The 133,759-nt window shown below is 37.1% G+C and overlaps 13 protein-coding genes, 2 long non-coding RNA genes, 1 other non-coding gene and 1 pseudogene across 23 annotated transcripts; 8 read left to right on the plus strand and 9 right to left on the minus strand.

Moving 5' to 3' along the window:
- Nucleotides 1–384: 384 nt before the first annotated feature.
- LOC139194415 (uncharacterized) lies at nt 385–1,415 on the plus strand. Its single transcript, XR_011579215.1, has 2 exons — nt 385–687; nt 1,003–1,415. It is a non-coding gene; the product is annotated as an uncharacterized lncRNA (long non-coding RNA).
- Nucleotides 1,416–2,489: 1,074 nt separating this feature from the next.
- On the minus strand, nt 2,490–5,388 carry LOC103420775 (scarecrow-like protein 14). The gene has a single exon (XM_008358819.4). The coding sequence runs from the start codon at nt 5,016–5,018 to the stop codon at nt 2,808–2,810; it is 2,211 nt and encodes a 736-aa protein (XP_008357041.1). The 5' UTR covers nt 5,019–5,388; the 3' UTR covers nt 2,490–2,807.
- Nucleotides 5,389–14,836: 9,448 nt separating this feature from the next.
- LOC103407732 (telomere repeat-binding protein 5-like) lies at nt 14,837–20,313 on the minus strand. 2 transcript variants are annotated; one of them, XM_008346615.4, is made up of 10 exons: nt 19,974–20,313; nt 18,643–18,845; nt 17,670–18,534; nt 17,372–17,572; nt 17,206–17,268; nt 17,028–17,107; nt 16,651–16,892; nt 16,069–16,368; nt 15,815–15,878; nt 14,837–15,275 (listed from the first exon to the last, which is right to left on the minus strand). In XM_008346615.4, the coding sequence occupies exons 2-10, from the start codon at nt 18,721–18,723 to the stop codon at nt 15,108–15,110; spliced, it is 2,064 nt and encodes a 687-aa protein (XP_008344837.1). In that variant the 5' UTR covers nt 18,724–18,845; nt 19,974–20,313; the 3' UTR covers nt 14,837–15,107. The 2 variants fall into 2 exon arrangements, with proteins under 2 accessions (XP_008344837.1, XP_008344838.1); XM_008346616.4 differs by having other exon boundaries at nt 17,700–18,534; nt 19,974–20,249.
- Nucleotides 20,314–30,822: 10,509 nt separating this feature from the next.
- LOC139194627 (uncharacterized) lies at nt 30,823–31,719 on the plus strand. Its single transcript, XM_070819515.1, has one exon. It carries the CDS (start codon nt 30,823–30,825, stop codon nt 31,717–31,719), a length of 897 nt encoding a protein of 298 aa, XP_070675616.1.
- Nucleotides 31,720–41,403: 9,684 nt separating this feature from the next.
- Nucleotides 41,404–47,364, minus strand: LOC103420886 (oxysterol-binding protein-related protein 3C). Of its 2 annotated transcripts, none has more exons than XM_008358929.4 (10): nt 47,007–47,364; nt 45,741–45,834; nt 45,208–45,324; nt 45,034–45,106; nt 44,832–44,950; nt 44,371–44,492; nt 43,727–43,903; nt 43,169–43,313; nt 42,455–42,633; nt 41,404–42,232 (listed from the first exon to the last, which is right to left on the minus strand). In XM_008358929.4, exons 1-10 carry the CDS (start codon nt 47,102–47,104, stop codon nt 41,986–41,988), a joined length of 1,371 nt encoding a protein of 456 aa, XP_008357151.1. In that variant the 5' UTR covers nt 47,105–47,364; the 3' UTR covers nt 41,404–41,985. The 2 variants fall into 2 exon arrangements, with proteins under 2 accessions (XP_008357151.1, XP_008357157.1); XM_008358935.4 differs by having other exon boundaries at nt 45,067–45,106; nt 47,007–47,309.
- A 1,058-nt stretch (nt 47,365–48,422) lies between these two features.
- Nucleotides 48,423–51,064, plus strand: LOC103420877 (uncharacterized). Its single transcript, XM_008358921.4, has 4 exons — nt 48,423–48,929; nt 49,241–49,344; nt 50,321–50,450; nt 50,575–51,064. The coding sequence occupies exons 1-4, from the start codon at nt 48,807–48,809 to the stop codon at nt 50,611–50,613; spliced, it is 396 nt and encodes a 131-aa protein (XP_008357143.1). The 5' UTR covers nt 48,423–48,806; the 3' UTR covers nt 50,614–51,064.
- Nucleotides 51,065–51,449: 385 nt separating this feature from the next.
- Nucleotides 51,450–54,232, minus strand: LOC103420859 (PGR5-like protein 1B, chloroplastic). 2 transcript variants are annotated; one of them, XM_008358906.4, is made up of 7 exons: nt 53,874–54,232; nt 53,709–53,771; nt 53,509–53,595; nt 52,846–53,074; nt 52,531–52,604; nt 52,335–52,433; nt 51,450–51,711 (listed from the first exon to the last, which is right to left on the minus strand). In XM_008358906.4, the coding sequence occupies exons 1-7, from the start codon at nt 54,078–54,080 to the stop codon at nt 51,619–51,621; spliced, it is 852 nt and encodes a 283-aa protein (XP_008357128.1). In that variant the 5' UTR covers nt 54,081–54,232; the 3' UTR covers nt 51,450–51,618. The 2 variants fall into 2 exon arrangements, with proteins under 2 accessions (XP_008357128.1, XP_008357135.1); XM_008358913.4 differs by having other exon boundaries at nt 52,341–52,433; nt 53,874–54,220.
- Nucleotides 54,233–54,317: 85 nt separating this feature from the next.
- Nucleotides 54,318–54,389, minus strand: TRNAG-UCC (transfer RNA glycine (anticodon UCC)). The gene has a single exon. It is a non-coding gene; the product is annotated as a tRNA-Gly (tRNA).
- A 711-nt stretch (nt 54,390–55,100) lies between these two features.
- On the minus strand, nt 55,101–57,426 carry LOC103422276 (probable xyloglucan galactosyltransferase GT11). Its single transcript, XM_008360319.4, has one exon. The coding sequence runs from the start codon at nt 57,058–57,060 to the stop codon at nt 55,240–55,242; it is 1,821 nt and encodes a 606-aa protein (XP_008358541.1). The 5' UTR covers nt 57,061–57,426; the 3' UTR covers nt 55,101–55,239.
- A 4,249-nt stretch (nt 57,427–61,675) lies between these two features.
- Nucleotides 61,676–65,711, plus strand: LOC103420838 (RHOMBOID-like protein 1). The gene is made up of 6 exons (XM_008358883.4): nt 61,676–62,240; nt 63,296–63,459; nt 64,103–64,266; nt 64,356–64,615; nt 65,037–65,163; nt 65,434–65,711. The coding sequence occupies exons 1-6, from the start codon at nt 61,864–61,866 to the stop codon at nt 65,554–65,556; spliced, it is 1,215 nt and encodes a 404-aa protein (XP_008357105.1). The 5' UTR covers nt 61,676–61,863; the 3' UTR covers nt 65,557–65,711.
- Nucleotides 65,712–69,002: 3,291 nt separating this feature from the next.
- Nucleotides 69,003–72,669, plus strand: LOC103420829 (probable LRR receptor-like serine/threonine-protein kinase At3g47570). Its single transcript, XM_008358875.4, has 2 exons — nt 69,003–71,979; nt 72,084–72,669. Exons 1-2 carry the CDS (start codon nt 69,276–69,278, stop codon nt 72,449–72,451), a joined length of 3,072 nt encoding a protein of 1,023 aa, XP_008357097.1. The 5' UTR covers nt 69,003–69,275; the 3' UTR covers nt 72,452–72,669.
- A 16,884-nt stretch (nt 72,670–89,553) lies between these two features.
- LOC103420819 (expansin-A6) lies at nt 89,554–93,110 on the plus strand. Its single transcript, XM_008358867.4, has 3 exons — nt 89,554–89,819; nt 90,129–90,447; nt 92,436–93,110. Exons 1-3 carry the CDS (start codon nt 89,666–89,668, stop codon nt 92,743–92,745), a joined length of 783 nt encoding a protein of 260 aa, XP_008357089.2. The 5' UTR covers nt 89,554–89,665; the 3' UTR covers nt 92,746–93,110.
- A 1,092-nt stretch (nt 93,111–94,202) lies between these two features.
- LOC103420812 (uncharacterized) lies at nt 94,203–98,252 on the minus strand. 2 transcript variants are annotated; one of them, XM_029099712.2, is made up of 4 exons: nt 98,010–98,252; nt 97,788–97,909; nt 97,480–97,614; nt 94,203–94,854 (listed from the first exon to the last, which is right to left on the minus strand). In XM_029099712.2, the coding sequence occupies exons 2-4, from the start codon at nt 97,794–97,796 to the stop codon at nt 94,336–94,338; spliced, it is 663 nt and encodes a 220-aa protein (XP_028955545.1). In that variant the 5' UTR covers nt 97,797–97,909; nt 98,010–98,252; the 3' UTR covers nt 94,203–94,335. The 2 variants fall into 2 exon arrangements, with proteins under 2 accessions (XP_028955545.1, XP_028955543.1); XM_029099710.2 differs by having other exon boundaries at nt 97,480–97,637; nt 98,010–98,219.
- A 2,576-nt stretch (nt 98,253–100,828) lies between these two features.
- Nucleotides 100,829–101,488, plus strand: LOC139194628 (uncharacterized). Its single transcript, XM_070819516.1, has one exon. It carries the CDS (start codon nt 100,829–100,831, stop codon nt 101,486–101,488), a length of 660 nt encoding a protein of 219 aa, XP_070675617.1.
- A 1,601-nt stretch (nt 101,489–103,089) lies between these two features.
- On the plus strand, nt 103,090–106,091 carry LOC103420796 ((R)-mandelonitrile lyase 1-like). Of its 3 annotated transcripts, none has more exons than XM_070818888.1 (5): nt 103,090–103,280; nt 103,529–103,664; nt 103,787–104,446; nt 104,752–105,586; nt 105,754–106,091. In XM_070818888.1, the coding sequence occupies exons 2-5, from the start codon at nt 103,562–103,564 to the stop codon at nt 105,791–105,793; spliced, it is 1,638 nt and encodes a 545-aa protein (XP_070674989.1). In that variant the 5' UTR covers nt 103,090–103,280; nt 103,529–103,561; the 3' UTR covers nt 105,794–106,091. The 3 variants fall into 3 exon arrangements, with proteins under 3 accessions (XP_070674989.1, XP_008357060.2, XP_008357068.2); XM_008358838.4 differs by having other exon boundaries at nt 103,094–103,280; nt 104,743–105,586; XM_008358846.4 differs by having other exon boundaries at nt 103,094–103,280; nt 103,533–103,664; nt 104,743–105,586.
- A 15,053-nt stretch (nt 106,092–121,144) lies between these two features.
- On the minus strand, nt 121,145–124,239 carry LOC103420904 (uncharacterized). Of its 2 annotated transcripts, XR_011579217.1 has the most exons (7): nt 123,926–124,239; nt 123,478–123,836; nt 122,331–122,450; nt 122,103–122,230; nt 121,852–121,929; nt 121,608–121,733; nt 121,145–121,419 (listed from the first exon to the last, which is right to left on the minus strand). It is a non-coding gene; the product is annotated as an uncharacterized lncRNA (long non-coding RNA). The 2 variants fall into 2 exon arrangements; XR_003771984.2 differs by lacking the exons at nt 123,478–123,836; nt 123,926–124,239 and adding an exon at nt 122,681–122,838.
- A 3,291-nt stretch (nt 124,240–127,530) lies between these two features.
- LOC139194629 (factor of DNA methylation 4-like) lies at nt 127,531–129,111 on the minus strand (annotated as a pseudogene).
- Between the last annotated feature and the right edge of the window lie 4,648 nt (nt 129,112–133,759).

Genomic DNA, 133,759 nt, shown 5'->3' on the forward strand with positions numbered 1-133,759 from the left:
TTTTTTAAACGGTTATGGATTAATGGAGGCAATGGTCAACCACTTAGATCGATTTTAGAACACTGAATGTTGTATAGGGAGTCATTAAAGTTACTCATCAATCTATTGGTTAAAATATATATTAATATCGAGATTATTTAAATTCATATTCCAAATGCACGAAGAAAAATGATATCACATCAAGTGCTCATGAGATTCAACGAAATATAACCATTAATGTGTGAGTTCCACAACCATCGTGAGTAGAGATATAATGGAAAATTTGGAAAACTAACCAAAATTTGGAACACATGTAGAATTATAATCACTGTTTTAAATTTATTATAATTATAATCAAATATTAACATAAAAGTACTAATACACCCTTAATGACTAAAGTCCTTCACATGCCCTCCGCCTCCTCCTCCTCTTCCTCTCCTCGTCATCCTGCTCCACAGCTGTCACAAACTTACTCCCACCACCTAGCGTCGCCGCGGTGCTTCAAGTGGCTCTTCAAATCTACCACCACTGAGAAGCTCCTTTTGTTGTCCCGGCTGCACGAGTACATTTTTGGGCAGTGGCTCTTCTTGAAATGATTCTTCACGCAAATCACCAATTTCAACGACCGGAACTTCTTATGTGCCTTGTTCCGGTTTCACCGACATGCTGATGAGAAAGTTATTTCTTCACCCGGCGTAGTCAGGAGAGGTTTTCTTCTTCCTCAGAATTTTCTGTTCTGCTAACACTTCACTTGCGGTCTGATTTGATAATTTAGTAAATATAAAAATCAAACTGCTAGTGATAAACCCATGTTTGTTTCACTGAGAATTTGAGTTCTACACTTTTGGATTTCAAATGAGTTGCTAGTGATCTGATTTCGATATCGAAACGGCCCCCAGATGGGTAATCTGTTGTAATATTCAATACCCACAACTTATTTTTCTTTGAAAGTTTGATAATTGTGCTTAATTTTGTATAAGTAATGTATTGAGTTTCTTGTTTACTTGCTTTGTTTTCTTATAGGTTTGGATTGTGCGTATTGACGTGCTGGGTTGGTTAGTTTCAAGTAAATTTCTAGTCTCTAACCTTGCAAAGTCAGGCTCTTTTGACTGATATTTGCAACTATTTCGACCTAGTACCATTACCATGTCCATCTGGTCCTTGCTAATTAGAGCGTTGAGTGGATTGATTCGGTGAGAAAACACTGCAGCGCATCCATTAGTCGGACCATCAAGAGATTCCAGAGTGGGACTACCAGGTCCGAGTCCTCATTCAGAGACTCGAGGAAGCTGTCCGGCGGCGTAGGAAAAGGCAACTGAATCGGAGAAGACAAATGCCAAAACCTATTTGTAAAAGATTTATGAATGCAAGGGTATTTTAGAACTTTCACATGGATTTTGGGTTAAATTTATAAGAATTGCAATGGGCAGGCTAAATTCCATTTCGTGGTACAAATTATGGCTAGTTTACCAAATTTTCCAGATATAATTCACGTGCTGGTATGCAACTGACGGTAACACACAACTTATGCATGAAATGTTCTGACATATTAAACAAATTAAATGACCCATATTTGGTGAGTTCCATGAATATAGAAACAAAAATAAAAAAGTTTGCAGGGTACTAATTGTTGGCATGTTGCAAATTTTGCTTACGTATGGCGCATCGTTTTTGTGTTGCATTGCTCAGTTCAGCTGTTCTGTTGTATTCATCATTCAGTGTGTCATCTGCTGCGTTGTTGTGTTGTATCTATTTTATTTAATTACGTGCCCCTTTGATAGCGGCACAAGTTTTTAGTTTGCAGTTTTTAAAAGTTAAAGAAAAAAATCGAAGATAAAAAACGAAATGGTCATCAAACAAACCTATACATCTGAATTTTGTAGTGCATAAACAGCCACAGTCACGCATGCAAGCGACTCATGCTAGCTAGTATAACTCAGACCTAGTGAGATTGATCTCATCATTTTAGCTTTACTCTCATGCACGTTGCAATCCAAAACAAGCATATTTTCTGCTCTATTGTTCATGTATCAGTCAGCTACCTTGGAAACTACGAAGGGTTGTGTTCCTCATAAATTATGTATGCGTCTGAAACACGGCCACTTTTACATCCCTCATCTTTTCAGTTCGAAAATTTTGAAGTACATCAATGAGTAGTATAAATTACTGAATTTAACAGCTAAATATGCGCTTAAGAATTCAAGAAAAGCTTAACAGAGCCAATTTTAACAAATGCATGGCACTGTTGTATAGCAGGACTCCTTTTTGTCTTTCCATCGCTCCTTTTTCCTTCTCTCTCTACGTGTTACTTTTCAAGTTGATGAAGCTGAAATGGTACCTACTACTCTTACCTTTTCCACTTCGCATACGGGCTTCACTCTCTCTACGGTGTCAGCCATAAGTCTGATTACATCGCGCTCGGTTTGAGCTCGGCGATCAAAAGTTTGGATGAATGTGAAAGCGGTAACCAATCCTTCACCGGCATTCCAGAAAAGTAAAAGGTGCGTTCATTTGGCGATTAGATTCAACTTAGACATACAAAAAGAAAACTACAATGTTCAACATTACAATAGTTCATCGTAAATTAACTTTCTAATACAAACTGAAGCAGTGCTAGAATGATCTATATACAAGGGAAGGATTCAGAGTCCGGGCAAGTTCGAACAAAGCAGACTAGAATACCGATAAGCAACCAGTACAAAGTCACCAAGACAGCTTGGTGATTGCAAAATACAGCGCTATCTATATATGTTTAGAACTACAGAAGTTACTTTCAATGGTTACCTGCCTATTTGTGCAAGTCAATTCAGTTCTAACAAGCATGCATTTCAGGACCTAGACGGAACCCAACAGGAGGAACTATAGATAATCCTGCCCTTCCATCCTTGCAGCATCCAGTTTCCATCTTCATCAACCACGAAATCACGGTGGTACCCCAGTTTCACCTTGGACCTTATTTTGTTCATGAGTTCACGGTCCAATGGCAGCTGTTTGAACCCAGCCCTCGTGTTCTGAATCTGCCACTGCTTATATGTCTCAGGCCTCACAACTCTCTCAGAGCCCTCACAAGCTACTGTGTTCACAATCTCTCGCCCAAGGAACTCTTCCTCAAACATCAATCTCGTCGGATCCTCACGAGGTAAATTGGTATCACACATATCAAAAAATGCAGAGAAGTGGAATAGAGCCTCCCTGAAGCGAGTGACGAAGAAGGGGGCATTGTAAGATCCATTACCAACACTGAGGATAAAAATATCAGGATTCAAGCCCCTAATTAAATTTAGAACAGCATCCCTCGGGCTGTTTACCGCAACTGTCTCGTCAAGTAGGTTACTAAACCGGAACAGACTATTCACTGCAAGCACTTCATCTCTCTTGACTTTGAGTTCCTCGTATTGGATAGTTTCCCATTTCTTTGCTATGCCATTGTACTCGAAAGGAACATTATACCGCTCACAATACTTTGCCAAACGATGACCCGTCTCTTGGACTCTTTCTTCAGGTCGAAAACCACTTTGGGGAAGCTCTATTCCCGTAATGCGTAGTTTTGGAGGCCCGCCAGCTCTTCTTGAGAGGCAATGGATGAGAGCAGGCCATTGAAAACCATAAAGGATTCCAAAATCTATAATATGCAGTGTTTCTGCTTTCTCAGCTAATTTTGAAATTGTGTGGTTTGCAAAGACTATCACGGCCTTCATGAATGGGCAGGCTTTAATATAAGTCTGATAAGCCTTCAGCATATCAGCAGCTGACGTTCTTTTAGAAGATAGAGCAGTATATAACTGAGTTCCAGTGCCAGCTAACCGTGCTTCAAGGCCATTTGCAAAGCAATGAGCCAACCTCTGAGAACCATCGCCAAATGGGGAAGAGTGCTGCCGAATCTGCTTTAGTAGCTCATTAGCAGTCCTACGATCATCAGCAGAAACAGCTTGTGCACATAAAATTAAGAGAGCTCTCAAATCAACCACTTCTTTCTTATCGCCATTTTTCTTGGCACGAGTCTTTCCGTTACTAGTTCCAACAGATTGCTCATTCTGCTGCAGAGCCTTGTTTGCTTCATCCTGACAGACTTCTTCCCCTTCACACACAATAGGCTCGGGTTTTCCCTCACTACAGATTAGCACCTTATCAAAAATCTCCGACAGATCAGCCATATCCTCATAAACCGCTGATTGCTTGGTACTCCTCCCATCCTCCAAATCTGTATCCTCCCTCTCATGACTCTTCTTTCCTCTCAAACTAGAAGGAAGATACTCGCTTTCATCCTTCTCCATCTTAACCACCACATTTTCAGCCTTTCTATCAGCCATTGTGTAAGGCTTGTTATTCTCCAAATCAACAATTAATTGGCCTTTGGGGAGAAACTTACTAGCCTCCTCTACCCCTCTGTTAAACTGCAACACCATTTCACTCTCACTAAACAAATTAGAAAGCATACGCTCACTCACATAAGAACCCACCAAGGCGTCCCCTTTCGACGAAAACTGAGACTTGGGCTTTGAATTGGACTGGAAAACAAAGTTTTCAGGAATTGGGTTTTGCAAAATAGAGGGCTTATGTTCAAAAACATCAACACTATTGCTCCATGAATCGACCGAATGGCTAGTAGTAGAGTTGGAACTAGAACTAGAACTAGTCTTGCCACTATAATCACTGAAAGTTGCAGAAGAACAACCATCCGGGCTCTCTACATTAAGCGGGTGTTGATCCGGAGAAGCCGGAAACTTCCCACCAAGAACCTCATAGAGAGACTTCTCAGCGGCTTGGACAGCCAAAGGGTCATGAAACATACAGGGCTTTGTCTCCATATCCTCCTCCAGTAACACCTGGTTTATGTACTTGAGCACACTGTCAGAGTAGTCACTGTCATCTCCCTCGGGGCTCAGGCTCGGCGACAGAGCCGAGTTGCTAGGGTTTTGGTCCACAAAGCTAAGATCTACAAAGGGGTCGCTACTTGGGTACTCATTGAAATTGGGGGAAAGTGTCTGGTCGCTGAAATTGGAATTGGAATTGGGCAATTGATACGAACTTGGATCCATGTCAATCAAAATTTTGAGAAAATTGATGAAAATCCAGTTCGAATTTGGTGAAAATTGAGGAAATTAAGACTGAAAGATTGAAACTTTGGGATTTGAGGTGAAGAATCTGCTTACCTGGGAGAGAATAGAGAAACCCTAAGCCATTACTGGGTTGAGGTCTGGCCGGATAAACGGGTAGCGTAGGAAAGACGAAGAAGAAAGTGGGGAGAGTAGGCGAGCGAAGGATGTGGAAGTCAAGAAGCAAGAGACGCCACACAGCGTGGTTTCATGGCATTTCTTGCAGAGAGATTACGCAGCTCATCCAATTGGTAAAGCTGTGGAAGTCTTCTGTTGACCAATGGATATTAACCTACTGTACCTTTTCTTTTGTTGTTTTATTTAGGGGCGAATTGTTTTTGGGATGTGATATCTACACATTCCATTTTACTTCTCACATACTTTTTTAATTTTCGATCTTCAGATCGGATGAATTGAAGAAGATCAACGGACATAAATTATCAAGGGGTGTGTGAGAAGTAAAATGGGGTGTGTGGATAGCACACCCCTTGTTTTTAATTAGTGTCATTTAGTACAATGGTTAGTAATATTTTACTGGTATTTCTGAAGTCTTAAGTTCGATTTTTACCAAAGACAAATCTAAAACATATTGTTCCAGCTGATTGTGAGGCTTGGTTAACTCCCTCACCCCTTTAGTGTGATGATATCGTTTGCTAAATATAAAAAGGGAGAGGTTTTAGGTTCGAATCTCGTGGATTGCGAATTCGATACTAAATTAGGTTGCTCATTGTGTAGCTTAACCGAACTTCCCCTCCTCTTAGTATAAAATATATCGTTGTACCAAATATATATATATATAAAGTGTCCTTAATCATTGGCAACTGTTTTGAAAAGAAAAAAAAACGAAGAGTAACGTGTCACTAATAATAAATAAGTACGTTAATTAACATTTAACTAATAATTCATCAGTAACAGCCATGTCAGATGATTTACACAATATAATTTAAAATTTAGTCTCTCTAGTATTACTTAAAGAATGAAGCTTCAAAAGGTTAGTCTAGTTTCAAATCCTAACTTGAATTTGAAATCTCATGGATGCATTTTTTCTAAACTCACCAACTTTGCTTTCACGTACGTTTTACATGAGAGCCAAAACTATACTGGCAGCAAATGAGAGTTGTTGTAGCCTACGATGCCCTTATCACTCTATTATCAATTGTAAACCTCTGATTGAATGTTTTAAGAAGTTAAACTTTGATGGCCAGCATTGGATTGGAGGTTTCCAATTGAATATTAATTTTTTAATTTTGCTTTATAAAACCTAATTAAAATTAAGTAAAATAACACGTTACAGATAATTAAATATATGATAAATACACACTAATTTTATGATGGTGAGAAAAATGCTCCCAAATATATTTGTAGATCCAAAATTTAGTCGGTGCCAAAGGTTTCTCCAAAGTTGTATATTGAAGGTGATTGTAAATGTCTGATTTGACTTCCTTTGCGTAGAAATCACATGCATCCTCCAGAAAATTGAAAATGTTGATTTGGAAGTTTCCAATCTTATCCATTTTGAAAATATGCACCGTGAAGCCAGCAGATATCATCATATGTGGCTGAGTAGTAACACCACATCATCAGTCACGTAATGGTGTGCATGCACAATAGTTTTATAATATCCAAGGAAACCTCACTTGTCATAAACCTTATATGATTTATAAATTTCATTTAAATAATTAAGCTATCCAGTATTATTCGTTTTTGTAAATCTCCTAGATTTTGCTTGGCATATGCTTAATATATGTCGAACGTTGAGCCAATCTTATTGGTATTCTCAATCAAAAAGAAACAATGTGATGTATGTAATGTATGTATTCTTTGGAGAGATTTTTTAGTATAACCGGTATACGAGGTGGTACATCACGTGTCACTATACAAATGGTGGGATATGTGTGCTAAAAAGTTAATAACTTAAAAAATAAAATTTCTCACCACTTCTATTGAAACACTTGGTGTACCACTTGTGTTCTCGTCACAATTAAAAATTTCTCGTATTCTTTGTCTGAGGTTTAGAAAACCTTGAAAATAGAGGCAAATAATAGACATTTTGTCTTGAAGACAAGTTTATGTTCTATAACAATGATCATAGGTGATCGACACTTGATTCTCAAAATACAATGGACGTCCTTGTAATATGATACTCTAAATCATAAGGCTTCAGTGAACCACAATTATGTTAAGACTCTCACATATAGACTCAATAACACTCTCTAATATCTATGATTAAAAGTGATTCCTAACTACAATGGGACTTGCCTATTTATAATAGAGATGTCTCCTTTTAAAAGCATTTGACTCTTTTAAAATATGATTATATGTCACCTTAAAGTTTAGCATTAATTTTCATATCAACATTGCAACATATTATGCCGAAAACAAGAGCTGGCAAAGAGCCCCAGAAAGTTCCATTTTTGGGAGAGTCTTCTTAACATTTTTCTTTATGAAGAGTTAAAAATTACAACTCTTTATTAAATTTCATATTTAGAGAGAACTAATAATTTTCATTCAACCAATAATTTTAATATCATAATTATAAAATTAAATTTCCATCATCATCTGTCAAAACAAACAAACAATATACATTAAATATGAACTGTGACTTTTTCCAAAGTAGTAAACTACCAGGAAATAACCCTATATATATATGTGGGCATCTGTATTCCACTACCTGGTGATCAAGAATTAGTTTAGCTTATCTTAATGGATCGAGTTTTGTCTTCAGACCCATAATTTTCTGTCTAATATTTGACTTGGGATTGAATAATATAACTCGTACAATATTTTTATTTTTTTAATGAGAAAATATGAAATAATTATCTAAAGTGACTCTCTTGAAAATAAAACTCTTAATAGATTCTCTGACACTTCATGTTTGATGTTTTTAATGTTAGCATGAGAATTGACATTAAATCATGAGGTGTCAGAGAATTCATAAATGATCTCACTTTGAGAGTCTCCATAACATTTCTCAATATAAAAAATGTTCTTTTGGTTACCTAATAATTAGTAATGCATGTTCACTATTGAATTGAGTTACAAGCGAACGAGATGGACGTCTAATGTTAACCACTATTAATAATATAATCTTTAGTCACCTGACGACCAAGAAAAGAAAACAAGAGTCGAATAAATAAATAAATATTACTTTACTTACCAGTTAAGCGTTCTTCGTTAGTCTTTTTGTTTAATTGATAGATTTGTATAAGGTTCAAACTTCAAAGCCAGCTAAAGATGGACACAAACTTAGAACGTTGAAAATTATAATTATATTGGTTGAGATGGAGATGGTCAACCAGTTAGGAATCTTGAAGATAATTTCGTCCCATGCGTAGTTAGTATGCACCGAAACAGAAGATATGGCAAATCAATAAGCAAACAAATTAACGATCTCAGAAGCTGTTGTATGCTTTTGCTAGCTAGGCTTGGTCGATAAGTCATATCAAAAACCAGTACTTTAGCACTGTTATATAAGATCAACGTGCATACATCAGCAATATCATCTCATGGTGGGTTAGGTCTGCATGGTTTGAAAATGGATCTCAATATCTAAGCTCGTAGTTTTTTTTTTTTTATAACGATATTGAAAATGAAATATAGACAACAGAATCGCCAACGAAAAAGATCAAATTCGTGCTCTCTTTGATAAACCTTATTAATGCATGCAGGTTCCTTATTAATATTATTAATATCATTTCAGTTTAACCATCGAGATTTTTTATGATAAAACTAACATCAAGTAATAGGTGTTGAGAGAATATGATAAAATTTATCACGCTTCTCTCCCGCCATTAGTTCTAGATCTCTTTAGAATTATCGCCATACCTCTACGGTTTTCATGTTCAAATTGAAATGACAAACTCGACTCAATTACCACCCTCGTATTTGAAGCTCGATAGAGACAAAAATGAATTGAATTGCATGGTCCCTGGTTCAACTCCCCACCCACTTCTAACTTCATGCTGCAGTTTCTTGACTTGACTGCCGATGATGGCAACTTACATAAAACAAGTTCATTATTACATAATATCTTGATCCAATAATATATATTCTTGGCAAAGATGATTTTTAGATTAAAATTATGAGTAAGATCAAAATCTAATTTTAGTCCCTTGATACATTAATAACCTCATTTATTAATTATATTTTGATTTATTAATTATTTCTCTTTTTCTTCCTAATTTTTAATGTATTAATTTTATTTCATTTTCATTTTCATTTATCATAATATATTTTGTTGTAAACATTTAGATAAACTAATTTTTGTTATACAATATATTTCGATGAACTTTGTCTTCTTCATTTAGGTACATTGAATTCATTATAATACATTTCGGTACATACATTTAAGTACACATATTTCTGTACATACATTTCGATACAAACATTTAGGTACATTAATTCAAAATAATACATTTCGGTGCACACATTTAGGTACATTAATTTAATACAATACATTTCGGTACATATATTTTAGTACATACATTTCGGTACTAACGTTTAAATACATTAGTTCAACATAATACATTTCGGTACATTAATTGAGTCTTTCAAGTTTGAAGAATGTTAAATAAAATTAATAAATTAAAAAACTCTTTTTTGTCAAAAAATAAATTAACATTTGTATATGAATAAATTTAAATATTTATTGGGGAGACATTAAATAAAATGCACATTAATTATTTTGAATTAAGGACACATCAAGGGATTATAATCAATATATAATCTAACACCAGGTTTATTTTAAATTTCAATTTTCTTGAAGGATTAAAGTTAAAAAACCCCTAATATATAATATGTGTTCAAACATTACATATGTCAGTTTATTAAAACAAGATACCGCCATAATGATGAACCAGTTCCATATAAGTCATTATATAAAAATTCAATTAGAAATTGAAAGTTACATAGACCCAACCCAATCCAATAATCCTCACAATTCCTCTTTTGTCATCTTTATTTTTCAAAGGCAGGGTACCCTATACCCCACTTGTAGTAACATCCATTGAATATTATCAAAATTGAGCCGTTGGTGTCACTATTAGCATCATTGTCTTTGTTCAGTGACATTCTGGGACCTCATTATTTCGAGTCACATTTTTTTCTTCATTCCTAAGTTTGATTTTTATAACTTAATCCTTTTCCTTCTTTTGGAGGTTTCTCTCTGCGTTCATACTACCAAATAGTCAAAAAGACTAGTAATCATGCGTGCTCCTTAAGAAATGAAAACATAATGCAACCGTGAATATCGGAATCTCTGTAGCATGTATATTGTCGCTTTCACTTCAAATTAAGCATGAGGCGGCTTACAAGAAAAGTAATCTCAGTTATATGTAATTAGGTCGAACAACTAATGCTTTTTCTTATCCACTTTTTGTGCCTAAACAATTAACAAAGTGTTTGTTTTGACTAATTCTTTTAAGATATTCGAAAAAACCAATGTCTTTTCTACGAAAACAAGAAGATGAATGTGTATTAATGGAATGACTTTTGCTTGATACTATTTTCTACATGGTCAAACAAACCTTAGCCCTTGAATTAAAGTACAGGAGCATTTTCGCTCATTACCATAAACTATGGTGTATGCTCACCATATACCTCATCACTTGCCACATGTCCTTTTTAACCAACTATGGTTTTCATATTCAATGTTTATTTCCCAATATGAAAAAAAATTAACTAGAGTTAAGTGTAAGTACACGTTGGCAGATGATGAGATATATGATAAGTATAGACCATAATTATGGTGGTGAGCAAATGCTCCCTCAAAGTACTTGCTAGATTGGGCTATAGGCCTTGAGACTTTGGGTGATGCTTGTATTGACCCGGCTTTACTGAGCATAAAAGTTGAAGTTAAATTGGGCTCGAACTGATGCCAATGCACCCTGTATTCACAAAGGAAGGCCCAGGTTATTTGGGTTTCCTGAGGCCCATATGTATAAGCCCTTTAGGCAAATGTGCACAAATTGGGAACTCAAGTCACGGTTTGGTTTTGCAAATGCGAGTTATGGCAGTTGGCCAAGCAGTGTGAGGATGGCTTTTTCAAACCATTGCGAACCTAGTAAGACCCATCATCTCGTCCATTGGCTCCATGTACCTTGCATGACCTACTTCACTCCACAATGGACCTTTGCAACTCAATTCGACCCTACACTCAACTTTTGTAAGCAACTAATCTCTTTGTCCACGTTGTGGTGATGACGGCCTAACCCATAAGGACCGGAGTGCTCATGTCCCGGCCCCTATCAGATAGGCAATCATGTCTACCCACATGTTAAGTTTTAATAATACGAAAAATCTAAAATTATTATTCACCTTTTATAGCAAGGATAGCCTTATACCCCTTTTAATAGTAAATGAGAATATTTGGTAAAATACTACGAACTCGTAATCACTTGAAATTTCATCTCATGCCGTCAAATTCACTAAAATACTAAAGCAAAATTTTCTGATATTTTTGTATGATATACGTTAAATAATAAACCTAATTAAAATAATAAACTCAAAATTTCAATACAAGTATAGTTTTTTAAGTGTAAATATGCACTTCTTTGTATGATATAAAATAAACTTACTTAAATATGCCTAGGCCCTGTTTAGGCGCAAAGGCAGAAAACCCCAGCCCGCCGCCCAACTAGCGCCTAACGTACCTTGATTAGGACCACCTGATGTTAGAATCATGGATCCACTACTGGTCTTATTTACATACATGTTCTATGGTCCTTGTAAATGAGAATTGTGGCAGAAAAAGACACCCCAATTATTAGTAACCACAAATCCACTCCTATCTAGACTATCCACATAGAATTAATAGACATTACACGAAAGAGATAGATATATAGATATAGAGATATATAGGCATGGACGTATTAGTGACAATTTGACAAAATTGTGGGTGGGGTGGGGTGGAGGGACCATTCCAATTTGCCCAACATTTTTGGTTTTTAATGACAAATGATGTGAAGTAACATGAGGTTTCTCCAAACAACTTGAAGGAGGATCAAGTTCAAGTATATATCTACTCAATTATTCACATGCCATTCGCATATTCTCCTATTCTTCTTCCCTACCTTGCCCCCATATCTCTTCACTTGTTATTCTATCTTTAGGTTTATACACAAAATTTGCATATAATCAGTTGGTTTAGTGGCATTCAATCTTTATTTCGTTCGAAATTTTATGTCCTACTTATATCGATGCAATGATGATTCATATGTAGTGCCTTTGATCTAATACTGTCTCATTGGAATCCGTTAAAAGCAACAAACTCAATTTTTCAAAAATTGGATCGAGCCTTCAAACTGCCAAAAGATATGATGGTCTAATAGTATTTTTGTTTATTTGTAAGTAAGATATCTCAAATTCAACTAAAATAAATGACTAGGACATATAAAATTTATGTTGAGATCACTTGGCTATGACTAACTCTAAGCCAATTTTTCATTTTTAAATAAAGTATCGTTGTATAAAAAAAATTAAAAAAAAAATTAAAAATTAAAAAAAAAACTTTCAAAAAAATTATGAAATAATATTGATGGAAGGGTGTGGGATTCTGATTTTATTTTTGTATCCTAAAGGCTAAAGGGGTCCATATACTCGTCACAATTCACTTGCACAACCCACCACCTCCACTGCCCCAAAGAAACAAAAAATTAAATAAATCAGTTCCACCTTAAAATACAGGGGAAAAAAGAATATTATTTAAATAAAATGTGATGAACCTGATCGGTACAAAGTGGACTGAGAGAAACCTCAAGTCACAAAAAGTTCGATTCAAATTAAAAATTCAGGACTGTTAATCATTGTCCTACATTAGGCCAAATTAGAATCCAATTTCATTTTTTAAGAGACTCATAACTACATTTTAGCTTCCTTTTTATCAATATCGTGTGATATTTTAGCATCAGAAACTAAACACAGAACAAACTGTATAAAATACATATTTAGAATAGTTCCAACCACTGGACCACCATGTGGTGGTTTCAAATTAGACTCCAATCTCAAACCTATTATTTTAAGGGAATTTTAACGAAAAGCTCCCGGTATTGTTCACTTTAACGAAAAACCACATTTTTATACTAAAAAGTCAATCCTGGTACTATTCACTTTACCCTTTATTTTGTCCTTATCGTTAAAACTCAAAGTTTTCAAACCCTTTGCATTAGTTTTCCTTTATTTTAATTCAAACCACACCATTTATGCATCATCACCCCCAGTTTGATTCCAATCTGACTACCACCGTAAAGTCCCTCAATGACAAAAGTATTGCTCAAGTCATTACCCTCTTTATATCATTATTTTACAAGTAAATCGTTAAAATGATCCATGAGATTTGCATAACTCATCACTTTGGTCTCTGAGATTCCAAATCGATAAAAGCGGTCCCTGAGATTGTCCACCATCCATTATTTTGGTCCTTCCGTTACAAACTTCGTTAAGTGTCCCGGAGCTCTTGGCCAGAAGTTTGGGTAATTTTCAAAGTTTCGTAACTCAATCGTTTCTTAACCAAATTCGATCCATAATATATCAAAATAAAGATAGGAACGTGTAAAATAAGATTATACCTATTTCGAAGCCTAATGTTTGCCGGAGATTGCCGGAAAATAGCCTCAAAGTTGACTGGTCCGAGTGAAAACTTGAAAACTCGCCGGAAACTTGGTAAACTTTAAACGTTCATAACTTCTTCAATACTCAACGAAATCAAGTGATTCAAAAATAAAAATCATACTTCTCGATGAGACAAAGAGAATGGTATCTTTTTTTACTAACTCGCCGTGGTTTGGCCGGAAAACGGCTCGAAAATGGTTGTCTTGGTCTCGAGTTAGCCACTTTTGAGCCGTTTTCCGGCCAAACCACAACGAGTTAGCTGTCGAAAAAGGTACCATTATCTTTGTCTCGTCGAGAAGTATGATTTTAGTTTTGAATCACTTGATTTCGTTGAGTATTGAAGAAGTTATGAACGTTTAAAGTTTACCCAATTTCCGGCGAGTTTTCAAGTTTTCACTCGGACCAGTCAACTTTGAGGCTATTTTCCGGCCATCTCCGGCAACCATTGGGCTTTGAAATAGATATAATCTTATTCTACACTTTCCTATCTTCATTTTGATATATTACGGTTCGAATTTGGTTAAGAAATGATTGAGTTACGAAGCTTTGAAAATTGCCCAAACTTCCAGCCAAGAGCTCTGGGACACTTAACGGAATTTTTAACGGAATGACCAAAATGATGGATGGTGGACAATCTCAGGGATTACTTTTATCAATTTGGAATCTCAAGGGCCAAAGTGATGAGTTATGCAAATCTCAAGGACCATATTGGTGATTTACCCTTATTTTACATGTGGATCTCTTCCTATGATACTTTCTGGCATTTCGAGCGTAACACATACAATTTCGATGCAACGAGAATGTCATTGTAACAGTAAGTATTGTGCCAGGATACATATGAGAAAATTGAAACTCATATCAGTACGTGATTGGCTTAAAATACAACCAATGAAATATCTATTACAATATAGAGATATCTCAAACCAATCGTGCCGAGACATGAGAAAGTTAAAACTCATAGTAATGATGTAAGTTGGCCTTGAGATTTTGTTATCTATTTGCAACTGAAAAGCAAAAGAATGGAAGATTACAAGAACTGCATTAGCATCAATGCTAAATTAAACTAACAGTACATTAACTAATACCTTCACAATCACCCAAACCACATACATGTACCCAAAAAATAATCAGGAAACACCAACCAACAACTTGGGTTTCAAAAGAATTCAGTTAGCCATCTCTCTTCTTATTTTGTCATCCATTTACAAGGGCCGGCGGCCTCTCCGGTCGGGGAAAGGGAGCCACGGCAAGAGCGACGACGGACCCGACTGATATTACATAAACATTCTTCAACTTGTACTTTGTCATACTTTTTTTACATCATTAACAAAAATACAATAAAAAAAAAATTTATCAAGACATCTAGACATACCCTTCTAAAACCAACCATTCAATTTTTGTTCAACATGTGCTTCCGCTTTTCGTTCAGACGAGAATGCAAGTCTCGGGCTGTTTGAGCTGTTGTTTGGCTTGCTGCTGGGACCAGTACGCATGAGCTGTTAGGACCCTGTCCAAGAGCTCTTGGGGGACAGGCTCTCCCCGCCTCTGTTGAGGAGATATTTTCGCCGTGTGCACTAAGGTTTTCCACTTATCCTACACAACCCGTAAAAACGACACAATCACAACCAAACCCACATCAAATGCCTCAACTTTTAAGCAGTTTTCAAACAGAAAACCAAAAAGCATAGCAAACAACAGTATTTAACAGACAAAGTCAGATGTAGGCGTGTAAGATAAGAACATAAGAGATTCCTTGAGACAGTTGTATTTAACAAGATAAAAGTTATGCAGATTAACTAAGCCATATAAAGACTGCCTAATCATTTGCCCCTAATTCAAGCAAGCTGTTTGACAGACTGACCAGATCAAACTAAGTACCTCGAGTGGGCCCAAGCCGCGAAAGAGGATTCATAAATAGTAAAAACTATAATGGTGAGGAAGCAATAAAAAACCATGTGAAAGTAACATATGATATGAAATTTAAATTTGAAATTTTTTACCGGGGCTCGATTAGGTAACCAGAAAACCAAGAAGGCCAATGCAATGATGAGCAAACTTCTCGTAAAGTTAGGAAAATTTGAAAGAAACAATGCTTGTATTCAAATTTCATCATTGGCAAATAGACTCCTTACCTTTAAATCCACATATGTTCGATGCTTAGCGTTGTCGAAAGCTCGTAGTTTAACATCACGCCACCTGTAAATAAGCAAAATCATTAAAAACTCCACACTACAGCAGGAAGTGCCATTTTTTTTTTATCGAAAGCTCGCAGTTTACTCTTTTAAGGCCATGGGCCTGAAAAATTATGAGTAAAATTTGAGAGTGTCATGTGAACAAAATCAATTTTCTCGAATGTTGAGAATTTTTGCTCGTATATCATTTATACCTTCCAGTACCAAGTTTCTCAACCGCTTGGACAAGCGCTTCCACCTCCGTAACAGAGAAAGGTCGACGAATTCGGCGCTGTCCAATATCAAACCGCCTTGATTTCCTGTTCCCAGGGACCACAGCTAGTGCATCTACACCCATATCTGGAACAGCAACCAATGCTTTAGAATCTGTTGTGCTTTTTTCAGCTGACATCTCTGTTGGAGAGGGTGCTGAATCATGATCGCTTTCTATGAAGCCCCCAAAACTGGCCATATGAGGTTCAGGTATGGGTTTGCTAGTAGGACCCGGTTGGTACCTGGTGCAAAATCATTATTAGCTAAATAGCAACCATCTAGTCTTCGTCTGAAAGCAATCCTAGGAGACTGAGCTTGCATAGCAACTAGACAAGACTATTATGTACAACCTAACGGTTACCATTGTAAAAAAGTTTCGAAATCACCCTAGCATTCAATTGGAAAAAGAGAAAAATGAACACAGAAAAGAAGCCCCACCATCTGTAATCAATTAGCACGCAGGGAGATAAACAAAAAACTGAACCAGGTGCAAAACTGACGAGGCCAGAGCATATTTGCATTACCTTATTAAAGGCTTTAATTCATCACAGGGAAGCATACAGGGAGAATCATCAGAACATAAAGGAGGTGGGTTTCGGGAAGGGTTGGCTTCCAAGGAAAATCCCACAGAATCTAGATGGTCATCTTGAGAAATTCCTGTTTGCAGTAAAGTTTTATTGTCATCTCTCACTTTCTTTCCTCGAAGAAGTACACCAACACATAATCCACCTCCAAGTACAGCTGTCACTGCTTCCATAACTGTTTTCTGCAGAATAATCGCACATCATCAGGAGCTGAACTAAGACTGGGAAAGAACTGTATGTATAGACATTCACACAAATCCACTATACTTCAAAGCTAAATGAGGAGGATATAGACAATCAAAATAGTCCCAAAATACCTTTAATGAACCAACAGTTGCCGTCTCCGGGATCTCAATAAATAGTTCTGGAATCCTGAACGACTTGATCCTGAGCTTCACTGTATAAGAAAAACACCTTGTAAGAAGCTCTTGCAATGTTAAGACACCAATCAAATTAAAAGCATACATATCAAGCGCACATGAAAGCTTCTCGTACCATGAGAATTTCTTGATTGGAAAGATGAGTGCTGTCCTGCTACCGAAGAAGACGTCCCAGTGGCTGCATAAATTTTTCAAACTACTTGGTAAAAAGACTCATACATCTCAAAACACTTTAAAATAATCACACTTCAGATTGAATAGAATCTGGTTTTAAAAATGACCTTGCATCTTTGAACACGAAGCAGAAGCATTGATTCCCTTCTCACGTAAGTCAAAGAATCCCTCTCTACTAATACCTTCATCAGGATTTGGAACCGTGCTATGGTCAAAAAGCCTCCTTTTCTTGAAAGGCATATTCATTTGAGATCTTTGACGTTTGTAGCAATTCTTCCTATTGTGGTAATTTGGTTTCATATCCCGATCTAAAGATTCAGAAAAAGATAATAGTTATTAGAAAACAGATCAGCAAAACCACACAGCAATCCTACTAAACTTTAGAAGGAAGCTCGAGAAACTCACAAATTTTTTTAGTACGAGGCGGCCACTTACAGGAATTAGAATGTGTCTCATCCTTCATCTTTGGAGCTACTTTCCAATATTTGGAAGCCAATATTTTTCGTATTCTTCGGTCTCCAATCCGCAACGGAGCTGGCCTTGAATACTTCATTGCGGTACTAGGGTGTGTACACCCAGAGGAATTTTCGTCATCATCTCTACTAACTACATTTACATCATCCCGGCTAGCGGGGAAAGATCGCTGAGGAATACGGTCTACATACATAGGCACCTTTGTGCTACTATCTGAACTAGCTAGTGGAGGAGGCTCCCCTTCCCAGACAACCGGATCCTCTAAACTGCACATACCATCCCCGGTACCAGTTAGCACTTCCCCACTCTTAGTCTCATCATTTACTAATATTTTAACTGCACCATCTAATTTACAATCACCAGGCTCCCTGTTTCCAGAATAGCCAGCTTCTAATTTGCCAGTAAAACTTACCACCTCATTCTTGCATTTTCCACTCACCAACATATCAGAAACAAACCTCTCCGAACAATTAGAAGTTGTCATAACAGAATGACATTCATTCTGATGAACTGGAGAAGCCTTGGAGCGCGAACTTAGATTCTGACCTTGCGAGATATGATCAGATACCAAAGGTATCCTGTCGGAGCTGCCTTGATCACAAGGTTCCACTTTCAATGGTTTATCTCCGTCCAGGCAATGTTCCTTACTACCTGCACATTGATCTTTTCCAATTGATGTATGATTAGAAGCGGGAGAACTCTCTCCCTCGAGCAATAACTTGCCAGCTACAGTGGCCAACAAGTCAAATGCACCCAATGCATTGTCTTCAACTACCTTACGAACCACACGTCGCTTCTGAAAATCGTTATGAAACTTAAGCATATGGTTTCTTTTGATAAAACATAAAGCATATAAATTGTAAACGAAAAATGTAAATCATAAAGAGTCGTTGGATATGCATACCCTTGCTGATCTAGAAGCTTTAGGAGTGGGAGGCACCTGATAGCCATTGAATCCGTAATCCAACCTCTTCTGCAACACCATCTCTCAAAAATCATAACACGAAAATTTACATCCAACTACGATGCATCAGAACCCAGAATAATCCTTTCAACTAATATACACGTCGCGAGCTACCACTAATCAAAATCCAAAAGCTAGAGTTCCTGAAAACAGATGAATGCAAGGAGTTTCGCAGAAACAAATTAATTGTTAGGATCACAGAAAATAATCTCGGATAATTCACTCTATCATGCAACATATAATCGAGGAGCATATCAATAGAATCCCCGGATATATCCGGAACATTATTACCCAAAATCGATTGCATTTGGGTTCAAAGAAACCAAAATTAGCATACAAAAACTCCAAAAACGTACAAGTATATATCAAATTACAAACAAGCAGCATAATTTCATGTCCGAAACTCCGATCAGATCCACATGATCTGACTACAAAAACAAATACATAGAAACCCAGAAGAACAAGAAACATAAGAAAAGGGGGAAACTAAGAATTAACAGAAAAATAATGACTTAGTAACAGATAAATCAACCTTAACATGTACCAGGAAACAACAAATGACAATCGAACCCATCATACAAAATCCTTAACAGTTTCTGTCAGGATAACAAAAATTCGCCACTTTTGACGGAGTATTTGAGAAGCGGGAAAAAAAAAAAAAAAAAAAAAAAACTTAAACCACAGCAAAACCCAAAAGGCAGATCTAAATACAAAATCCAGCAATGGAAAAACCAAAATTCTGAAGAAAAAAATCCCTTAATTCTCAGGGAGTTGTCCGAAAATCTGGAAAAATAAAGAAGTCTAAAACGCTCGGCCGGGATCGAGCTTGAAGAACACATAATTCAGATTGAGTTTCCACTACAGACAAAAACAAACAGAGAATCTTCATTTCTCGAGTTTCTGAGTGAAATTTTTTTATTTCGGATAAAAATTGCGATGGAAATTATGACTTCCACCGGGAAACCCAGATCGAATCCATCAAACCCTTGGAACAAATCAGATCGTCCATAAAATCAACGGAAAAAAAATAACATCATTTTTTAAGACCCGTTTGTTTGCTCAGAATTTCCGAGCGGAAAATCGCATAATTCCGAGCCAAAAAAGCTTTCCCGGTCGAATTCCGCGTCAAATACCAAACAACTTTCTCCCCTTTCCCGCACTTTCTCGGCAACCAAACACACTGTTCGGGAAAGGCTCATCGAAACCGTAAAAAACCCACATCAAAAAACGCAAGCTTTAACAATTTTCGCCAAAAATCACAACATGCTCACCTCTGGCCAACGGATTTTCGCTCAAACCTCAAACCTTTGCGCCGAGAAATCCAAAATCTCGAAAACTTTCCGGCGATGTAAGATCGGAGAATTCAAATAAACAAACACAGAAATTTACACCTTTTTCTCACCCATTTTCTCTCTATCTCATATTTTCCAGGATTATACAGATCTTTTTCTTCCCATTCAAACAGCACCCATTTTTCTCTCTCTCTAATACCAAAAACCTCGTCTCTCTCCCTCCGATCGCCAAAACCCTCTGAAAACCACGAACCATTGCTTAAACCCCCGCATCTTATACCATTGACGCCTCTCACCGGGCCTATCGGTAATTCCCTCTTGGCTTACCGGCTATACCAGGTGTGTGGAAACCACGTAAAGGACCGGTTCTTCGCTATTGGGTGAACCCCACTTTCCAAGCGTCGTGCGATCGTGACACGTGGAGTGCTAATGCCATCATGTGGCTGCTTGTGGTCCGCCGGATCGAGAAAAACGTTGAGTCACGAAGAAAATGATTTTTTAATGTATTTTTTATCGGTTATCATTTCTGTGGGACATGGAGTTATTTCTTATTTGTGGTTAATCTCACATGAAAAATGAACGGATGGCGTTTGGTTGCCAAGAAAAAGATGGAAAAATGGTGTTCAAATTTTGCTATTGTAATTTTTGTTATCATAAAAAATAAAATTTGCTATTGTAATTTTTTTTCCAAATGGGTTAACTACTTGCAAATTTGGCAATGTTGTGAAAAACAAATTATTTTAATTTCTCAAAGTATCGAAAAGGTTTTCGCAAGTAACGAAATAGCTTCACGTTTCTAGTAAATGTTAGGTTTCATTGCAGGGTTTTGAGAAGAAATTCAATAGGAATAAGATCAGGGGCGGAGCCACCAAGGGACTAGGGTAGTCCCCAGCCCATCCTAATTTCATCTGAGGTGTGAACCTCATGGAAGAAGATGAAGCAAACAATGTTGTTAAGCTGTTTTGATTTTAAATCTTTTCGGCTGTCTAATGAAACGGTAAGTTTGGCAGGAGAGTTTTAAAAGAGATGTGCAATTTTAAATAGATAAAGCAACCCCACTTCTAGTTCGATTCTCTCACTTAACAATAATATACACTCTATAATTTTCTAAAGCAACCCACCTTCTTTATTTGTAGACCTCTCCTCCTTCTCCTTCTTTTTCTACTTCTTTGTATTTTCTTTAGCCTTCCACAACCTACCTCTTACTTGGTTGTCTGGGTTTTTACATTTTTTTCTTCTTAGTATTGAATTTAAGATATTTTTTTTCAGTTTTGTGAGGATTACACAAATTGCATATGTCAACATGTTATGAATTCAACTTTTTACACACACTCATTTATATATATATATATATATATATATATATACACATACATATTTGTGAAAGGTCCTTCCTCATTCAGAATTCTGACTCTGCCACTGAATAAGATCATGTTCATTCATTGTTTAATATCAAGTAGCATTCTATTACCTCTAATTGTTTGTCTCAAGTGTCATACTAAAGGAGAAGTCAGTTGAGTTTTTCGAATAACTAGAAGCGAAGTGTTATTCCATATTGGGATCGGGGGTTTGTTTTTGGGGGGGGTGTGGTTGGGGATAGGAAAGGAAACAACTTCGAAGAAAGAAAGAGTTCCCAATGCTTCTTCACACCCAACGAGACATGCTAAACTTGGGACGTATTACTCCTAACCCCACAAGGTTTCGAGCCTGAGTCTTGATGCAACTCTCGTTACTATGAATGAATGATTAGTTTGATTGCATGATTTTGGGAGATTTTTGTACAAAATCATGTTAACCCTACTATTTAACATCAAAGAGAAACTCTAGTTCTCAATTGGATTCCGCAAGCATCGCATTGGTGTCTCCTTCTCATTAAGAATGTTTTGTTTGATCATTGTTCCTCATCAAATAGAACTATTTGTTTGTCAATTATTTTTCTCAAACATCGTATTTGTGTCACCCTCTAACTCATTAGACAATATTTCGTTTGCAGGATTTTGAAAAGATATTAATTACGAAATTTTAAATTACTTTTGAAATTGCTATAAACTGAAACAACATTCGTTCTTCAAAAGAATTAAGTGCAAAAAAACAATGATTAAGGTAAATACAAGCTGAAGATTTTTCTTCACAAAATGCAATTACCACAAGTAATTACAAAAAGCAGTTTCACTGCGGAGGATAAAAAACAAGACGGAGAAATTAAGGTGGGATGGACCGCAGAGAAGAAGTAGAGATCCACCATTTTTTTTTTTTTTTTTAAATCAGCAGGTGACTTTGTCACAGCAATTCATCTTTCCAAGAATCGAAAAGACTCAGAGAAACATTTCAGTCTTTCCCAACCATCGTGCGATTCAACAGTGTTATAAATCAAACCTAATGCCTGATATATTACTGTGTAAAATACAGACCTAAAATTTATACTCAAGTACTGATCTAGTCGTTCAAGTCACCACCATTTTATTCCTTGCTTTCTTCTAAGTTCTAAACACTAATCCCATCCCAAATCTCCCTCTCTCTCTCCTCACGCTCTCAGATCCAAAAATAGTTCTCCTCGAACACAAATCCAAACATTCATCAAGGGCATATCAGTCATTTAACACTATTGTAATTTTTGTTGTATTCGTCGGAACAGTTATCCTAATAAGCATGTTGCGCGTTTTATTCATCGTTGCCGAGAAAATTAAATCAATTAAAAAAACAAAAAATATAACCGGGGTGGGGGTGACGTAAGAGGGAGACCCGAACCCTACGTGGCGAAAAAGGGAGGTCCCGATTGGTCACTTTTCGGCGAGTGTAATTACCTCCATCGGAGGAAGGACAGCTGCATATGCGAAAGTTTAAAATTTTTTAAATGAGTGGGACCCGGAGGAGGATGTGACGGAGAGGAATCTCCGTTAGCGACGTGGCTGGTGGAGAGCCAAGATAGGTAACGGCGTTGAGTGGAATCTCCATTGAAAATAATGGAGTTTGAAGTTTAGGACGACTAATTGAAACATTGTGTGGAGTCGACGCGTAGCGATCGAAAAAGAGTGGGATGCCAAGTAACGAAGTGAGGAAGACAAAGCACTTCTCTTGCGTCGTAGGGGAATGTGGGGCTTCTCGTCATGCCACACGTAGAGCTTATTGTCACAAGTGGCGTGACGAAAGTAGCTGGAACTAACTTGAATAGAAAAATAGGGCTATGTTTCCTTGGTTCTTTGTTTAGAAAGTGGTAGTTAGGCACACAGGTGGGAATGAGTTTGGTTCCAATGTTTTTCTCCCATTTCTTTTAGGGTCCCCCCCCCCCTTCCTCCTTTTTAGGGTTTAAAATGGTGAAAAAGATGGTGAAACGAGTGTCTACAACTAGGTTTGGCAAATACACCATATTTGTTGCGTTTGTATGTTTTCATGTCATACTAGTTATCTTAACAAGTCGTATTATATCAAACTCGTTAGTTAAACAGATGACCTGATTCGTTAACATGGTCATGTTGTTTCGTGTTGGATTAATGAGTGATGCAATAAATTGTCATGCTTAATGTCTGTGCAAACGATATCCTATTAGGTTCTTAATGGGTGACTCTATAACGACTTGAATTGTTAACGGGTTTTTAACGAGTGGCCTGATAACGACCTAACTTGAGAGAGAGAGTTGAGAGGGTATTAATAAAGTGACATAGCTGTAATTTAGGAAGAAAAAAAAAGTAAAAACTTGTTTGTACAAAATTACTTTAATGCCCACATTGTTTTCTTTTTTTAATATCTTCTTTCAGTTTTGCATTAAAGGGTATAGTAGTAATTTTATTACTTTTTAGCTGACAAACTATGTTTTATTAATATGTAGTTTAGATTATTTTCGTGTCAAGCCTGAAAGAAATTGTCAGACCAAACTATAACTTCCAATTCACTTCTCAAAATGTTAATTGTACTTCTTTTTTATAAAAAAGAGTTAAGAGATAATAATTGTATTTTTTTTCGTTACTTATTCCTATGTCATAGTGATTCTTTCATGGATTGGGTGAAAATGTTAGACCATGTTGTATATATATACTTTCCTCACATTTCACCTTCATTGTAATATTCTAATTCACCGCAATTTGGGTTTGAAATTCAATTTGACATGCCAATTGAAGTTATCACTACAATTTTAGATGAAATTTGTGAAAAATGCACAAGATGTAAGAGACCTTCGTCTCTAAATATTACAAAATAAACTACTATACTTTAATGGAATGACCAAAAAGTACACAAATAAATGTCTGAAGACTATCGAAATCAAAAGCTGAGGATGGCAAAAAGGATAATTGAATGATATAGGACTATATGTAAAATTTTCTCTCAAGTAACAATTAGTTTTTATTCTTTAATCATTGCGAGGCCAATCCCTATTGTGATTGACATCGTCCTTCTTGGAACTAGCTAAAAACAATCGATTGACGAGTTAAAGGTGTTTCAAAAATGGGGGTTTCATCCAAAAGACGGTAGTTGCAGAATATGAGCAACTAATCAATCAATACAATACAATTGGTCGACTGACTATTTACATCCCGTAGTTGATAAATTTTGTTTAGAAATATCAGTGGACGAATCAAGTAACGTGGATGTTTTCAAATTTAACAAGCGGTGAGAAATATGTCAATGGGATTAGCATTTTATAGTGATATATCGTTTGAAAGTTTTTAAAATTGCAGAAAGTGCATTTAGATAAAATGTTTTTAAATTTCAAAAGCATTTGAAATTGCTTTTCCAGGATTCACTTGTATTTTTACTAAGAATTAGTTTTAAAAAAAAAAAGTTTACATAAAAGACATTTTCAATCATTTTAAAAGTATTTTCAAATGAGCCCATAATTGTTAGTTCTAATACAACATATCAAATGCATATGTGTAGCTTTTTAAAAATATATAAAACACTCATTGGGTGCCCCATCTTTTCACCCAAAATCTTGCCCTACCCACCTCCCCTATCACCTCCAACCCCCACCTTCCCTTCCCATCTGCCCTGCTTCCGTCTCTATCTACCAGAAATAGTAGTATGGATAACAAATAGTTTAAAGTGGGAAAGCGTTGGAGAGCTCACAGCCTCACGCAAAGGAAGAAGCTTCACCTTCTAGCTAGCGGCATCTATGAATGCATGGTTACAAAAGAATGTGTGGGTGTGAGGTTACCAAAAAAGGTAAACAAATTTTGTAACTTTGTTTGGCCTTAATAGTTGTGTCGATAGATAATCCAAACTGCAAAAGACAAAGTGTTAGGGAATGAAAAATGAACCTTGCTGAGAAAGATATGTAAAATGGGACTTCACGTTGTAAGAAGTCCTACGTATGTAGATTGGAGGGCGACGTGGAGTAGATATGGTCTTAGCAATCTGTTGCTTTTCAGGGGGTCTCACTAAGATTTTTTAGCAAGACCTTTAGTCGAGGCGAGTCCCTTCTAATTCCATTAAAGCTAGTTGTAGCGGATAGCAAATACGAGATTACAGCAATCTTTAGTCCAATTTAGCCTAACGAAAGTGAGAACAAACAAATGCACCCTTCCCTGAAAGTACAATTAGAGCATCCCCAATAGTAACTTGAATAATATGTTTGTAAAAAAATTAATTGGCGATCAAGATGAACTAAAAAAAACTTAAATTGATCAAGAACACCAGTTCAAGTAGCATGGAGACAGAGTAGAGACGTGCACGTACAAGATCCTAAGTTTAAACCCTTAATTCGTGGCATGTAATATGTAAATTGATGTTTATTGACTAGTCCACAGCTTAGAGGACCAATTAAAAGGGAACAACCAGCTTATTCTAACTGGAAAATGAGGGATCAAGATGGGTCAAGATTTGTTTTTCACTTGTAATTAACGTAGGTTTTTATTGTATGATCATGACGTTTTGCTGAACGTCAACTACTTTATAATCTACCAAATTTGTATACAGTTAATTAATGAAATAAACTATGTTAAAAAAAATTAATGAAATAAACAAATAAAAACAATTGACTTCTCTTATTTGTGTCCAAGTTTAATTAATATTTTTGAATAATACTATTTAGTATGTGTTAGGCGCGGGACGCTCTTTTTCTCTTTGATCGGGTTGAAATCTCCAACAAATTTTTTATCAAGACCCATGTTATGCACTATATCCTCACTATTGTACGTTTTCTAAATTCTATTAATGAATATCGTACTTTAAAATATATATAAAAAAAAAAAAAACATTTTTGAGTTTTTTACGCTTTGATTCTTGGGACTTTTTTGACCCAATATATAAGGAAAGTATATTGAGCCTCCATTGCAATACACCCATAACAAAATCTCAGATATTTTGGTAATGAATTTTGAATATTACTATATATACCCACAAAGGGCCATATACTACTTTTTCATTGTGTTGCTAACATGCTACCTTACGAACTAATAAACCCCTCGTAACGTAACAGTTGTTTAAAACACAGTTGCTCATGGTTAACAAAGTGACACAACCAAATCACAATTTTTAATTAATCTTTCTTGACATAAATTCACATGCTATTTTTGCATATAAAATTGGCATCTTAAAATTATGGTCGTGTTTTCTTGCTGATATATTTGATTGTTAGCTAGATTACCGTTTGGAAAAAGATTACCAACTTGTCATTTGCACTCGTATTTACATAAAAAAAAAATCACAAAACAAATAGTTTAATAGTCTAACGAAGTAGAACATAATATTTATTATCGAGCAACACCTAATTCATGCATTAATCAACGCATAATTAGTGATTTAAGTATTCTAAATGTTATATATATATATATATATATATATATATATATATATATATATATTTCCTGTAAAATCATTTCGATCTGGTGGAACTGGAAAGAAGATGTTAAGGTCTTCGGTTGAGAGAGAGAGAGTAAGATAATGATATGCACATGAGGGATGTAGAGTGTACATGTCAAAGTAAGACGGTTTAGCTGTGGCTGCTTGCTAAGATAAGCTGGCCCATGCATGCATGCATCATGAACAATTGCAGCACGCGTCTAAATAATAAGGCTAAAAATGCAGCCCCACGAAAGCTGGAAAAAGTGCATGTAGATAGCAAATAAATCTGTGATTCCACTTAAATTAAATTGATAAATCAGAAGGAACAGGAAAACTCGCAACTTATGGTATTATATATGATGCTGGTTCAACTGCCAAAATTCGCAACATATGGTAGGCCTTTCGAATTAAAATTATGCCGTTGATTGTTCTCAGCCTTGTTCAACTGCCAGCTGATCATCTAATCCTACCCATTGGAATTTGGAGTCCCCAAAATATTAAATGGGACCACAAGCTACCTGTCGGTTTATGCCAATGACTTGTGTACTCCTTTATATATAGGAAACCTTAAGAATAGAATTTTAACGAAAAACTCTTGATACTGTTCATTTTAACGAAAAATCATATTTTAACACTAAAAAATCAATCATGGTACTATTCACTTTACCCTTTATTTTGTCTTTAGCGTTACTCAAAGTTTTCAAGCATTTTTTTATTAGTTTTTCTCCTTAAGAAGGTGTGGGGCCCACTCCATATTAAACTTCAACGATCTGAATCATCTATTTTTCAAGTTGCACCTCATAGATCATCCTTGCAAAGTATTAGTTAAATTGGAAATGTTTAAGACATCTAATTGAGTTCAAATAGGCAAATGGTTTCGGATTGAATTGAATTTTTGTAAGGATAATCTATAAAACGAGACTTACAAAAGAGACGGTTCGGATCGTTAAAGTTCGATGTGGAGTGGGCTCCATACCTAATTCCTTTTTTTTTTTAAATGGGGATCTCTTCCCTTAAAAGGCTTGTATATATATAGGTCCTTTTATGAAAAATCTGTTAATATCTTCGTTAAATTACCACGTGAACAACTATGTGACCTCCTTTATAAGGGTATTTTTGTCAAACCAACTCCTCTGCTTAACGAGGATATTGACAATTTTTCACAGAAAGACCAAAATAATTTATGGTGAACAAACTTATGGACTATTCCTATTGATTTTCATTGCCAGGGACCAAAGTGAGGAGTTATGTTAATCATAGAGACCATTTTGGCTAAAACAAAACCCATAATAATGTGATATGTAGAGAAAAAATTACACATTGTATTATTGAATAGAAAAATCATACTTGCCCAAAAAAAAACTTGATATTTCTGTATCAGGTTTATGTCATAATTTATGTGAATGAGTTGCACTAAACACAATACTTTAGGTACGAAAGCGATCGTAAACTCTTAAGTCAGGTAAATTATATTCAAATCAAGATTTATCGACACTTATTAATGTTTACGCATACATAAGCGACTCATGCTAGCCATTTTCTACTTGAACAATGACAATAAAATATAAAGCACAAAAGAGTACAAAACATACAAGAATTCTATATATCCCCAATGTTTTGTGCAAATAGGGGAAGAAAAAAAAGTGTTCCATTCCATGTTTCTTTTAATTCAAAGCAAAAGTTTGGAGGATTGAAGTTAAATTGAAGTTCACGTAACATGAAGGGGTTTCTTGACGTAAAAGGGAGCATCAGATCTCATTCATTTGTTTGAGAGGTGGGAGGGAAGGATTAATGGTTGGAGAATTTTTTTAGTGTACCGGTAATACAGTCATGTATACCAAGTGTTATAATACAAATAATTGGAAATTTGTCTTTAATTATCATATCACTTATATTATTTTAACACTTAGTATACCTAGACGTGTTCCCAAACATAAAAATCTCTCAAATGGTTGAAATGGCGGTTGAGAAGCTCTTTGCTCCTTGTCATTGCTTTCTTGTTCCGGGGAGCCTTTCAACAGAGACTTAGGGCTGGTTTGGTATTGCTGTGCTTTGAAAAAAAACTATTTCTGCTGTGCTGTGAGAATAAGCTCATTTTTGCTGCTTCACATTTTCAACTTATTTCACCAAAAACTGTGAAAATAAGTTGTTTTTAAATGTTTACCAAACACTTTTTTGAGTTCAACTTTTTTTTATACTCACTTTTTATAAAAACACATCAGTACCAAACCAGTACTTAGTAACCCAACAATATTATTACACAATTATCTATTAATCATTATTAGTTTCTTATAATTAAGTGGCAGCAGATTCTTATTCGTTAACAGAATATTAAAAAGAACAAAACAAGGCATTTTAAAAAGATATATTCATTGGGTTGGGTTTACATTTCACGCTACTCATAAACTATTGTCTTATTAAAAAAATTTAGAGATTACTGTCGATGAGTTAAGGAACAAATAAAAAAACATAAAGAATTTCACTTGCTTAGTTTAGTGAATAAATCTCATCCATCTCGTGTTTTTTGACATGACAAAGTTGATGTTAGAAAAAGTGGAGTAAAACACATATGATGTCGTTATTCATACAAAAAGCAAAGCTTTTGCACAAATAATATAATTGTTGTTGTAAATGATGGATATGTTTGCCCACATGTGTATAGTAATGTGTATAGTAAAGTATCACATGTGTACTATATACTCATAAGCTAAATAGTAATGTTTTGTAATTTTCCATTGAAGTAGCTCTATAAATAGAGCAATTCAATTGTGCAAAGATGAGTGAATGAGAAGAAGAAAGAAAAGAGAAATATATCTAATAGCAATAATATACATTACTTCCTCTGCAACAGCTTGTGTCGGTATATTACTCTGCAACTGCTTCGTTCCTTCACCGAGTAAAGGTTATCTCTCTATAAATTTTGCCTATTTATAACACGTTATCAGCACGACTCTCTAATCTTTTTCTCATTTCCTTTCACCGAAAGAAAAAAAAAAAAAAAAAATGTTTCCTCTAAGGTTTTTTCTGTTCTTCTTCTTCCTCTCCCTCAATTGCTGGGTATACCCTCGCGAAGAACTGTTTGCACCATGTTTACTTCTAGTTCTCCAACTAACTGTCACTTATATCTTTGATTTCTTATTTGGTGTAGATATTGACTACTAACCCACTGATTATTTATGCAATCCAAGATTGTGCGGTTCTATCGCCTATCTTGGACTGCAGATCTAATTTTACTGCAAATTTTAAGTGGAGCGGTATAATCGCCCGCTCTATCCTGCATATTTAAATTTTCCCGTTATTTAATTTTATCGCAATTTTAGGTGGTGTGAAATAATCACCCACCCTGCTTTACATCTTTAATTTTATCGCAATTTTAGGTGGTGTGAAATAATCACCCACTCTGCTTTACATATTTAATTTTATCGCAATTTTAGGTGGTGTGAAATAATCACCCATCCTGCTTTGCATATTTAATTTTATTGCAATTTTAGGTGGTGCGGTATAATCGTCCACCCTGCTTTGCATATTTAATTTTATTGCAATTTTAGGTGGTGCGGTATAATCGTCCACCCTGCTTTGCATATTTAAATTTTATCGCAATTTTAGGTGGTGCGGTATAATCGTCCACCTTGCTCTACATATTTAAATTTTCCTGCTGTTTAAAGTAGTGCGGAATAATCACCCATCCTATACTTATTTCGATGAGAATGGTGCGGTACAATTGCCCTTCTCATTAATTGTGTAAATCTCGAGCCTGAAGTTTCGAGTACTTATCATTTTGGCCTGAAGATCAAAAAAAATTTGTAAGAACCAGAAGTTCTAACAATATATTTCTCCAGTACACATATTACTGCAAGTCCTTACACACCTCATTTTTCTTTCAGAAAAGAAAATGGCAAACTTAGCAAAGCTTGATTTTGCTGCCCTGGACATTACTGGAAAGAATTACCTTACATGGGTACTGGATACCAAGATCCATCTGGAAGCAGCAAATCTTGGAGATACCATCAAGGAAGAAAGCAGTTCATCCTCTCAAGATCGAGCAAAGGCCATGATTTTTATTCGTCGCCATCTTGATGAGGCACTAAAGAGCGAGTACTTAACGGTTGAAGATCCGTTAGCCCTTTGGAATGCCTTGAGAAGCAGATACAATCACCAGACAACGGTGATTCTTCCAAAAGCTCGCTATGACTGGACTCACCTAAGGATCCAGGATTTCAAATCAGTGGCTGAGTACAATTCGGCGTTGTTCAGAATTACCTCTCAGATGAAACTCTGTGGGGATACTATCACTGAGGAGATGTTATTGGAAAAGACTTTCAGCACATTCCACGCCTCTAACATGGTACTGCAACAACAGTATAGAGCGCGAGGCTTCACTGAATACAACCAGCTGATATCTGTGCTCTTGGTGGCTGAACAGAACAATGAGCTTCTCATGAAAAACCATAATTCCCGACCTACTGGATCAGCACCGTTCCCAGAAGTGAATGTTGCGTCCCTTGAAAGAAATACCATATCCTCCCGTGGCAATAATTACAAACGAGGACGTGATCACAAGCAAGGTCGGTGGAAAGGAAAAAGCAAGAACCATGGTGTCCAGTTTCACAACCAGGTTCCAAGGTATAATCCAGGCCCGAGCTTTAAAAATACCAATCGCCAGAAAGGAAAAGCTCATGTGAACACTCCTAGAAATCATGAAGGAGGTTGCCATAGGTGTGGTGGCAACGGACATTGGGCGCGTACTTGTCGCACCCCAAAGCATCTGGTGGAACTATATCAAGCCTCCTTCAAGGAGAAGGGTGTCGAGATCAATTTCCTTGACCAGGCTAAACCAATGGAAACCCCTGATCCAGTGACCAATTTATCAGGACAGTTAAACACAACCCACCTGGATGCTACAGACTTTATTAATGAAAGAGGGAATGAAGTTTATGGGTCCGATTGAATTATTTATGTTTAATGTACTCATGTTATTTGTACCTGTGGTTTAATGCTCGCATTTTCAATTCAATAAAAGTAGTATTCCAGTATGAATAAATTGCTTTTTCTTTACTCAGAGATCATGGATAAAAATTATGGTTATTCTCAAAACAAGATCAATGGCGGAGACTTTTGTCTTGCAGATAGCGCAACCACGCATTCAATACTTCGAGACCGAAAGTATTTCTCGAATTTGGTACTTGCAAAAGTAAAGGTAACAACAATATCAGGACCATCAGATGTAATTGAAGGCTCAGGAAAAGCCCAGATTATGTTACCAAATGGAACAATATTGTCTATAAAGAATGCATTATATGCTACTCGGTCCATTCGAAATTTGTTGAGTTTTAAAGACATACGTTTAAATGGATACCACCTTGAAACGAAAAGTGTAGAAAATGTGGAATATTTATGCATTACTTCCAACGATACCCAGAAGCGTATATTGGAGAAGTTGCATGGTTTATCGAGTGGATTGTATTGTACATACATAAAGACAGTTGAGGCATATACTGTCATGAACCAGAAGTTCATTGATTCAAAGGTTTACATGCTTTGGCATGACCGTCTAGGTCATCCAGGATCCACCATGATGCGTAGAATCATTACCAACTCTAATGGACATCCATTACTGAGCAGACACATTAATGTCCCGAATGATAATCCTTGCAAGGCTTGTTCCCAAGGGAAGTTGGTAATTAGACCATCACAACTAAAGGTTGATGATGAATCCCCATCATTTTTGCAAAGAATTCAAGGGGATATTTGTGGACCTATTCAACCACCTTGTGGACCATTTCGATATTTTATGGTTTTGGTTGATGCATCTACCCGATGGTCACATGTTTGCCTATTGTCTACTCGAAATGTAGCTTTTGCGAGACTTCTTGCTCAGATAATTAAGTTGCGAGCACAGTTCCCAGATCATCCCATTAAGTCCATTCGACTTGATAACGCTGGTGAATTTACGTCTCAAACCTTTGATGATTACTGTATGGCACTGGGCATTAATGTTGAACACCCTGTTCCTCATGTCCATACTCAAAATGGTTTAGCAGAGGCATTTATCAAGCGGCTTCAATTAATAGCCCGCACTCTGCTCATGAAAACGAAATTGCCAGTTTCTACATGGGGACATGCCATATTACATGCTGCATCATTGGTTAGATTGAGACCCATAGCCAACCACCAATACTCATCAATACAACTCGTGTTTGGACATCAGCCAAATATTTCACATTTACGAGTTTTTGGTTGTGCTGCTTATGTGCCTATTGCACCACCACAACGAACTAAAATGGGACCTCAGCGCAGATTGGGAATTTATGTGGGTTTTGATTCACCATCTATCATTAGATATTTGGAACCTTTGACTGGTGATGTGTTTACAGCTCGTCTTGCTGATTGTCATTTTGATGAGACAATTTTCCCGTCGTTAGGGGGAGAAAAGACCGTTCCAGAAGAACGACAAGAGCTAACATGGGTTGTTCCCACCTTATCTCATTTTGATCCAAGAAGCACTCAATGTGAAAACGAAGTGAAAAGAATCGTTCATCTTCAAGGTATTGCTAATCAAATGCCAGATGCATTTAATGATGCTTCGAAAGTGACACAGTCATATATACCGGCTGCAAACGCACCTGCAAGAATTGATGTCCCTGTTGGACAAAATAAAGTGGCAGCGAATGATTCATCCAGTGCACGCCTGAAGCGTGGTAGACCCCCAGGTTCAAAAGATTCAGCTCCTCGAAAGAGAAAGATGAGGGCCCAATTGAACCCAAATGATATCATTCAAGAAAAGGAATTGAATGATAAATCCACAATTCGTGACTCTGTACTTCCAGAAAAAGAAAATGTCCTTGATGAGACACATGTCCCTGAAGAGACAGAAGTACATGAAAGCAAAGAAATATCCATAAATTATGCATGTACTAATGAATTGTGGGATCGAAATGAAATAATCATCGATGACATGTTTGCATTTGCAATAGCCACTGAAATCATATTAAGTGATGATATTGAGCCCCGCTCTGTTGATGAATGCAAACAGAGACAAGATTGGCCTAAGTGGAAAGATGCAATCCAGGCAGAATTAAAATCCTTGGAAAGACGAAGTGTTTTTGGACCAGTAGTCCAAACCCCGCCTGGTGTGAACCCCGTAGGTTATAAATGGGTATTCACAAGGAAACGCAACGAGAAAAACGAGATTGCAAGATATAAAGCACGACTCGTTGCACAAGGTTTTTCACAAAGACCTGGAGTTGATTATGAAGAGACATACTCTCCTGTAATGGATGCAATTACGTTTCGTTACTTAATAAGTTTGGTGATTTCAGAAAAACTTGACATGCGACTTATGGATGTCATCACCGCGTATCTATATGGAGAATTAGATACTGACATATATATGAAAGTCCCAGAAGGACTTAAGTTGCCTGAAGCAACTAACAAACCACGGGGTATGTTCTCAATCAAATTAAGGCGATCACTATATGGGCTGAAACAATCTGGGCGAATGTGGTATAATCGTCTCAGTGAGTATTTGATTAAAGAAGGATATGCCAACAATGTCATCTGCCCTTGTGTGTTCATTAAGAAATCAAATACTGGATTTGCTATAGTGGCAGTATATGTCGATGATATGAACCTAGTTGGAACCCCCGAAGAGCTCAACAAAACTGCTGAATATCTGAAAAACGAATTTGAAATGAAAGACCTTGGGAAAACCAAATATTGTCTAGGCCTGCAGATCGAGCATTGTGTTAGTGGAATTTTGGTCCATCAATCAGCTTACATTGAAAAAATACTGAAGCGATTTGGCATGGACAAGGCTTATCCACTTAGCACCCCAATGGTCGTTCGTTCTTTGGACATTAAGAAAGATCCATTTCGTCCAAAAGAAGATGATGAAATGGTCCTTGGTCCAGAAGTACCATATTTGAGCGCAATAGGTGCTTTATTGTATTTAGCACAATGTACTAGACCAGATATAGCTTTTTCAGTTAACTTGTTAGCCAGGTACAGCTCTGCTCCAACAATTCGTCATTGGAAGGGAGTCAAAGATGTTCTACGATACCTTCGTGGGACAACAGATATGGGTCTCTTCTACTCAGACAAGCCCACAAATGAACAAATCCTTGTTGGATACGCAGATGCTGGTTTTCTCTCCGATCCGCATAAAGCCCGCTCACAAAATGGATATGTGTTCACTAATGGAGATACTGCAATTTCATGGCGATCAACAAAGCAAACGCTAGTTGCAACATCTTCCAATCATTCGGAAATAATTGCTTTACATGAAGCAAGTCGTGAATGTTCTTGGTTAAGATCAATGATCCATCACATCCGGAATTCATGTGGTCTACCTTCAAAGACAAACACTCCAACTGTCATCCATGAAGATAATGCAGCCTGTGTCGCCCAAATGAAGGAAGGATTTATCAAAGGTGATAAGACTAAACACATATCTCCAAGATTTTTCAGCGCACATGAGCTTCAGAAGGCTAAAGTTCTTGAAGTCAGACAAATCCGTTCCAATGAAAATTTAGCAGACTTGTTCACCAAATCTCTACCAAAGTGCACATTTCAGAAGTTGGTACAGGGAATCGGATTACGTCGGCTTACAGATTTGAAAAATGCGGAATCAGGGGGAGATACAATTCAGGGGGAGCATCCATGATACATGCATGTTGTACTCTTTTTCCTTCGCTTAGGATTTTTCCCACTGGGTTTTTCCTATCAAGGTTTTAACGAGGCAACCTAAGCATGCTCAACACCATCCGGGTAAAGTTGTACTCTTTTTCCTTCGCTATGGTTTTTTCCCACAGGGTTTTTCCAAACAAGGTTTTAATGAGGCAACTGATGTTGATATGTGGGCATCCAAGGGGGAGTGTTGTAAATGATGGATATGTTTGCCCACATGTGTATAGTAATGTGTATAGTAAAGTATCACATGTGTACTATATACTCATAAGCTAAATAGTAATGTTTTGTAATTTTCCATTGAAGTAGCTCTATAAATAGAGCAATTCAATTGTGCAAAGATGAGTGAATGAGAAGAAGAAAGAAAAGAGAAATATATCTAATAGCAATAATATACATTACTTCCTCTGCAACAGCTTGTGTCGGTATATTACTCTGCAACTGCTTCGTTCCTTCACCGAGTAAAGGTTATCTCTCTATAAATTTTGCCTATTTATAACAATTGTCGAGTTTTTTTCCATACAAATTCAAATTTCGCATACTTTTACGAGAGAATAATTAAATTGCTGGTTGTTTAGCCAATTATTGATCACCTTTGTGTTCATTTGTGGGATTCATGCACTCATGTGTTGCATCGGCTTATTCTTACATAACTTTTCTCAACTTTCTTGTTATAGGTTTTGTTCGAAGTGAGTTTTATTTATTTTTTGTTCATGACTTCTTTCAAGGTCAGAGTTAGGCTTCTATTCCTTTTAAATTTTAGGAAAACTAACGAAAAGTTCAAAAAAAATATTGGTTTTAATGAAAAATGATAAATAAATGTGTAGTGAATGGTACCAATGAAATGTAAAATGTGATTTTTCATTAAAAATGAACAGTACTAGAAGTGTTTCGTATAGACTGAAAAACAAAGAACTAGAAAAGAAAATGAATTAGCCAAAGGACCAGATGGAACTATTATATCCTTGCCAAAATATAATATAAGAGGCACTTTCCAGTTCCAACCAAGCATGAAATAGTTGACTGTGATATGTCATCACCACGTAGGTTTAAATTCCAATCAAGAATTCAAACTATTATTTCCTTGCCAAAATAATCCCCAACAATTATTCCCACGCGCATTGGAGATGGAGAACGTATTCGGATTTGCTGGGACTAAAGTGGTGCAACACCCAAGTTGCCTAACTTATTACATACAAAATTTTAGAGACATTGAAATGATGCTAAAATTATTTATTTAAAGTTTAATTGGTAATAGTTTCCGGTGATAGGGTAGTAGAAATATAGTTCATTGGTAAAAAAGTTAGGATTTAAACCAATGTTTTGAAGTTTGTTCAGATTTACACTCAAAATTAAAAGTTTTATCAATTCTCTATTACTTGTTAGCACGTAAGCCTCAAAACTAAAAGTTTCGTTTTAGCCTAACAATTAACGGATAGTTGACGGAATTTTTAATTTTGGATCTAAATCCTAACGGACTTCGCCACATAGGCTTAAATTCTATTTTTTTTATCACATAAGTTATCTTCTGACTACCTTATCACCACGTAGACTAATAGTCCAATTATACCTTTATTTAAAATTGAACAATATTTGGCTACTCAAAGATGAGTAGGGACTCCTACTCAATATTTCTCAAAATTGTTTGTTGTCAATTTATAGAACCTCGTGTTTTAAAATCAAAACCGTTCATATTATAAATCACCTTATAAAGATTGCCTCTGCAAAAAATCAATTAAAACTAAGGTTGTTTAATCATCAAACTGTTTAAAAACAAAGGAACGGTATTGATAAAATCGTTACACACCGTCTATGTATTTGTTACAACTTACAATATATTGACTAAACGACCTTAGTTTTATTTTTTTTTTATTTTTTTGCAGAGATGATCTTTACAGTGTAATTTATAGTATGAACGATTTTAATTACAAGCATAAAGTTCCGTGATTAAAATACTAAATATTTTAAGTAAAAACTCTTACTTATTTTTTAATAGCTAAGTATTTTTCTTTAAAATTTTGCAAGACTTTATGACCACTACCGTCCAAGAAAGTACGGCCCGACTAGCATTGTCAACTACTGATGAATAACATTTTGAATTTAAAACTTTTTTGGTTACTGTATTATAAGTCAAAATTTATTTTAATCACTGCTTTTTTAATTTTGTCAATTTGATCGATTTGCTATTAAAAGTTAACAATTTTAGTCACATCCTTTAGTATGCAGTTTATGTATTAAAATATCCATTAATTGAATAAAATTTAGAAAAAAAATAATTTACAAAAAACTTAAAATTCATTTTATAAATAGAAATATTGAAGAAGAAAAAAAGAAGAATTAAGAGATTGGGGGCATGCGGGCAAACTTACAGAGGTTAGAGTGGAACATGTAATCAAAGAAAATCCATTGAGTTAAAAAAAGAGGTGTGCGATCCACACATTTTGATAATTTCTATTCGTTGATCTTTTTCAATTCATCCGATCTGACGGCCAGAAATTAAAAAGATGTGTGAGAAGTAAAATGATGTATGTGGATATCACATCTCTAAAAAAAAAGGAGGCCTTTATATTGAAGCCCAATGCGATATAACTTTTTTTTCCTTTTTTTTTTTGGTAAAAAAACCCAATATAACCAAATTAAGGCTCATTTGGAAGTGTTTTGAAAATGACTGAAAACGCTTTTAAAAAAAATGTTTTTAGGTTTCAAAAGCACTTGAAGTGCTTTAGCAAGAAGTCTCAGTTATGTGCTTCTTATAGAAAACACTTTAAGTGTTTTTTCAGAATTCACTTGCATTTTTACTAAGAATTGGTTCTAAAATATTTTTGTCAAAAACGCTTTCAGTTATTTTATCAGTATTTACAAACGAGCCGTGAGTATAAGATATTTGATTAGAATAGACATATAAACCTAACAAGCAAGTAAAGTGCAAGTGCAGTAGAAATGTTGGGGGAGGAGTGGTAGGACCACCACTCTATTGGACCATCACTCTATTGTCTAATGCATTTTTCAGGAAGAATCTGGTAAAGTGGCAAAAGGTTTATCCAATTGAGAGAAGGAAATGGTGAGACTCCAATTTTAGAGACATTGAAATGGATGCTAAAATTATTTATTTAAAGTTTAATTGGATTAATAGTTTCCGGTGATAGGGTAGTAGAAATATAGCTCATTTGGTAAAAAAAGTTAGGATTTAAACCAATGTTGTGAAGTTTGTTTGGATTTACACTCAAAATTACAAATTTTATCAACTCTCTGTTAATTGTTAGCACGTAAGCCTCAAAACTAAAAGTTTCGTTTTAGCCTAACAATTAACGGATAGTTGAAGAAATTTTTAATTTTGGATCTAAATCCTAACAGACTTCGCCACATAGGCTTAAATTCTAATTTTTTTATCACATAAGTTATCCTCTGACTACCTTATCACCACGTAGACTAATAGTCTAATTATACCTTTATTTAAAATTGAACAATATTTGGCTACTCAAAGATGAGTAGGGACTCCTACTCAACATTTTTCAAAATTGTTTGTTGTCAATTTATAGAACCTCGTGTTTTATAATCAATACCGTTCATATTATAAATCACCCTATAAAGATTGCCTCTGCAAAAAATCAATTAAAACTAAGGTCGTTTAATCATCAAACTGTTTAAAAACAAATGAACAGTACTGGTAAAAGCATTACACATCGTCTATGTATTTGCTACAATAGATTGACTAAACGACCTTAGTTTTTTTTTTATTTTTTTGCAGAGATGATCTTTACAGTGTGATTTATAGTATAAACGGTTTTGATCACAAGCATAAAGTTCCGTGATTAAAACACTAAAATTTTTGAGTAAAAGTTCATACTTATTTTTTAATAGCTAAGTATTTTTCTTTAAAATTTTGCAAGACTTTATGACCACTATTGTCCAAGAAAGTACGGCCCGACTAGCATTGTGAACCACTGATGAATAACATTTTGAATTTAAAACTTTTTTGGTTACTGTATTATAAGTCAAAATTTATTTTAATCACTGCATTTTTAATTTAGTCAATTTGATTGCTGTGCTGTTAAAAGTTAACAATTTTAGTCACATCCTTTAGTATGCAGTTTATGTATTAAAATATCCATTAATTGAATAAAATTTACAAAAAAATAATTTACAAAAAACTTAAAATTCCTTTTATAAATAGAAATATTGAAGAAGAAAAAAAGAAGAATTAAGAGATTGGGGGCATGCGGGCAAACTTACAGAGGATAGAGTGGAAAGCATTTTGGCTCACCGACATGTAATCAAAGCAAATCCATTGAGTTCCAAAAAGAGGTGTGCTATCCACACACCCCATTTTACTTCATACACACACCTTGATAATTTCTGTCCGTTGATCTTTTTCAATTCATCCGATCCGACGGCCGAAAATTAAAAATGTGTATGAGAAGTAAAATGGGGTGTAGATATCACACCCCTAAAAAAAGGAGGCCTTTATATTGAAACCCAATATAACCAAATTAAAGCTCATTTGGAAATTTTTGAAAATGACTGAAAACACTTTTAAAAAAAAAAAATTTTTAGGTTTCTAAAACACTTGAAATGCTTTGAGCAAGAAGTCTCAATTATGTGCTTCTTATAGGAAACACTTTTAAGTGTTTTTATCAAAAACCCTTTTAGCTATTTTATGAACATTTACAAACGAGCCGTGAGTATAAGATATTTGATTAGAATAGACATATATAAACCTAACAAGCAAGTAAAGTGCAAGCGCAGTAGAAATGTTGGGGGAGGAGTGGTAGGACCACCACTCTTTTGTCTAATGGATTTTTCAGGAAGAATCTGGTAAAGTGGCAAAAGGTATATCCAATTGAGAGAAGGAATAGTGAGACTCCAATTTGGAAGTACCATTTTTTCTAAGGAAAACTAATGAAAAAGACTTAAAAACTTTGAGTTTTAATGATAAGGACAAAATAAAGGCTAAAGTGAATAGTACCATAATTGACTTTTTAGTATAAAAATATGGTTTTTCATTAAAGTGAACAGTACCAGATGCTTTTCGTTAAAGTTCTTTTTTTTCTAGTGGTTTTTCAAGTTTTAAATCCAAGGGGCGGAAAAGCTTGTTGATGATCTTGAAGCCGTCAAAAGTTGTTCAATTGGGAATCTCTTCACCCGGGCCCATAACTGATGGGGACATCGCTATATTAAAACCCATGGGCCATGGGCCCTTGATTTGAATTGGATGTGGGACCATGATATCATGGGCCCAAGCAGCCATTGTGCCCGAGCTATATGGGTATTTGAGTTGCAGATGGAAGCCATGGTTTCTGTAATTTTTGTTCATAGTCAGGATTAGACCTGTAAACGGGTCAGGTTTATTGGTTTGAGTCGGGTTGAACCTGACCCGTTAAGTTAACGAGTCATCAGTACCCAACCCGTTAAGCTAACGGGTCATCCGAACCGGACCCGTTAAGCTAATGGGTCACCCGTTTCACCCGTTAACACCCGTTAACAATTATTATTATTAATTTTTTTTTGCATAAAGTTTATTTTTTGTTATTAAGACTTTACTAAAATTACTAAAATATCCTCAACTAACGGGTGCTAACGGATGTTAACGGGTCTAATGGGTTGACTCAAAATGACCCGTTATTTAACGGGTTCACCCGTTAACGACCTGATCCGTTAAGCATCCACCCAAATACAAAGATTAACGGGTTGGGTTGGGTCCAAAATGCCAGGCCTAGTCAGGATTGCTCAGTAGTACGGAAAATGAACGGTTATAATTATAATTGAATTGAGAAAATACTATTTTTAAACTAACAAAGTAAAATACTATTTTCAAACTAACAAAGTAAAATACTATTTTCAATTACTTGCCAATCAAATGGATATAACACTGGACTACCCAGTAGTCCGGACTTTTGAGGACTTACCCTGAGTTTTGCTTGCAATGGGGAATGAATGTAAAATGAAATTTCGACAAAGTTGCTTAACTAAGACAACTTCCATGCAAGAGAGCAATTTACATAGAGCTTGTTCGACGCCACATGACGTTTTAGTTCAATAATACGATGATGTGAAGAAAACAAATTACACATATCATTGCATTATTAGACCAGAATGTCAAAATAGCGATGAACTCTTTCTCATGCAAGTCCTCCAAACACTTGGTGGGATCAGTGTATTTCTTATCCCAACTCGGGCGTCCGTAAAGTGATACACATCAACTTAATGAAGAGAGCAGAAACATGGTCCATGTCTAGTAGGGAAGGGTGAGACCACTACCAGTAAGATAACATGACACCAACTCTTACTTCAGGCTCAGAGCAGTGATGTTGCTCCATGCACATAGCTGTATCTAACGCACGTCAGAGGAGCTGGCAATGCATCACCAGGATATCATAACGTAATGCATCACCGGGATATCATAACGTTTGCCAGTGACTCACGTAACCTTTTCTACGTCTTTGCTTCTTTCTTATGTAGACTACAAGATCTTAGTAACAAACAAGAAAATATTTGGGGGAGGGGGAATGAACATAGAAGAGCAAATACCTCATTCTGCAGACAGGTTACCATACTGCCATGGGTTGAATTCAATTGATGTAACATCAACCGTATCAATGGAGTCTGAGCTATCAATTGTGGCTCGGTGTTCAGTGTATTTATTGTTATATTGATAGACTTCCAAGTCACCCCAAGGTGTAGGTGTCACTTCCTCTGTCAAGTCAAACCATCTTGGCCTAAACTGATGCTGCTTGGCCTCTCGCTCTCTCTTTTCAGCTCTCTGCCTCTCCTCCAATCTGGAAAGAAGAAAAGGGTAATCAGAGGGACAATCAGTTTTTCGGGAGAACAAAGACTCAATATGCATATGACCAATTATGTTAAATTGAAACAAACCGATGGAAGTTTTGCTAAAAAGTTCCAACACCACCTGATTCCTTAATGGAAATAACACAAAATCCTTTTTCGTTTAGAGAGAGAGAGAGAGAGAGAGAGAGAGAGAGAGAGAGAGAGAGCGAGACCTGCTCTTTTCTGCACCAGATTTGGACAGATCCCCCTTCTCAAGTGCATATCTATCAGGCCGCAAACGAGAGTCTGATGCCAACAACTTTTTAGGAGCAGTGTCAAAGCTATTTATTTTATGTGCAAAATATGTGTACTGAAATTTGTCATTCTTTGGAACATCGGCAACATGCCAAACCTGCAGAAAAGATTAATGTATACTCTTCAGCATCTTGCCCAGCGAACTTAATTGAAATCATAAAAGGTATGATCCACTTTAAAATAAGGTTCCAGAAAGAGAGCCTAGCGAACAAACTACTCATTATCTTATTGAAACTTTTGTTTCTGTACCAAAGGATGCAGCTGAAACCTGACATACAAATACTAGTGACGACTTTCACAAAGCATGAATAAGCAACATGCTTTTACCACACTGGTGGGACACTAGTTGTCTTTAATTAATCACACACTATAATTGGTCATCCAAGAAATAATAGCATCAAAATCTCTTAATTATGGTTATACATATGTGTGCATGTGTGTGTAATGTATATGCGGGCGTGTGTGATTAACTCCCAAGAAAGTAAATGCACATGTTGCAGATTAAACTTAAACCGCCTGTTTAAAAAAATGTCAAAGGCCAGAGGTTTCACCCTTTCCACAGCACCTACTAGAAAATTTAGTATTTCAATAACAGACCAAATTATACAACAAAGACAGATTCCATGAGTAACCTCTTTTAATTCTGAGCCTGGAAGGGGTTCCCCTTCCAAATCACATGATTGATAACTCAATGACTCGTTCCATTTCCCAGTCATCAATATCTGAGGTTCCTCTGCAGCATTATAAACATATCCATCCACTTCATAGCGGCCAGCTCTGCAACCAAATATAACTTTTAATTGTACACCACTAGCAGGTGACAAGTGACACAAAAGAGCATGGATAACTACTAAGATGGTCGTATTCACTAATTTTGGGAGCTACCGATGGACATTAAAAAAGTGTAACAAATCTTTTGTAATTGTAGTTGATTGTATTGGGATAGATTATTTACAGATCCAATAAATCATTTAGAATGAAGCAGCCTTCTTGACCTTTAATTTATAGTGACATTTGAAGCCATACATTAAGAGAAAAGGCAGGGTCAGAAATCTATAGAACATTGTAGATAGTTCTAATCCCTCTAGACCAGAGAATGTACCAGCAAGAATTAACAAGGCTACAAAACAATTGAATAATTCATAGACAAACGAGCAGATGTTTCATGGAATTCAAAGAAGAAAATTTACCCAAACCAGCCACATGGCTGAAAATATATCACAACTTTGTCCCCAGTCGTCAGATTGGTCATGACCATCTCCCCCGGTGAATCAACCCATGTCCGGCCAAATATCAAGTTGTTTACCTTTGTGGGAGGTGGCACTAAATCTAAGACGACACCATTTCTTTTAAGAGTCACACGTGTTCTGGCAACAAACCAATAGTACACAATTATATATATTTTTCCAAAACTTCCAGCTTAAAACGATTAACAAGATATAGGAAACATGATGATGGTAAATAAAAGTACACTTGAAATTAATAAAGTTTCACAAAACAAACCATCTGCATCAACAAAAGTACAAACCAACAAATTGAATCGACAAACAAATGTCCATAATAAAAAAACAGTTCACCTAATCTCTTGATATATGAGCAGCCATGTATTGATATAAAAATACAACTCTTATAAGAGCAAAGCTAAAGCAGGTCAATCCCTCAATAAGAATTAGCTTTAGAAATCGCTCAAAAAACGGAACAAGAGGGATAAACGAAAACCCTTCTATTGACACACGGTAATTGCATCCAAAATGCAAACTACAATGTTTGGGAGAACATAAAATAGGTTCACAACTAAATATTTGTTACAAGAAACATGAAAGCTGTGTATTACCTTCCAACAGGGTAAACATCAAGAGAATTCCCTAAAAATTTAGTTTTAAGTTTTGAAGTCACATCATAAGTGAAATGCTCATTCTCTGCATGCCCAGCACTCATTGGTGGATGATGACTCACCTGGAATAATGATGTATGATGAATCATTTAACATTATTTATAGTGTTAAACGGAAGACAGAAGAACATGCAAGAAAAACTAATGAGGAAGCACTTGAAATTCTACAAATGATTACTCAGACGTATAAAATAGCTTTAGGGTGGGTCCATCTCTTGAAGGTTCTCCCAAAAGATCTTTTGCAAAGTTCTTGCAGAAAGGGTCTTTTTGGAGAGGTTCTGAAATCAAGCCTATACAGGAAGATGGTACTAAGGACAAAGGTCTAACGACCTCAAAACTCTCAAAAGCTCATACTCAGGACAACTAAAAGACTTAGGACAGTGGTATCCCCCAAAAGCTCACCTGCTCTGCAATAAATGTTACCCCTAAGTGATTAACCATTTCATAAGTCTCCCCAAGGATAGGGTTGAATGGCTTCCATGTCCGCTGGTAGGCATAGTAGACTGATATAGCCCATGATGCTGCAATGAATAACATACAGTCATGCAAACAGTAATACTTGCACACGAACCGCAAAAAAAATTCAAATGAAAGGCACACTCACTGGCAAACACCAGCTGCATATAAGGATCCTCACATTCATCAGCGTGATCCAACAAGTGTGAATACTCCATTAACTGTCACAGACATTGCACAATTTATTCAATAATCAACTATAAAGACAGTGTGCGTAAAATCCCAGGCATACCAAACTGTGCAGATATTAAGTAGCACAAACCTCAGCCATCTTCTGCAACATTGTCATTGGCTCAAAAATAAGTACAGGAAGAGTCACCATTGATGTCACATCTGAGCCAATATACTTCTGCATCATCCTCCAGTAACTATCTCGTTCCTTAAACAGTGAAAATGCAGAGAGCTCAATGTTTCAGGATTAATAAGCCATGCAGGCTAAGAATAACGAACAGAATTTCATATTTGAAGAATAAAAACAGAAGCGATTCAGTTTATAAGTTAATGTTAGGATGCCTATCACAATAGATTCCACAAGCTTTGCACTTTAATTGCTGGATTAAACATGAAAATGGCAAATTACAACACCTAAATATATATATATATATATATATATATATATATATATATATAAAGACGACATGCCTTCCTGAACAAATAGCCAACCAACATATAAAAACACAGTTGAAATAGACAATACTCTAACTCCTAACAACCCACTTATCATCAAGAAAATGGTACCTAAGAGCAATACATCCCTTGAAAGATAGAAAGTAGAAACAAAAAAAATCATAGTACCTCCTCCTTCCATCTTCCTCTTTGAGCTTCCTCCTCTGCATCTTCTTCACCTCCCTCTGGATTGATGACTTCCACCCCTTCATAACCAAGCAACCTAAAAGCAACAGTAGAGTCAGATTCTCAACCAACAGAACTCACTCCTTAATAACATATCATAAGGACTAGGGCATATTTTTCATAATTAGTAAAGTACACAAGAAAATGAATGTAGTGCACAAAAGTACCGAAAAAGCACCCAAAATATAAGTAGCATGATGACGATGAACCTGAAAGTTATATATATAATGGCTCAATCAGAGAATTAATATGATGCTTACTCTCTGGTATATCACGAAAATTCACTATAATTTTAAATGTTTTAAAAATATAAGTAAACTTGAGTATGTACCAATATCTATAATAAGTTAAGAATTTTATTCCCAGTTAGAGACCTGCCTCTTTAATAACTAGTGGAGTATTATCCAAGGCACCCTTGCCTAGCAAGTAATAAGCACTTCTTTGTTCAAATACTTTATAGCAAGAGAATTATGTTAATGACTATAACATGGAAGAACCATCTAATACTGGCAGACAATCTGTGCATAAATATCAAAACTACATGACCAATTTTTTATTCAAATCTAAGTTTGTAGGACCCTAATGATCTTAGATCACATGCAAACACACATACACAGAGTACTCGTTATAAACTCCAACATAAGACATCTCATCAGCTGATTAAAACACTAGCTCAACTGTCTCCTAGTAAGGGAGACACCCGAGGCTCGATCAAACATAAAAAAAAAACACTAGCTCAAGTAAAAAATCCAACTTGTATCATAATTCAAAAGCTGATACAAAGACCACATTGTCTCTTAAACCCTTCTAAACCAGAATTCAGTATATTTGGTATGATCACTAATTAAACCACGTAATGCTACTTAGCGAAAACCCAAAATTTCCGTTCACTATCCTTGTTACGATAACTAATCAAAACCAAAACTTTCCATTCAACAATTCACTATACATCACAGTCATCAAATGCAGTCCGAAAACCCGAAAGAGTGACACATTTCGGTAGAAGAGTTGGACCGAATCCGATCACATGAAAAAATAAAAAATTCACAGCTCAATCAAATTACAGAACCCAAACCAATAACTGATTACGAGTATATCTACAGAGGAAACAAACAATCATGGTTTGACGAAGACGGCACGAGTTCAATTCCAAAGGAAGAAAATTTCAAGTGCAAAAATGAATTACGAGAAAGGAAGAAAAAAGCTAACCCGCCAACGGATCGGTGCATGGCGTTGCCGAACATTGTGAGGCCAGAACTCATGGCTGCGAAGAAGCCCTTGCTCTGATCCTTCTCTGGGCTACCCATCTCTCTCCCCCCCCCCCCTCTCTCTCTCTCTCTCTCTAGATTATGTGCCAAATGTTATAACCCTAATTCGAAAATTGGAAAATGAAGGGGAAGAAAACTACGAAAAACAGAGGAAAAGCGTACGGAAGTTTTGCAAATGGGATTAAGAAACGAAGAACCTAGAAACGGAGGGAGAGGAGGCAGGTGGGGGTAGAACTGTAATTTCATGTAGGGCTAGGTGTTGTGCTGCTATGTTAATAAACAAATTGGAGCTATTTTGAATAAAAAATGTGCAAGACATGCCACCCGCCAGTTCGTGGTTAAGGTTGAGCAATCTTTATTTGCACCAATAATCAAGTTTTATGTCTTTGCAGTACTAATCAAAAGTTCTTGAATTGGTGTTTTGGGGTGCATATAGACAGCAGAGAAAAACAAATACAATATAATATAAAAAGTAAGAAATTTAATCAAAGAATAAGCAAACAAACAAAATATCCATAAATCGAGTCATACAGTAGTTGGAGGATTAAAAACTTCAAAACCACCATCCATCAATAGAAAAACTTGTTTTTCTCTATCAAAGCTATTAGGATTTTAGTCGGAATAAGTGTATGAAAAACAAAGGGTGATATTAGAGTTTAATTATAATATGTGGGTCTATTGATAAATTTGATTTTTATTATTAATTTCATTTGTACTTAATAGTAATTATGCAATAGGGTAAAATAGACAATTAACATTTAAAATTTAAGTTGGATGCAGAAAGAAGTTAAATGAGTTTAAATAAAATTTCTCATAGAGTATTAGTATACTTCCATATGGTATTGTAAAGGTTGTTAGGACTCAAGCTGTTTGTATAAATTATGAAGAAAACTAATAAAAATGGCTTGAAAACTTTGAGTTTTAATGATAAGGACAAAATAAAGGGTAAAGTGAATAGTACAAGAATTGACTTTTTAGTGTAAAAATGTGGTTTTTCGTTAAAATGAACAGTACCAGGTGCTTTTCGTTAAAGTTCCCTAAATTATGTTGTTTGATATTTATTTTTTGTTTAATGTTGTGCTCGGACCTATAATGTAAATATTATTAGCTCGTTTAGATGTGCTTTTAAAATGACAGAAAGCGTTTTTGATGAAAATGTTTTTAAAACCAATTATTAGTAAAAATGAAAGTAAATCCTGAAAAAGCACGTAAAGTGCTTCCCCTTCTTGCAGAAAGCAATTAAAGTGCTTTTAAAATCTAAAAATATTTTTTCTAAAAGTGATTTTCGTCATGTTAAAAACACATCTAAACTAACCTTATATGATTCATTCTATTAAAAAACACCACCAAAACATTTTGCTCGGGCTTTGACCCAAATAAAAAAAAGGAATTAGAATAAGATCATAATTCGATTTCTTTCAACGTAACATTAAGAGTAAACGGTGTCGTCGTTTTGGGAGTTGGTCTTCAAGAACAATCTGGATACCTAACTTTACCAGCAGCAGCACCACCAAACTACTTACCCCACCCAAAACCCAATCGCATCAGATCTACAGCGAAGCTCTTCCATTTTTCTATTCAATTATTTAATTTTATTTATTCTCTCAATCTCTCCGCCCAAATCCAAAACCCTAGCAAGCTCTGATCGTCCGTCTGCAAGTTCGACAGAAACCCACTGAATTGTGTGAAGGTTTGCGGCGGATTTTATTAATTCCCGTAAAAGTTTGCGCCTTTTCGAAGCATGAAAGAAGGTAAATCAGTGAAATTGAACGGTCAACAGCAGCAGTCGCAGCAGCACCAGAACGGTCACTTGTCGCCGTTCAAATTCGCCAAGTTGTTGGATCCGGAAGCTACCTGGGACAAGGTACTACAACTTCCCCATGGTTGATCACTGTGATTTGTTTGGTTGCCGAGAAAGTTTGATGGAGAACGAACTAGAAAAAGAAGTTTGAATCTTGGGTATCTATTGAAGCATTGCAATTTATAATGGGTTCATGAGATTTTGAAATTTAAGAGCAATACTGAAACGGTCAAATTTATTGAGTATAATGAGCAGAAACTGTTGGGGAGGATTAATAAATTCTGCTTTGGTTAATATTTCGCATGGCTTTCTGATTGCCCTGTTAGTAACTTTGACTTGAATGATTTACTTTGTGTGTTTGTGTATGTGTGCAGGATCAATTGGGAGATGTCTTGCATTGGATTCGACAAGCAATGGCCCTCGCATGTGGGCTGCTGTGGGGTGCAATACCGTTGGTCGGAGGTATATGGTTCGTCATGTAAGTTGATAGTTGCACACCTTCTTCATTGCTTGTCACGGTTTCCAATTACTCTACACCATCATTGTTTTACGTTGCTAATCAGTGAACAGCTTGTTTAGCGAGAATACTCATTCGGATCTTTAGGAACCCATCAAAGCAAATCTTAGGCAGGAATTTTCCCAATGGAACATTGTTAGCATAATGGTAAGAAATCTGTAGTAGCAGACTTTAAAACTTGTTTGGGGCTGCCCGTTATTTGGATTGTCAAAGATAATTACAATTACGCTGAAACTTAGATTCTCTAGGCTGTAGGTGTTTTTTTCAAAACATAAAACAATTCATTCATGATTTGTATTTAATTCGTAGGGGTGTTGAGTTCAGAAGCTTATCATTGGTGAGAACCTTAATAGCCTAGATGAACACTAGTGAACTCTAATTTTGGAAAGTTGTTTTCCGAATCGCCATATTAAATGAAGAGCTAGTGAACGATTTGAGTCTTGCCTTCTTTGGGGATTCTTTTAAGAAGCCATAATATGTCATAGAGCAGTTACACCAGCTACTGTATTGAAACGTATGCTAGAAGAGTTACCCAGTTAAACTTTAGTTTTAAATTGAAAATCACATTGCTTGACATGGTCTTGGCCTTAGTGAGTTCAACTGTAAAGCTGGAGCATTCATCGAATTGCTTCTGCAATATTGTAGTTCTCGAAAAGTGATAATTGCCTTAACTTTAATGGGACTCAGTGCCGACAGTTTTCAATTTACTGTACCAAGGTGATATGTTTACACAGGCATGTAATACTATTTAGATTCTCGCAGACAACTTATCTCGGAGACTCTGAGTTTCAGGCCAAGATAAAAGAACATGTGCCCGAGTTGGATGTCCTTGCTTCCCACATAATCGTTTTATCTTTTGATGGTTTTGAGTTTTCACTAGTGTAGGATATGCTTCCACTTGTTAATCATTTATATGGTGTTTTTTTTTTCTTCTCAGTTTTCTGGTGATATCAACTGGAATTATATATGGCTACTATGCAATGATACTAAAGGTTGATGAAGAAGACTTTGGTGGTCATGGAGCTCTTCTCCAAGAGGGGCTTTTCGCTTCTATAACTCTTTTTCTGGTAATTTTCGTACATTTACGGCCTCTTCCCCCTTGAGAAATTACCACCTTGTATAAATTAAGATTAATCAGGTTTCCTTGAGTCATTGGCCTTTTTCTCATATCCCCTTGTTTCTGTTTTTCAGCTTGCCTGGGTTCTAGTATACAGCTTGGGACACTTCTGATTCGCTATCTATCCATTATCGCCATCATTTCCATTGCGGTGGTGTTCAGTTATAGGACTTTGGTTGCATGAAGAATGATACCTTGGATACAATGAGAAAGTTCCCGTTAGAAGTCGTTAAGTCATTACTGTTTTCTTGTTTCTTTCTGATTAAGCAACGTTATTAGTATGGTGATCAGATGTTCGGGTCAATGTTCCTTCAAACGTCCACGCATTGTAGCAATGTATGCCCTGCAGAACTGATGATAATCAAAATTGTAGCAATGTTTTCTTGTTTCTTTCTGATTAAGCAACGTTATTAGTATGGTGATCAGATGTTCGGGTCAATGTTCCTTCAAACGTCCACGCATTGTAGCAATGTATGCCCTGCAGAACTGATGATAATCAAAATTGTTTTGGCAGCCTCAAATAAAAGTACCTGCAAGCATTATTCTTGTAGATTTAGCTGACAATCATTTATGTGCTTGAGCAATTTTTTGACCGTGACGAGACGACGCGCAGAGTACGATATATACAGGATTTACAGTCGTTATGGACCGTATTGCTCATTGAGTAGTTTGTCTTCAAACTCGGCCTAAAAAAATTGGGCACCGGTTTCACGAAAAGCAGGAACAGCTGATGTCGTTAGTCCCAAAATTTGGACGTGAAACTTTGGGAAACGAAAGATATCATATTGTCAATTTGGACTCCACATGCAAATAAGAATTTATGCAATCAGATAGACAGTTTGATAACGTAATATGTCATATTTGATTCAAATTGAACATTTCCATTAGGTGGAACTCCCTACTGTATATACCGAGCGATAATATCAGAATGCGATCGAAAAAACTCAGCTGTCGAATGACCAATGACAATAACTTGTAAGAAATACATTCGGACTGGCTCTATTCAGGCAAGATTGAGGTTTATTACATTATAATTTGGAAAAAAAGATGACTTGAATGAATTGTCCTACTGTATAAGAGCTTCCAATATGCATTTGTACTTTGGAGTTCGAAGACATTTATAGCCGTCTTTGGAGTTGGCTTCTGCCTCTTCGCGAAACAAGATAGATACGGCCGTAGACCCATCTTCTACCGAGTGGTGAAACAGATTTCTGCACAAAAATAACCTCCAATGTGAGCCAAAAACATACTCAACGATTTGATTCTATAAAATGGCAATGGAACATATATCTTTTCGAACTCCTGTATCCGTCCAGTAATCAGAGAACCTATCAACATTTCGAAAACATAAAAACGGAAGTATTAACAGAACCAATGATTTGACCCCGGGCAGTTTAGCGCCATGAGAAGAGGGAAGGGGGCACTTTGCCAAGTGAGAAAGTGAGGCCATTTACCACAAAACCTCACAATACCTAAGATACACAACGTGGCAAGAGCGATGCTATACATATCACATTTCTGACATATCTTACATAAGCAGGATCCAATTCCGTAAGAGATATGATTAGCAATGTTTTAAATAAATGTAGTTTTATTGAAATTGCCAAGAATATTCGGTGTGAGGATACTTTCCAATCCTGTTCAGTTACCCTTTACAGAAGCCATTTACAGTAATAGGTTATGGGTGTGTACTTGTTAAGATTATGAATCCTCAATTAAATTACTGATATTTGCTTTGGATTTTCTCATAATTGTTTTCAGACCTTTACAAAATAAGAACAAATGTTAAACATATGAATTTTTGGATGTGAGAAACAAAAGAGAACTAAGTTACCTCAACCTTGGTACGGAACTCCAACAAGCATTCGCACACATGACAATTTGCTCTATGCGGTGAGTTATTAGACTGATCGGATTGCACAAATGCAAACACCTACAGAAAGATTATATTGAAATCAGAAGAAGAAAACGGTTGCCTGAAAAATTATGAACTAAAAGTTTTTAGAAGTTCTCAGACTGAATCAACTGACCTCATCCCCACAATTTGGGCATACTCCTTTTAGTGCCACCAAGTCATTTCTCCACAGGCCTTTAAGTACTTTAACTGTGAGAAAGGTCACTTTAATATATGCTGATACTTGAAACAAAAATAATAACATTGAAAGTTATACATATTTCCTAATCGATATCCACTTTCCTCGATTTAACACAGAGAGCCCACATTAGATAGCAAAAAAATTTGACATCATATTTGGAAAAAATTAAAAAGGAAAGAAAAGCAAAATATTCCACAAAATTTAAAATTCTTAAATGCTTTTGAAGAGAATGGATGCAGGTTTACTTACCAGAAGCGGATGCAATTGGGTAACCGATGACACAACCCAGTGTCATGCAGAGAATGGAATTTAGCATGGAAAGAGCAGACGCTTGGTTTATATAAGAAAATCCCGGATCGAAAGCATCTTTATAAGCTATTCCCACAGAGTAAACCATGGGCACAAGACACGCTGAAGTGCCAAAGGCAAGAAAGAGGATCCATATGCTCGCTAATGCAAAAACCTGTGATAAATCTTCCTGCCCTACATCCATGTCATTCAATAATCAAGTGGAGAAAGACTGATAGAATCCACTTTTCCTCTTCACTAAATACATAGCATAACAAATGGCCCAATGACAAATACATTTTGGTTTATAAACTAACATCGCAGTTAGTAACTAAGCCACGTATACGAAGGAATGATTGTCAACAATTAATGTATGTGCTTCTGCGTTACGTCTCTTGAACATACATCAACACTGACAATCATCCAAACGCGCGAGCTAACACATTGTTTGCTTATTTAACCAAATGAGTGGCAAACTATCAAATCCCAATTACCCCATCGTCAATTCGAGCATAACTATACTTTCATTTCCTCTCACCTTACCATATTTTAAAGCAATATTCATGAATTAATGCCAAAATTAGAAACAACACTTCAAAAAAACACTCAATAAAAACCAATTACCTCAGCATCAGCATAAGTTGATTGTCTCCTAAGACTACAACGTGGGTATTTCATGACGCATTTCGAGCCGTACCATCTTAGCTTCAACTGTTCTTCCAATCAATTGCAAAATTTGTCAACAACAAAAACCAAAACTTGAAAAAAAAAAACATTGGCCTATAAAAAATCTATGAACTCATAAGTCACAGATACATACGTACCTCTACTCTATCAAACATGTCATCGACTATCAAAGGGTCGCCGCTGTAATACGCATCACGTGCCTGCCACGTGCACCACCAATCAATCAAATTTCAAAATTTCATCCAAACCCAGAAAATGAATTTTACTTAATCGCAGGGGAAAAAAAAATGAAAGGGGCTTACTTGGCTGTAGAGGGCTTCGAGGGTTTCCTTGCTGGCGGTTTCGATGGGGCCGACGTAGATACAGTAGGGGCCCTCGGCGAGGGTATCGCGGGTCGTCGGATAGTTACCGCCGGAGGAGATTCGAACGGAGAACGGAGCTCCGGCGGTTCTAGGGTTTACTGTGGACCCCACTAAGCGCGGAGTGAAGGAGGAGCTCGTGGCCGCCATGGAATTGGAGTGTGGAAGGTAAAGCCGGAGCTGAAGTAAGCGGTTGAGAGAGGAGAGAGGGGAGAGAGAGTATGGGCCACGGAAATGGTTTTGGCGCGTAAATATCTGGGTGGTTTGATTGGCTGTGGTTCGACTGTGGTCGGAAAGATGGAGAGGATACTTTTCAGTTTCAAGGAGATACGCGACGTCGTTTTCACGAAAGAAAGGACAAAACAAAAATGGAAAATTAAAAAGGACTGCGTTTGCCGGGAGTCGAACCCGGGTCTATTGCTTGGAAGGCAATTATCCTAACCGTTGGACTACAAACGCTTGCTGTCAAGTTCGTTTCTGAAATGTTACTAACCGATAGAACCTTGAAACATTGCAAGTTAAGAACTTTGCACAAAAAATTGGATTATTGCTCACTCAAAAAAGAGTTTGTGTATACACAAATATTTTGAATTTCTTACCCAGTGTATGGTTAGTGAGAAGGGTTAGGGTTGGTTTGGCATTGTTGAAATTATTATAAAAGTAGCTTGTTAAAAAGATGGGGTTAAAATTGTGTTTCGTAAATGAAAAAGAAAAGTGGTTTTTGTCAAAATTATGGGTCCAAAACTGCAAAAGCAGAAGCAACTCTACCTCTGCTTCTGAAAACAAAGGTTTTTTTTCCTCCCAAACTAGCTCTTAGAAGCTTTATTATCTATCAATCACTCGTCTAGGATCATCTGTGTAAAATGTATAAGAATTCTTTTTTTTTTCTTTCTAAAAGTTTGAATTTTAAATGCATGATCTTCATTGACGATGTGATCCAGATTAGTAAAATTCCACTCTTTTTATTTGGCAAAGGAATATGGAGTACTTTGCAATGTGATTTCAACAAGTGAGTTGTTGTTGCACTCTAAACAAGTCATCTCACACTTTCTTTGTATAAATATAAGGGAGAGACTGCATTGTGAGAAGTGCATGACAATTATTCCAGACGGTTCACTGTCGAGGAGCATGTATATTGAAGATATATTGTTCTTGCCAAAGTACCAATGATGAAAGTTGAAGCTCTGTGATTCCAAATACCAATAATTTATAAGTGAAAAAGAATAACCCTACAAAAGAAGAGGAAAAAACTACAAAAAAATAAAATAAAATTAATGCACACTACACTCTCATCTGCCTAAGGCCAAATTTAAATATGTTGTCTCTCAAAGAAAGGATCCCATTCATGCTCCTCCACAGTCCCAAACAAATTGTACTTCCAACTCACTTTCTCTGCATAATCAAAGCTTGTGTTCTTCCCTTCTCTCATGTCCTTCCTAATTGTTTCCACTCTTTCAAGAACCCCTTTAACCGCAATGTCGAATGCATCGTCAAGCGTCTCCAATCTAGATCCTGGATCTGCGTATATCACTCTCGGAATCAGCTTCACAACTTCCTCTCTCATCTCGTAAACTTTCTGCCTCGGAATCTTCTGCAATGTCCTCTCAATGCTCACCTTCCCGTTTTTTATGTCAAATGCCGGTATGAGAACTGAGTATTTGGTGTAGTCCTTAGGGAGGTGCCATACGTATTGGACGTATGCGGACCCTGGGTGGAAGAACACCGGAATGCAGCCTGCGAGGATGGAATCGAAGATTGATCTTCGGGTTAGAGAGTCTCCGGGAGGCTGTAGGCAGAAGACGGAGCCTTGGAACATTTTCATGACAAAAACCGGCTTGTGGCACTTGTCCGGACCAGTTGTGCATTCTAGGAGCTTGCATTTTCTCCTTGCTGCCCTGCATTGGTCTATGATTTCGTTGCGGATTGAATTTTGGAGATTAGGCCTAGGACCGCCCGCGAAGGAGAACAATATCCGCCGCTTCTGCCTCCTCATTCGGTTTTGCCATTGGAACACCTCATTGTCTTTTGAAGGGTGGAAGTATGTTGGATATGGTATGGCAAAGTCATTGCTGTTCCAAGGGCTGGATTCTATTGCCAACATTGTCATGTTTTTTGATTCGGGCAAAAGCATAAGCTTCGTCCCCCACTCCGAATCCTTGTCAGTCCATCTCCGAAAATCCCATGTAATTCTTCCTGCCACCATAAAATGATCTCTCCCCCACATTTTCTTCCACTCTGGTTTTTCTCTCAGCCATTTCGCAATTTCAAGTGAGCCAGAATCTCTCGTGGATATGCTCGATCCCCAAAGGTAGCGCGCCACGTCTAGGCCAACGTAGTAAGGTACGAAAATTGCTGAAGCTAGTGATGAGTTTTTTGTCAAACAGTTGTACTGCTTCATTCGGCTGTGGAATATGACCTCTAGCAAGAACTGATTTGTAGCAAACCAACCAGTGTTTGAATAAACTTTTTCCAAATTCGAAAGGCGGGGACCAAGGCCAAAGTTTGAAGCGAGCTCACACATGTCAGTCCAATTGCTAAGTGAACCACATTTCTTCAACAAGTCCCTATTAAATTTGCTAGGGATGTCATGAACATATATGTACTTACCTGTGCATGATTCAGAAACGGATTCCGAATCCGATTCATCCCTTTTATCCAAATGTTCTTCTGGCTTAGCGTCTTCATCCCCATTCTCAGATTCAGCTTTATTTTCTCTAGGATCGTTCACTTGGTCATTACGGTCATGAGGCTTTGATTCCTTCTTAGAAAGGTGCCCAAATTTTTCAATGCCGTGTTCTTCGATTCCGAAAACATCTTTTGTTCTCAAATTAAAAACGCCACCACTTCGGTCATTGAAAACGATGTTCATATGACCTTCATCTCTTGATTTTGTGCTCCTACTTTCATTGGTTTCTTCAGGCAGAGAAACCGAATCACCGGAATTTTCAGACTCATTGGCAACAGTAACAGAAATGTCGATATTGTGATTACCTAACAACGCAATCAAGCTTTTTCCAACCATGAACTGCGAGTGGTATACACAAAGCAATAGAAACCATATAAGGAATGAGGCACATACAAACCAGTATTGGTTGCGGCAGGCTGCGAACGTCACGAAAGGCCTTCCCATGTTGTCACGAAAGGCCCTCAATCGTAACCTTTTTCGATTCGTCGTCGTAATTGTCTCCCTTGTGTAAATCTTGGATCAATGAAAATTAAGAAAACTCAATGGAACAACGTGAGAGGTACAAGAAATGGAACCAACCCAGGTAAGAAAAAAGGGAGAAAAAGAAACCCCAAGAGGAATATCAGAAGATTAATGGTGTTTTTTTTATTGAAAAAGATGATAATTTAATGTGGAATTAGATGCATTTGAGAAGCAAGAAAATGAAATGCATGGGATCCGAAAAGGTTTGCATGGCATGGGTTTCTGCAGAAGAAATTAATGTCCGGTTTGCTTGGAAAGTGGACTGGAATTTGGAAGAGAGAGGGAATGAGATCTAATGGGGGACGTTGCTAAGCAATTCATTGTAGCATTCTAAATATACACAATACTCGATCAGTTTCTTGAAAAACCATCACACTTCATAGAAATTCACTTCAAACTTAATATTTTAGCAAAATTATTTTGTTCAACAATATTTTCAGAGTTTAGCTAGTTCAACATTTGGACTTTGTAGATTTATCAATATGACCACTTTTTCGAGAAAATTTAAGTGATCGGTTTGGTATGTTACTTAGCATTACCCATTCAAGATATATGAGTAAAAGAGAAAATGATTTTCACACTTTTTTTTATTTATTATCGTCCTTTAAAAAAATTATTATTATCAAGGGGAGTCGGAGGAGTTCGAAACTATTACAATAATTTATGGAGAAAGAGTTTCAAGCCCGAAACACATGATAGAAAGTAACATCCTATCCACTAAAATATTGGAACACATGCAAAAACCAACATGATTAAATCAAACAAAAACAACTTGATTAAACGTGAGTATGTTTGAAGCTAAACATGATGTGTGTTTATTATTATCCTTCAAATAAACTATTATAAAAAATGAGAATTGTTAGTCGTACTCTAAAAATCTCATTTTGCCCTCAAAACTTTCCATAATTAGAAAGAAAATTACACTTATGAGGAGTGTAAAATGAGATTTTTGGAATGCTAATAACAGTTCCCTAAAAAATACATCAAACCAAATTAACTGGACTGGTCCTATAATTATGGTTTGGTCGGTCTTAATCCCTAGCCCTAGCTAACATACCTAAGAACACAACATGAACGAATTTGAAATTATATTTGGAAATAATAGTTAATGGGCTACGTTTTAAGTATGGTTTAATTTTTTTTCTCATACAACGATATATTTATATTAAAAAGTGAAGAAATAAATCAGTATCAAACTCGTATCCATGAAATTTGAACATATTACTTACAAGTGAAGATAAAACCACTAAATCGTATAATCTACTTTCCAATTCTAATAATTGAGGTGGTAGACATCCTCGTACGACCATTAAGGTATCATCAATTATGCCTGCACTAATCGTCATCATAATTATTAAATGATTTTTTACAAAGTTAGAAATTTTGCTAAGCCACACAATTATAGTTAAATATCAATCTTGTTATTTAGAAAACCCGAACTTGATATGTTTTTGTACCATATTTAGACATCGTATAAATACTCAAGAGATTTAAATATAATTATGTAATAAAAGAAGGGGTAAATATGTAATAAGTGAAGAGCCCTTATTCAATAAAAGGAATCCTTACCCTCACAATTAGGGGAGGCCAATTCCTAGGCCCTCTCATCCTCTCAAAGCTCTCTCCCTCATAAATACAATATCAGTGTGGACGTAGCCCGAACCTTAGGGTGAACCACGATATACCTTATGTTATTTACTTTCTTGCAGATTCACGGTCAGATTTACGTTGTTCCAAGACCTCCGGTTTTATGCATCAACATGATACATTTTCACTTACAAATTAAAAAAATATATATTATTAGACTATAGCGGTATTGAATAATAACAAATGGTTAATAAGTCAATGAGAATTGGTTAAGTTGGTAATAATTGTTTTCTTTACTAGATCAAGGCCTAAATTCGAGTCGTGTTAGTACCCTGACCCGAAATGGAGTAGACTCCCTTCTATCTAATTTGTTTTTTTCACCAAAAGAAATAATATCAAATGCCAAATGGTAAATAAATTAATACTCAATGTTTTTTTTTTTTTTTTACACTTTTAAATTTTACAATGACCAACCAACATTTTAATTTTATCGAAGTGGTCAACCAGAAAAGCCGAAATACATAGTACAAAATTAGTTTGTTGTTTCTCTTCTTCGAATTCTTTACCCACACTCTATAAAATTAATCAAATTAAGATCAAGAAAACCATGTAAACTTGCATGATAATAAACAATTCAACGTATTATTGCATGAATATTATAAGCAACAATCAAATTAAAACCTATCATAAAATTGACCATGCAAAGACTAATTAATCAAAGAAAGTGTATGAAGCAAGTAATCATTTACTACAGTGGTAAAAATAAGTTGAGTCCTTGTATGAAAGTCCAACCAACATTTTAATTTTCTCGAAGTGGTCAACCAGAAAAGCCGAAATACATAGTACAAAATTCGTTTGTTGTTTCTCTTCTTTGAATTCTTTATCCACACTCTATAAAATTAAGGGAACTTTAATGAAAAGCTCCCGGTACTGTTCACTTTAACGAAAAACCACATTTTTACACTAAAAAGTCAATCATGGTACTATTCACTTTACCCTTTATTTTGTCCTTATCATTAAAACTCAAAGTTTTCAAGCCCTTTTCATTAGTTTTCCTTAAAATTAATCAATTTAAGTTCAAGAAAACCATGTAAACTTGCATGATAATAAACAATTCAACGTATTATTGCATGAATATTATAAGCACCAATCAAATTAAAACCTATCATAAAATTGACCATGCAAAGACTAATTAATCAAAGAAAGTGTTTGAAGTAAGTGATCATTTACTACAGTGGTGAAAATGAGTTGAGTCCTTATATGAAAACGTAGGTTCGAACCCCGTCGGTGATTAAACTAATAAAATCTATCGTTTGCCCGAAAAAAATAAATAAAGTGTCTAAAAAACCAGCATGCACGAACATTAATCCAAAAAATATAAACCACCACATACACTATAATATAAACCTAGCTATAACCTATGCTGGCACTTCTGTTTTTTTCTTCTTCCTTCAATTTTTTTTTTTTAACCTGAAATTCTCTGGTTTGTTTCTTAAGCCTGCAGATGCTTCACCTAAGGTGGATATAAGTCTTAATCTGCAGCCAAAAACAAAGGATTAAATGGTTTACATAGTATAAATATAAATTTAGCTATAATCTCTGCTGCCAGTTCTGTTTTTTCTTCTTCCTTCAATTTTTTTTACATGAAATTCTGTGTTTTTATCTTAAGCCTGCAGATGTTGGACCTAATTAAGGTGGATTATATGTCTTAATCTGGAGGCAGAAACAAACAATAAAATAATTTATAACAAATGGAGTCTTCAACTCCATTTACTTGTTTGGTAATGTGGTTTTCTAATTCCTAAACTATCCTCGTAGGGCAAGTAATGTAAATGTAATGGCTTGATGGAAAGGTTTGGACATTACTTTTCCTTCCATTTCCTTCTTTGTTCAAAATTATTCAATTAATCAAATTTTGTCCAAGTACTTGTTCCACCTTAATACCAAAAATCATTTTCCATTTTCAAACACCTTGGTATACTTTTGGAATTTTGCAATCGTCAAGTCATGAAATTATTACCCAAAGAAGATCCGCTCTGAGATTTTAGGGCCCTGTGCAAGACTCAAATGGAGACCCTTATAAGGTCTAAAATTTTGGTTGTTATATTTCTTTATTTATTTTTATTATGTGTAAATTGATATAACACAAAAGAAAATAAATAAAAATGAAGCATGACGTGGTGGTTAAGTACATATCTGCATCCCTTATGTTTTTGGGGTAGATAAGAAGTGCGAGAACACTTACACTAAGAGTTTAATCTGGTTAATTGATGCACCCTTAGGTAGAATAAAATCGTAAATTAAGAGTCTCTCGAACTAGAGGCCCTGTGTGATGACACCACTTGCACACCCTTAGAATCGGTTGTCCCGAAAGAGAGCATTTGCGTCATGCAATGAAATTAGTTTGGAAATTAAATATGAGGTGGTTGGCAAAAAATAAAAAAAACATAGCAAGTTACCAACTTTACATGTAACTAGAATGATGTCGATTTTGAATACTCAAATGTTGAAAGTGTTCATATGGTTGATAATCGTTAATACACAATTTTCTTTTGACATTACTTGCTAGCTACTCATGTAGAGTGGTGATTTATTTTTTATTTTTTAAAGATTAAAATAATAAAACTATGTGACTTTGTTGTAGTGATAAAAAATTTATCCTCACACTCGAAGTCATAGAAAACACTCTATTGACCAGGACAATCTACAAACTGCAAGCACAAATTCTCTCTTCGCGTAATATTATACCTGTCAAATGATATCTTAATTAAAATCTCAACAACAAACATAAAACTTGATAAATGAATTTACACAAACTCTTAAATAGCACCACATGGCAGTCTGCATAATTACAAAAATGGCGATGTAATTAACCAACTAATAAGACAATCAAATAAGAACAAAACAAAAAGGAAAGCAAGGTAAGAAGCAAAGGTTACCAAGACTACGTATCAAAACATCAGTTTGTTCATAACTTGGAACCAAAGCAGATCCCTCCAACCCAAGAAACATAAAAAAAATAAAAAAACAAAATCTCCAGAAAGTAGAAAGAAAAAAAAAAAGAGGCAAAAATAAAAACCCATTTCATTCAATTTTGTCCCACATCTTGATTTCGATGAGATTGCAATCAAAACTCAAATGGGTTTTCTGGGTCTGAATCAAAATCAATACACCGAAAAAGGGGAGATTTTTATGGAGAGAGGCCAATCTGCTGCGCCGAGCAGCTTAGATATAAAGGTGGTGCGTCCACGGCAGAGCGACAACGTTGTGCAACCGGCGGGGCAAGGTTCGGTGACGCCGCAGCCGCGGCGGTCGTTCAGCGACTACAACCCGTTCAAGAGTTGGGTGTCATGGCTGGTGCCGTTGATTGTGGTGGCCAACATTGTCGTTTTTGTGGTGACCATGTTCGTGAACGATTGCCCCAAGAACTCCGGCAGGTGCATTGGTCGGTTCCTCGGCCGCTTCTCCTTTCAGCCCTTCAAGGAAAACCTGTTTCTTGGGCCATCTTCAAACACGTAAAGCTTCACTCTTTAATTAGTTTCTATGCGTATGAATTTGTTGGTATTTGCAGTTTGGATTGAAATTTGTGTTTTCGGATTGGCTGGGTGTTTGCATGTCGAAATTTTGAAAATTTTAGTTGTGGATTGGGGTGGAACTGCTGTTTGTGGACCGGGAAGCCACAGTGGCAGTGAACCTCTTGCATGTAAGTTGATCTTGTTTCTATGTTTTTGGTGAAATTATGATGAGGAGGGTTGGATGGTTGGATTGATTATGATGTGAAATTAGAGTGGGATCAATCAAGGATGAGACTTTTTAAGGTAAAAGTAACTGAAAGTTATGTATTTACACTTTTTGTAAAAAACTTTTGACTTGGTGATTTGGAATTTTGGGTTAGACTAGATATATTTGTAAAGAAAATGGTTGAACTGTATGAAGATTTATGTAATTCTGCTTTTAATTATTGTTGGACTTAGGAAAACTAATGAATACAGAAGCGAATTTACGATTAGTTTAGAAACTTAAAGGAGATGGACAACGTTGGTTTTAACTTTTATGTATTTATTAACATTCAGACAATACTTGATGTCTATTTGATGTTGGCATATGGGAAATGCTTGATCAAAGAAGAAAGGTGCTCGAAGAGCTGCAAGTATTGAGCTACCTTGTTTGATTAGATTGTTGTGTTAATCAAAATGTCCCCTGTAATACGTTACAAGGTTAAAGTTTTACATTAGTGTTCTTTAGCGACTTAGTTACAAAATTTTCGTTCGATTTTCCTTGCCCTGTGAGGCCAATGGTAGAATGATTATGGAAAAATGATTTTTTTTGTCTTAATATCTCTGGTTAGAGGGAGTATGCATTCTTCAAGGACTTGTTTGTGATTCTTTTTAGCTGTTTAATGTGCTCATTTCAGTATGCATCATCCAAAGTCTATATATGCTAGAAGTCGTAAATTTGTAATTTAAGGGGGAGGGAGCAATTGGAAATAAGAGCCATAGACATGCCCCATAAGGGTCAATAGGTCTCAGTTGCATATCTAACTTGTTTCCCATGTGTTTTCATCCTGAAGATTAGAAAAGATGGGTGCTCTAGATGCGCAGAGAGTGGTTCATCAACACCAGGGGTGGCGGCTGATCTCATGTATGTGGTTACATGCTGGAGTTTTCCATGTGCTTGCCAATATGCTGAGTCTTTTATTCATTGGAATTCGGCTTGAGCAAGAATTTGGATTTGGTATGCCTCTGGATTTTCAGCTTCATGTATGTCATCACGCATGTATAGCCACATTCACAGATCTTTGTAGTAAAAGATAAAGCACAAAGACATAAATTAGGTACCAAGTGCAAAACTTCTTTCATAATTCTAGAAGAGAAATACTTTCTGGATGTCTTTAGCTACCTTGCAATTAATCTACAGAGGATTTCTATGCATGAATTTTGTGAATTGTAATCGTAGAGTAGTGGTCACTAGTGTTGTTTGCATTATAACTAACACCAGTATGTTGATAGGTTTGATGGAAACAAGAGGCCATATTATTTGAGCAAAGAAGAGAGTTTATACACCTAAGCTGGGGTTCAAGAGAAACCTTTTTGTGGAAGTAGCTTGGCAGGCTATTCAAACTTTAGTTTAGACATAGTATTACATTTTAGAGAATAAAATTGCTTGGAACAAAAGCTGATAGATTATTTCAGTTTTCCGTCGCTTCTGTAGGAACATGGAATGTTTTGGATATCCTGTACGTGTAGACATAGTGCCTCAATATTTTGAAATGTTGAAAAAAATAATAGTTTGACGCTGATCTATATCATGTACAGTTGTCTTGACGAACTTGTTTTTTGGTTTGAAACTAATGTTTTTCTGATTTGTTCTTCTGCAGTTCGAATTGGTATTCTATATGTCATGTCCGGTTTTGGCGGGAGTTTGCTTTCAGCTCTTTTTATTCAATATGGTATTTCTGTTGGTGCTTCTGGTGCACTTTTTGGTTTACTAGGAAGCATGCTTTCGGAGCTCATATCAAATTGGACAATGTATGCGAACAAGGTAAATAAAGTTTCTGTATATTCAACGATGCACTCTTTATAGTATATGCACGACCCTTTGATCTTACAGGTTCAGATTTCTATCCGCAGTTAGCAGCATTGCTTACTCTCGTTTTCATCATCATAATAAACTTAGCAGCGGGACTTCTACCACACGTGGACAACTTTGCTCATATTGGAGGATTTGTTTCCGGATTTCTTTTTGGATTTGTGTTTTTGATCCGCCCCCAGTTTAAATGGCTTACCCAACGGAATGCTCCCCCGGGACTTATTGCTACTCCAGTTAAATCCAAACACAAGACGTATCAATATGTATTGTGGGTCCTCTCACTGATACTATTGATTGTTGGGTAAGCTCCTCCTCGATCCGTGAAATTTAATTATTTGACTTCATAAACCTAATTCCCTGCATGTGGTAGGCACAGTTGATGCATGCACAGTTTCTGATCAAATCAGGGTACTTGATTTTGTACAGATGTGTAGATATTATGCATCCTGTAATATTTCTTCGTTACCGTTATTGTGAATAGTCTCTGTATCTGCTTGTTTCTAATCAGAATGGTTTGGAGAAGGCCTTGTGTTATTGCTATTCTCTATGTTGTAATACTAATTGGTCACTCCGTTGATAGCAGTTTCTACTTTGTTGTTTTGGGTTGTATGTGTTGGCAGTGCTTAGTTGTTTTGTTATTGGAAATAAAAGTTCATTTTCCTTGTACTTGCGTAGTATCAGTATATGCGGGCATTTTCTGACAGAAGTCATGTTTTTGACAGGTATACTCTTGGCCTGATTACTCTTTTTCGAGGGGTCAATCTAAATGATCACTGTTCCTGGTGTCAGTATATGAGCTGCATCCCTATTTCAAAACGGAGTTGCAAATCACAAAATGTTTATTGTTTGGTAATATGCTGTACTTTTCTGCGCATATTTACTTCCGCGTTAATATTTGATAGTTGGAATCATAGAAGTGCTTGCTGATTTATGTGATCATGGTTGCATTCAGTCCTTCTAGTTTCGGCATGCCGTTTAATCTAATGTCTTCAGGAAACTTAATTTAAGAAATGACTCGAGAAATTCTGAGTCTGGAAATTGCTTCTTCAATGTACTTTGTTAGTACTAGAAATTGGTTTTGTACTGACATATTGTTCTGTATGTGCACTAATCTTGCAGTCGAGCCAGATAGGGAATCAACTGAACTTAACGTGCGTAAGCAACGGTAGAAATGGGACATATTCATTGTCGGATCCCAGCGCCTCCCGGGCTCAGCAGCTATGCACTGACCTTTGCAGTTGACCATACACGTACAAATTCCCGAGTTGATAGAATGTTGATTCATATGATTCATTCTTGTATCTGTAGGAAGTATTATTTTTTCTTTTGTTTTTTGTTGGGTAAACGTAGTCTTGTGTATTCACCAAGCAATGGTTATCTTGCCATTATTCTTTTCATTCTTTTACGGCCTTTTGTACTCTCTTTCTACTATTCATGACAGATGGAACTCATACCGAAACTATGAAATTTACTCGCCACATCCAACTACTTAAACGCGCAATTTACTCATCATACCTAAGCTTGTTAGGATGTGGAATGTCACCGACCCTCTAAGTTGGACCTTTGCGCTCTACTTCTCGGCTTTCCCTTTCATTTTGTAATTTCTGAAAGATGATCTGACATGTCTTATCTAGTTCACTCTCTAAAGATCAACTTTGTAAAAAATCAACTAAATTAGAAATTGTTTAACCACTTGATTAACATTTTGGTTTATCTATTTATTGGATACAATTAGATGACGATAATTTTAGATTTGGTTGATTTTTGACAAAATTAGACTTCAAAGGGTGACCTAGAAAAAGCTTGCAGTTTTGGTTGATTTTTTCATACTTTTTAATGCAATACTTGTTTGTTGTGAGAGCTCTCACACATTTGCAATCTTGGGACGAAAGCAACTGAGGTTCCTACTACGATAAATGTACTATCATTCCTTCCGTAGACATTAAGAAACACTGTATTACGAAGGTTAGTGATTTTATCGACTCATTATGCTGATCCCCAGTTGACCCCTTCTGCAGAAACTATACCAATTGACGTTTCATTATATATTTGACCAAGTTACTTGGAATGCAAGAAAATAATATAGCTTTAGTGGCACACTAAACCTCAACAGCAAGATTTTGCTTTCCCCTCCCTATCAATTTATGTTGGACTTGTCTAAAAACCACTTTACTCGTTTCCTTCCATTGGTGGTTGGGAAGTTCTTCAATGGGTCCATTCCTTTGTCTATGGTTTCGTCGAGAGCTATTGGAGATCTAGACCCTTCTTGCAACAATTTGTCAGTTGATGAAATTAAAAAAAAAACTAGAGGGCTTCGACTTGCTCAAGAATCTAAACCTTTCATTGAATGATGTTTGGGGCAGTACCGGTTGGAGGGGTTGTGCAGAAATCACTCCCATTCTCGCCCGTAATAAGAGGGGTTGTGCAGAAATCACTCCCATTCTCGCCTCTGACTAGTGCTCGAGCCCTCTCGAGCATGCTCAACCGTCAACCCCCCTCCTCGAGTAATGCTTAATCGGAGTTCTATTTCTTCTCCGAGTCTGTAGTGAGTAAGTTTAGGCCTCTGACCTCGTAGACATGAATGATAATAAGGATATGAAAGATTGTAATTGCACTAGAAGTTGTCAGCTATCCCATTTACCCACAATTTGCATGTTGCCTGCATGGAATCCCATGAAATATAATCATCATCCATCAAATACAATATTATTCCATCTAATATTTTTTTTTCACTATCACTCCCATTTCTGATCTCATCTTGAAATCTTTCTCCTTGTTGAAAACATTACAATCCAATTAACTTCATAGTCTCCAATATGGCATGGAGTCTATCTTCTTGTCCAACAACTCTACTGGATTCTCTCCAAGCTCACAAAATATTTCCGCAAGATAATTACTACGACATAGTTCAATAGTAATTTCTAGAAAATTATTAAAATTCAACAGCCTCAATTAAACGAGCAGATGGTGCAAAATTGGGTCCAAACACAAACCCATGAGGATGTCTGTAGTCTTGGTATTCTCTTGTTAGAGAAGTTTACTATGAAGCTGATGACATGTTTACGGTGATGGATAAGGATCATCTCCGGATCCTCTTTGTGATGTTTGGATCCCTAGAATCCTCACAAAGAGAATCCGGATAGGATCCAAATCCTACGGTGATGACCCTAGCACCAGCAACACGTCCAATCATCAATAAAGAGCTCAAAAGATCAAAAGAGTGCTTGAGTTTGATATTTAAAATTGGGATAGATTGTTCTCCTGAATCCCTAAGAGATCGAAAGAATGGCAGTCATGTTGTATCTAAATTTTCATTCCATTAGGGCCATTCTTCTGTGCTTAATCAAATTATTGTAACCAGGAACGCTGCACAACAATACAACTAATTAAAACCACACAAGGACGGTTTGAGACTTTAGAGTACGAATTACACCTCAAGAAGGAAGGGACTTTACATATAAGTTACATATAAGTATAGATTACTTCTTATATTGCCAATTAATTTTATCATGAACTTCAAATTTTTTTAGACTAGTTGTTGTAATAATTTAAATTTCACAACTCATTCGTTGCACACAATTCTCAGAAATCGAAATTCCGTTGGCATTCAATCTTTTCCTTATCTTCCTATAACATTGGATAAACTACTGAAGCTGCTACTCGTGCTAGTTAATCCATAATGAAAGCACAAGTGCTAAAGAATCTGCCGCTATTAAAATATGAGCAGTCGAGCTTGTCGGCTTAATTATATTTAGCTAAGTGTGGCTAATTACATTGCCCAAATGTCTCCATGTTGTAAAATCTTTTATCCTTCTTCAAAAGTCAAGCCTTTCCCGCCGGCCGGCTTTAATTAACTGTTCTCTTAACTTCACGCCATATATATATAAAGAGTTGCTAATTTCTCCGGTTAACATTTGAAGGCAATAAAATAATTTATTCTTAATGCGGACATCATATGCTTTTTTTATCTTCTTATTATGTTCCGCTAGTTGACTTTGTACACTTTCTGCTTGAATTAGCCATGGGAGTCCAATTACCATACAAAAATACATTTTGCCCTCATACAGTTGTCATGTGATGTCTGTCAGATCAATATAGATGGAAAATTAGATGATTTTTTTTTTTTAAATCTAACGCCAGGAAAAATTGACTATTTATAAATTTCAGGAGGATAATCAACTAAAATTAAAGTTCAAAGGAGAAATTGGCAACTAATAAGTTATCTTGTTATTGTGCATACTTAATGATCCAGGTTCTTCCAGTCGTATGTATAAATTAGCTTGAGCTGAAATGCAATTTACGAATTTCACATCGCGCAACCGATAATTCACAATGGAGATTTTGGTTGTGAAATTTATCCTAGCTTACTTATCAGTTTGCAGTGCAGTGACTCTTGTATGCTGTGGGAGCTCCAATGAGACGGACAAGCTTGCATTGCTAGCCATCAAGGATCAAATCATGGAGGATCCTCATCAAATCATGAGCTCCTAGAACGAATCCATTAACACATGAACGTCCTCCAATTTGAAATACTCCAAAATTCGTCCGTTTGATTATGTTTCGCTCCAGAGGAAATCGAATGTCCTATGTTGAAAATATAGAGTAAAATATCAAAATTCTATTAAAATAATTACCAAATTATATTAAAAAATAAGATAAAATATATAATATGAAATCGACATCGGGGTGAGGAGAGCGCGCAACTTGAGAGACATCCTCTGCTATAAGGCCCATCGCAGAAGGTCTCCCAGAGTGATTACAGATAAGTGCAACAGCTTGGGATGAATCACTCTCCACCACAACTTGATGGACCCCAAGTTGATGTGCAAGCCTCACACCTGCCAGCACGGCTAATAATTCAACTTGAAGCGGTTTTGTACGTACTTCTTCCAGTCATATCTATAAATTAGCTTGAGCTAATTTGCAATTTACCAATTTCACATCGCGCAACCGATAATTCAATGGGGATTTCGGTTGTGAAATTTATCCTAGCTTGCTTAACAGTTTGCAGTGCAGTGATTTTTGTATGCTGTGGGAGCTCCAATGAGACGGACAGGCTTGCATTGCTAGCCTTCAAGGATCAAATCATGGAGGATCCTCACCAAATCATGAGCTCCTGGAACGAATCCATTCACTTTTGCATGTGGCGTGGTGTCACTTGCGGTCGACGGCATCGACAGAGGGTGACAAGGCTGGAGCTTCGAGGTCAAAATTTGGTGGGATCCCTATCCCCACACATAGGTAATCTGAGTTTCCTAAGGATACTACGGCTGCAAAACAATAGCTTTAGTCATGAAATTCCTTTCGAAATTGCGCATTTGCACAGATTGCAGGCACTATATATATCCAATAACTCATTCACTGGCTCTATTCCAAGCAACATATCATATTGCTCCAACCTCGTCACTTTGCATTTGGGTTACAACAGGCTGGTGGGAAAAATTCCTCCAGAGATTGGGTCCTTGTCGAAGCTTCAACACTTGGTTTTACAAAGTAACAATTTAACAGAAGAGATCCCTCCTTCCCTGGGTAACCTTTCGTCTCTCGAGGCGTTTGCTGCCTATGAAAATAACTTGATGGGAAGCATCCCTAGTTCTCTTGGCCAATTGAAAAAGTTAACATTTTTGTCATTGGGTATAAACAATTTGTCTGGTGTCATCCCTCCCTCCATATATAACCTCTCTACTCTCCAAGCTTTACACGTAGTATTTAACCGAATTCAAGGGACTCTTCCCTCGGACTTGGGAGAAACTCTTCCTAATATCCAAGCTCTTAACATTGCCGGAAATCAATTTACCGGATCCATTCCTCTCTCCATATCCAATGCTACAAGTGTAATGGTCTTTATTGTTGCCGACAACAATCTAACTGGGCAGGTACCAAATTTGCAGAAGCTTCATAACCTCCAATATTTTAACATTCAAAATAATCATCTCGGAAGCGGTAAAGAAGGTGACTTGAGTTTTCTCTCCGATTTGACGAATGCCACAGAGCTAATATGGCTGATTATGTCTGTGAACAACTTCGGAGGAACGCTTCCCACATCAGTATCCAATCTATCAACCACGATTGATAGTTTTTGGGTTGACACAAACCAACTAGATGGAAGCATCCCAGTTGGCATGGGGAAATGGATCAACCTGCAATCGTTGGCTATGGACGAGAATAGCTTCACAGGTGATATCCCCTCGGACATTGGGGAGCTTTCGAGACTTGTAGAATTAGGCTTTTCTACAAATGAATTATCTGGAAGCATTCCGTCCGCTCTTGGGAACTTAACCAAGTTAAGCAGTCTCTTCTTGCAAAGAAATAATCTTCAGGGAATCATCCCTTCAAGCCTAGGCGAAATCCGGCTGCTACAAACTTTGGATCTTTCATATAATAACCTTAGCGGCACAATACCTCCAAAAGTTCTCAGTCTCTCCTCCTTATCAATTTATTTGAACTTGTCTGCAAACCATTTTACGGGTTCCCTTCCCATGGAGGTTGGAAAGATGATCAGTCTAGGTGAACTGGACACTTCTGATAACATGTTAACTGGAGAGCTTCCTAGCAGCCTTGGTAATTGCGAGAGTTTAGAAGTTCTACACTTGCAAGGGAACTTGTTTAAGGGGTCTATCCCTTCATCTATGGCAGTGTTGAGAGCAATTCGAGATTTAGACCTTTCTCGTAACAACCTTTCAGGTGAAATTCCACAATTTTTAAATGGTCTTGTATTCTTGATGAATCTGAACCTGTCATTCAACGAGTTTTGGGGGTCCGTACCAACTGAAGGTGTTTTCAAAAATGCAACTTCAATTTCAATTGTTGGAAATACAGGGCTCTGTGGCGGGATTGCTAATCTTCAGTTGCCTAAATGCAACTCTGAAGGGTCCCCAAAAGGAGGATCATCTCGTAACCTTAAATTAATAATCCCACTAGTATCCGGACTTGCATTTCTAGGAATAGCAATGGCGCTGTCCTATTTCTTTCTTTGCTCGCCAAGAAAAAACATTGAAGAAACTCCGGTGAGGACTTTGACGAACACTTTTTTGCAAGTGTCGTATTCTACTCTCCAACAAGCTACTGGTGGATTCTCTTCGACTAATTTGATTGATGTGGGTGGTTTTGGGTCTGTGTACAAAGGAGTTCTTACTGATGAGGATGATAAAGCTGATCAACTTGTTGCTGTGAAAGTGTTTGACCTGTTACGCCATGGAGCATCAAAGAGTTTCATAGTTGAATGTGAGGCTCTAAGAAATATCAGGCATCGAAATCTCGTCAAGATTATAACTGCATGCTCAAGTGTTGATAATCATGGCAATGAATTCAAGGCTCTAGTTTATGAGTTCATGGAAAATGGGAGCTTAGAGGAGTGGTTGCATCCACCTACTGATATTGAAGCGATAGGAGATCGTGCACCCAAGAATTTAAATCTTCTTCAGAGGCTAGACATTGCTATAGATGTTGCTTGTGCACTAGATTATCTTCATAATCATTGTGAAACACCAATAGTTCATTGTGACCTCAAGCCAAGCAATGTTCTTCTAAACACCGAGTTGACTGGACATGTTTCTGATTTTGGATTAGCAAGGTTTCTCTCACCACTATCAAGTAATGATTTAGCAAATCAAACCCAGACAAGTTCATTTGGAATACGAGGAACAGTTGGTTATGCAGCTCCAGGTCCGTATCCTCATATCCTATATGCATAATACAAGTTAAGATATTTTTGTTTTTATATATTTACAATTGTGGTCACATTATTGTTTTCTTATATTTATATGTAGAGTATGCTATGGGAAGTGAGGTCTCAACAAATGGAGATGTCTACAGCTTTGGCATTCTCCTATTGGAAATTTTTACAGGGAGGAGACCCACTGACAACATGTTTAGTGACAACTTGAACCTCCATAATTTTGTCAAGATGGCTTTCCTTGGCCGAGTTTCCAAGATTACAGATGCACCATTTCTTCAAGGATACACAAATGAGACTCCCAATCAAAGCAGCTCAGAAGTTCAAAAAATTGAGACGTGCTTGAGTTCGATATATAGAATTGGAATTACATGTTCTGCTGAATCCCCAAATAATCGACTACAGAATATCAGCGATGCTGCATCTGAACTCCAGTCCATTAGGAACACTCTCCTTGCATAGAAACTTCTTTTACGAGGTTTTGTGAAGGGGAAATGTTCATGTGCTGCGTGTGAAGTATTCTAGCTTGTTGGAGCCACAGTATATGTGTCAATTTGCATAGTGAATAATGACCAGTGACTCGATGAGGTTCTTGTGTGAAAACTACACTATTTCTTGTATTGCCTAGAGCCCCCTATGTTATTCAAAAGGAAGAGGAAAGACTTTCACTTCTTGTTCTATTATGTATATATTCTGCATAACATTGCATCTAATTTGTTATCCAATTCAATGCAAGTCTCGACTCTAACCGAGGCTTATACATAAACCTAGTAATTTGCTTGGTTGGGAAGCTTCTGGATTATTTCATGGAGAGTTCGTAACGTCGTCGTACAAACAATATGTTTTTATAGGTTATTGCGTCCTTTTTTATGCCACAGATGCGATGAATTCTAAAGTACAATAGTTTTGTAATAAGAACTATACTTGGCTACTTAAAGAATGGGTAAGAATTCATACTTAAAATTATTCATTGTCGATTTATAAAACTTCATTTTTATAATCAGAAACGTTCATATTATAAATCACTCTATAAATATCCCCTATGTAAAAAATCAATTAAAACTAAGATCGTTTAGTTATCGAACTGTATAAAAACAAATGAATGGAATTGGTAAAATCATTACAAACTCTCTATGTATTTGCTAGAACAGATTAACTAAACAACTTTAGTTTTAATTCATTTTTTACAGAAATGATCTTTATAGTGTGATTTATAATATGAATAGTTCTGATCATAAGTACAAAGCTCTGTGATTCGAACATGAAGAGTTTTTAAATAAGAGTTCCTACTTATCTTACCTAACTTAGTTTAAAAACATTTTCTTTCTTCACTTTCTTGGCTGTAAGGAACAGTATTCGTTGCAAAGAAATGTCAAAGACTCGAAGTCTAGCTCGTGCCACGAATTTGTTGATTAAAACCAATTCATTATTCCTAGTCACTCTTTCGATATTGACTCTCTGGCCCCTCAAAATCTACATGGTCTTCAAATTGGATTAAAATTATCTCCCCTTTCCTCCTTTCTTCAAAATCTACATGATCCTACTCCCTTCAAATTTATTACCACTTATTTATTACCAGTTGCATTTCTCTTCAAGTTAATCCTTGAAAGAAGCACCAGTCGAACCTTTAATGTTTGGGATTTTAGCTAGAATAGCCCCTTTTTACAACAGCAGTAGCAAAGTCTTATTCTACTAAGTGAAGTCGACTATATGAATGTTAAAACGGCACATGCGTTCAGTTTTGCGCCGAATCTTTCGTTAACTCTAAGTACTCTATGTCTTTTATTAAGGAAATGGATCCTCTCCGGATCCCTTCCTCCTAATCCACTAAGTCCAAGGATCCGGGTTGTTGAAATTTGATCTAACGGCTAAAGTTATTATAACTTTTAAAGTGGATCCCTGTTTGTAGCCGTTTGATCAAGTTTCAACGGCCTGATCCCCGAACTTGGTGGATTAGGAGGAAGGGATCTGGATAGGATCCCTTTCCTTTTATTAAAACTTTTGTCCAAGTCTTCCTAAGTCTTTCTCAACCCATTTTCTCTTGAGCCTCTAACTCATAATCGCATTTTATCATCGGAGCATTTGTAGGTCTTCGTTTCATATGTCCAAAATCACCTTAAATGATTTTCTCTCATCTTATATATTTTCAATCTGAAAGTGATTTTTGTAGTAGTGGTTCAATGTTCAGGGCCGACTTGCTTGACATCTATTTTCCAGGATGATATTATGTTTGGTTAATTTCTGGAGTCAATTTGCTTCCTTGTCCCGTTTTGGAATAGTACGTCTTGGTCCTTGGAGTTTATAGAAAATTCGGACCTGCTGCTGTCAACATGGTAAGCATGCATTTAAGTTTCGTCTACGGAAAAACAAGTCAAAGTGGTTGTCATTTGAATTTTCAAGAACCAGAAACTGCAACGTAGGTTCCTCTTATCTTTCTACAAACTTTTCTTCTCATTTGCATCTCAAATGAAACTTACCAATTTCACAATCCAATTCAGAAATGAGGGTTTCCATTGTGAAATATGACAAAATAATATACAACTAATATATGAGATATTCCACCCCTAATATCATCGAGGCTTTTTGTGATAAAACTCAACATCTAACAATATGAGGTTAAGTTAGGACAATATTGGTGATATTGGTGGTGGACCATGCTAAGCCTACAAAGTTTATTAGTGATGGATCCAGGGATCCTCTTTGTTTCCTGGGACCCTACGAAGAAAGTCGTCAAAGGACCCTATGACTATCTGGTATGAGACCTGAGTATACCCACAAATTGTTCGATGAATATCTTTTAGGTAGAAGAAATGCCCCCACGTGCTCGACTAAATTTCTCAATGAAATAGCTGCGCGTGCTTGAATCTTAAATTGGAACCCTATGTGATTAGAGTCTTGAATCTGCCACTGCATATGTATACACATACATTTGGATGGAAGTGTTCATAGACTATGTATATTTATCTGGAACAGAATGATATTTTTGCACATAGTTAATCAATTTAAAATGAATTAAAACATACCACAGTGTTCACAGTTAGACCCCTCACAACTTACAGACTTCAAATTCCCATTCATAACTATGGTTGCTCTGTTAATTAGGGTAATTTTTATACTGGGTGATGCCAACGTGAGATCTGATGTGAGTGAGACGCTTCACATTGGATGAGATCTGAGGTCAGATGAGGCCAAATACATGATGTTCCACCTGGTTAGTTATGTGTTTTTTGTTCTCTCTTCGATACTAATGATTGTTGGGTGAGCTCCTCGATCCCTCAAATTCAATTATTTGACCTCATATACCTTAAATTGATTCCCGGCCGGCCTTGTGAGAATTTCGAAGGCTTATTTGATGAGTGCTTATTTATTGCATCGCTGTGCAGAAGAGATATGCTAGGCAGATTCGCCTCAAAAGCAAGTTTCTAACAATTTGCTGGACGAGTTTTCTTTCTATCGCAACAATTAATATTCACGTTTGGGTCCGTTAAAATAACAAAACAAAAAAAAATGTTAAAATTGTTCTCTCTCCCTTCCAACCTATCGTCTCTCCAACCCGATGGACTCAAACAATCTAAATAGATCAAGAAACGAAGATTGTCTCGTAGCTTGAAACTAATACGTCCTTTAGTATTTGGACTTAGACATAGTTTGGGAGTGAGGTGCTTAAAAAAAAAGCACCCATGAAAAAAAGCTATGAGGGTTTTAGGTGTTTGGTAAACTGAAAAAAAAAAAGGGCTTATTTTGGAAGCTGCTGTGAGAATAAGCTGAAATCAAAGGAAAAAGCTAAAGCTGCTATTTGCAGCTTTGGAAAACTGGTTTTTTTTCAAAGCACGCGGAGCTACAGTGCTTCTTTAATGAAAATACCTACTATTAGACTGCTTTTTTTTTTTCCAAAAGCACTTTTACAAAAAAGTTTACCAAACACTCTGCTGATTTATTTCACAGCCGCTTATTCTCACAGCACAGCCGCTTATTCTCACAGCAGTTTTTTTTCAAAGCACAGCAATACCAAACCAGCCCTTACTCTTCTACGAATAGCTAGCCATGGTGTTCTCCTATTTCTTTCTTTATTCGTCAAGAAAGAAAACAACAGAAATTTCACTGAGCACTTTGGAGAACATTAGTTTGCAATCGTCATGTGCTACTTTACTTAAAGCTACTGACAGGTTATCAACGGCTAATTTAATTGGTGTCGATAGTTTGGGGTCTGTGTACAAAGGAGTTCTTGATAATAATGATAATGCTCAACTTGTTACCGATAGTTTGGGGTCTGTGTACAAAGGAGTTCTCGATGATAATGATAAAGCTTAACTTTTTGCCGTGAAGGTGTTTAACTTGTTATGTCGTGGAGCTTCGAAGAGTTTCATAGCTAAATGTGAAGTTTTGACAAATATTAGGTGTGGTAGTAAAAATTCATCGTCTTCACTCTTGAAATTGTACTTCAAATAATTAAACATCTTTGGACAAAAACCAAAGCCACATGCCCAAGGAGGGGAGGGAGTTTGGCCAATGGATCTTTGATGCCTAAGTTAGTTTCTCTGAAAAAAAAGCGAGTTTAGAGCTTGAGTGTAAGGTTTCAACTTACTTGAGAAGTGTGGAATAAGGGATATTTATAGGGGCTAGGCTGGCCACATAGGGTGAGAGATCTCGCGCCACATGTCGGCATACAGTTGGTCAAGTTGTGTCATCCGTTGGACGAGGAAGAAGTCTTTCGTGAGGAAAGCTTAAAGACAGGATTTAGTTATTAATTCTACTTTTAATACTCTTGTCTTATCTCCTTGCCATGGGCAGAGGAGTTTGGAGATAGTGTGGTCAGCAACTCATATCTTTTTGGTTGTTGACATGTGCATGGAACATATGAGGGCCTTACCAATTTAATAAAGGTTATTCTCGTCAATCATGAACAAAAGTCCACGTGTCAGCTCTAGAATTTTTTAACTATTTTTTACCCGACAAATGCAACCACACATGCTATGCTAAGCGTAGGAAGGTGCATGAGGTGTAGAAATCCCAAGTTGAGTGGGCTAGCAAAAAGTGGATTCCTTGTCTGCTTTGAATTTTGAGCTCACTTGTAGTGAAAGTATTATGGGTGACATACTAACTGCCTCTAGATTAATTTATTTAACTGTACCTTAAATATAGGATTAAATAAGCCTAGAGAGCAATTATTTTTCAAACAAGAAAGAGAGAAAACCAGAGAAAACCCTCTCCTAGTTTTTTTTTTGCTTGCCTCGTGAAGAGTTGATCGTCTTCATTGGTTGCGCCTCCAAGAAGTTTTTGATGATGATGATAATAGAGCTCAATATGTTGCAGTTAAGGTGTTTGATTTGTTCCGCCGTGGAGCATCAAAGAGTTTCATAGCCGAGTGTGAGGTTTTGATAAATATCAAACATCAAAGAGTTTCATTCTAACAATGGTCGACTAGGGACCAAAACCTAAATGACCCTATTATAATTCTGTGTTCAAGTATTGATTTTCAGGGTAATGATTTTAAGGCTCTAGTTTACGAGTTCACGGACAACGGGAGCTAAGAGAAGTGGCTGTATCCACCTTCTGGAACTAAAAAGTTAAGAGACCAGATAACATGATTGACGGGTGGAAATTGTATTTTGAAAAGTCATGTACCCAAGAATTTAAATCTCGTCAAGGTCATATCTCCATGTTCAAGCGTTGATTTAAACGCTCTAGTTTATGAGTTCATGCAGAAAAGGAGCTGGTTGCATCCACCTCCTGTAATGAAAGAGGTAAGATATTGCTATTGGTTGCATCCACCCAAGAATTAAATGTTCTTCAAAGGCTAGAGATTGCTATTGATGTTGTTATTGTGCACCGGATTATTTCCTCAATCATATCGAAATGAAAAGGTTGATCATTTTATCATTTGTGAACAAAACATTATAGGTTCGAGTTGTGAAAACAACATTTTTGCAAAAAGCAAGGGTAGTTTGCATATGATGGACGTTCGCGTCCATCCCCCCAACCCTGACCCTTGCAAATCAAGGAGCCTTGTTAGTTTGGAATTGCCCTTTTTATAACGAAACACCAATAATTCATTGTGATCTCAAGCCGAGTAATGTTCTTCTAAACACCAAGTTGACTGGTCATGTTTATTGAAAGTAGACTAATCTCATACTTATTTATATGTACTCCTCCATAAAGTGTTATCGAGCCATATTATTAGGAATAATGAAAGCATCTCTAAATACTCAAAGTTTCATATCCGAAACGAGTTTTAAAGGGATGGGGTTCAAGTTCATTGGTATGGTTACTAACAGCCATTTTAAAGCCCATGGGCTATTACAAATCAAGGTTTTCTAGCATTGTTTATTCTCCTATGTGTATTCAGAATTCTGATCGAATGGTTTACGAGTCGTTCTACCAAACTTGATGATGGAAGAGTCCTAATAAACCCGCAAAAATGAAAAATCTCAGCCGTTCATTAATTTATCTTAATTCAGATTTGTTACAATTGATAGAGATTTTTTTTTTTGACAAACAATCGGTATACTAACAAATATGTTTTTACAACAAAGGTACCATGTGTTCAACTTATTGCCCTATCTTTACCCCACACCAATTAATATCGTCTACTTATTATTAGTACTTAATGAATTTCATCATAAATTGTTACCCAAAATATTAATTATGGAAGTAAATAAACTTGATTAGGTTATAAATTTATCGAGAGCTAGTTGGTATGGTTAGGAGACGAATCAATTTTGTTCATTATTTTCCTGCCTTCAGAATGAACAAAGGGGCTATTAGTTGTTTTTTTTTTAGTATGTCGATATTTTTATATTAGGAGAATGAGGAGTTTGGCTAAGCCACACAATGGATAGCCCAATTTGGTATTGAATTCGCCATTCACGAGATTCGAACCTAAGATCTCTCCCTTCTAAATGAAGAGGGATAACATAAGATCGTAATATTGAGTGACGGGCTATCAACTGTTAAGTTGCAAAGGATACGGTGGTGTAATTTGGTCCATGAATTGTCTTGTGCAATTTGCATGCATGCGGTAGGTGACTCCCAAATAATTCTTATCAACAAGCAAATTAAACACCATTAATTACTAAAACTCTTTAATTATTACCTCCCTATTTTGCTTTTGGAAATAGGATTCTTGACCCTTTTGTGTACAATAATTTAAGGGGCAGTTAAGTTAGTTGCTGTGGTGGTTGGTCATTAGGGTTTTGGCCGTTTTGCAGAAGAAAAAGAAAGGAATGGCCATTTGATATTTGGACAGACATCGTGATGGTGCTAGCTGCACCTGCATGTTGGTATTTTAAAATAAAATAAAAGAGTGAGAAAAGGGTACGTAATTTGCTCTCTTTGGATATTATGATGCCAATTTGCTCGGTTGAGAAACTTGTGGCTTTTCTAATGGGGATTGCGTAAAGGTGCAAACAATTCGTTTTGTTTAGTATAAGCATAAAGGGTGATTGTGCAAAATATGTTTCATATATGGGAAAATTATGGTCCCTACGTCCAACCAAATGATAAGGTTTTTGACGATCCAATGCATGCGAACTTGAGCTTTATAATGTTCATGATTTTGCTTGGATGAAAGTTAGGTCGGTTGACGAAGACAATGTGTTTGCTTTTTGCATTCAAGTTTAGATTCTTCTTCCGTAAATTAATTTAATATCGCTTTATCAAAGCTAAAAATAACTTAGTTTTACTGGAATTTTGCTTAAATATGCATGTTTTCCAAGATTAAATGGAAACCTCCTAAACATACGTAGTATTATTGAATTCTAACCACCACAACCACCCTCATAAAATTAGGGCAAAAGGCCAATTGGGTAGAGCTCCTTTAAATCATTTTGTACCCCTGCATATTATTGCGATTCAATGAAACTTCCCCTTTAAATGAATTGCACAAAATAGGCTTTTTAGCCAAAATAATCTCTGAGATTGTCATAACTTCCCACATTGGTCCTTGAGATTTGTATAACTCTTCATTTTGGTCCCTAAAAACCAAAATGATTGATGGTGGACAAACTCATCAATGACCACTTGTAATAATTCTCAATCTTAGGAACAAAAGTGAAGAGTTATGCAAATCTTATGAACTAAAATGAAGATGAATGCAAATCTCAAAAACTATTTTGACTAAAAGGTCACCAAATAGGGTAGCTTTTCAATTGTGAATGTAGCTAGCCCCAAAACTAGTGCTCTCCCTTAAGTATAACTATAACTAAAGCTTTTATGAGGGGTTGCTCTAAAATTGAAACCTCAATCTTAAATAGGGTTGCCCCATGAATTAATTAAAAACTGTTTGACAATGGTGTTTTTTACTTCAACGAGATTCGTAGGGAAAAAAAAAAAAAAAAAAACTAGTTCCTCAAAATTGTCTGACAATATAACATTACTTTATTATTAAACATTTATACACAAACTTAGTACTGATTTGGTACTGAGGTGCTTTTATAAAAAGTGGGTATAAAAAAAAGCTGAGCTCAAAAATGTGTTTGGTAAATACTTAAAAACAACTTATTTTCACACTTTTTGGTGAAAAAAAAAGCTGAAAACGTGAAGCAGCAAAAATAAGCTTATTCTCACAACATAGCAGAAGCAATTTTTATTCAAAGCACAGTAATACCAAAGCAGTCCTTAAATTGACGAAATTTGTACATATACATAGTGCCTTCGCCCATGAGCGGTAGGTCTCGGGTTCGAGACTTGGGAGCAGCCTCTCCATAAATGGGGGTAAGGCTAGCCGACATTCACCTCTCCCAGACCCTGCGTAAAGCGGGAGCCTTGTGCACTGGGTACGACCTTTTTTTTACATAGTGGCCATTGATCAAATGAGCTGTACAAACTGTAAAGTTCGAACTCCGGACACTATACAACTTCTTCACGATTGATTTAGGCGTACACACCCCATTGTTGAAAATTCTATTATGTTCATAAAAAAATTTGCCAATTAGATCTAACTCAGATCTAAAGGCCAAAAACTCGTTGAATAAGTATACTGAAACATACTAGAAAATCACCCATCGCACCAAATCTATTTCCTTTCACTTTCGACATATCATGTTGATTTCTACAAAAAGCAGCCCTGCTTCCCTGCTTCACTGGAAGCCTTGTCCTCCTCCTCTCCCTCCAGTCAAACTGCCTTACAGTCCCATGTCCCTCACACACACCCCCACCCCCGGTCCACTCATTCCCAAGTGCAAGACTTTGTTCCAGAAAATTAATCAGTTATTCTAATAAGCTTTTGCAACCCTTCTGCTGCTTTTACTGCATCGATGAGAACCCTATCATGTCGGTACACATGCAAATCAACCCTACACATGATCTAAACAAATAATAATAATTAATTAAATAAATAAATTCGAAGAAAATTGGGTTGTAGAGAACGAGTATGCATGACGTTGCAAATTATCTCTTCATTTATTTTTCGAGGTCACACTCATGGGTCACGTAAGCCTCAAAATTTGACAAACAAGATGTCGTATGAAGGATCTATTTAGATTAAGATCATATGGAGGAAGATGGCAGATACGGATAGGAGATGTATTTGTGTGCAATCACTAAATATTTTGTAGGGACATATTTCAGTTGTTCCTTTTGCCAAGTTTCTTCTCTGATCTGCTTTCTCCTCCTACCCACATGGATATATGGGTATATATATTTATCTTTCTTTAATTATCCCACATGGGGTGCTAGTACTCTCTATTAATCTGGAAGATGTGGTTATCGTACTTGAATTCTCACCCATCTTTTAATGTGACATTGCATGTGATAGTGTCCCTTTGAAGCTCCTTTCAAACCAAGTCGAAGATATCCAATAAGGAATTGAACCACATCCCATTCCCATTTGGTTATCACAATTTCGATTTCTAGGTGAGAAAATGTTATGTATATTAGGAATCTCATTCTACCGTAGCAATAACAGAATAAGTTATCACTATTTATCTCTTATATATTTTATATATTGCTTGTATATTACTTGTTTAAAGTTTTTAGGCCCGTAAATTTGAGTAACACACCTGGATATTTTATGACCGGTGTATAAGTGAAAGGAGTTAAATTGAGTTTATCTTTCAATATGAGAAGAAATGACTAATAGACTAAGAGCTAGTTAGTGTAGGAAAAAAGTTAACAACCTATCGACTTCAAGAGTGTCATGTTCTTTTTTTTAGCTCAAACGGAAAAAGTTTCACTTAGGGTAATAATTTCGCTTATGATGAAAACTATTTATAATAACCGCATTAGGCTACGTTTTATATGTATTAGATAGAATTTGCGCAACATTCACTTACACAACTGGATTTTAAATAAAATGTGATCGATAAATATGCTACATGTTCGTTTATCCACAACTACGACATTCAACCTTTTGCATGCCTTCATGAGTTAGAGACCACCAACCAAATATCATATATGAGGTCAAAATTCTTGATGTAATCCGCCTACATATTGTAGGCCATGCAATTGCATTTTGTCTCAACAAATTGCAGTTTACAAGTATGACTGGATTCTTCACTTCCAATTAATCCCACAATCAAGGCTAAATTGGAGTCGCGATCGGAATTGTCCATATCACCAAGCCATATTCTCCCATAATTGTCTACAAACCATGAGGGACAACATCATCAGCTTGAAATTGTGTTGGAACGAGGAGAGAACAACTGAATACATGACACAGATACACCGTTATGTGACATTTCGTATCAATGAAATAAGGATGCATGGATAAAAACTTATACTTCTCTTTATGTCATTGGCATGAGACGTCACCATAGCAGTATACCCGTGTCATGTAAGTCATTATCTGAAATGAGAGCCTTCCAATATTCAAGATTTAATGTCACTTAGTACTACGGTCTAGTGGTATTCCTCTTAACTTGTAAGTAAGAGGTCTTAGGTTCAATTTAGGTTCAATTCTCGCCAAATGAAAATTTGAACCACATTATTGTTAGCCTATTGTGAGGCTAAGCCCACCTCATCCCTTTAGTGTAGATAATACCATTTGTTAAAACAAAAAATTCAAAATTTAATATCTACCAATGAATTAAACTTTAATTGCATAATTGATTGCGAGTTTTATGACATATTCAGAAGCCAACCATAGGTTGTATGCAGTCCTTAATAGAGAAATAGAGAATGGAAATTGGATACCAAACGGATTCTATAATATTGAGTTGCATCATTCACTTAAAAGGGATAGCTAGTTTCAGTATTTGGAATTGAAGTCATGTAATTTTCGGAAGATTTCAATTAAGGACAATCTACTATATCATGAAACAAGATATTTTTATTTATTTTAGATTTACTATTATTAAGAGAGAGAGTTTGAAACTATTATAATCATAGGAGATGAGAGTTTCAAATCCGGGATGCATGAGTACAAGTCCAACACCCTATCTATTAGAATATTGAACCACAAACATAAAACAAGATCTGATGTTTTGGTCACAAGATAAAAAAAAGCATATTGTAGACATCGAAATTTCAATGTTTACACATGGAATGGCAAATTGACCATTAAGTAATTAGAGCGTGGTAAGTACATGAATACTATTTTGGAAGGGCATAACTGAATCTTCTTAATGGACGAGGATACTCTCCGAATCTTCTTTGTGAGGATTTCGGGGATCACGTCATCATTTATGTTCATCGTATATCGTGCAGTTAATTTTCATCAGGTACTATTTGTGTTCAATTTTAAATTAAAAAAAAAACTCAAAATGATTTCTAACCGTAGGATGACAGATGAACGAACACAATAAAGTGATATCCGGGATCCTCACAAAGAGAATATGGATAGAATCCTATTCCCTTCGTAATTGAAATCGTAAACTTACTACAAGTCTACAAGGCCTCAACTGCCGTTGTTGAAACTACAAGACCTTATGTTAAATAAATGTGAAACTGGAAGGACTACAATTTAATTTGGCCTTATTTCCTTTTCTCATTTCTGAATTTAGAGGTTAATCATTTTTTATGGATCAAGTGACATTAGTGAAACTTAAAAAAAACCACTTAAAACAAATAGAAATGATTTCATAACAATTAATGGTAACGTGTAGCTTCATTATGTGATTACATTAGATTTTAACTAAGGAGTCGTCGGATGATTATTTCGTTTTTTCTTTTGTTTTTATTGTTTACGAAACTAAAATGTTGTTTGGAATTTACTTTCAGTTTTTTTTTTTTTTTTAAAATGCAAACTGAAAACTATTTTCTTGAGTTTTCAAGATTTGGCCTTGAGTTTTCACTTTTATGTTTTCATTTTTTATTTGTTTTTTTTTAAAATTGAAAATATTTACTAAACATGATTATATTTTTTAATGCTTGGTGCATGCTACACACCTATTTTTATGTCTCACATACTCCTTCTAAGTTTCGATTGTTTGATCGAATGAATTGAAGAATATTAATGGACAAAAATTAACAATGGTGTGTGAGAGGTAAAAAAAAGTGTGAATAGCAACCCTTTTGAATTAAAAAAAAAAAGAAAAAGAAAAGTAAAAGCTGAAAATGAAATAATTATCAAACAATTCCTAAACTATGAAGAGAACACAGTGAGTTTTTTTTTTTTTTTACCCTACAAACCCTTAATCTATTGATGATTTGTAAGACTCAAATTCAAACTATAAACGATAAGCAAGTAAATAAATTAATCAAGTGTCACAAGCCTAAGGTAAAGAACAAAAGGAACTGCTTAGTTGATATGCTTGAGCTATTATAAGCCAAATTGAAACGTTCCAATAGCATAGGTCAACCACCTTTGATTAGTTTAATTTTTTATATATTTTTTAATGAGATCACCATATTACATAACATAAACATGAATACTAAAGAAGCGAAAAGAAGATGTCAACGAATTCTTAATTGGGGCTGAAAAAATGAATCAACCAAGGGCATGATCAAATATCAAATAAATTGAATGCTTGTTCTACCGCCCATGGGTAAAAGCAATGGCAGATTTAAGATTTGAACATTATCGAGTTTTAGTGTTAAAGGTTTAAGCTTTCAACAAAAATAGAGCGCGAAGCGTGTAAAAGAAACTTTTAGTTATTCATTGATGCATTTTGTCAAACTCTTGGTGGGTTTATTGTTGTCAGTAGAACTATGTTGTCACATATTAACAGATATCGACATATGCTGAAGCAATTTAATAAGTGCTATTGAGAAATTTCTTTGAGTGTTCTTGACGCAATCTGCTGAGTAATGCCTAGAAGACATTACAACACACACTTGGTAGATACAAGGAAGACTCATACTAAACAGTTGAAAAGTCCTCAGAAAGTCTTCACATGTATATTTTTAGGACTACAGATGGTCCTAAGACCACCTTGGTCCCCAATATACATCTATAATGGGTAGAAGTTAACATTGATTTTTTTTTTCTTAAACGATAGAAGACTTTATTATACAAATTGATACGTGTGGCTGTTCGATCCTCAATTCATGTTTCTTTAAAGGTTTTTATCAAAATGCTTCCTAAAAGATTGACGAAACTCTTCATTTTTGTCCATTAATTTTAAAATCAATCAATCTCGTCTCTAAAATTTACCACCGCACACCTGAATTGATGTGTGGTGGTATAAAAACTTATTCAAACTAATTTATGCTTTCCAAAGATACCAAATTCATTTTTTAATCTTCTTCCCACCAAACAAACACACAAGTTAAACAAGCTGAACAGAGCTTAATTGATTATTAAATCCAAATTTCCAAATCCACTATAAACCCTCGAGACAAAAGCAAAAATCCTGATTGAAATTCACGTGGAGGGTAGGTGGCTAATTTTCCTTTTAAATTTATTTTATTATTATTTTTTGACTTGAAGAACTATAAATCAAGCAACAATGATGAAAGGCACATGGCTGCGAGTGAATCACACGCTCTAATCAGAGATCATCATGAACCCAATGTCAGGCTGGTCCCGCACGCACCCAATCCCAACCCCCAACAATCTACGTGGTCAAGATCCTATGGTTCCACGTTTGAGGTCTTGTCCAGAGTAGAATCAAGAGTGATGTGGGGAGCACATGGGGGAGCTAAATTCATGGATGTGACCCATGGCCGGCGGTTCAAGGATTTTATTTTCTTCCTACATTTTTTTACAAGAATTTAATTTTAATTCAACTTCCTGGTGATTATATTGGGTACATTTGTCCCAACAATTTTGGTAATTTACAAGCGAGAGTGTTTCAATTAAAAAGGTAATTGAAATCTCGACGACAAAATTCACGAGGAAAGATATAGAAATCAGGAACATGTTATTTTATATATGCTTCATAACGATGATAATATGGTTTCTACTTGTAGTTATATTTTTAATTAGTTAATGACGTTTACTCTTACATAAAAGATCTTATGTTTAATTTCGTTTTGTAATAAATTGAGCCACTACATAGTATTTGAGGATAAATATATAAAGATTTTAACTAATTTCAAAATGTACAGACTCAACATTAATTCAATGGATTACAACTACTCATAACAATTATAAATGGGGTGTGATATCCACACATCAATTTTTTCTTCTCACACACCTTTTTAATTTTCGGTCGTTGGATCGAGTAAATTGAAGAAGATCAGAATGCAGAAATTAACAAGGGGTATGTAAAAAGTAAAAAATGATGTGTAGATAGCACACCCCTTATAAATACTCTAAAAAATGTTCTGGTGTGACTGATATCCAGAGACCAATCGGTAAACATGCATTACTGCTTTCATCTCTCCTCAAATATAGCTTGTTTAAAGAAAACGACCATTTACTTGGTGTTATGAACTTATATGTGGGTGAGTTTCCTTTGTACCTTTCATCGATGGTTTCCATTTTCTCTTCAAAGGCCATGTATGAAGCTGCATTGTTGGATACACTTTTTGTCATCTCATTTCTTCACTTCTCTGCTGTAAACACAATGACAAAATATCACTGTAAATGTAAGCTTCCCACCAAAATTTGGCCTCTACGGGATTCGAATTTTCTTGCAAAGTCCACCACAAAATCCACCCTTCCCCTTCTTTTGATGTATGCAGTTTGATAATTTAATGTGTTGACAAACACAGAAGGTTCCTATATTTTCATTTTTTATAAAGCAAAGGAGGGAAAATGATAAAGGGTAAACTTAATCCTAATCATTTCACCGTCTTGTTTCTGATGTCACGGGTATCCAATGTAGTAATAATTTGCATAGTAGCATGGAGAAAAAATGGCACTACTGATGCATGCAACTAAAGAAGTAACAACTTTACGTCATCTCTCTCTTTTGCGATGGCTTTGTGGCTTCATTTTTCGGTAATGATTTGTTGTAACTATTGATATAAACATGTTGCGTCTATCGTTTTGTGACAAATTAGTATAGGTGGCGTTTATAGTTTTTCGTACATATGGTAGCCGTTTAAGGGTTTAATATAATTGTATGTTTAAGCAAATTTACTCTAGATCATTTTCTTGATCACCAGAACAATATACCCAATTAGCACATCTGTATTTAGTTGGGATGATCAAATTAACACAATATCAATCCATCATTTCTTGTCAAGAAAGGAAAACGTAAACTACTACAACTCTATCTATCATTCCCTTCGAATTGAAGTAGCCTGTAGCCAGCGTTGATTACATACAATCATCTACAACTCACATAATATGTTAAAATATTGATATGTACCTGTGACTTGTGTGGGATTCGCTTCTAAAATTTTAACTATAAATACCTATATAACTTTAAAATGTTATTCTTACCACATATTTCATGTAAACCATACGTATGTTGTTTTCGCTCAATAAATATTCGAGCCTAAAACATCTAAGCTCACAACTAATCCCGACGTGAGCCACCCATGTAGCTAGGTTGCATTCAGCCAAAGAAAGTTATAAGCTAAAGGGAACATACATGCATGCATGTAATTATTTAAAATAATGGAGTTTAGTCTACGACTCTACAAAAACAATGGGGTTTAGTCTGTTATATTACAGCTTGCTGGGGTTGTGGCTCGAGAGAGGCATAATTATGTTATTTTATAATTAATTAGCTTATTGTTATGTGCTGCATGCCATTGTGTTTGTGATTGTGCTTGAGCCCCCACTCACAGTTAAAGCCAGCGGAGTATATGGACCGATGATTACGGGATTAAATGGGTCCTACAACCCACGTTGGCTGCTCTCTCAGTTCCAATCTTCAATCTCACGAAATTTCTATTATCGTCCAGAAATCTTAAGATGACTCTTTTAAAAGTGGAACACTTTGTAGACTCTCTATCACTTTGATGTTTTTAGCATAATATTTCATAATGTTTGGCACGAAAAATGACTTTAAATTGTGAGATGACGAAGAGTTCAAGGAGAGCTTTACTTTTTAGAGAGTTCCCTTAGCATTTCCCTTCCAATAATAAGAATGACTTGTATAGAATATGTAATACAGAGTACATAAAAAATTTCTCTTACTCTTAAACTCTCATTAGTTTCTTCTTCTAGTTGGCTTTGCCTCATTTTAGTGATTAGGGGTGTGAACATATGCAACGCAATATCTAGCTGAGTGCGTGGGGGCTTTAGATTGTGTTTGTATAACTTTCTATCCCTCTCATGCCCCATAAAATCTTTTGATTGGTCCCCTAAAGCTAAAGGAATGTCCTCGAATCACAGCCGCTGATCACGGCTCTACTTCAGAATGACTCAAAGTTGCTCTCCCATTGAGTGCAGATCTAAACAAACCCTTCTACTTTTCTTGTGTACCCAATTTAAGGATTCAAAAATTCTATTTTCCACAAATTGCCCTTTGCCCTAATTATCCCTCTCTCTCCATTTGTGAAGTCACATTAGGTATACTTGCTTCGCATGTCATTTAAGTTCCATTACGTACACGATTCAAAGACTAGGGATACTACCCACTCTTGGGTAGCCTAGTGGCTAGGGCGAACTTATCCCTGTGCCGCCAAAGATCATAGGTTCGATTGGATGAGACTAAAGTTTTAAGTTAGAAACTATGATGATGAGTTGCTATGTTAGTAATTGTTAAGTAACGAGTATACCTGATAGAGCCGATACACAATAAACTTTCTCGTTAAACTGCAATAAGAAAAAATTTAGAATGACAACTTTAAGGAGGAGCCAAACCGTGTGTAATATTTTTTTTCTCGTTCAATCAAGAATACATACATGTATAAATTTATCTATTTATAATTAATTTCTATTTGGAGGTATATATACTTCTTTTGTGGTTACGTATGAAGAGCAAGTGCATGGTGAGAATGTGCCTTGACAAAGGACAAAGCAAGACGAGTTTTAGGTGTGGAACAAGGAAAATCGAACAACCCCTAATAAATTTTCCAGGAAAAAAATAGCAAGAAAGATAGCCACTCGCGCATAAGAGCGTGCAACACTCAACCTCCCACCGATTGGGAAATGGGAGAATAACGTATGGAGGTGCAGCAGGTCCCACACTTATCCGTACAAGCCAGCCCGATTGGCTGATAATATGCACGCCCCAAAAATTGAGAATGGGATTGAGTTGATTATTATTTTTCATTTAATCTGAAATTCCAAAAATAGCCCCTGAAGACGTCCCAAGTCTGGAGCCAACCTCCATAAGTAGTCCACCACCCCTCCTTTAAGCCCTCACCCAATCAGTACCTACTGACTCTCTCTCCTCTCTCTCTCTCTCTCTCTCTATTTTCTGTTTGTTTCTAGGGAAAATTTAGAAAAAGAAAATGGGTGTGGTGAGTGTTTCTACTTGCATTGCCACTCTACTAATCTCGCTAATGTGGGTGGCTGAAGCAAGAATTCCGGGCGTCTACACCGGTGGCGCATGGCAAGGCGCTCATGCCACCTTCTACGGCGGCTCCGACGCCTCCGGAACCATGGGTATACGTCACCAAACCCTGCATTTGCCCTTTGCCTCAAAATTTCATTTTTTTTCATAATGTTCACAGAAATCCCACATTCTAATATCTCAAGCTTATCATGCACTGCATGCATTATCGCATTCTCACGTGACACTGCCTAACTACCATGCACTACATGCATTATTGCATTCTCACGTGATATTACCTGATTGGTTTGAAATATCGTTACATTAACAAAATCAAACAAAACGCTTTAAAGATCTACAACAAAGATATTAATCAAGCTTAATTGTCAACTAACTAACTAAAAAATTGTTTTTTTTTTAAGGTGGGGCTTGTGGATATGGAAATCTATACAGCCAGGGGTACGGAGTTAACACCGGGGCCCTGAGCACGGCACTGTTCAACAATGGCCTCAGCTGCGGAGCCTGCTTTGAGATCAAGTGTTCAAACGACCCCCGATGGTGCCACTCTGGAAGTCCATCAATTTTCATCACTGCCACTAACTTTTGCCCTCCCAATTTTGCCCAACCAAGCGACAATGGCGGATGGTGCAACCCTCCTAGGCCCCACTTCGACCTCGCCATGCCCATGTTCCTCAAGATTGCCGAGTACAGAGCTGGGATCGTCCCTGTTGCCTACCGTAGGTTAGTGAAGCTCACATCTCTGTTTTTTATCCTCTGTTTTTGTTCTCTGTTTTTTATGCTCTGTTTTGTTCTCTGTTTTCTTGCTCTATTTTGTAGGTTTGGCTATTTTGTTTAACAATTTTAGTGTAAAAGTCTTGGATTTGGAAGTATTTGAAACTTTTGTTACTAAATTAACTACTATTTTTTATATAAACGGATTTGACCGTGAGTTGAAAGAACTAATTGACCTAACTTACGTATGTCATTGTTATAAAACAATACTTCTAACTTTTTAGCCCAATGAAAATGCAGTTTCCGGAATTTCCAATTAGACCACTTTTTGCTTTATAGTTGTACTGGAAATCCATCTATTTTCCATCACTGCCACTAACTTTTGCACTCCCAATATTGGTAGTGTGAGTGTTTCTTTTTCATTTATTTTTTTAATTTACTATTATTAAAAGGAAGAAGAAAAAGTTCAATTTCTTTACAATAATTTAGAAAATAAGAGTTTCAAATCCGAGAGACATGATATAAATCTAACACTCTATCCAATAAGATATCAAATTTCTAATATAATTTCTTTTCATATGAAACAAAGTAGACTACTTTACCTTTTCTCCTTTAAAGCTTTTTCTAACCTTTCCCAGTCCTGTGGGTCACACTTATGGTACAAGTGAGTTGGATCCTGGTCTGATTTTTAATTGCTTTTGTAGAATGTCTATGGTATGCTGAGTAATATTCTGGACTTTTTAATCGTTTTTATTTATATCTTTGAACAAATATCAAATGGTTAAAAAACTCGAACTATCTGATACTCGAAACACTATAGAAAATTCAATCAGTCTATTTAATGACCATGTGGAAAGAGCTCACTAGAAATTGACTTGTTGCCCCAAATTCTTGATATTTTTAGTTGATTCTTTCTTATGGTAGTTAATGGGTTAGTTAATTTTTGGTTCTTTGGTCCTTTTTTGGTCACTTTCAAAAGTTTGAATTTTTCCCAATTGGTCCCAAATGCTGAAAGCAAATTAATGGGCATGGCATGAGGAATATTTAACTCCCCAAAAAACCCTAGTTTTTAACATATGCTACTAGATTTCAAGAAAGTGTCTCAGTTGCTATTATGTCATCCTTTGGCCTAACTCTAGGCCTTTTCTTGTCCACTAGATCCGCATGCGCGTTCTAGTCGTGCATTGTCTGACATGTTGTATTGCAAAACAATGTTTACATCGCTTGTGTAAACTGTGAGCTTATGAGGTTTAAGAAAGCTGTGATGCAAATGTCGGTTAAGTCTGGTAGTCATTGTTGTGTGTCTGCCCTGTTATCCAAGTTTAAGTCAAGTTCAATGTCTTAAAAAATAGAGTTGTTATTAACATTTCAAATTATAAATAAACTTTTGACTTATGGTTCCACTAAACTTGCATTAGCTACCAAACCTACCTCTTTATCTTGGATTATGGTCCTTTTGGTCTACGACAAGATCTGCACCGTACGTACATTTTTGACCAGTAAATCATACGATTACAAATAGAAGCTGTGATGCAAATGTCGGTTAAGTCTGTTAGTCAGTGTTGTGCGTCTGCCCTGTTATCCAAGTTTAAGTCGAGTTCAACGTCTTAAAAAATAGAGTTGTTATTAACATTTTAAATTATAAATAAACTTTTGACTTATGGTTCCACTAAACTTGCATTAGCTACCAAACCTACCTCTTTATCTTGGATTATGGTCCTTTTGGTCTACGACAAGATCTGCACCGTACGTACATTTTTGATCAGTAAATCATACGACTACAAATAGTTCACAGTTTCCTACGTAGAAAAACCAGAGACCATACCAAAGCACAGTCCCCAAGAGTCCGAGACTCGTCGATCAACGTGAAAAGACCAATTTAGTGTTCAATTTTCATTGGCTCATTTATTCGCGCCCACCATAAAACGCGGTCCGCGATCCACGTTAACATTGCCAAGTCCGAATTTACCCTCACGTTTTTTGATTTTTTTCCGCAGGGTGCCATGCCGGAAGCGGGGAGGAATCAGGTTCACGATCAACGGGTTCCGTTACTTCAACCTGGTTCTGATCAGCAACGTCGCGGGCGCAGGGGATATCGTGCGGGTCAGCGTGAAGGGCGCCGGGACTGGCTGGATGAGCATGAGCCGCAACTGGGGCCAGAACTGGCAGTCGAACTCCGTTCTGGTTGGTCAGTCACTGTCCTTCCGGGTCACAGGCAGTGACCGACGCACCTCCACTTCCTGGAACATCGTCCCGGCCAACTGGCAGTTCGGTCAAACATTCACCGGCAAGAACTTCAGAGTCTGAAAAACCATCCCCAAAAGTCAACATATTTTTTATGATTTTCCCGCCACTTTTAAAGTTTTTTTCTACTAGATGCTGTTTTTGACTGGGGTGTTGGAGAATGTGAGAGTGTTTGAGGGGCAAATTTGACTTTTTGATTGGTGGGATTTGGTGTGACTTTTGTGAGTGGGTGTGATGAGTAGTAATATGGGTATGACAAAGTAACTAAGTGAAAGGGGTAATTTGGGAATTATATTTGTAGGAGGAGGAGAGGTTGAGGCGGCTGCAGAGAATTTGTAGCCCGCACCATATTAATATTTTGCTAAAATTAAAGTTGTAATATATTCATATGCATGAGATGTGTATTTGTAATAATCTTGTTTTGTTCATTTGGTTTCTTTCAGTTGGCATTTTGCTAATTTTAGCTTAATTCAACAAACTTTACGTGATTGTGTTTATCATGGATAAGCAAAAGCATTTGTAGGATTTCGGGGTTTGCCCGAACGACGAAGAGATTGGAAAAATGAATCAGGATTAGGATAGGTCGACGATTCGTTCTCTTTCCAATGTAATCGAAAGACAAACATTTGCATTAGAAAAAAACTAGAACGAGAAATTTCCGGTCCATTTCAAAAAGAGTTTGCAAATGAATGAGTAAAACATTATTTTTGAAAGTGCAGGCGGTTAAAAGAAGAGCGTCTAAATCTCGAAGCATATGATGAAGGGGAAGCTTCCCATTAGTGAACCCATGACTCCAAATGGGTCAAATCAATACCAAACCTGCACATGGGTGGGGTTGGGGCTGTGTGTATGGTGAAGTTATTCTCCATCTTCTTCTGTACTTCACAGGACAAACATTTTCGGATTCCATTCCAACACCAAAAGTAAAGTTACAATGCAGTAAAGCTTTTGGATACCTTACGCAATAGCCAATTTCCTCCTCTCAAATTGGTTGAGCTTCAACTTCAAGGTTTGGCCTTTTGTTTCAATCGTCTGTTTGAAAAACATTTCGTTTTGGTTTTCGGTTTTCATTTTTTGTGCTAGATAAAGACGGGAAGTATATGGGAGAAATTATAACGAACAAAGGTGGAGGGAGGGAGGACGGAGAAAGGAAGGAGATTAGTTGAAAACCAAACCTTGAAAGTGAGGTTTTTAATTTTCATTTTGTGTATCATTCCCAAGACAGAAGATGTTTGCTCCGGTTAGAAGATGCGATCACGAGACAGAGTTTCAGGACCCCAGGAGTAGAGGAAGACCCATGAAGACTTTGGAAGAGACACTAAGAAAAAACTGAGTACTTGGATCTAACAAAAAACGTAACGAATGATTGAACGCAATGGCGTTTTAGGATTCATATAACCGACCCTACTTAATGGGAAAAGGCTTTGTTGTTGTTTGTGCATCATTCCCGACACATTTCTTCCATCATTTTTTCCATATCCTCATACTTTTCCTCTATTTGTAGCACAAAAAATGAAAACTTGAACCGGAAACTGAAATGATTACCAAATGGGTCTGAAGTTTGAGACTTGGGATCTTTTAGGCAATTAGTTACAAAAAGTAAGAAAAAATAATTTGGTTATGAAGCTCAGAGCCTCACAGAAGTCCTACTAGTTATGAATTCCAATCCTGATATCTCCACTGCGACTGCCAGTGGCTGCTTGCTCCACTTGTACCAGCACCATGCCTCCTCGCCGCAGTAGCGGCCTCAACATGCCGTTGTCCGGAGCGATGATTATTGAAATCCGTCTCAGTAAGACAGACCACATTACATAAAGCGCAAGTCCTTAAAGCGTCTGGTGCTGCCCCGCTTTCAAGAACCTTCCTTCTCTTAGTTTCTAAATCCTCCGGAGGTTGATCAGCTGCTCTCCTCTTACTGTTTTCTCCAGGGATCTTTTTGCCCTTCAACTTATCCAAATTCATCTTGTGCTTTTTTCCCTGTTTATGCTTGTTGAGTACATCCTTGGTGTCGCAATAAATATTGCATATCTCACAATGCAGTTTCGGAGTACCGTTTCCAGAAGGACGAGGAGTAGCATTTCCAGCCGGCCGAGCACTAGTGTTACTCCACGAGGCAGCATTCGGATTTGCAGAAGCATAGTGCTCTGTCCCATTTGATGGTATTGAGAAACCCTGAAAGAAGGTGATTAACTTTGACATGAACAACCATACATTGAATACAACAACATGCAATGCATCCACGGATTGACGTAAACTCAATCCATAATAAATATTCTCCCATTGGTTGAATTTGATAGCTAACAGCTATTTTCGGATTCTTCTATCATGCAGGGATAAAGTCTCTATGGATACCCTGGAAGGTTGCGGAAATGCAGTACGTAACTGCTGTCTACCGTTTGAGATTAATTTTGGAATAACAAGCATACAATACAGATATGCAATGCATGCAGTGATCGATGTAATCTGAGTTGGCGTTTTCAGAAGCGCAGGTGGACACAAAGCATATGCCTTGAACCGTAATAATCAACCCCATACCAAATATCTTTTCAGCAGAACAAAATATCAGCACATCAAAATTATAGGAGTGAAACGCCATAGACCTGCTAAATAGACTAGCAAAGAAAAGCTCCAAATAATCACAAAAAAACAGACCAAATAACACTAGAAGAATGAAGAAGAAATGTGAAAAGAGAGAGGTAAAAACAATAAAGCTTCCTCTAAACTAGTGGGATGAAACTGAAACCTCCTCCAAGCTAGTGTGTTGTTGCCGAAAGCTTGTCCAAGGCACTGTTTTCCTTCAGAAATATCATGGGTTGCAGTGAAGAGCTTTTCTAAATTCCCATACAGGAGACACCTAAAAGGAATTTTCTTCCAATGTTTTCAGACGATCTTTCAGGGGGATAAAGGGGTTTTCTTCCAGCTTCTTACTGTTATTTTAATATTTTGAAGTTGCATACCTAATACTGTTGTTTAGGCCTGGAACACAGCAAAAATATAATAGTTATAGTCATTGCATAAGAGGTTTACACCCTTCCTCAAAAAATAGGGCGGAGGCGTACACGACAACAGAAAGGGTTATGCCTTTGGGGCATTTGGCGACTAATGAATGCCTTAGCCATTTTCCAATGGACTAGCCATGAGTTTATTTCTTGAAACTCATTTTATCCCCTAAAATCATTTTCCAATGGAGTAGTATAGAAGCTAACAGCTAATGAATGCAGACCATTCACGATCTTTGGCGGTTGATCTATCAGTAGTGCACAAGGGGAGAAAAGAACTGTAGAATTGAGTGGTAGTGGAGTAGGCTGGGTTAAAAAGCTAAAACATACAGCCAGAAATGATTTTTTTTATTTTTTATGCCTGAGATGACCTGGGCTACGCATTGTTCCATTCCTGCTCTCTTATGTGTCTGATTTTCTAAATAAATAGGTACATATTTATTCTCTTAATTTTGGGGGGTTTCAACCATTTTAAGCAGCCACATAAACTTTTTCTGCCCCTTCAATTATTTTCCGACAAAGTGTAGAAGGGGAATTTGTCACTATAACATGAACTTTGAAGCTTGCTAAACAGATCTGGGGTCCTTGAAAATGACATCAAATATTAGAAAAATCGATGCTGACAAAAGTGTTAATTCAAATGCTTTAGCGAAGTACATTCAACACCATTAAATACCACAAAGAAACACAATAAGGAAATGAGATAATAAAAATATAACAAAATGTACATAATTTTTTTCCACGTAAATGCCACATCAACTTGGTTAACAGAAACACAAGAGACTTGATGGAATGGGGTATTTTCAAACACAAGGCATATCATAAGGAGGGAGGGAGGGAGGGAAGGGGGGGAAGCTAGATGCATATCATAACTGTAACAAAGCCTAATAAATATTCTTCCATTGATTGAATCTCCCCGCAAGAAGTTTTAATTGGGAAAGCATACAACATGCCATATTCAGATTCTTCTACCATACATACAGATTACACAGGCCCTGATCCCAAAAGCTTAAGATGTTAGGGAAAGGGTGAACAAGGGATGCCAAGCTTACACCCTCCCTCACATGCAGCATGGGCAGCATGTGGAGGTACAAACAGATGGAAGGAGAAAAAGAACCTAATATTGCAGCCTGACCGTGCACCATTCACACAGCATAGAAACAGGCATCGAGATCAAAAGTTTTGAACCCAATTCCTCTTGCAAACAAGACTCTAAAACGATGTTAGATAACCACTCGCCCCAAGTGATGAGGGAATGGAACAGCAAGAATTATGAGGATTACAACAGCGACAAAACAAGCATTGGGTTGACAGAAGTTAACCCACCACTGCATTTGCCTCGACACGAACAAAAGATGTACCTAAACAGTCCCGATATGACAGAATAACCCTAGATATTCAGTTATGCCTTTTAATTGGAATATGTTCAGATAAAATTTGGATTGACAAGGTGTGTGATCAAATTTCTATATAAAAATCTCAGAAAAAAAAAACTTGTTTATTTCTTTTGTGTTTGGAAAGTCCTAAAAACTCAGTTCAACCATAGTTTTCTATTGGAAAGATTACTTTGTACAAGTTTGAGGCAGAACCAAGCGGGAGAGGAGCATCGATAGATCCTTTTATTTTCGTTGAACATCAAATAAGTACTGGAACAACTAGAAGCCTTGAACAAATGTGAAAAATCCCAATGGCAATGCACTAACTTAAAATTCAGATCACTATGAAACTGACACGAAAATGCACCATATGAAAAACCAAAGTTAAATTGATTCAAGTTGAGAGAACAATAAGAATATACCATTTGTTGCAGGTGAACCTGCCGCTGCTCATTTTCTCTGCTGTGATCTTTCTTAAGATCTTTCCACTGAGCTTCAAATTTCAACAGGGCCCTGCCCTGCTCTAAGAACGACTTCTCAAGGTGGTACCTCAATTCCTGAAAGTTTTGATGCAATTTTGCTATTTAACAGCATAAAAAAGAACAAAAATAAATCTAGTAAGCTACTACAGGCCAATCAAATTGTAACAAAAAGAAATGAAATTTAAAACATGCAGCCATTATCAAAGGCAAATGGAAACATGGGTATCGAATAAAAACTCAAAACTCACCAATTGCATTATCCAATTCCTCTAAGCAGTTGGCCATTTCAGAACTCCAGCACAAAAAACCCACCTGGGTTTTGTGCTTTTCTGGCAGATTAAGCTTGTGGGGAATCTGGGGATCTCTGAAACTGCAATTTTCTCGGAATTAGAAGATCCCACATGCAAAAAAAGTGCTTTTGACAATTGGGCAGAAAGCAAAAGCAGATTGAAGAAAGAAGCAGAATTTACAGTCAACTATGTGACTCTGATGGAAATTGAGGGCGGTGAGGTGAAGGGGGCTTCGATTCCTCAGCCCACCAATTAGCTCTGTTGCATGAATTCATAAGGAGAGCTGGTTTAATATTTTTTATTTATTTAATTTCCATTTTTGGGGTGAGAAGAGAGCTGGGTTTTGTGTTTGTTTGACCTGGACAGTAGAACAGAGAACTCGGAATTCTTGGGAGGATTTCTCAACGAAAGAAGAAGAAAGTGGACTACTTTGCTCAGGCCCACCAGCAAGTATATTGGTGGGCCGAACCCACTTTTCATCTCAGCTACATGAAAATAAAAACAATTTGAATTAGCGTTTTTTCCTAATACAAACGATATTTTACAGTAGGGAGAATGAGCGGTTTGAATTCACGACACCGTGAGTTGAAGAAGAAAAGACTAATAAATGTGATTTAAATCAACTTTTTATCGCAACACACAAAGGCATGAATGGGGGAATACAACACCATAAGGAGGAATTCATAGACCTTAATTTTCTACTACGTACCCTAAACAGGAGGCATATGGCAGTAGCCAAGTTTATGATAAAAGGATAGGACAAAGGGAGAGGCTTGTAGGTCAGTTGGTTAAGAGCATTTATCGTTGCACTCGAGGTCCATATATGTTTGTCCATGCGATTCTCATGACTCACTGATTAAGGAATTGTTGATGTTATCAGTTTGTTTGTACCGTCAGTTTTTTTCCGAGTACTATGTGTTTGGATTAGTATGTGGAGGAGAAGTATCTTCTGAGACCGTCATTGCCCGATAACCCTCGGCTAAAAGTTGTTAATCTCCAGGTAAGTTAAGGAACTCGTTTTTGTTCACTGCTGGAACACAGCCAAGAAACAGAAATTTGCATTACATCAAAACTTGTGTAAGAAGATTCTATAGTACTTGAAGGCTTTCTGTTTTAGTTGTTTTAGACAAAATAAAGAATAGGACTTATCTTTTCTTTGATCGCAATAGGATGCTGCATACAACAACACCACAACCCTAAAAGTTAAAAAGTAAAGCAAATTCAGATGAAATACCACCTTTCAGTAAAGAGTTTAAGGAAAAATACCACTAATCCCTTCTAAAAATTGTGAATAAATACATGTACATAAAAACATTTATATTTTTGTTCCCATAGCACGCGATCCATACACCACCAGTGCCAATTTCAAAAATTTTTGTCGACCAGAGTCTTTTTGGTTACAAATTTTCTCTAGTCGTTGAAAATTTTCAAGTCACTTTTACACAATGACTTAAAAAAATACGTGCAACTTTTTCATTTTCAATTATGTTTTGTTGTGTGAGTTTATTTTTTTCCACACATGTAATTACAATAAAACTAGAGAAATTATGAGAAAATTCATTACTTAGCTTGTTCTTTTGAAGGTCATTGTTAAAGAGTGACATTGAGACTAAAAAAAGTTGTCGGTCGCCTGAAAATTTGAAGGTCATGTTGGTCGCCGGAAAATTTGATCAATCGGTTTCAAGAAAAAGTTGCTCGGTCGAAAAACATGGTAGAATTAAGTGACAATCATGTAATTAATTTGAATTAGTAATATTTATAGAATTGTTTTGGTTGACTTTTTCATTGATAGCTAAATTGAAAACATGGTATTTTGTTTATTCATATATGCATCAGACCTCCTGAGAAACGAGAGATTCCCCAAGGAACGAAGGATCTGTCCTGTTAAATTATACATTTCTAAATTAAATACTTCAAACGTCTGTTATATTGTTTTCTGTAATCCTTTGTCCTGAGCTAACCCTATTCAGGTCTATCATAACCACCTTCCACTTGGGCGATGGCAATGTCTCCATCTTTGCCCAACAGCAGCTTATCTGCTTCTAAAAATCAAGTCATATCACGACCAATGACCAATCTACTACTTTCATACAACGTCAAACATTCCACGGTCACGGTCTAAACCTGCAGGTCAGATCGTGCGGCGGAGCATGGATATGTCATCTAATACCTCATCGGATTATTCGATGACACTTGAGGCTAACTATTGTCCTAATTTGCTTCATGGGTGAATATAAAGTCAATCAGTGGGCCATATGTTGGAAAATATTATTATTTAGTTTTATTTTAATGTTTGGTATTTTGGGCTTAGCCCGTTAGTATTAGGATTTTAGTTTAGGGTTTGCTTTGGTCTTTCTCTATATAAAGACCTCTTTGTTTTGTTTCTGATTATCTATCAATAAAGCTATGTTTTCCCGGTATACTTTTCAACTTGGTATCAAGAGCAAGGTTGCTATCTCGGGAACCACCGTGCCATCCGCCTGATTAGCCACCATCGCACTAGATCACTCCTCACCGCTGCACCTATATGGACTCCTGCGACTGCAACCTACCTACACCGGTTTGAGTTGTACCTGCTCAGATCAGTCTGCATCAGTTTGCATCAGTCGCATCTTGATTTTGCATCAGTATGCTCGGATCAGTCTGGATTTGTTTGCATCAATCTGCATCTGCACCGTTGCCGAACGGCCATCTGCTTGCTGCATCTGCGTCTGCACTACACCTTTGATTTGCATCTACACCAGGTACACTGCACCTTTAATATGCATTTGCACCAGTTATCGTGTTCCTTGTTCCTCAATATTGTCATGGCATCTGCAAAGGACGATTCCTTACAAGCTATTGGTGTGAAATTGAATGGAAATAATTATGTGTATTGGGCATATGTGATGAAGAATTTTTTGATTGGAAAAGGTTTGTGGGGCTATGTTTCTGGAATGATTTTTATTCCAAATAACCCTAAAGATGAGAAACATATTGAATTGGTTGCTGCATGAGAGATGAATAATTCAAATATTATTACTTGGATTAATAATTCTGTTGATTTGGCTATTGGAATGCAACTGGCTAAGTTCTCAACGTCTAAGGAAGTTTGGGATCACTTGGCAAAGTTGTATACCAAGGCCAATTTTGCTAAGAGGTATCAATTGGAAATGAAGATTTGTACAATCCAACAAGGTGATAAGAGTATTCAAGTGTTTTACAATGAACTGAGCAATCTTTGGGATCAACTTGCATTAACTGAGCCTGAAGAACTCGGCATTGTCAAGCTCTATTGTAAATATAGAGAAGAACAATGTCTTGTTCAATTTCTAATGCCTCTTCGGGATAAGTTCGAGACACTCCATAGCTCCATCTTTCATCGAACTCCTTTTCCATCTGTTGATTCTGTTCTTAATGAGTTACAAGTAGAAGAAGTTCGTGTGCAGTCGCATAAGCTTTCTTCATCATCGTTAAATACTTCAACATTTGCTGCGGCAAGGTCTCGTAGGGTTGCCATGGATGAGTGTTCTTATTGTAAAGGGAAATGGCATTGGAAATCCCAATGTCCTAAGTTGTCTCAGCAACATGAACTTCCACAGAAAGGAGGAGCAGCTGCTGTTTTGCATATTGAAATTGATTCAAAATTTGAATCTAGGAAGGATGATTGGACATGGTAGTTTGAAGTTGGCATCGACATTGACATGGTGGTGTTTTGAAGTTGGCATCGGCATTAGCATGGTTGTGTTTTTTCGCATCGGCATTGGCACTGAAATTTAGAGTCTTACATCCACATCTAATTTGGCAAACCCATGTCGTGTACCGCTATGAGTTTGACGGGGGGGGGGGGGGGTGTTGGAAAATATTATTATTTAGTTTTATTTTAATGTTTGGTATTTTGGGCTTAGCCCGTTAGTAATAGGGTTTTAGTCTAGGGTTTGCTTTGGTCTTTCTCTATGTAAAGACATCTTTGTTTTGTTTCTGCTTATCTATCAATAAAGCTATGTTTTCCCGGTATACCTTTCTACTCCATATAGTATCACAGTTTCAATTGTTATTTCAAACGGGGCAAGTAAATATTTCTACTTCGACAACTTTTTTCATGGGTGAATATGTCATCTAATACCTCATCGGATTATTCAATGACACTTGAGGCTAAATATTGTCGTAATTTTCTTCATGGGTGAATATAAAGTCAATTAGTAGGCCATATAGTATCACAGTTTCAATTGTTATTTCAAACGGGGCATGCAAATAGTTCTATTTTTTGGAAAAAAAAATGCATGCATGTTGATAAACAAATAAATAAATGTGTTGAACTTGGAACCACCAAGCCACCAAATATCTAAGTGCAGAGGTGGAAAGGTAAGCACACGACGCTGCCTTAGATACATAACAGAGTTTAGTTTCAACGCCGAACTTGCACAATTCCATATAATATACCTCGCCATTTTTCTCTTAGATGGAATTATGTACATCGATTAAGAGGATACAGGCCTGTCGCATTCATCAAGCCGTACATATCAATTACGTAACTTCTTTAACATTAAAATACTATAAATTAAGTTTTGATATGTTGGGATAAGTTATGAATGAGAATGACCACAATTCCACATTATTCCACATTCGAGAACATAAACCAAACAAAAATATTACCGAAATTTATCATAAAGCATTAATTAGAAAATCTCAAACAAAATTGAATGACAATTGATAAGATAACACGCTAAACATTTTATCTATGGTACGTCTTCCTGTATATAGCCCTAGAAACTCTATGAGAGAAAATAGGAGTACAATTAAACAAGTAACAAAAAATAAAAAACAACCGTTTCTTCGAAATGTTAACACATTATAGCAATGAGTTTGATGTGCATTGTAAGTCTTTTTGAAACGACATGTAATGATTCCAAATCAAACATTGAAGCTCAAATTAATCTATAAAGCGTTATTCTTGCTGCTCGATTTGCGCCTTTCGGCTTGATTTTCAGTCTCTTCTGCAAGCTAATTTACATCAGTCCCTCCCATATAGAGGAGTCCTCTCCTACACTTGTGAGACTCAATTATTTAGTTGACCAAACTCATTATAACACATGTGTAACTTCTCCATTATTATAATAAAAATACCAGCCAACTTAATGGACCAAATTAAGGGTGAACCGGATAAATGCATTGCATTGTGTATCCTGGTCAGTTTCTAATCGCCGCCTTCCGTGTCTTAAATAACGGTATATTTCAGCTGTATCTTTGTTCAAAACCAACCAATTAGGAGTCATGAGAACTGAAGAATTAAAATTCGTACAGAGAAGAAAGTGACAGATGCCTAAAACTTGACACCCAAACATATTTTCAGGTGCCTACCGGGCATCTATATAAGAAGGAATCGGAGTCCTCCTATATCAAGATCCATCCATTGTGCTTAAGGAGTTATTGGAAATAGCTTCAAAACCAAGGGCAATATTTTGGTCTGAGGTAAATATCGCCTCTTATGATGATATATATGCATGCTTTAAAATAACTTACCGTTATTTTATGAGTCATCTGTGAGCATTGTGAAATGTTCTCAATCATGGCCAAGGATTTCATTACTTATTCTCCAAATTTCAATTATTTTTTTTAGAATAACCAGATATTATCAATAAGCGTGTTATTATTTCTATATAAAAAAAAAAACCTGCCATGAAACTAACCTTTTTTTTTGTATATATTTTATTTTCAAGATAGAAAGACGTATATCTAGCTTCAAAAACAATATGGAGAAATCAACAACGGCTGCTATATTATTGCTCTTGTACTTTTTTGGGTTCTGCCCTCAACCAGGGGTTCCCTCATTCGCCAATCCATCTGATGACCTTGGTAAATATAGTTTGAAAGTCCCATTGGTTTTTCGAAGTAACTTACATGACAAATAAATTTAATAAAAAGCAGTTCTCCTTCTATAAACTTTTTTCCTCATCTCTTTTGTTCATATAATGCAGATTTTAGCTACGTGAAATTTGTACGTAACGCAACTGATCTACCACTACTAGAAGAATATGACTACATTGTTGTGGGAGGGGGCACGGCAGGGTGCCCGTTGGCAACAACTTTATCTGCAAACTACTCCGTGCTCCTTCTAGAAAGGGGCAATATTCCATCAGCATATCCAAATGTGTTGCGTCAAAATGAGACTCTTGCAAATTTCATGCAAGAAGATGACGGTAAGACGCCGGCCCAGAGGTTCACATCAGAAGATGGTGTAGCTAATCTAAGAGGACGGATCCTAGGCGGGTCAAGTATGATCAATATTGGTATATACTCAAGAGCCGACGGTGAATTTTACCAGAAATCAGGAATTAAATTGGACATGAACTTAGTCAATAATTCATATGAATGGGTTGAAAACACTGTAGCATTCCGTCCGAATGTAACACACTGGCAGTCTGTTGTGAAAGATGCAATGTTAGAAGCTGGTGTTCGTCCAGACAATGGACTGACTTTGGATCACATTCTGGGAAGTAAAGTCACGGCTACGCTCTTTGACGATCGTGGAAAAAGACATGGAGCTGTGGAACTACTAAATAAAGGACATCCAAAAAACCTGAGAGTTGCAATCCATGCCACAGTAGAGAGGATCATTTTCTCTTCCAAAGCATCAGGTATCCAAACACATTTGATATATACAATTATAGGTCATTTAAATTTGAAGAAAGTTGAGGTTCAAACATAAAACCAATTAACTATACGGGAAGTAACCCAATTTACTTATAAGCCTATGCAAGGTTCATCATTCAATCAATATAACATTCATTCTCAACAAAATTTCCATAAAACAAAAATTGAATATATAATGGCATTAAAAAGAGAGAATCTTTGATATATTTGAAGGATTTGAATCTATTATGTTTACTTGTAAATTAAATATATGTCCAATTCTAATAACGATTTTATGTAGGTTTGTCAGCTAAAGGAATCATATACAGTGATTCTAACGGGAGGTCTCATCGGGCATTGATACGTGGTAAGGGTGAGGTTATATTGAGTGCAGGTGCAATTGGAAGTCCTCAACTTCTACTACTTAGTGGTGTTGGCCCAAAATCTTACCTTTCATCTCGTAAAATCCCAGTTGTTCACCCACAACCTTACGTTGGGCAGTTTATGCGTGATAATCCTCGTAATTACATTACCATTTTGCCCCCGTTTCAAGTAGAAGCTTCTACTGCACAGGTCGTTGGTATCACAAGTGATTATTACATAGAGACTTTCTCCGGCTTGCCATTTTCTAGACAGGCCTTTAGTCTTTTCCCTAGTCCAACTATTCCCATGACCATAAATTCAAGTTTCGGGCACATTGTTGTCAAATTTCCAGGACCCTTGTCCTATGGTTCTCTTGATCTGCAATCATCCTATGATGTCAAAGTTGCTCCAAATGTCAAATTCAACTACTTTGCACAGGAGGCAGACCTTTCTCGTTGTGTTAGTGCCGTGAGGAAAATGGGTGATTTATTAAAAACAAACTCACTGAAACCGTATAAGGCTCAAGATTTGCCAGGTCTAGAAGGTTTCAACTTTTTTGGATTGCCTTTACCAGTGAATCAGTCAGACGATGCATCATTTGAAACCTTTTGTCGAGATACAGTAGCCACATTTTGGCACTACCATGGTGGATGCCTGGTCGGACAGGTAGTTGATGAAGATTTGCGGGTCATGGGGATCAAGGCATTACGTGTTGTTGATGGATCTGTATTCAATTTATCACCAGGGACAAATCCTCAAGCCACTATTATGATGTTGGGCAGGTATGCATGTTACATGTACTGCATTTAAGTACACAACCACAAGAAATTACCTGTACATAATACAACTAAGTAAATATTTAACTAAGTCCTTAAATTGCTTTTTTTTTTATTTGTGTAAGAATATATAGTTGTTCTTTTTCCCACACCAAATTTTGTTCTTTGGGCAGGTATGTTGGCGTTCAAATGCTGGAAGAAAGATCAGAGTGACATGTTTCTTCGAGATTATATTCAATTTGACATGCAATGGATTGAAGATTATTCAACAACCTTTAGTGTTATGGTGTTTTTACTTAAGATAAACTTAGTTAATAAGGTCATGATGTAACTCAATACTCAAGTGGTAGGACCGGAAGAATAATTGAAAATCGAAGCTAAAGGCACATTAGTTGTACCATTTGTTTCTTTTTTTTAGAATTGTAGTTGAAAAGGTAGATGCAGAGTGTATTCAGCATGTATGGTGTATTCAATAAAATGTGGAGTGTGAATAAAAAAACCTTTTTGGAAATATGTATCCGATATGAACCGAAGTTTTGGAATAAAACTTTATTTCAATTCCATCCATCTAAAACTCACCCCAACTTTAAGTCAAAAACATGTCCCACAATTCATTGTATTATCAACTTACCTATTTCGACTCAAACTTTGAGCTAGAGGTGCTCAATTGGGTGAAATTTTTTAATTGCCCTACTTTGAAGTCCAATTGTTTTCATAGCAGTCAAGGGGTTGGTTTAATTTTGGACATGGTTTGTTTTTGGGGATGAAATTTGTGGCTTCATCTTATAAAGTTTATCATTTTTTCTCTAACAAAATGTGAGAGATTATGTACCTTAATGTACCTTACCGTACACTCTCCAACAAATACACGTAAAGTGTATAATAATTTTTCAAAGTGTCGATGACGTCACCTTAAGACAACCCTAAATAATTTAGAGAATGTTGATGCACAAAATCAGCGAGGACTTTGGTACAACAGAAAGTGTCAGGTTTGTGACATTTGCTTGGTTGCTTCGATTACTAGTGAAGATAAGTACGTAAATGAATAAGGACAGGGAAGCAAACACAAGATGTACGTGGTTCACCCAGATCGGCTACGTCCACGGAGTAGAGGAGTTCTCATTAATTGTGAAGGGTTTACACAAATACATAGGTTCAAGCTCTCATTTTGTGAGTTCTAGTGAATAGTTTAGTACAAAATGACATTAGAGATTATTGTGGGAGAATGATCCCTATTTATAGAAGAGAGTTTCTAGTTTTGTTCTAACATTGACACGTGTCGTGTTGTGATTGGCTTCTGATGTTGACACGTGTCGAGCTGTGATTGGCTTCTGATGTCGACACGTGTCGCATTGTGATTGGCCTCCTGGTTGAAGGGAAGCTCTTCTGGGTCCTTGACGGTATAACGTTGACCGGTGCTCAGTAGTTTCGGGATTGGTCAAGTATGGTACAAACAGTGCTCCCCTAAGTTCCCGAGTGAGGGAAGCTCCTCGGTTGGGGACTTGCAAGATCCAAGCCATTGAGTAATCACGAAACTTCTAAGTACTGAAGTGTGGTATCATTTTCACGTGCCTTATCTGTCTCATATGTAGATGTGGCATCTTCTCTGGAAGTACTTTTCCTCCATCCATGGGTGGTATCTTTAACCGATGAAGATGCACAAGGTAATGTATCAATTTCACTTGAAGCTTACTTGTAGTTTCGGGCTTGGTCAAGTGCGATACAAACCCTATAGTAGGAGTCCCCCAAGTCGCCGAGCTAGGAGATCTGCCGAAAGAGGTGACAGACAAGGTAAGCAGTCAAACTTCCAAGCAAGCAACCCAGGATCGGAGGTTCGACTTCGGCTTCCGGTTGATTGTTCTCCTTCTCCTTGTCTCTCATTCAGCTGCCAGGATAAGGAGAAGCAAATGGAGAAGAGATGATATGAGATACTTTTGCTTTTGAAGAAGTAACTTTCCACAGGCTTATTCTTGAATTGTGCTGGAGGGTTTTCTGGTTCCCTTCAGAGTATAAGGCCGACTCAAGAATTTGAGGGTCAAAACAAGTCCATCAAATCTAGAGTACGTTCAACCTTGATGATATGGGATACTTTTGCTGTTGACGGAATAATGAATGTGGTATGGAAAGGTGTCGTGCTGTAGTGATCTGTTTCAGCTCACCGTTGAACCTTCTGCTTCAATCTTTTGCATGGCAGAAGTGGTGTGCAACCTTTGCATTTAAATGGTCATTCAGAACATTCCTTCATAGTGACTCATCCACGCTTGGCAGCTTCAGTGTAAAGAGCCAATATCTGATCAACTGTCATGAGGTATGTGCCAGTGGAATTCATGACCTTGACAGCAGTTGAGGATGAGTTCTCGAGAGCAATGCTAAGTAAGCAACCAGGCAAAGGTCTCAGGCAGTCAGTTCCAGATTGGAGGTTTGATTTCAGGTTCCGACTAACTGCTCTCTTTCTCTTTGTCCTGCAGGTGTGGACAAGGACGAAGATAAGGACAGGGAGAAAGCATGATATGGGATACTCTTGCTTTCGACCCTGATGATATGAGATACTCTTGTTCTTGGTGTGGCTTATTTGCTGAGGTATTATCGGGGGGAAATAAAGCTGAGTATTTTGAGAGGTTATGTTGAGGGTGCATTCTCAAATGCGAGAAAGAGTTGAGCATTTTTGCAGGTTTGCCTGTCCGTTGAGGAGGGAGGTTGATGTATATAGGGATTTCCCAATAACAAGTAGTAATGCTATTCCTTTACCCTTCTTGGTCACAGCAATGTAGTGGGAGCTGCCAGCTTCACGTGTTTTAACTTTGTCAGAGCACTTTGAAAAAGTGGTATGTGGTATCTGGAAAGCTAATGTTGCGTGTGAAGATTACAGACAAGCTTTATCTAAGGAAATCTGGCTCTCGAAGTTCTAAGAGCTATGCCTCTTCGGTTTTCGAACAAGCAATCCCGTCGGGGATCTGGCTCTCGAGATTCAGAAAGCGGTGCCGCTTCGGTTTTTGAGAAAGTAATTATGTTGGGAGTCTTTTCTCGAATGTGAGTAAAGGTTGGACGTTCTTGCCAGCCTGTCTTGCCACAGAACACGGAGGTCGACACACATAGGGACTTTCCAGTTGTCAAGCAGTGGTGATGCTCCTTTACCCTTGTGGGTAATAGTAGGGTAGCTGGAACTTCGAAATTCTCGCGCCTAAACTTTGTCAGAGATCTTTGGCAAAGTTATATGTGGTACCCGAGGAGTTGATGGTGCGTGTGGAGAGTGGTGATTGAACAACAAGATTCGCGTGCTTTCTATTTCACCAGAAATCTTCGACAGATTGCCCGTAATTTCCGCAAAGCTGAGTGTGCATGTGATATGTGCTGACGAGGCTGAAAAAGCAGGTGCTTCTTCAATTTCTGAGATCGGCCCTCGTGGTCTCTGAGCAGTCTAGCTTTTGAGAAAGCAAACGCCTATTCGATTTCTGAAGCTCCGTCGAGTGCAGATTTTTATAGAGGCTGGCATTAAGTTCCACAGCACACTTGAATCTCCACCAGTAGAAGCTCCATTCTTGCACTTCTAAGATCTTGATTTGTCTGACCTCTTCCCTCTTCAACACCTTTGAAAATGTCTGGCCCCTTCGACCGTCGTTTTGACTTGAACCTTGGAGAAGAGACAGCCACGCCTTCTCCAGACAACATATGGCGGCCATCCTTCATATCCCCTACTAGTCCTCTTACCGTTGGGGATTCTGTGATGAAGAATGATATGACCGCTACGGTGGTGGCCAGAAACCTTCTCACTCCCAAAGATAACAGACTACTGTCCAAACGGTCTGATGAGTTGGCTGTTAAGGATTCTCTGGCTCTTAGTGTTCAGTGTGCAGCTTCTGTGTCTAATATGGCCCAACGCCTATTTGCTAGAACCCGCCAAGTTGAATCATTGGCTGCTGAAGTGATGAGTCTCAAACAGGAGATTAGAGGGCTCAAGCATGAGAATAAACAGTTGCACTAGCTCGCACATGACTATGCTACAAACATGAAGAGAAAGCTTGACCAGATGAAGGAATCTGATGGTCAGGTTTTACTTGATCATCAACGGTTTGTGGGTTTGTTCCAAAGGCATTTATTGTCGTCGTCTTATGAGGCTGTACCACGTAATGAAGCTCCAAATGATCAACCTCCGATGCCTCCTCCTTCTAGGGTTCTGTCCAGTACTGAGGCTCCGGATAACCACCCTCCGGTGCTTTCTCTTTCTGGGGCTCTACCAACTGCTGAGACTTCCCCTGAGCAACATTTGTGAAGGCTCCCTCTTGTTTGTTTATTTTGATTCATGTATATGTACATATTTGTAACTTATCGGAAATATCAATAAACAAGATTTGCTTCATTTCAACGTATTGTGTTAAATACACCAAGGTCTTCTTCACTAAGTTCTTTGAATTTTTTCTTTTGTTGAAGCTTGTATGTTGAAACTTTGTGAGTGAAGCATGTAGGTTGAGGTAGTGCTCCCTTAATTTCCCGAGTGAGGAAAACTTCTCGTTTGGAGACTTGAAAAATCCAAGTCACGAAGTGGTCGTGAGACTTCCGAGTATCAAGGTGCAGTAGCATATGGTAGGAGTCTCCCAAGTCTCTGGTCGAGGGAGTTGACGAATGAGGCATTTCCTTTCTAAGTGGTAGCCCAAAACTCCTTCTTCATATATACTTGTTATGAAAGTTGTTAGGCCTAACAAAGATGAGGCCTAGGAAATTTATTTTTTTTTATTTTTATTTTTATTTTTTTTGAATTTTCAAATTTCCGGATTTTTGAATTTTCAAATTTCCGGATTTTTGAATTTTCGAATTTCCGGAAAAAAAAAATATATATATATATTTAAAAGCTTTGGTGTTGAAGTTTTGTAGGTGAAGCTTTGAGGTTGAAGCTTTGTTGGGCATCATGAATTGATTTTGCTTCACACTATCTTGATGAAGAGTGTGTGAAGCTTTTATATGTTTTGGTGTTGAAATTTTGTATTGTAGGTGAAGCTTTGGGGTTGAAGCTTGATAGGTGAAGCTTTGGTGTTGAAGCTTTATAGGTGAAGCTTTGGTGTTGAAGCTTTATAAGTGAAGCTTTGGTGTTGAAGCTTTATAGGTGAAGCTTTGGTGTTGAAGGGTTGAAGCTTTATAGGTGAAGCTTTGGTGTTGAAGCTTTATAGGTGAAGCTTTGGGGTTGAAGCTTTATAGGTGAAGCTTTTGTTGGCACCATAAATTAATTTTGCTTCACACTATCTTGATGAAGATAGTGCAAAGCTTTTGAGATTGATATTTGTCCTCCATTGATGAAGCTTTTGTTGGCACCATAAATTGATTTTGCTTCACACTATCTTGATGAAGATAGTGCAAAGCTTTTGAGATTGATATTTGTCCTCCATTGATGAAGCTTTTGTTGGCACCATAAATTGATTTTGCTTCACACTATCTTGATGAAGATAGTGCAAAGCTTTTGAGGATTGTAGTTGTGTTCCATTGATGAAGCTTTGTTGAATTTCCCAATTTCCAATTTCCTCTTCTTTTTTTTTTGTTTTTTTTGTTTTTTTTTGTTTTTGTTTTTATTTTGTTTTTTTGTTTTTGTTTTTTTTTTGTTTTTTTGTTTTTTTTTGGGAAAACTAGAAATTTGAAAATGTAGGAGAGACAACGTATACAAATTTTGCTTCCATACTGTTAAGCGAGAGATTGTGATGCAAGCCACATCTTGTAGTAGTCGAAGGTTTGGATGAACCATATAAATTGAATTTGCTTCGAACAGTCTTGATCAAGAGCGTTTGAAGCTTTCTATGAGTTGTAGTGTTTGCATTGTTACAGAGGTGAAATGTCTGAAGCAGATGCAAGAGGGCTGAAGAGCTTGATCTTCGTATACCATGCACTGAAGCCATTGTTGGCTTGTAATAAGACTTTGTTGGTGACTATAGCTCTTGTTAGGCATAAGTGCTCCCCTAGTTGAGTTGTAAAGCTTGATGGTTTTTGATTATTTGTGAATGCTAGGAGTTCACATGTACAAGTTGTACCACTCGTCTTCTGGTTAATGGAATGAATGGTAGGTTGCTTTCATCACTTGGTTGGTGGTACGAATGTGAATTCCTTAATTACCTTTCATCACATTTCATCACCTGGTTGGTGACATGAAGGAGAGTACGGGTTGTACATTTCATCACCTGGTTGGTGGCATGAAGGAAAGTACGCGTTGTACATTTCATCACCTGGTTGGTGGCATGAAGATGAGTTCCTTCTTCACCTGATTGGTGATAAGGGTGGCAAGTTTCCAAATAATATTAGAGTACGGGTTGTACATTTCATCACCTAGTTGGTGGTACGAAGGTGAGTTCCTTCATCACCTAGTTGGTGAGAATAAGGGCAAGGTGTCAAGGCACATTGTGGCAAATGTCGAATGACACAAAGTGTGTTGAACCCTTTCGAAGCACAGTTGGCTTATGTATGGATGTGTTGGAATGTATGATGTTTATGCATGAATGTGTTGGAATGTATGATGTTTATGTATGAATGTATTGGAATGTATGATGTTTATGTATGAATGTGTTGGAATGTATGATGTTTATGTATGAATGTGTTGGAATGTATGATGTAGATCCTTTGTATAGTCTTGTTGACACATACTTAGATTTTGTTTTGTATTGGAAACATTTGCGTTGAAGCTTCAACACTTGAGTGTTTCATTGCTCAGAATGGAAAAGAGTTTATGGCCGAGTTGGCTAAATCACCTCTTTATTGAATTCATACCAAATGGTCTTTGTTACATAGGATGCCGAACGGCTGTAGCTTAACACTTGTACAATGTGAGTCTATTTGTAATAGTACTTCAAGTGGTCAGCATTCCATGGATGGCCAAGGGTCTTGCCGTCGGAGTTTCTGAGCTTGTAGGAGCCAGGGCGGCTGATGCCGACGACCTCGAACGGTCCGTCCCAGTTAGGACTGAGTGTTCCTTCACTCGGGACCCTATCACAGAGTAATCTTTTCTTCAGTACCCAGTCTCCCACTTTGAAAGAGCGAGGTTTGACCCTTGAGTCGTAGTAGTTGGAAATGCGCTGCTTGTAGGCGACATTCCTCAGGTGAGCCTGATTTCTGTGTTCCTCGACTAGATTCAGGTTGAGGGTGAGTTGTTTGTCGTTCTCACTCTGCATGTAATTCTGGATTCGGTATGTTGCTTGCTCAAGCTCAACGGGGACAACTGCTTCTGTACGAAAAGCAAGTGAGAATGGAGTTTCTCCTGTGGAAGTCCGATATGAAGTGCGGTATGATCAAAGAACTTGAGGTACGAATTCTGGCCAACAACCTTTAGCTTTGTCCAAGTTAGTTTTCAGAGTGCGCTTGATTATTTTGTTAACGGCCTCGACTTGTCCATTAGACTGGGGATGGGCTGGAGAGGCAAAACATAAGTTGATGTTGAACTTAGAGCAGAACATCTTGAACTTATTGTTGTCGAACTGCCGCCCATTGTCCATGACTATCGCATTGGGAATGCCGAATCTACAGAGGATGTTCTTCCATATGAAGTCTTCTATTTTTCCCTCAGTAATGGTTGCCAAGGGTTCTACTTCAGCCCACTTTGTGAAGTAGTCAACTGCAACGATTGCATAGCGGACCTTGCCCTTCCCTGCAGGCATTGGGCCGATCAAATCAAGTCCCCATTGGGCGAAGGGCCAAGGGCTGATCATAGGAGTGAGCGGCTCGGGAGGGGAGTGAGGGATAGTTGCGTAGCGTTGACACTTATCACATGAGCGAGATATTCTGATGGCATCTTGGTGGAGTGTTGGCCAATAGTATCCTTGGCGAAAAGTCTTGTGTGCTAAGGATCGAGACCCAGCATGATCTCCGCAGACTCCTTCATGTATTTCCCGAAGGACAATTTCCGCCTCCGCAGGTGTAAGGCATCTTAGGTAGGGCAGGGTAAAACCGCGCTTGTAGAGTTGGTCATTAATGATCAGGTAGCGAGCAGACTTGTATCGAATCTGCTTAGCTTGGACTTTGTCATTTGGAAAGGTGCCATGGGCAAGGAATTTATAAATTGGGGTGATCCAACTATCTCATTGTTGTAAATTGCACACTTCTGCGACCATGGTGCTTAGTGCTGCCAACAATTCGACATGAATTTTTCTCCCAATCTTGTCTTCCATTGCCGAGGCGAGGCGGGCCAAAGCGTCTGCATGACTGTTTGCTGCTCGAGGAACTTGGGTGATCTGGTAGTGGAAGTGCTTGAGCAAAAGTCGTGTTTGCGCAAGATATGCTGCCATGGAGCTATCCTTAGCATCAAAGTTGTTCGTGACTTGGTTAACCACTAATTGGGAGTCACTGAAGATATCAATTTTTTTAACTCCAAGATGTTTGGCCAAACGTAAGCCTGCTAGAAGGGCTTCGTATTCGGCCTCGTTGTTCGATGCCTTGAATTTGAAACGAATAGCGTATTCTATCGCCACTTTGTCAGGGGTAGTGAGGACTAATCCTGCTCCGCAGCCCTGTTGGTTGGATGAGCCATCAACATACAGACTCCATGCTGAGGTTGTTGATTCTATCTTCTGAGCTTCCGATGGTAATGAAGCTATTGCTTCAGGTGTAGAAGCAATGTCAACAGGATATGTGAAATCGGCGATGAAATCTGCTACTGCTTGACCCTTTTCGGCTGGTTTTGGTTGGTAGGAGATGTCAAACTCACCCAATGCTATCGCCCATTTGATCATTCGCCCAGACGTGTCAGGACTCTGGAGTATCTGTCGAAAAGGGTGATTGGTAAGCACGATGATGGCGTGTGCTTGGAAATAAGGGCGAAGTTTTCGAGCAGACATGACCAATGCTAGAGCTAATTTCTCAATGTTGGAGTATCGTGTCTCCGCATCTTGTAGGGCCTTGCTAGCATAGTAGACGGGCCGTTCGACACCACTGTCATTTCGAATAAGAACAGAACTGACTGCTGAAGCCAAAACCGATAGATAGATAATGAGAGTGTCACCAACTTCTGGTTTGGAGAGCAGAGGGGCTTTACGCATGTACTCTTTGAGGTTCCTGAATGCCTTGGCACATTCCTCCGTCCATGTAATGTACTTCTTATTTCCCTTGAGTGCTTTGAAGAAAGGAGCACATCTGTCTATGGCCTTAGAGATGAATCTGGTTAAGGCTGCCACCTTGCCAGTAAGGCTTTGGATGTCTTTTGAAGTTACTGGCTCTTTCATGTCGAGGATTGCTTTGATCTTTTCGGGGTTAGCTTCAATGCCTCGTTGGCTAATCATGAAGCCTAGGAATTTGCCAGAGCCCACGCCGAAGGCACATTTGTTGGGGTTCAACCTCATTCGATACCTCTTTAGAATGGTGAAAGTTTCAGATAGGTTGGTGATGTGTTGGTCAGTTGCTCTTGACTAACATATCATCAACGTAAACTTCCATACTCTTCCCAATCTGTTTGGCGAACATTGAATTGACTAGTCTCTGATAAGTTGCTCCTGCATTCTTTAGACCGAAGGGCATGACTTTGTAGCAATATAGTCCCCTGTCATTAGTGAAGGCTGTGTGTTCTTGGTCTGAGGGGTTCATGAGGATTTGGTTGTATCCTGAATAAGCGTCCATGAAGCTCAAGAGCTCACACCTTGCCGTAGAGTCTATAAGTCTATCAATGAGAGGAAGGGGGAAACTATCCTTCGGGCATCCTTTGTTTAGGTCGGTGTAGTCGACACACATTCTCCACAAGACCTTTTGAAGCAGGAGACTTTCCTTGGTCGGATTTTTCTTAACAAGGACAACATTTGCTACCCATGTTGGGTAATTAACTTCACGGATGAAGCCTATGTCCTTGAGTTTTTCAACTTCTGCTTTCATCGCCTCGTATCGTTCAACATCATAAGATCTTCGCTTCTGTTTTACTGGTTTGGTCTTGGGATCAATACTCAAGTGGTGACAGATGACATCGGGAGAGATGCCCGGCATATCTTTATATGACCAAGTGAAGACCTCGGCGTTCTTTTGCAAAAATGAGATTAGCGACAACCGAAGGGGTGGTGACAAAGTGGTGCCAATCTTCACCATGCGATCTGGATGGTCTTTGGAGATAGAGACATTCTCTAACTCTTCAGCGGGTTATGCTTGCTGGGTGAATGAGTCATCTTGAGGGTCGTCGGGTTGACTGTTGCCATCATGAAGATCCGAGTTGGCTTCATCTGGACTGATCTTTACTACCTGGTTATGTATAGAGAGGGTCTCCTTGGGGACAGGCAGGTGTTGTTGCTTAACTGAAGTGTTGTAACATGATTGAGCACTAAGTTGATCTCCCCTGATGTATCCATTGCCGAAAGGGGTTGGAAACTTCATCAACAACATATGTGTGGATACCATGGCCTTGAGATCATTGATGCCTGTGCGCCCAAAGATGACATTGTATGCCGTCGGGCAATTGACCACTAGGAAGTTAGTGGTAATAGTAGCTGTGTAGGGGCCTGTACCAATGGTGAAGGGTAAGTGTATACTCCCTAAAGGTTGCACGATATCGCCAGAGAAGCTTATCAGAGGAGAAATCGAGCTATCGAGCAAGTGTTCAGCTACATTAAGTGCCTTGAAAGCTTCAGCAAACATGATATTGACTGAAGCACCTGTGTCTATCAGGATTCGTTTCACATCAAAATTTGCTATGTGAGCCTCCACGATCAGCGGGTCGTTGTGAGGGTAGATGATACCTCTTTCTTCCTCAGGGTAGAAACATATTGGATCCCAGTTAGGCTTTTGATACTTGCCTCCCCTGATGTCTTCCACGTGAAACACTTGATGGCCAGGTCTCAAAGTTCGTTCACTGTTTTTCATGGCCCTATTGGAAGATTCAGACATAGGTGTGCCGCCGCTTATAGAATATATCACATTCACCTGGCGTTGGTTACGGTTATCCCTTGGAGGGTGAAGGAGGAAATGATCAATTTTTCCTTCACGTGCCAAAGCTTCAATATGATCACGGAGGATAACGCACTCCTCGCCATTATGGCCATTATACTCGTGGTAGCAGCAAAACATGCCCGTGTTTTTCGTGGACTTGTAATCTGGCTGTCTTGGCTTTGGCTTTGGTATCAGATGAGCTATACTGGGGTATATGGCCGCGCATGTAGTGTTCAAAGGTGTGTATGTCTCATACCTCGGGGTAGGGCCTGTCTTGACACGTGATTGGCCCACTGCATTGACTGCCTGGGGACGGGCGTTATTGTGACGATATCCTGAGTTATCGCGATAGTGCCCCTTATTCTTTTTATTAAAATGAGATTGGTGAGGATGGAAATCTTTCCTTTTGCCCTGGGATTGATATGTCTGCTGACTTGGCGAAGCATTAAATGAGGCAGGGGGGTGTGCTGCTACCGTTTGGAAGGTTGAGGTCTTCTCATTCGGTTGGATCTGGCCTCCACTCCCTACTTGCTGATAAGGGGTGACTGTAGGGGGTTTCCCTTGATATGTCCTTGCCTCGGCGGAGGCATGGTTGTAAGCTTGTGCCATCACCTCAGAGTAAGTATTCCAAGTGTTGGCATTGATCATGTACTTGAAGAAACAGTCACGTAAGCCTGCCGTGAAAGCCTTGAAGGCGGTCTTGTCATCTGCCTCAGCGCAACGAGAATACTCATGGCTGAAGCGGCCAGCATACTTTCGTAATGACTCGTCTGGCTTCTGGCGAATAGTGTACAAGTCATCTGCGGAATGCAAGCGATCGGTCTGGAAGATGTGTTGAGAGACAAACAGTTTCCTCAACTCTTCAAATGAGTCTACTGTCTCAGGCGGAAGACGGCAATACCAGTTTAAAGCTGCGCCAGAGAGGGTGGAGGGGAAGAGAAGGCACCGTTCTTCATCGGTGTGTCTCCGGTATACCATGGTGGACTCAAAGAGGTTAAGGTGTTCAATCGGGTCTTCCTTTCCAGTATAGAGTTGTAAGCCATGCTTCTGCTTTGTCTTTGCTTGGAATGGGTGTTGAGGATCCTTCTTGTGAGAGGCCCAGGCCTGGGTTAGTTCCAGTCAGGTATCTCGGCTTGACGTTCAGCCTTCAACTTGTTTACTTCCTCCAGGAGCTGTAGGACAAGGGGGTCTTGAGTGGAGTCGTGCACCACTGAAGGTTTCTTCCGTAAGTCCCCATCGCCTATTGTAAGTAGGAAAGTTTGATCAAGATAGCGTGATTTTTCCTTGGACTCGTCACACTGACTCCTAGAGTGAGTATGTCGGAACATTTCCGAGTCCCCTGTACCTTCATGTTCTTCTGGGACTTGTTGCCCATTCCCTAGATTAACTGCTGGCCTGGGTCGTGGGAGAGGACCGAGTCTTTCAGAAACTCTTGGGTCATTGATCTTCGAGCTTATGTGGATGGGATTCTCTCGACGTTGCTTTAGGAAGTCTCGACAATCGCGATAGACGACTTTTGATCATTCCACTCCTTCTGTGAGGAGGTGCTTTCCTCTACTCCTTCTGCTTCGGGTTGAAGCAGCTGGGTTGAGAGAAGTCTCATGTTGATTATCACATTGATGTGTAGCTCGATCCTTATCAGGGATGTCTGTGTTGGATATCGGTGACCCTCCGTGTTGGGGGGCATTCAGATGATTGTTGACCTCAGCAGGGGCGACGAGCTTGTGTGCTTGAGCATGCCTAGCCTCGTGAAACATCTCGAAAAGTTTTTCATACTGCTCTTGGAGAACCTCGTTTCTCATCACTATCTTGTTGTTCTGAGCTTCTAACTCATCGACTTTAGCTTGAAGAGTAACTCTATCTCCTTCCTGCTTTCGTTGCTTCATACTAGGTCCAATGGGGGTGTCATTCTGTGTGCTATGGCTTCTTTCGCTCCCTATGTCGGAGAGATATGCTTGGCCAAAAGAGAGTGTACGAGCAGTGGAAACCAGCTTGACAAAGCTGAAGAGAGTGGGAATAAGTGTCAGTTCCCACAGACGGCGCCAAATGTTGATGCACAAAATCAGCGAGGACTTTGGTACAACAGAAAGTGTCAGGTTTGTGACCTTTGCTTGGTTGCTTCGATCACTAGTGAAGATAAGTACGTAAATGAATAAGGACAGGGAAGCAAACACAAGATGTATGTGGTTCACCCAGATCGGCTACGTCCACGGAGTAGAGGAGTTCTCATTAATTGTGAAGGGTTTACACAAATACATAGGTTCAAGCTCTCATTTTGTGAGTTCTAGTGAATAGTTTAGTACAAAATGACATTAGAGATTATTGTGGGAGAATGATCCCTATTTATAGAAGAGAGTTTCTAGTTTTGTTCTAACATTGACACGTGTCGTGTTGTGATTGGCTTCTGATGTTGACACGTGTCGAGCTGTGATTGGCTTCTGATGTCGACACGTGTCGCATTGTGATTGGCCTCCTAGTTGAAGGGAAGCTCTTTTGGGTCCTTGACGGTATAACGTTGACCGGTGCTCAGTAGTTTCGGGATTGGTCAAGTATGGTACAAACAGAGAACATCCACCTTTCCCAAACTAATCACATAGTCCACACTCTCCACATAAAGTTTCAGCATGTATCTACCAAAACTGTACACGTTTCAACAGTTATATCTATCATAACTATATGTAGTTTCAACAGGTACCTACCGAAGTTGTGCGTATTTTCAGTAGGCTCCAGCCTTAGAGTACGTGAATCCATGACAAATGAAAGGATTCAATATTTTGGCACGTGTCCACTGAAATAACTTAGGGTGTGCTATCCACACACCCCTTTTTACTTGTCCCACACCTCTTGTTAATTTTTGTCTTTTGATCTTCTTCAATTCATCTGATCCAACAGCCGAAAATTAAAAATGTATGAGAGAAGTAAAAAGGGGTGTGTGGATATCACATCCCATAACTTAACCATTCGGTCAAGACCTACCAAATCGTTAAAGGTCCGATAGGAACCTACAAAAAACCACTACTACAATATTAGCTTTAGGTGGCGGATGATGGTGGTGGATTTAGAAAAATATTGTCGGATAAATTATATCTGACACATTATTTAATTGTGGCAGATATTAAAAAATCTTGTCGGTTATATTCGACATAAATTCCTAACGGATAATTACTGGCGGATATTATAAAACTCCTGTCACTTATAACCGACAGTATTTTTGAATTTTATTTTGGGGGGAATTTAAAATTTTCGGAGAGGATTTTGGGATGCCATTTTGTTTCTGTCGGTTATAACCGACAGTAAGTAAAATTTTCTATCGGTTTATATTTTATAAAAATATTTCTGTCGGTTTTAACGGACAGTACTGAAAATTTTCCAAAATAAAACCCCTTCCCTTCTCCCTTCCTTCCCCCTTTTCTCCTGTCCTCATTTCCTTCTCCACATCTTCTTCCCCTTCCTCGAATAGGGCCGCGAAGCCACGAACGAAACCTTGCTTCCAAAATAGGACTGCGAAGTCATCGATCCCAACTACGATCCCCTGGACGCTGTCGTCTTCTCTACATCGATGACCCTTTCAAGCCTCTTGCCATCAATACGATCGCCGATGTTGCTGCCATAGCTGCTGCTTCTCCATCTCTTCCTTGCACCGTTTTTTCTGCTAACATATTTTCGTGAGCCTGAGTTATTTTTAGGGTTTCCATTTCGTCGAATCCTTCAAATCTTCACCTCCTCCTTACCAATTTTGTCCCAATTTTCCAATTTTCAGGTACGATTAGGTCATTCTAAAGTCGGTAGAACTCCCATTTTTCTGTTCCACTCGGTTCCCCCTCCAGATCTGAGCCAGGTCTGGGTCGTCGGATTTGCTTGAATCCGGAAATGTCATACCCATCAGCAATTTATCATTTTCTTCATCCATTTATAATACACACACACACACACACACACACATATATATATATAAAGATTGAAAATTTATGAGTGATTTGAATTTTGGGGTGTTTGATTGTGTAGATTCACAGGGACCAAGACAGTGGGAAGATTCTGAATTTGGTGTTTGTTTGGTTGTCTGCCTTGTTTGATTGTGTGATTCAGAATTATTATAATGTATGGTTGTCTGCCTTGTAGAACTGGTATATTTTTAGTAGTAACCACGCGTTATATCCTTTCAGAAACATATAGTAACCTGCCATTTTAAGTTTTTAACCCCTCCTGTTTTTATGCTAACTGTGATGATTTTTTGTTGCTGTTTTTGTCATTTTGATTCATAACAAATGCTGAAGAAGAACCAAATTTTATTCCCTGAAGAGAAAATTGGTCATCTTCCGGGTTCGTTGTTTTTGTTTTGCTGGTTGAATCACATGTTAACCTTTTTAGTCTTATCTTGTTTTAGTTGGGTACACAGAGAATGTTGGCTTGTTTCTTATGCTTGATCATTAGGCCGACCATTTTTCAAAAGATATTTTGCTTAATGTAAATATAAATGACGCAGGTATTGCTGTTGGGCATCAATTTTACTCTCGGGCTGAAATGGTGGCTATAGGGTTCTATTTCACACTGGTTAAGTGGAATTGAAATGGTGGCTATAGGGTTCCATTTCACGCAGGTTATTTCTTCGTCGCGCAAACCCTTGTTTTTTATTTTTTATTTTTGGCGAAAATATTTTTTTTTTTATAATAAATATTGTAATTAAATTCTAAACAATAATTAATAAACCAAGAAAAAGTATTTAATTATAAAATATATAATAATATACATACAAGATGTTCGAACAAAAAAAAACTACAAGAAGTAGTCTTCTAGGTTTGATACATCAAGGTATTAGGTATCGGCTGAGAGGTCAAAGGTGTGACTTGAAAAATACAAAAACTAAATTACAAAGGTTTCCAATTGCAGTTTCTCTTGTGGACAGCAAGCAAGCAAATATAGAAGTGTCATTATTGAATGTATCAATTATTGTCTGTCATTTTGTCACCTGAGTGCTGACATTCAGAAGATATGGGTTAATAGACAAGAAATGCAACTTACAACATATGAGGTAACAATTCAATTAACCACAATCAACAAGTGGAACTGAGCAAGCCAGAGTATAAAACAGATATACCATGTGGCATGGCACATTTTATTATGATAAGAACAATCCGTAAATGTGATAAAAGTACACCAGTACCTTCCATCAAGTCGTCTGTATGTAACACAAAGTCCACTCCAAAATATCAAGCATTGACGTCCACTAGCTGAAAATCAGAACACAATGCCCAGCTAGCTTCAGTGAAGGAAGAAGTTCAGCCAATGCCTAATATCATAAACAAGAAAACTCTCCTCAGTTTTGAGCAGAGAGTATCATATGACAACTCTCTCCAAATTTTGACTCAGACCAATTGGTTAGTGAAGTTATTAAAGTAGCATTATACCTGAGATTTTGAAGAAAGCAATGCATATTTGTCTTGAAGCAATCATTTCTTATCAGAGACACCATAATACAGCAAAAGCTGCACAGAGAGAGAGAGCATAAACAATATCAACATACAATATGTAATCTGCTACACACATACACAGGCACACGAACACTGTACGGCCCAGATGATCAAATCGTTCCAAAACATTGATAGTAATGTATAAAAATTTGAAAGACAAATTCATTTTCAAGAAGTTGAGAAAATACCTGATGGATAGAGAAGTCACTATAATTCTTAAGTTCCCCAACTACTTTGTCTAAGGTAACTTTCTGGCAAAACGAACAACATCCTCATCACTGTAAATACGCCTTACTAGTAAAGGATGATTTGCAATCTAGAGAATGAGAAAAGAAAAAAAGAACAATAAGCAAACATATATACAATCTGAACACAAAACTGGGATATCAAAAACATGAAAGTCGAGACAAACGCACCATACGAAACTGAACAAAATAGTTGGAGATCTGCCAGGAAGAACCTTAAGAATACTGTTCGAGTTAACCTCTGAAGTTTTTGCAATACATCCTCATAAACCCCAGCATAGACCAAAGCTCCTACAACAGAAACACACAAGTCAATGAGTCATTTAACAACAAAACTAAAATCTATAAAAATTAATAAAAGTTGTTTCTAGTCAAGGAACTTAATCTAAAAATTGTGGCGGTCTATTTGAACTGGAGTTGTTTTTATGAAATGCTAGTTCGGTTATTCTCTTCACAGCTGCTAGGGGAAACCATTGTTTCAATAAAATTGAGGCCTTATCCATATCATTATCAATACCAACCATAATATCCTCAATCAAGAAATCGTCAGCCCAAGGGTAAAATACATGATCTTCTTCATGGAAGATGTATTATCTTCCACGGAAGTGTACTGTTTCCCACTGGAATCGCCATCTAATAAAGGCCTTTTCCCAACCCTATTCTCTGCCAAAGTTGGACAATCTACAGATGGGAGGTGTAGAGTTGAAAAAGGCCTGCCCAGAAGGTCATTATTCCTCGGTACGTTTGCACAAGGATGTAGAGAAGTTAGATTGGTCGGTATAGGTGGGAAACGATCCTTGTCAACTTAAGGCTCAAGCCCTTGTTTCTGGCGCTGCTTAAGGTCAAAGGCAGCCTAACCACCAGACTTAGCTCGATCCCTTAACATCCGCCTAATGAACATATATAGAATATAAAACTGACGAAAAACAAAAATAAAGAATATTAGCAACAGTCATCACAAACCAAGTAACAACATGATGTAAAAAGCTAGCATGATGTACAGGTTACTTTGCTAGTAAGACGAGTCCGTAACTTGCACCGAACATACAAAGAAACTGGAGATATCAGATCCAAAAACTAGCATGAAAGTGATTATAGAGCTCGAAATTTAACAACCTCAAATTCATGTTCATCTCACTATACAATCAAAATTCTGGAATACGAAGTATAAAACAAATACTTGTATGAAAAAACCGCAAATGGTTGTCTAGAATTCCAAAAGTCCTATATAGAAAATAAGAATTTCAAGTGCAAAAGAAAACTAAAAAATAAATTAACAGAGACATGAAACCCATGAATTGGAACATCAAAAAAGTACATTCCTTTATATATAAATATGAAATCCGAGAACTGGGTGTTATCTGGGAAGAACACACCAAGGCGTTATTCGATCCGACGGCTGATACTTCGAAAGGATTGCAGGAGATACGACGACTTTCTTAGCTGATTCCCGCGGTCCAATTTTGTATCTCATATCCATAAACCTAACTGAGATTTGCAGAAATACAATCCCACAAGGATAGAGAGAGATTCTTCAAGCTGAAAATGCCTTTTTAGTCTTCTTCTCTCAAAGCTATCGAAGAGAGAGAGAGAGCGAAGGGGGTGAAAGCGGCGGAAGAACTACGAAAGGCACAAAGAAAGTTTCTTTTTAGATTTTAGTTTCCCCCGGCAGTTCCACTACAAAATCAATAGTAATCCAAGGAACTTAATCAAGAAACATATGAAATTATTAATTGATTTCAATTCTTAGTTGGTTCTAGTCTTACCTTGGTCAGATTGCAATGTGCAAATACCATTTATTTTCCATTAAACCTCGTCCGCATCGTCGTCCTCCAATTTGTTCTTAATAACGACACAATCGGTGGCGTCGTCCTCCAGTTCGTGTTTAATCTCGACGCAATCGTAATCGGAGTCCTCGTCGTCGTGGGAGAACTGTTGGGGCTTGGAGGCTGTTCGGAAGGCGAGGAGGAAGGCTACGGGAGAAGGTGAGGAGGAAGGATGAGGAGGAGGCTGACTGGGTGCAGTCGGGAGGAAGGCTACGCGAGACGGAGTGAAAGAGAGGGCGAGATCAGAGTAATTTGGGAAGATTCAAAATAAGCGCCTATTTTTAACAATTGGAACCGCCACAATTTTAAGAACTTGCGCGACGCAGGTATACATTCTGACGTCGCGCAATGCGCAAAACGTCGCGCAAAGCGCTTTTGCGCAACGACTTCATTGTCACGTCGCGTGAGTTATATATATTTTTAAATAATTATTATAAAATATACTAAAAATGTGAAATTACTTCCTTTAAATTCATTTTTTTTACATAAATAAAACCCACAATAATATATTTTTCTAACAAAAACACTATCCGAACTACAATAATAAATTTAAAGTTACTTAATAAATAAATATACTATTCAATTTCTTAAGTATTATACGTACAAGATAAATAAATGTAAAGCTACTTAATAAATATATATATACCATTGAACTTGATGGGATACGCATTCTACGAAATTAGTTTCAACGATCCAACCGTCAAACATGTTTGTATATACTTCGAGATCGCATACACCAAAAATTGCAACAAACAAACATTCAGAGATCAAGTAACAGGACGAAACTTTTCGACGGTTATAAACGAAAAATCACGATTTAACGGTAGTTTTAACTCCGATTTTGATGATTTTTTAAAGCGACACTCCTTGATCCTATATGAATACAATGAACTAATTAGATCATCAATTAAAACATTTACACAAGTGGATACCACAAAATCTTATGTTATCCTTAATGAAAGTATAAATAAACTCCAAGTATTAGTGAATATATTGTTTTGATGGGATACGCATTGTACGAAACTAGTTTAGACGATCCAACTGTCAAACTTTTTTGTACATAATTCGAGATCGCATACACCAAAAATCACAACAAACAAATATTCAGAGATCAAGTAACGGGACAAAACTTTTCGACGGTTATAAACGAAAAATCACGATTTAAAGGTAATTTTAACTCTGATTTTGATGATTTTTTAGAGCGACACTCCTTGAACCTATATGAATACAATGAACTAATTCGATCTTCAATTTAAAATATTTACACAAGTGGATACAAAAAAATCTTATGTTATACTTGATGAAAGTATAAATAAACTCTAAGTGTTAGTGAATGTATCGTTTTGATGGGAAACACATTGTACGAAACTAGTTTCAACGATCCAGCTGGCAAACTTGTTTGTATATGCTTCGAGGTCGCGTACGCCAAAAATCGCAAAAAACAAACGTTCAGAGATCAAGTAACGGGACAAAACCTTTCGACGATTATAAACGAAAAGCCCGATTTAACGGTAGTTTTAACTCCGATTTTGATGATTTTTTAGAACTACATTCCTAACCCCTATATGAATACAATGAACTAATTCGATCGTCAATTAAAAAAAAAATTAAACAAGTGGATACAACAAAAGAAAAAGATAATGCAAGAACCCCAAAAGAAAAGCAAAAGGGCAAAAAAAAAAAAAAAAAAAACTTTGCTGCTACGTCGCGCCAAACATCTTTGCGCGACGTAAAGGCAACTACGTCGCGCAAAGTTTTTTTTTTTTTTTTAAATATCCTTCAATAGATTCATTATTGATTTGGATTAGCATTAAAGGGTGTATCTAAAATTTTGTCAATGCATACCAAAGTACAATTACGGCTAGCTCTACTTCAAAATCCAAAAACATACGGCAAAGATGTAATTACAAACACGTAAAAATGCAAATTTGCAAATAATTAATATTTTGTTATTTTTAAAATGTATGTAAAAAAAGGGTTGAATTCTTTCTCGGTTGAGCAAAAAGCTTATGGTTGTTATTGAGTGTTGATTCCTCAAGAAAAGACCTTATAAGTAAGTTGATGTTGGAACATTGCTCTCGTCTTTCCCAACTGCATGTCATATCGGTGTTACCTTACGGTCCTTACTCATCTAACAATTTTTAATTTTCTTTAATTGTTTAAATTATTTTTTTCTTATTCATAAAATTTGTTCTTTCTTCACCGCAAGTACTCAAGGACATGTCGTCCCAGAAGTAGCCAAAGACAAAGGAATTAACAGGAAGAAAACAAAAGGTCGTCAATTGATGCATATTAATAATTAAAATTAATCCAATTTAAGAATTAAATTTTATGACATGAGATTTCTTTAGTAATGCAAAAAAAAAAAAAAAAAAAAAAACCTTTGCGTGACGCAGGTGTACCTACGTTGCGCAAAATTAGGAAAAAAGCGGTAAAACATCTTGGTTTGGCACCAAAACTTTGCGCGACAAAGACTGGAGTCGCGCAAAGCTGTTTTGCGCGACGTAGGTTCACCATCGTCGCGCAAAATGTCTTTGCGCGACGCCAGTCTTCGTCGCGCAAAGTTTTGTTGCGCAAAACAGCTTTGCGCGACGTTTTATTTTTAGCATCGCGCAAACATACTTTGCGCGATGAAATTTGCTACGTCGCGCAAACATGTTTTTGTACTAGTGATCTGACACAATTTCTGTCGGTTTTAGAGTATTTTCTGTCGGAGAATTCATTTCCTGACGCTAGAAATTCTGTCGCTTATTATATCCGCCACTGCATCCGTTTTCTGTCGGATTTTGCTTAATATCCGACAGTAATACACATTTCTTGGCGGTTTTCATAGCGACACCAATAAATGGATTTGTAGTAGTGAACTTGAATCAAGGTTTAGGGTTTTCCAAGCATTTGACGCCGTTCAAATTGATGCGAAATTAAAAAAAAATGTAGTCATATTATGCAAAATTAAGAAAAATGTAATCATACTTCATGCGCAGCATCCAAACAACGATTCAAATATTTCATTCGCAAAAAATAACCTTTTTTTTTTTTATCAATGTGTTTTCTTGCAGTCCCCATCTCCCACATTGATGACAAGTGAAGATGTGTCGTGGAGCCTACCACAACGCTAGGATAGTTGTCGGAGAATGAGAGTTCCCGAATTTACTGAGCTATATTTCAATTTACACTAACAAGTATACACACAAAATGGCCAAAAGCTTTCCTACCAAGTTGTTAGATAACGGCGTGTGGTTAGAGAGCTATATATGATGAGTTAATTAACAGGAAATTAAGAGTATAACTATTAGTGGCACCGGTTAAACTAAATTATGATACAGGAGAAAACATGAGGAATTGATCGAAATCAAATCTACCGTCAGCATATCTATATCAGTGTGAAGTGATGAGTGGTCTTCAGAAAAACATCTGTGTGTTTGGCATGTAGGAAAACAATCAACATGAACTGCCTAAACTTGTTAGAACCGGGTAATTCTGAAGAAACCATAGGGTGCGCCTAGGTGTGTGTAGGGGTTGTGTGTGTTCACGAGAACTTCATAGAAATTAGAAAAGATGTTGTCAACTATATACTTCCATCCAAATTCCTCCAGCTAGCCCTTCGAAATTCAGTGATGTGAAACACGTATGATCAAACAAAACAAGTAACAAGAGAATGTACAACCAGAATAATTTACGAAATGTACGGACCGTCAGCTTCTTTTCCTTTTCTGGAGTTCAAACTGCTTCAGTAAAGCTGAGATACCCTCCTTCAGTGAGGCCCTCCTACTTTGCTCAAAGTTCCATAATTCTAGTATTGCGTACCTACCACTGGGATTATACTCATTCAATTCCAGCAAGGCAGTTGTCATAGCATTGTAAACATGAACACCGTACTCATCCTTTAAATTTTTCAGTTTGTCATCTTTCTCATCAATAGTTTGCTGTATGGTTAAAACAAACATAATCCAGTTACAAGGGCATGAGAAATGAGATGTACTGGAACAAATCAATTGAGTACAACAAAGTTAGAGCATGATAATGATGGACCAAAAGAACGGCAATCAAAATGTGAATAGACTGTACACTACACGGCTGGCAATGTCATATAAATGGAGCCTGACTCAACACACAGAACAAGCTCCTTGTTATACAAAACCTAGCCAGTACGAGCTTCAGAGCCTAAACCTTCAAGATGAAAGGCTATAGGAGGCATACATGAAGATGCAAATTCACAGGACTAAACCTAAACCTTGAAGAAGAAAGGCCGTAGTAAATATGAAAATGCCAATTCACGTGACCGGTCGCGCTTAGATATATCCTGAACAAAAACTGGATATGGAACAATAACATGGATAACTTTTTTAAGTGAAACCACATGCACTCATGAGAAGTACAAGCTGGTGTAATAGGAGCAACAATCAATTGTATTCTATGGATACTTGATAGTGCTTTACAAGTTAAAATACTTGCCTTCGCAACTCCAGAAGGATCCATGCTCATCTTGAATGGATACCAGCTTGAATCTGCAAGATATTCCTCCCACAAAGAGCACAGCATTGCTGCCTGGTCATCTGCTGCTTCGTCCGTTGGATATTTTCTCTTGCATATGCAGTTTGAAATGGTTCGCAATCCAGATCACCCATTCTCTTCACGCCAATAACAGCAGGACTTGTTGATTCCCATCCCTGCAAAGTAGTCCCACCAAACGACAAGAGAAAATCACATTCACAAGCAAGAACAATGATTGCCAATTGAATTTAAAATAAATAAATAAAATTAAAAAAACACTGTAGCTAAAAATTTATGGATTCTCCAACCAATTGTATAGAGTATTCAAAAGATCAAACCAGAAAAGAAGCATATTATAATGAGAATTGCATGTTGCACAGTGTAAATAAATCCTCTATCTGGTGGTCTCTAGACTCTACCACATGATCCTTCGAACAACAGAAGTGCTAATATATATACAGGCGATGTAGCAACATTTAAAGTCCAATGCCATTGTATACCAAGATTTCAAAAACTTAAGAATATGGTCAATGGGATCTGACATGGGATCTGACATTGTACTGTCAGTTTTGTTCCGAGTACAATGTGTTTGGATTAGTATGTGGAGGAGAAGTATCCTCTGAGACCGTCATTGCCCGATAACCCTCAACTAAAAGTTGTTAATCTCCAGGTAAGTTAAGGAACTCGTTCTTGTTCACTGCTAGACACAGCCAGGAAACAAAAATTTGCATTGCATCAAAACTTGTGTAAGAAGATTCTACAAATGCTACAAATTCTATACCACTTGAAGGGCTTTCTGTTTTAGTTGTTTTAGACAAAATAAAGAATAGGAGTTTATCTTTTCTTTGATCGCAATAGGATGCTGCATACAACAACACCACACCTCCTAAAAGTTAAAAAGTAAGGCAAATTCAGATGAAATACCACCTTCCAATAAAGATTTCAAGGAAAAATACCACTAATACCTTCTAAAAATTGTGAATAAATACACTTACATAGAAACATTTATATTTTTGTCCCCATTGCACACGATCCACATACCACCAGTGCCAGTTTCAAAAATTGTTGTCAGCCACAGTCCTTGTGGTTGCAAATTTTTTCTAGTCGCTGAAAATTTTCAAGTCATTTTACACAGTGATTTAAAAAAATACGTGCAACTTTTTCATTTTTAAATATGTTTTGTTGTGTGAGTTTACTTTTTTTTCTTTTTCACATATGTAAATGCATTAAAATTAAAGAAATTATGAGAAAAATTCATTACTTAGTAGGGGTGGGTTGGAAAATCGAAAACCGAAAAAAAACGGACTGAAAACCGAACCAGACCGAAAAAACCGAACCGAACACAAACCGAACCGACCCCTAGTTGTGGCTACTAGAGGAAAAAACCGAACCGACCCCGATTTTGGAAAAAAACCGAACCGAACCCACCCCTAGTTGTGGCTACTAGAGGAGGGAGACTCGTGGCCAAGGGATTCATAGTTTCGTACTTATAGTTTCTTTCAAAAGCAATGTCTATTTACATTTTCGTCCCTTTGTTTGGTCCAATATATGACACCATTTCTCTTCTCTTATTATAAGGAAAAAAATAAATTAAATGTCAAATTTATAATTTTATATCTTTGTTATTTATGACCGTCAAATTAAATAAATCAAATAGAATTAATAATTAGAATTATACAAAAAGATATGAGAAACTAAAAGAGTATGTGAAAATCATTTTTGGTTTTTGAACCCTTTTTGTCTCAAATAGGCTCCTAATATATATTTTTTTTAATTCTTAAAATGTGTTTAGCTACGATGATTGGTGACAAAATTTGAAATACCATTCAATGAAAGACTACAAATTACAACCCTCAATTTTCCCGTAGAATTGAAAATACTTGTTTGTCTTTTAATGGAAGATCAAATAAAATTACCAAGAGGATTTCTTCGAATCCCAAACCATGAATATCATAATTTGCGTAAAAATACTGAAGGGAGAAAATTTGCTAAATCATGTAGGATAATAATGTCATAAACCCTCCCTCTTTTTATCTCTAAATTTTTTATAGGCAACTGTCAAATCCCGGCCCTGGCAGAACCACTTCTCGGGCCCGCTCCACCACCGTAGCACGATATTGTCCACTTTGGGCCCCGACTACGCCCTCACGGTTTTGTTATAAATATGTATTCTATTTTCTGGGAAATTATACAGGTTTTCCAGCAAGGGGTTAGAGCTTTTGATATCGAAATGATTTTGAAAAACTTTATTTTTGCCCACTCACGTTTTTTGTTTTACGCCCCTCCAGGTTCTTGTAACAAAGTTTCTTTATTGATGAGGACTCGTGGCATATCTCAGTTCAGGTGGCTACTTCTGAGGGTATGATATTTACCCACACTACTGTACTTTACTTATGCTCTAACAACGCGTGTGAAATGGGTCCATACCCACTGACAGCGCACTCTGATATTTAGGCACCTTCAGGTTTAAATTTATTCGCATTTTCCATATCATCACTTTATGGTTTCGTCACATTCCAGGTGTCAGCTAGCACAGCTCAATTTGGAGTCCTAGTGGACATTCCGGGTCGGAGTGTGTCAGTCCCGACGCGTGGGCGGCGTGTGTTGCCGTGCCTTGGCCGGCGCGTGACGGCCAGCATGCCTCTGCTTCGGTTGGGGTGTGTCACAACTCTCTCTCTCTCTCTCTCTCTCTCTAAATTTGTAACAACATTAGGAGGTTGTAATTCATTTTTATCTTAAAGTAGTTACATGTAAGTGTTGACGTCTTAACACTGGACTACTACAAAATTATCTATAACTGACGGTTCAAAAACCGACAAAAAACATATGTTACTGTCGGATTTTAAGCAAAATCCGACAGAAATTGTATGCAGTGGGGGATATAATAAGCGACAGAATTGCCCGCGTCAGGAAATAAATTTTCCGACAGAAAATACTCTGAAACCGACATAATTTGTGTCAGATATAACCGATAGAGAATAAATTAATAATGAATAAATAATAGCATTTTCTATCGGATAAAACCGACAAAAAAATATAAAAACCGACAGATCTTGTGTCGGTTATAAAACCGACAGGGAATATATTAATAATAAATCAAACCATCTCTGTCGGCTAAAACCAACAGAAAATAGATTAATAATTAAAAAAATATAAAAAGGACATGACAGCATTCACTGCACTTTTTGCAATTTTCATATTCGTACCATCATTCTCCCTCTTCCTTTCCCTGTTTTCTCCATCCACATCCGACGAGCTTCAACCTCTCTTAAACTTCAAGCAATCCCTTGAAACCTCAAACCCAAGTCTTTTCACTACTTGGGCTCCACCCAATTGGGTCTGCAACTTCACAGGGATCGTCTGCGACTCCGATGGCTTCGTCTCCGAAATCATCCTCTCCCAGCACAACCTTTCTGGGTTTCTTCCATTGCATGCAATCTGCTCGCTTCCATCGTTAAAAAGGCTTTCTTTGGGCTCCAATGGATTGTACGGAAGCCTCAAGGATGACCTGAAAAACTGCTCGAGTTTGGAGCAGTTGGATTTGGGTAAAAATACGTTTTTTGGAACTTCCAAACTTGTCTTCTTTGACAAAATTAACCCTCCTGAGTCTCAATGGCAGTGGATTTTCCAGGAAATTTCCATGGAAATCGCTGTAATTTTGTTGTGATTTTGTGACTAGTTGATGAAAAAATATAAAAAAAAAATGAAACAAATCAGAGTAGCCAAGAAATGGCCAAATGAACTGAGGAAACAACATCGAAGAAAAGGTTTCATAAAATGGAGGTTAATACATACACATTTCTCTATATTTTAAATGAAGAAAAAAAAACACTCGCACCTCATATTTTTCAGTTTGTTCCTTCCATGTATATGCATCCCAGAGATCAACGCCCATATCTCCCCAGTACATATCCACTTTAAGTCGGCATGCATTTTCATAGCTTCAGCTTGCTTCTAGAATTGTTCATCCATGGTGATTGAAGCGAGAAGGAGAAGGGAGAAGAGACGGAGAAGGAAATGAGGAGAGAAGAAAAGGGGGAAGGAGGGGGGAAGGGAGAAGGCACTGGCGCAAGGAAGAGATGTGGTGTTTTATTTTGGAAAATTTTCATTACTGTCGGTTTTAATCGACAGAAACAATTTTAAATAAAACCGATAAAAACATTTTTAAATAAAAACCGACAGAAATTTTTTTTTAAATAAAAACAGACAAAAGATTTTCATTATGGCGGCAAAAATCCCTCCAAAATTCCCTCCCAAAATTTTAAATTCCCTCCAAAATTTTGGTACGATTTTAAAAAATAAAATAATAATTGTTTGGTTTAATAAATAAATAAATAATATGTATTTAAATAGAATAGGTTTTTAAAAATTAAATAAATAATTGTTTGGTTTAATAGATAATAACCAATGTAAAATATGCAATAAAGAAACAAAATGATAATGGGAAAGTTTATTTAAACCCATGCAATCTCTTTTTATACCCAACTTACTCTTTACACCCCTTTGATTTTTAACTAAACTATTAATATCTCTTTAAACTCAAATTTAATACCTAATATACCCCCATAAACCCAATTCAATATGTAGATTTATTTTTACACCCAATTCAAAAGATCCTAAAGTTCTTCCTACACCAGTCAGCGCCAATTTTGTTAGTCCTGTCATAGGGAAAGCCATGAGTGACATGAAGGAAGTAGTTATCAATGGTATTACTGTGAAGTTCAAATTTTGCGACACCTGCATGCTTTACAGACCTTCTCGTTGTTCTCACTGTTCCATATGCAATAACTGCGTGAAGCAATTCGACCATCACTGCCCTTGGGTTGGCCAATGTATTGGATTGGTAAGGGACATACTTTCAATACCTAAACCCTGGTGCTTTTCTATTTATATTTCCTTAATTTTGTGGAGGTGCTTAGTTTGAATGGATGATTAATTTGTATTTGATTATATTTAATTTCCTTAATTATAGGTCCCAAGATTTAAGCGGGAGTCTTCGAACAGAGAGCATAGAGAGATACGTTAGCCATAATGAATGTAGGATAAACAAAAAATGATCGTAGGGTTTAATTATAGTGTTTGGGTTTATTGATAAATTTGAGCTTTATTATTAATTTTATTTTGTACTTAATAGTAATTATGCAATAGGGTAAAATAGACAATTAATATTCAAAATTTTAAGTTGGGTGTAAAAAGAGGTTGCAAGGGTTTAAATAAAATTTCCCAATGATAATTGTACAATGAAAATGTCATCACACAAACTAAATCTTGTGTAATCAA

This window comes from Malus domestica, chromosome 03 (assembly GCF_042453785.1).
Source record: "Malus domestica chromosome 03, GDT2T_hap1".
Lineage (NCBI taxonomy): Eukaryota > Viridiplantae > Streptophyta > Magnoliopsida > Rosales > Rosaceae > Malus > Malus domestica.

What these genes read in the sequence shown, in the direction of transcription:
- LOC103420775 (XM_008358819.4), bottom strand. Translation starts at nt 5,018, where the DNA reads ATGGATCCAAGTTCGTATCAATTGCCCAATTCCAATTCCAATTTCAGC.
- LOC103407732 (XM_008346615.4), bottom strand. Translation starts at nt 18,723, where the DNA reads ATGGTGTTGCAGAAGAGGTTGGATTACGGATTCAATGGCTATCAGGTG. An exon ending in CAACTGTTGGTTCATTAAAG is followed by an intron (nt 16,893 to 17,027) that starts GTATTTTGGGAC and finishes ATTATTCTGCAG; the next exon opens with AAAACAGTTATGGAAGCAGT. An exon ending in GAGAAACTTGGTACTGGAAG is followed by an intron (nt 15,879 to 16,068) that starts GTATAAATGATA and finishes GCTTATTTACAG; the next exon opens with GTGGCGTGATGTTAAACTAC.
- LOC139194627 (XM_070819515.1), top strand. Translation starts at nt 30,823, where the DNA reads ATGATTTTTATTCGTCGCCATCTTGATGAGGCACTAAAGAGCGAGTAC.
- LOC103420886 (XM_008358929.4), bottom strand. Translation starts at nt 47,104, where the DNA reads ATGGGTAGCCCAGAGAAGGATCAGAGCAAGGGCTTCTTCGCAGCCATG. An exon ending in TATGCAGCTGGTGTTTGCCA is followed by an intron (nt 44,951 to 45,033) that starts GTGAGTGTGCCT and finishes TATTCATTGCAG; the next exon opens with CATCATGGGCTATATCAGTC. An exon ending in TAACATTTATTGCAGAGCAG is followed by an intron (nt 44,493 to 44,831) that starts GTGAGCTTTTGG and finishes TCATTATTCCAG; the next exon opens with GTGAGTCATCATCCACCAAT.
- LOC103420877 (XM_008358921.4), top strand. Translation starts at nt 48,807, where the DNA reads ATGAAAGAAGGTAAATCAGTGAAATTGAACGGTCAACAGCAGCAGTCG. An exon ending in CGGAAGCTACCTGGGACAAG is followed by an intron (nt 48,930 to 49,240) that starts GTACTACAACTT and finishes GTATGTGTGCAG; the next exon opens with GATCAATTGGGAGATGTCTT. An exon ending in CTTCTATAACTCTTTTTCTG is followed by an intron (nt 50,451 to 50,574) that starts GTAATTTTCGTA and finishes TCTGTTTTTCAG; the next exon opens with CTTGCCTGGGTTCTAGTATA.
- LOC103420859 (XM_008358906.4), bottom strand. Translation starts at nt 54,080, where the DNA reads ATGGCGGCCACGAGCTCCTCCTTCACTCCGCGCTTAGTGGGGTCCACA. An exon ending in CCCAATTGCATCCGCTTCTG is followed by an intron (nt 52,605 to 52,845) that starts GTAAGTAAACCT and finishes CCTTTCTCACAG; the next exon opens with TTAAAGTACTTAAAGGCCTG. An exon ending in GCCCAAATTGTGGGGATGAG is followed by an intron (nt 52,434 to 52,530) that starts GTCAGTTGATTC and finishes ATCTTTCTGTAG; the next exon opens with GTGTTTGCATTTGTGCAATC.
- LOC103422276 (XM_008360319.4), bottom strand. Translation starts at nt 57,060, where the DNA reads ATGGGAAGGCCTTTCGTGACGTTCGCAGCCTGCCGCAACCAATACTGG.
- LOC103420838 (XM_008358883.4), top strand. Translation starts at nt 61,864, where the DNA reads ATGGGTTTTCTGGGTCTGAATCAAAATCAATACACCGAAAAAGGGGAG. An exon ending in GGACAATGTATGCGAACAAG is followed by an intron (nt 64,267 to 64,355) that starts GTAAATAAAGTT and finishes TTCTATCCGCAG; the next exon opens with TTAGCAGCATTGCTTACTCT. An exon ending in CACAAAATGTTTATTGTTTG is followed by an intron (nt 65,164 to 65,433) that starts GTAATATGCTGT and finishes CTAATCTTGCAG; the next exon opens with TCGAGCCAGATAGGGAATCA.
- LOC103420829 (XM_008358875.4), top strand. Translation starts at nt 69,276, where the DNA reads ATGGGGATTTCGGTTGTGAAATTTATCCTAGCTTGCTTAACAGTTTGC. An exon ending in AGTTGGTTATGCAGCTCCAG is followed by an intron (nt 71,980 to 72,083) that starts GTCCGTATCCTC and finishes ATTTATATGTAG; the next exon opens with AGTATGCTATGGGAAGTGAG.
- LOC103420819 (XM_008358867.4), top strand. Translation starts at nt 89,666, where the DNA reads ATGGGTGTGGTGAGTGTTTCTACTTGCATTGCCACTCTACTAATCTCG. An exon ending in CGACGCCTCCGGAACCATGG is followed by an intron (nt 89,820 to 90,128) that starts GTATACGTCACC and finishes TTTTTTTTTAAG; the next exon opens with GTGGGGCTTGTGGATATGGA. An exon ending in GTCCCTGTTGCCTACCGTAG is followed by an intron (nt 90,448 to 92,435) that starts GTTAGTGAAGCT and finishes TTTTTTCCGCAG; the next exon opens with GGTGCCATGCCGGAAGCGGG.
- LOC103420812 (XM_029099710.2), bottom strand. Translation starts at nt 97,824, where the DNA reads ATGGCCAACTGCTTAGAGGAATTGGATAATGCAATTG. An exon ending in GGAATTGGATAATGCAATTG is followed by an intron (nt 97,638 to 97,787) that starts GTGAGTTTTGAG and finishes GCTGTTAAATAG; the next exon opens with CAAAATTGCATCAAAACTTT. An exon ending in AGGTTCACCTGCAACAAATG is followed by an intron (nt 94,855 to 97,479) that starts GTATATTCTTAT and finishes ACCTTCTTTCAG; the next exon opens with GGTTTCTCAATACCATCAAA.
- LOC139194628 (XM_070819516.1), top strand. Translation starts at nt 100,829, where the DNA reads ATGAATAATTCAAATATTATTACTTGGATTAATAATTCTGTTGATTTG.
- LOC103420796 (XM_008358838.4), top strand. Translation starts at nt 103,562, where the DNA reads ATGGAGAAATCAACAACGGCTGCTATATTATTGCTCTTGTACTTTTTT. An exon ending in CAATCCATCTGATGACCTTG is followed by an intron (nt 103,665 to 103,786) that starts GTAAATATAGTT and finishes CATATAATGCAG; the next exon opens with ATTTTAGCTACGTGAAATTT. An exon ending in ACTATTATGATGTTGGGCAG is followed by an intron (nt 105,587 to 105,753) that starts GTATGCATGTTA and finishes TTCTTTGGGCAG; the next exon opens with GTATGTTGGCGTTCAAATGC.